Below are 144179 nucleotides of genomic sequence, written 5' to 3' on the forward strand. Positions count from 1 at the left end.
GTGGTAGCTTTGGGCATTTTTGATGGGAAGATCCTTACATTTTGTCAGGGGATTTGGGGTCGCAAGTTCGACTGGTCAATCAGATATCATATTTGGCTTCTGCCTTCTGATACAAACATCTAGGCCTGGATGCTTGGACCCAAGCCACTTGTCTAGTGTCCTTCCCTTCCCTACTTTTGCTGAGCTTCCCACCCCCACTTACCCCTTGGCACCTGGACTCAGTTGGGGGAAAGGGCAGAGGCTTCAATTACTTTCCTTCTACAGTCCTGTGCTCCGTGTGCAAACTTTCCCACCCTTATCCTCACAGAATAGTAGCCACCAGCTTTACTTTTAAGTAACTAAAGAGCACCTCAGTGACTTACTTTTAGTGAAGAAGTCAGCTCCAAAGCTCCAGAATCCAAGACCTACCAGTAACCCCTAAATGGTAGTTTCTTTGAGAAAATAAAATGAAGGTAGTTGGGAATCTTGAATGTGAACATTAACTCAGCTTTGGGGGTCTTGGTCCCACTCTACTAATGGCTGGACATGGGTGGCCTCATGTAGACAGGGGCAGGTCTTGTTTTTCTTTGAAGTCTTGTGCCTAGCACAGAGTATATGTTTAACTGATTTTTTTTTTTTTTTTAAATGTGGAAAAATGGATTCTTCCTTCCTAGTCTACATCCTGGAAGATAGTTCCCTAGTTATCCAATATGGAGAGGTTTAAGAATAGTGAGTTCTAACCAAGGGATTCACAGATTTGAAGTCCAGAGATACTTCCACCTATTCATTAGGTTGTTTCAGATTTGGGTCTTTGACTCCACCAGGCTTTCAAAATTCCTAAGAGTTGGAATTATATAAAACTGAGTCAGCGTATTAATTTACCACATGCGATTACCTAGTTCACCTGTCTGCTAATGGCGTTCCCATCCTGGGTACTTCCTAGGTAACTACATTTAGATCTGAGCACTTTTGGGTGAATATACGATTAGACTTCACAAGGGGTTATATATCCCTAAGGGATATTTCTAACAAGCTACGGTAGCTTAACAGAAATACCTTTCTTCCCTCTAGGGAGAAAGAATATTTCTGTTCAGCAATTGTCTGGGAGAAAATAGCACAGCAGCTGAAGTTTGGTTTGGGGGCTGCAGCTTTTATGTTGTTTAAGTTTAACTTTTTTCAAAGACCTATCCTCCCCTGTATTCATAAGGCCGCACTATTCACAGCAGTATCAGATAAGAGCCATCTCTACCTTAGTATGAATTCAAATCTATGTGTTATGTTTTCAAGGCATTTCACATTTTTTGTTTTGTTTTGATAATGTATTTTATTTTTGTTGTTGATGAGAATATGCAGCAAAACATACTCCAATTCAACAATTTCTACATGTACAATTCAGTGACATTGATTATGTTTTAAGATGTGCAAACATTCTCACCCTTCTTTTCCTAATTGTTCCTCCCCCATTAACATCAACTCACTGCCTCCTAAGTTTCTTACCTAACCATTGTCAATTTTATCCCATATAGATAGTTCTTTATAAGAGAATGATGCTCAAGGCAGACATTCTTTACTAATTAAGCTAAACTATCGTTTGGTTTGGAGCCCTGGTAGTGCAGTGGTTAAGAGCTCAGCTGCTAACCAAAAGTTCAGCATTTCAAATCCGCCAGCCACTCCTTGGAAACCCGATGGAGCAGTTGTACTCTGTCCTATAGGGTCGCTGTGAGTCGGAATCAACTAGGTGGCAATGGGTTTGGTTTTGGCTACGGGTATTGTTTCATTTAAAGAAGACTTAAGGGGATATTTTTGATTTAAGGTTCAAAGATTATCTCAGGGCAATAGTTTCAGGGGTTCTTCAGCCTCCATGGCTCCAGAAATACTGGATTCCATGAGATTGAGAAATTCTCCTCCATATTTTCAACCTTTTGAACAGAATTCTTTTACAGAATCTTTTTTAATTTTTATTGTGCTTTAAGTGAAAGTTTACAAATCAAGTCGGATGCCCATACAAAAATTTACAAACACCTTGCTATTATACTCCTAATTGCTCTCCCTCTAATAAGACAGCACACTCCTTCCCTCCACTCTCTTTTTGTGTCCATTCAGCCTGCTTCTGACCCCTTCCACCCTCTCATCTCCCGTCCAGATAGGAGATGTCAACATAGTCTCATGTGTCTACTTAATTGAAAAAGCTCATTCTTCCCCACTATCATTTTCTATCCCATAGTCCAGTCCAATCCCTGTCTGAAGAGTTGGCTTTGGGAATGGTTCCTGTCTTGGGCTAACAGAAGGTCTGGGGACCATGACCTCCAGGGTCCTTCTAGTCTCAGTCTTTTTATGGGTCAAGGCATTTCACATTTTGAAGCTCACCTTAAAATGTAGCTTCCACAAATGCATAGAGACCAAAGTTTATTCGTGGTTATCAGGGATGGGTGGGAGAGGGAAATGGGGAGTTACTGCTTAAGGAGTACTGAGTTTTTCTTAAGAGTATTTAGAAAGCTTGGGAACGGGTAGTGGTGATGATTGCTCAACATGGTGAACTTAATGTCACTAAATTTTCCACATAAATTGTGTTTTATTGACTATGCGCTTTTGACTGTGTAGATCATAACAAATTATGGATAACATTGTGAAGAATGGGAATTCCAGAACACTTAATTGTGCTCATGAGGAACCTGTATGTAGATCAAGAGGTAGTCATTCGAACAGAACAAGGGGATACTGTGTGGCTTAAAGTCAGGAAATGTATGCATCAATCTGTATGCTAAGCAAATAATCTCAGAAGCTGGACTATGTGAAAAAGAACAGGGCACCAGGATTGGAGGAAGACTTATTAACAACCTGTGTTATGCAGATAACACAACCTTGCTTGCTGAAAGTGAAGAGGACTTGAAGCACTTACTGATGAAGATCAAAGATCACAGCCTTCAGTATGGATTATACATCAGCTCACAAATGGACCAATAAGCAACATCATGATAAATGGGAAAAGATTGAAGTTGTCAAGGATTTCATTTTACTTGGATCCACAGTCAACAACCGTGGAAGCAGTAGTCAAGAAATGAAATGACACATAGCATTGGGCAGATCTGCTGCAAAAGGCCTCTTTAAAGTGTTAAAAGGCAAAGATGTCACTTTGAAGACTAAGGTGTGCCTGATCCAAGCCATGGTGCTTTTAATTGCCTCATATGCATATGAAAGCTGGACAATGAATAAGGAAGACAGAAGAAGAATTGATGCCTTTGAATTATGGTGCTGGAAAAGAATACTGACTATACCATGGACTGCCAGAAGAATGAACAAATCTGTCTTGGAAGAAGTACAGCCAGAATGCTCCTGAGAAGTGAGGGTGGTGAGGCTTGTTGCTCATATTTTGAACATGTTATCAGGAACAACCAGTCCCTGGAGAAGGACATCATGCTTGCTAAGGGTCAGTGAAAAAGAGGAAGACCCCCATGAGATGAGCTGACACAGTGGCTGCAACATTGGGCTCAAACATAGCAACAACTGAGAGGATGGTATAGGACCAGGTAGTGTTTCTTTCTGTTGTTCATAGGGTTGCCATGAGTCGATGGCACCTAACAACAACACGTTGTACAGGTAAAAATGGTTTAAATGGTAAATGCTTTGTTACATATATTCTACCACAATTAAAAAAAAAAAAAAAAAGTGGTCCCCAAAGCTTTGCTTCCTCTAGAAGGAAATCCAAGGGTCCCTGAGCGTGGGGAAAGTATTTCTTGGTCAGAGGGCAATTTGTCAGTGTCACATCATCCCATGTGGGCTGACTCCTACCCTGTCTATAAATAAGAAGGTGCAGGACTGTTTGTATGGAATTATGTAACTGTTGGGTGTGTCTGGTGGAAGAAACACTGACACATTTTTCCTTAGCTATGTTTTTCTAAACTCCATGAGGACATTTTCCATCTTTGCCTCTTTATCTTCCAAAGTACATTTCCATGACAGGGCCTTTGCAGCTGTTCTTTTTTCTGCCTAGAATGCTCTTCTCCCAGGTGTGCACCAGGCACCCACATAGCTCCCTCACTTCCTTCAAATCATTGCTCAGATAGCACTCCCTCAGAGACCTTTCCTCATCACCCACCTAAAATGGTGGCCCCATCACTCCATCTCCTTTCTCTGTCTTATTTTATTTATAGCATTTATTAACACCCGCCACTACATTATACATTTAGTTATTTTTTATCTCTCTCTTTTGAATATTAGTGTCAGGAGGGCATGGGCTTTTTGTTCATCTCTGATTCTTAGATCAGCGTTTGGCACATAGTACACTCTTAGTAAATAGTTGTTAAACAAGTGGATGAATAAATGAGCATATCAATTCTAAGTTCAGAGGTTATCTTTCTTGGGTTATTTTGTCAGCTGGCTGCATTCTTTTGTTTTTTTCCTTATTCCCTATCTTCTTCTCTTTCTTCCTAAACACTTACTGAGGCATTGAAATCCTCAGTGTGGAAAAGGTTAATTCTGGAATGGTTTACTACAGACCATGAGTTCTCACCAGCTTCTTTCCCAGTCTTTTCTGCTTGTGGGTTCTCCATAATTTCAGACCTCATAGCTTTCAGTTTATTGATGATACCATCACTCTTTTAGCCCAGTTTGAAGAAGGCAGACAATAGTGAAAAGACTGCTCACAAAAGAGCAGTGGTGTAGGCGTTATTCTCTATTGGAACCTCAGTGCCTGGCACATAGAAGACGCTCACTGAGTATCTGTAGGTTGAGTGGATGTGAATGAAGATAGGGTACTGAATTAGGAGACATTTAAGTAAGCCGTTTAGGGGTAGAATACATGGAAAAACCCAATACCTAGCAAACTGAGTTTTAAAATGCTATAAGTAAGATTCGTTTCCTCCCCTTAGTTTAAGATCCTTTTCCTATTGTCCTTGTGTAGACACAAAGGGAATTGAGAACAAATATGCCAAATCATTTTTTAATATCAGCTCATTAATTATCATTTATCCAAAACATAACCTCTGTAATTTAGCCTCAGAAATACTGTCATTGTCCAAAACTACCACTGCCTCCCTCCACCTGACTGAGTCCAGCACAGCTAGATGGTGCCTGGCTACCATTACCAACTGCTCTGACAGGGATCACAATAGGGAGTCCCAGAAAAAGCTGGAGATAAATGTAGAACAAAATTCTAACTCACAAAAAAAGACCAGACTTACTGGTCTGACAGAGACTGGAGAAAACCTGAGAGTGTGGCCCCCAGATACCCTCTTAACTCAGTACTGAAGTCATTCCTGAGGTTTACCCTTCAGCCAAAGATTAGACAGGCCCATAAAACAAAATGAGACTAAATGGGCTCACCAGCCCAGTGGCAAGGACTAGAAGGCAGGAGGAGACAGGAAAGCTGGTATGGGGAACCCAAGGCCGAGAACAGGAGAATGTTCACATGTCGTGGGGTTGGCAACCAATGGCACAAAACAATATGTGTATTAATTGTTTAATGAGAAACTAATTTGCTCTGTAAACCTTCATTTAAGGCACAATAAAAAAAGAAAAAGAAAAAAAAAAGAGTAAGATTTTGAGTAGCAATTAGCAAGAACCTAAAAAAAAAAAAAATGCTGTTATTACGGCAAAGCAGGAAATGTATTTGTAATAACTTTACTTTTCCTCTAAGGTTATTAATTAAAAAAGTAACTGATACATATTTGTCATGGATTGAATTATGTCCCCCCAAAAAAGTGTGTATCAACTTGGTTAGGGTATGATTCCCAGTATTCTGTGGTTGTCCTCCATTTTGTGATTGTAATTTTATGTTAAAGAGGATTAGGGTGGGATTGTAACACCCTTACAAGGTCACATCCCTGATTCAGTGTAAAGGGAGTTTCCCTGGGGTATGGCCTGCACCACCTTTTCTCTCTTAAGAGATGAAAGGGAAGCAAGCAGAGAGTTAGGGACCTCATACCACCAAGAAAGCAGTACCAGGAGCAGAGTGTGTCTTTTGAACCTGGGGTCCCTGCACCTGAGATGCTCCCAGACCAATGGAATATTGAGGACAAGGACGGTTTTCCAGAGCTGACAGAGAGAGAAAGCCTTCTCCTGGAGCTGACACCTTGAATTTGGACTTTTAGCCTACTTTACTGTGAGGAAATTTCTCTTTTGTTAAAGCCACCCACTTGTGGTATTTCTGTTATGGTAACACTAGAGACATACTGAAAATAGTCTCTCTTTGTGACTTCTATCTTCTAGCTCCTGTTACCTTCCCCAGATATAATAACCCATCAAAACCATTGTCATGGAGTTGATTCCGACTCATTGCGACCCTATAGGACAGAGGAGAACTGCCCCATGCAGTTTCCAAGGCTATACAGGTAGTCCCCAACTTATGACATATTCAAGTTAAGAGGAACTGCACTTATAACCATCTTTGTTTTGTTTCTACATCTTATCATTAGTAATTTGTGCTACATACAATGTTGCAGTGCATAATTTGCTGATGTTATTATTCTCAGATGTTCACTCACACATGTTCAGTGTTACAATTTACTGTTCAAAACACTGCTGTATAGCAGGCTATGGTCTGGTCTACGATGAAAGTCAGTGTCAGTGTTGGTGTGGAGAATTGTAATGGACAGGAAGTTGGGCAATGTTTCAACACTGATGCTGACTTCATTGTAGATTAGGCCTATAGCATGGTCTTCTTCAGCATTTTGTACCATCACAAATATCAGTTTGTGAATTTGAAGCTGAGCTGTTCAAGTTTCTCACACTGTAACACCTGCACTGCTTATACCCCCAACAATATGTCTAGCAAAAGAAGTCATGCCCCTATAAATTCTAATCCAAAAGAGAAGGTGAAGGAGGCTCTAGATATGGTTATAAAGATGAAGATCATTAAGGCCTATAAAAATGTAAAGAGAGCCAGTGAATTATATGTATGTAAAGATTTACAGCCTTGGAAACCCTATGAGGGAGTTCTGCTGTGTCCTATAGGGTTGCTATGAGTCAGAATTGACTTGACGGCAGCGGGTTTTGTTTTTTATGTATGTATTAAAATATATCCGTAAGTTTATATGTAATGTTTCCAAACCCAAAGGCAAATATAGATCAGATTTATAAAGACACTGATAATAAATGGCAATAATAACAAAAACTAAAAAAAAAAAAAAAAAAAATGAGGTCAGAACTGACTTACGATGGAGTCATCAGAAGAGAACCTCGTTGTAAGTCAGGGACTACCTGTAATATTTATGGAAGCAGACTGACACATCTTTCTCCCATGGAGCAGCTGGTGGATTAGAACTGCTGACCTTTCACTTAGCAGTGGAGCATTTAACTACTGCACCACCATGGCTCTTTCAGGTATAACCACTGTTCCCAGTTTCTTGTGCAGCCTTCTGGGGTTCACCATGAGCTGGGGGCTAACTCAACTGCAGCTAACAACAACAATAGAGTTAGTCTACCTCTACTCAAACATATATTTAGCTTTTTAAAAATATATATAAATGCTAGCAGACAATACTCATTGTTCTTCATCTTCCTCTTTTCATTTAACATACAATTTAGAGATGATTCCATTTTACTGCATAGTTGCCTCATTTTTTTTGATAGCTGTGGGTTTATTCTATTTTATATAAATTATTTATGATAATTTAATCTGTTCTCAATCGATAGGCAGGCAGGCGGGTGGGCGAGCAGGCAGGCAGGCAGGCAAGCAGTTGTTTCCAACTATTGGAATTACAAATAACATTTTACATATGGGCAAGTGTAACTGTAGAATAAAGTTCTAGAAGGGGTGCCATTGAGGCAAAGAGTATATGCATTGTAATTTTGACACATAATGTCAGCTACTTTTCAAATTAATAAACTTAGAGGAAAAGTAAAGTAAAAAGTAAAGCACACATTCTTTACTAATTAAGCTAAACTATTATTATTTTTTTTTTTTATTATTCAGTTTAAAGAAGACTTTAGAGGATATTTTTGGTTTAAAGTTTAAAGATGTTCTCAGGTGGCTGATCCAGTGTTAGCAGCTCCAGAAATTCTAGATCCCATGAGAATTTGAAATTCTGTTCTGCATTTCCCCCATTTTGATCAGGATTCTTCTTTAGAATCTTTGATCAAAACATTTAGTAATGGTAGCTAGTCATCATCCAGTTCTTCTGGCCTCGTGGCAAAGGAGCAGGTGTTCATGGAGGCTATCAGCCACACATGATCCAGAGGGATTTTATGGGCTGGTTTTTGGAAGTAGGTCACCAGGCCTTTCTTCCTAGTCCATGATAGTCTGGAAGCTCTGCTGAAACCTCGTCAGCATCATAGCAACACACAAGCCTCCACTGAGAGATAGGTGGTAGCTGCACATGAGGTCCCTTGGCCAGGAATCAAACCTGGGTCTCCCACGGGGAGGTGAGAATTCTACCACTGAACCACCAACGCTGGCAACAACATTATTAGTGGCTTTTTTTTTTTTCTTCAAATTCAGAAAATATTAAAAAATAGGCTCACTTGCAATGTTTATCCCCTAGTCTTCTTTTCCTCAATGCTTCTACCTTCAAATTTCTTTGGAGTGGTTGGTAGTGGTGTGACTTCAGAAACATAAACATTATGGTGAGGATGGGGCTGCTATAACAATCACATGGATCACTGTTTTTCATACTTGCCCATAGGATCCACAGAAACTTCCCAGAGGTAGATGGACTCAGCCTAATTTTACAGATGACAAAGCTGTCCCATTTACTCTCTTTGAATCATATTTGATCCATAGTGTTCTGTTGTGGAGATGGAGGCTGGACACAGGTTTTCTTTAGTGTCTGCAGTAACATGAGGGCAGTCTATGGCCCAGGAAATGTCTCAGATGTTGGGACCACTGCTTAGCAAATAAAAGGGAAAAAAATTAGGGTTAGAAACCTTTAACAATGGACTCTAAACCAGCCTCCTGCCTGATAGACCACTTACCCCATAATGATAAACTACTCCTAGGACAGCCCCCAAGGAATGTACACAGTATGTTTTTGTCATGAGACTTGAAAATATTCTGACACAATTTATGGGATTTTAGGTCAAGCATCTCTCAGACATCTAAAATCTGTTTTGGGTGTTAGTGTGTAGTTATTAGATTGTTTTAAAATCTTTGGCATAATCTGAGATTCTTCTTCCTCTATGGGAGGGGGCTAATTTTGGCATGCTGGTGATTTTTGTTTTCACACATTGTTATGGTTCTTTGTTCACCTTAAAGTTTAGCAAAGGCAATTTTAGACTGTTCTTACCCCAAAAGCCACCCTGATCCAGCGGCTAAACCAATATTATAGGAATCTGTTACTCCTAGGAGGAAAAAAAAGTTCCCCATTAATTCTGAGAGGGAGTTTTGGGGAAAGGTTCCTGATTTGCTGTAGAGTTTCACCCTGCTTTTTTTTTTTTTTTATCTTAAAACATTCTTTCTAATTCATTGGAGACAAATAATACAGGGTGGTAATGGGTAGGTATGTTTATAAGAGGGTGTGGAGAGAACAAAAAGGCTTTGGGGAGCGGTTGCAATTTAGTGCAATCTAAAAATTCTTGCTTTGTGCAGAGCCAGCCTGAGTAGTTTTCTTCCTTCAGGTATCTTAACTACGAATTTTTAAAACAAAAACTAGTAAAAGGTGGCTGCTCTCCTCTCTGGCAATGCCTCGGATTTGGAAACCCCAGTCCTAGCTGAAGCCTCCCTGTTTCCTCTCCATTTTGAGGCCCCACTAGCACCACTCTGAAGGTCCTTAGGAAGGGACAGTGTGTCCTGCAATGTCAACTGGTTGCTGTTGTTGTTAGGTGCCAGTGAGTTGGTTCTGACTCATAGTGACCCCACGTTTAACAGAACGAAACATTAGTGGGTGAGAGCTCGTCTATTGGAAACCCTATGGGGCAGTTCTACTCTCTCCTGCAGAGGCGCTATGAGTCGGAATCAACTCGACAGTAACAGGTTTGGTTTTTGCACCATCTTCACAATCAACTGGTTACTACCCTTTTTTAAGCCTGAGGCCGGGGCCAGATAAGCCAGGTATACCATTTCCTCTTCCTGATGAATCTGAGCTTCTCTCTGCTAGACTGTCTTGAAATAGTTCTCCCTGGAAATTTTTCAGGAATTGTTAGATGCCATCAAGTTGGTTCCGATTTATACTGACCTTATTAAAAAAAAAAAAAAAAAAAATTTTTTTTTTTTTTTTTACGTACAACAGGATGAAACACTGCCTGGTCCTGTGCCATCCTCACAGTCGTTGCTATGTTTGAGCCCATTGTTGCAGCTCCTGTGTCAAACCATCTCATTGAGGGTCTTCTTTTTCACTGATCCTCCACTTTACCAAGCATGATGTCCTTCTCCAGGGACTGGTCCCTCCTGATAACATGTCCAAAGTACCTGAGACGAAGTCTCACCATCCTCACTTCTAAGAAGCATTCCGGCTGTACTTCTTCTGAGGCAGATTTGTTTGTTCTTCTGGAAGTCCATGGTATATTCAATATTCAATAATTCAAAGGCATCAATTCTTTTTCGGTCTTCCTTATTCATTGTCCAGCTTCTGCGTGCACATAACTGAAAATACCATGGCTTGGGTTAGGTGCACCTTAGCCTCAAATTGACATCATTTCTTTTTAACACTTTAAAGAGGTCTTTTGCAGCAGATTTGTCCTGTGCAATGCGTCTTTTGATTTCTTCACTGCTGCTTCCATGGGTGTTGATTGTGGATACAAGTAAAATGAAATCCTTGACAACTTCAGTCTTTTCTCTGATTATCATGATGTTGCTTTTGGGCCTGTTGTGAGGATTTTGTTTTCTTTATGTTGAGGTGTAATCCATACTGAAGGCTGTAGTCTTTGATCTTCATCAGTAAGTGCTTCAAGTCCTCTTCACTTTGAGGAAGCAAGGCTGTGTCGTCTGCATATCACAGGTTCTTAATGAGTCTTCCTCCAATCCTGATGCTGCATTCTTCTTCATATAATCCATTTTCTCAGATTATTTGCTCAGCATACAGATTGAATAGGTATGGTGAAAAGATACAACCCTGATGCATACCTTTCTGTTTTAAACCACACAACATCTCCTTGTTCTGTTCTAATAACTGCCTCTTGGTCTAGGTATAGGTTCTGCGTGAACACAATTAAATGTTCTGGAATTCCCATTCTTTGAATCGTTATCCATAATTTGTTATGATCCACAGAGTGGAATGCCTTTGCATAATCAATAAAACACAGGTAAACATTTTTCTGGTATTCTCTAGGGATTATTCACCTCATAACTTACACTGACAATGGGAGAGTAATTATTTTTGAATGTCTATCCTGGCTTGTTTACAAAAAGAAAATTTTGGAAGCCCGGCTGCCGGTGACCCATCTCTGCGACTTAGCTGTTGCCAGTGTGGTGCTTCCTGTGCAGGAGTTTCAGCTACAACCCCATCTGAAAAGCCGGGAGGCATGGAGCTCTCAGAAAGAGCAGCGGAGGAGGAGCAGCGCCCTCCCGTGGTGGAAAGCAAGACTGCGTGAAGAGAAAGGCGATGCCCCGATGCCCGGGTGGGAGAAGAAATGCTTTCTGTGGAAATATGACTGTTTAGATGTAGACAAGGAAACCCTGGTGGTGTAGTGGCTAAGAGCTGTGGCTGCTAACCGAAATGTGAGCAGTTCGAATCCGCCAGGCGCTCCTTGGAAACTCTATGCGGCAGTTCTACTCTGTCCTGTAGGGTCGCTAGGAGTCGGAATCGACTTGGCCGCAAAGGGTTTTTAGGTGTAAAACCAAGACTTCAACAACTGCTGCTCTCCCACCTTTTCTCCACTCTTCTCGGAGGGGAGAATGATGGACCCTGGGAAAGAGAAAGAGGAGCTAGGGGTTTCTCCTGTTTCAGCATTTATACCTTCATCCCATTACGGTCCCCCAGCCGGCTGGCACTCGCCTGAAGCTGCCCTTCCTCAGCGTTATGTGAAGGAGCACTTTACATCTGGAGGGCCGTGCGGAGTAGCATTTTACCTTTCTGACTGGAAGGTCTTTCCATCTGTAGCGTTTGTGTGCACTCTGACACAGTTTGACCAGCTCACTTCCCTTTGCCCAATCTTCCAGTGGTTTGGAATTGCTGTTCCTTAGTGTGGGCTTTCACTATCTTGCTCTACCTAATGATGGTCGGTTTACTCGAGTCTCAGTGTTACCAGTGCAAACATGAAAAGCCCTTCCTCCCCTCCAATAACTGCTTCAATTCTGCTATACCACCCCCTCGCACCCTGAGAGTTTCCCACTCGGTGGTAGGTCTCTAGAAGGCAATTTGGCCTGTTCCACAACTTGGTTGTTTTAGGTTGTTAGGACAGCCTCATTTCAGTCCTGTTCGTTTTTTCAAAATTTTATTTCAAAATCTATTCAAAGCTTATCTTTTCACCTCAGGTCAAGCTGGAGTTATGGACCTGGATCTCCATCTCTCTCTCTCTGTGTGTGTGTGTATGAGGGGCATCTACAATCTGGCCCTGGCAATCCTCCTTTCCATATTGTCCTAGGCCAAGTTTTTAAACTGTTAGTCATAATCATTACTGGATCATAAAATCAACTAGAAAGTTGCAATCTGTATTTTAAAAAATAGAATGGAATATAAAATACAGAGCATATTGCACATAATAAAATTATTTCATAAAAAGTTTTGTTTCAGTTGTGTGTGCACGTTGTATCACCATATAAAACTTGTTTACTGTGGGTTATGCTCAAAAAAGGTTAGAAGGGTTCTTCAGTTTGGAGGCAGGGAGAAGATGGTGTATGGGGGAGGGGAAGGGGACAAAGGGTGAAAGAGGAATTTTGGGTGACTGTCTGCTATAGGCTTGTTGTGGACATATGCCTGTCCCCAACTTTGCCCTTATTCATTCTGGTTCCATCTGAAGCAGATGGCTCCTTGTGTGGTGGCATTTCTGCATCACTGGTGTTTGTGGTTGTTTTGGGGTTAAGTTCAGTTTCAGCCTAGCTGAGGACACCCTCCCCGAGGCACCACCATGTTTCCATTTGGCCTCCCCATAGTACATGCCCCAATCTGTTCTCCTGGTTGGCAATACTGTTACCTGGCTCAGTGTCTACTTGGGCAGCCCACAGATCCTACCCCACTGTGAGTAGTGTGTTCACGTGGGACAATGGGACCCATTGGAGTCCTCTTCCAGACCCTCTGAATTTGCCCTGTTTTCTTTTCATGTGTGTTGTATCTTTGTCCCTTTAAGCCCAGGGGCATAGGTCACATCAAAATGTTTCCTGCCTACAGCAACCTCTAGGCCTGGAATGAACATGAATCTCTTCAAATATACTCTAAGTGTCACTGACAAATATTAAGAAACATCCTCCCCAATGCCCTCCACTTGACAAGGCCAACGTACCTCTCTCCCAGGTTTCCAGAACATTCTCCAAGTCTTCTCTGCAGGCTACACTCTGCTAGTGACACTAGGCTGGGCCCCAGGGTTCTGTAGTGCAGCAAGCATCCAGCTGGGAAGGAAGATTGAAGTTTTCTTGCAGGCACAATCCCCAGCCCCATTTTTAGGTGAACTTCCTCCATGAGGAAGGAGCCTTTCCTCATGAACATTAAAGAACCAGTTGCCATGGAGTCACTTCCAACTCCGGGCAACCCCACGTATATAAGAGTAGAACTGTGCTTCATAAGGATTTCAATGGCTGATTTTTCGTAAGTAGATCACCGGGCCTTTCTTCTGAGGAGTCTCTGGGTGGATGCAAACCTCCAACCTTTTGGCTAGCAGCTGAGTATATTAACTGATCACACCCATCCATGAAACTTACACTCTTCCGAAGTCCAAACACCACTCTCTCCCTTGGTCTTCTGGAGCAGAAAAGGAGTGGTAGAACTGCTTCTGAACTGGTCTCCCAATAAAGTATGCAGGGAGGGGGCTGCCCTCCTCTGCTGATGTCTCTTTAAACTTAGAAAATGAGGTAATTAGATGCAATTCAGGGACAACAGGAAAAAAATTCTACTTAATATCCTGTTGCATAACTTTTTTGGTTTAATGTCTCCAATCTTTCTTCCATGTATATTTTCTCCAGCTATACCAATCTCACACACCCTTATCTTCCATTCCTCCCCACTTGTGATACCATTACCACCTAGAGTCTCTTTTCCTGTCATGCTATCCGCCACAACGTTCTGAAAGCTTCCTTGGAGCATGACTCACCCGGACTTGAAATGTTGCGCAGTCCTGCACCAGCTTCATGATCGTTGGTAATTAGACAATGTTCTCTTGTTGTTCACAGGGTTTTCACCGGCTAATTGGAAGTAGATCGCCAGGCTCTGCTGAGGCCTTTCCACCATGGGTGACCCTGCTGGTATTTGAAATACTGGTGGCATAGCTCCCAGCAACTTTAGAACATGCAAGCCACCACAGTATGACAAACTGACAGATGGGTAATGGGACAACATACTAGTTATTCCAATATCCCAGTATACAGGAGAGGCTCAAAAATGTTCACATTGAACAGCAAAAAGGAGTTTCTTGGTTACCTGGGAAGAATCCTATATACTTGTCTGGTTGCAATTTAGGACTACCTTTATAAGCCAAGAGGTGCAGGCTGATTTTAAATGCTGGCTCTACCAGCTCCCTCAAAAAACAATGCCTTACGTTTACTTAGATTTTACAAAATGTTCTAGCTCACTTGGTTTCACTTGAAACATTTCTTTTTCCTCGAAACAGGTGAGTGAATTCGATCTGACAGATGTTTCTATCCGTATTTTTTAAATAAGGAAAGTGTTCAGAAGGTATGAGTGACTTGCCCACAGTTGCCTGACTAGTGATCATGGTGTGCAGTCTGCTCCACAGAGTGTTCCAGAGCTCTGACATTCTATCCAGTCTCATGCTTTCTGGGTAAGTAAACAACCTCCACATACTTCCCCAGGGTCTTCAGTGAGTTGGGGTGGCTATTGTCCCTTATCAGTTGTGGTCCTATCCCCAGGTGGCTGGTGACTCACTGAGTATGTGACATCGGGCAAGCCATTAACCTGTAGCCACATCTCAGTTTCTTCATCCTGAAAATAAAGATGATAATAGATTATTCACACAATGGAATACTACGCATTGATAAAGAACAGTGACGAATCTGTGAAACATTTCATAACATGGAAGAACCTGGAAGGCATTATGCTGAGTGAAATTAGTCAGAGGCAAAAGGACAAATATTATATAAGACCACTATTATAAGATCTTGAGAAATAGTATAAACTGAGAAGAACACATACTTTTGTGGTTACGAGGAGGGGAGGGAGGGAGGGAGGGAGGGAGGGAGAGGGTTTTTTATTGATTAATTAGTAGATAAGAACTGCTTTAGGTGAAGGGAAGGACAACACTCAATACATGGAAGGTCAGCTCAATTGGACTGGACCAAAAGCAAAGAAGTTTCTGGGATAAAATGAATGCTTCAAAGGTCAGCGGAGCAAGGGCTGGGGTTTGGGGACCATGGTTTAAGGGGACTTCTAAGTCAATTGGCAAAATAATTCTATTATGAAAACATTCTGCATCCCACTTTGAAATGTGGTGTCTGGAGTCTTAAATGCTAACAAGCGGCCATCTAAGATGCATCAATTGGTTTCAACACACCTGGAGCAAAGGAGAATGAAGAACACCAAGGTCACACGACAACTAAGAGCCCAAGAGACAGAAAGGGCCACATGAACCAGAGACCTACATCATCCTGAGACCAGAAGAACTAGTTGGTGCCCGGCCACAATTGATGACTGCCCTGACAGGGAGCACAACAGAGAACCCCTGAGGGAGCAGGAGATCAGTGGGATGCAGACCCCAAATTCTCACAAAAAGACCATACTTAATGGTCTGGCTGAGACTAGAGGAATCCCGGAGGCCATGGCCCCCAAACCTTCTGTTGGCCCAGGACAGGAACCATCCCCGAAGACAACTCATCAGACATGAAAGGGACTGGACAGTGGGTGGGAGAGAGATGCTGATGAAGAGTGAGCTAATTACATCAGGTGGACAATTGAGATTGTGTTGGCATCTCCTGTCTGGAGGGGGTATGGGAGGATAGAGAGAGTGGGAAGCTGGCAAAATTGTCACGAAAGGACAGACTGGAAGGGCTGACTCATTAGGGGGAGAGTAAGTGGGAGTACGGAGTAAGATGTATGTAAACTTATAAGTGACAGACTGACTTGATTTGTAAACATTCACTTGAAGCTCAATAAAAGTTAATAATAATAATAAAAAAAGATAATAGATGCCGCTGCCTTGAAAGGTGTTGTGAAGATTAATAAAACAGTGCAGGGGAAGTGCCCTGTGCTCCTGGGATGAAAGGCTTAGTAGAAGGACGAAGTCAAATTATAATTTCTTAACAGTTTCAAAAGAGCCTCTGGGAAGGCTATTTCTTGCTTCTAAATTTGGAGAGCATGCCCACCTGGGACATGCTTTTCCCTGGGCTGGCAGCCCCAGCAGTCTCCCTCTTAAGCTGGTCTTGATGGCTCCACTTTGACCCACTGTGCTTGTTTGCACTTGGACCTCAGCAACAGTAAAAGTTAGAGCCCTGCAAAGGCACTGCCCCCCATCTTCTGTGCTCACAGGAAGGGGCAAGGGCAACCCATTTTGGACTAGTATCGGTCAGGGATCCATTAATATTAGGGAATTTGGATACAGCCCCTGATCTAAGGGGGGTGGGGGGATGTGGTATAGTTGTGATCAGCGAGAATGTTAGAAGCCTGCTAGAACCTTCCAGGAAAGATTTTTCCTCCCTGGTAAGACAAAGGCCCAAAAGAGAATCTCTCCTTCCTACCCAGTCCTCTGCTTTCAGCTTGTGAATGCAGAGTGAAGGCTGATGCATGGAGCTGCTGCTGCCATCTTGTGACTTGAGAGAAAATCCAGGAGAACTGCAACCACATTGGCCCTGACACCACAAAGTCAGTGAAGCAACAACAGATTTCTGGTTTGTGAGCAAAAGAAGAGTCTTCACTTAAACCACTGTTAATATGCTTTTTTGATGGTCAAGGCCCTTTCCTTCCTGGCTGTATAAAAAATTGTCTTCACTTCAGTGGCCTGGTCACTGCTGCAATGGAAAACATGACTTAATAGAAGGTGTTTATCCCTCCCCGCCCCCCCCCCCCCAGTTATTTACATTTTCAGAGAGGATCTGTGGTGGAAATGCTGGAAAGATCTGAGACCCTTTTTGGAGTCCAATGTGGACAGCCAGCTAGTCTATCTTTATGAATATCCATTCCTGAAATTAGTACAGGATTCTCCATGGTCTGGCTTTTTAGGGGACTTTCTCTCATTTCAGATTCACTGTGGATTTGGATACCCAGAATTAGCCAAGACCTTCAACATCTAATAATTAACCATAGAAAGGAAATAGGAAGATGAAACTGCTTGTCTCAGAAAGCAATAGAACTTTGAAAGCAAATGTAGATATCCGAGCTGCCTCCAGAGAAGGGAGCTGTTTTCCTGAGGCCCATAAGAAGCCAGTAGATACCCCGAGATGCTTAAAGGAATGATGAAGCAGCTGAGGTAGTTAAAATATCCCTCAAACACCACAAATTAGGGAGATTAATGCTGAAAAGGAAGCTTCCAAGGACTATTTGTTTGACTGTAAAGGATATGATTTCAAATGATAAAGCTGACTAGAGAACTACCTAGGCAGTAAGTGGTTTTGGAGAAGGCCTTAAACTGGTATTCTCTCTGTGTGTAAGATACAAATCTGTGTTTTGGTTGTATTCCGATACAGAGGAACTCAGTCGTCCTGAGACAGAAATGTGCTGGTTCTTAGGTAATTAGGAGTTCTTCCCAGTCAACATGAGAAAATTGGCATTGCCTTATACTTGGAAAGAAATTGGAGTGTATATGGAAGCCAGTGAAGGTCTTAATCTGAAAGCCAACTCATTAAGGCAAATAACAAATGAATAAGCAGGGATTCTACTAAGGGATGTGGTATGTGCCCACAATCATTGATAGCACAGCCATGTACATATGGAGTCGTACTCTTTCAGATGAGCAGGATAGTTTTAGCTTTGACTTTTGCCTCCTAGGTCTTAGGTTTCTCACTCTATCTTCGATGATTAATGTTCTGCTACTTCAAACACCCTAAACCTGGGTCTGGACATTGGCTGTTCCTTTGGTTTCCTGATATGATCATTGAAGGGAAAGGCATTAATGGACCATGGAATAGTTGGCATCCATGTTTGGACCAGCTGATTTAGATTGACTACTAACATGACCCAGTTTATTGTTTGGTAACTAGCCATGAAGTGAGCCAACACTAACAGATTTAGTAATTCAGTTGTCCAAAATCACTGTTCAGTATTAGACAAGAGATTCAGACCTTTTATGTTGTATTCTAACTCCTCTACATTAGCTCACTGCATGCAAGAGGAGTCAGAAATCCAAGGCAGACATGTCTCCTAGAATAATAACGTGTGTTTGGTTGCATTTCCCAAAGGGTATTCAGTATTCAATAATTTAGGCTCCCAAGTGTGCTAGCTAATATGTTGCTGTTGTTATTGTTAGGTCAAGTTGGTTCTGACCCACAACAACCCTGTGTATAACATAATGAAACACCACCTGGTCCTACACCTCACAACTGTTGCTATGTTTGAGACCACTGTTGGAGCTGTTGTGTCATCCATCTTGTTGAGAGTCTTCCTCTTTTTTGTTCATCCTCTACCACACATGATGCTCTTCTCCAGGGACTGGTCCCTCCTTGTCTTAGTTATCTAGCACTATATAACAGAAATACCACAAGTGGATGGCTTTAACAAACAGAATTTTATTTTCTCATAGTTTAGGAGGCTAGAAGTCAAATTCAGGGTGCCATCTCCAGGGGAAGGCTTTTCTTTTGCTGTCAGCTCTGGGGGAAGGTCCTGGTCATCAATCTCCTGGTCTAGGTGCTTCTCAGCACAGGGACCCTGGCTCTTCATTCTTGGTGGTAAGAGGTCCCTCTCCTCTCTGCTTGATTCTCTCTTTTATATCTCAAAAGAGATTGACTCAAGATACAACCTAATCCTGTAGATAGAGTCCTGCCTCATTAACATAATTGACTGTAATTCTGCCTCATTAGAGGTTAGAATTTATGACACATAGAATAATCATATAAGATCACAAAATGGCTGACAATCACACAATACTGGGAATCATGGCCTAGCCAGGTTGATACACATTCTGGGGGGACACAATTCAATCCATAACACTCCGGATAACATGTCCAAAGTACATAAGACAAAGTATCACCATCCTAATATAGAAAAATATAAAAATAACTTATCTACTTAGGCTCGTTATTTATCTAATTTATTTATTTAGTCTTTATTACAAAACTTGGTCAAGGATAGTCAAGTAATATAATTGATGTGAACCTCATTTAGATGGTCATGTTTCTCTTACATTGGCACTTTTAAGTCTAGTCTATCTTTGGCTAGAGAAAGCCTGTAGACTTTTTTTATGCTGTAGGTTTTAATTCTGCAAACTCAAATTTCTTTTTGTTTTTTCTCTTTTAGATCAAATTGGAGATTCCCATCATTTTCTTTTCCCTCATAGGAAAGTGGTTAGTGAGAAGGGAAACAAACCAATTAAAGTGATGCTAAAGGATGATCTCAAATCAAGTTATATCTTAATGGAGTTTAAAGATTTACCAATGAATTCTACCAGTGAGGAAGGCGCTGGAATAAAAAGAAATAAGCACTTGCCTCTGTTTCACAAAACCAGGAAACCTTTTCTTTTTTTTCTTCAAAAAGAAATGCTCTAGTTAAGAACAATAGAATTTCTGTTTGAACTGTTATATTTCTGCAACAAAGAAACAACTTTGAATAATGAACAGACTATCTTCACTGTAGGAAACTGTGCTACGGGGAGGTTCTCAATGATGTACTTAATAATTAGAAATATGAGCAGGAGCTGACCTTCCAAGTCGGATGTATTATTATTCACTTTACCTGCACACTGTCTCAGTGGGTGCTGTCACAGAGACTGTGACTAAAAGCCCTGATAAAGACTTTTCTGCCAAGTCCCATAAATAACCCATTTGCCAAATGTTCAAGAGATGTTCATGGCATATGTTTAGATTCACGTGGGATTCTGGGGTGGTAAGTGGCCTTGAGTTTACAGAGAATTTGTATCCAGTTTGTAGGTACGGGATACACTGTAAATATGGCAGGGTGCCAGTGTCCCCCGGAAAAGGCCTCCTGCTCTTTTGAGGGGAGATCAACCTGGGTTATAGAAAGGACCCTGATAATGAAGTCCTATCCAATGACAATTTTTTTTTTTTTTTTTTTTAATCTTTACCTACTATAGTGAAATCACGTTGTCAGGAAAGAATGTAAGACTGGAGCTTCAAAAGCATGATTGCTTACATTCTCAGATGATTCATGACAGGTGTCCTCACCTGGCTTTGCTGCCCATATTTAAGGCCAGTCTTCAATTTTGTAGGGTTATTGTGTAGAAGGGACATCAACAATCAATGGTTAATAATGTTTCCGGAACTCATGCATAATATGCGCTCTCATTCCTGGAGGAGCCTATAGCATCAACATCCAAAGTGAGTGTTCCAGACCCAGCCTCCATTTCCTTTTCTGGTTTGAAGTTTGTGCTTTGCTTATATTTTGATGTGAAAATGTTACCAAATTCGGGAAGGTGGGTCTTTGTCTGGCACGCTCGGACTTGCCAATTATCTGGACACCAGTCTTTGAGAAAGAGAAACTAACTTTATTGAAATGTGCAGAGCAAGGAGCCGGGAGGAAGTTCCTCAGATCCAACTCCACAAGCTACGTGGAAGGGCTTATATGTGATTTGAGCAGCAAGATGGTGGCTGTGTAGGCATACTGGGGAGAGAAAATTCTAGAAGATGGCCAGGAAACAGGAAGTGATGTGGTTCTCGCCGGATCTCTCACTTTGGAATAGGGTCCAAGTGCTGATTTTCCTTCTGATTCATTCTACCTGTTGCTGCATCCTCTGCTGAAGTCAATTAGTGGTTACAGTTGACCCTTCTGCACATGCCAAATCTGGCTTGGGCTAGTTTAAGGACTAATGGAAACTTACTGGCATTTGTAGGGTCACGTTACAAAAGCAGCTAGCACAGTGCCTGCATATAGTAGGCAGTTTCCACCTCCCTTTCCTTTCGTAAACTCTGTGGCTCAGCAACAGTGATGTCAGCCTGGAGCACACTGATGAGGCCCTGTGTCCCTTCTTGGGTGTAAATCATACTCATCTGCAGCTAAAACCTCTCATTTTAGAATCTTGTCTAGTGCTGACCATCATATTATCCATCAGTCAAAGTCCCAAGGAATCATTGGCAAATGTCAGAATCTGAAGTTGAAGAGGCTAATCCTGGAGCCAGTGCCTCCCAGTAGGCTAGTGAAGAACGGCAATTAGGATTGGGGGATTTTACTGCATATGGGCCTGGCAGGGACTGGAAAACACAAAGGCTTGCTTCAGGTTCCTGGAGCAGCTGGGACGCCAAGTGTGAAGACAGAAGGAAACCACACAGCCTGCTTTTTGAAGGTTAATTCTCTCACTTTGCAGTGCAGCTCTTCTCCTACAGAGCCATGGCCATGGGGGACTCACTGGCACAGTCCATATGCTCTGCATTAAAACAGAGTGTGGGGCACCTTTCTGCATGCTGTCCTTTTGCTGTTGTGCCCGAGGACCAATGGGCACTTAGTTCTGTTCTCTGCAAGCACACACCTCTCTCCACTCCCTGAGACCTCTCTGCTCTGGCCCATGTCTGTGGAATCACATGAATGGAAGTGTCTCTTCGCAGCCATCTGGTAATTCATTCTTCCCTACCCCCTGCTGGAACTGTGAGAGCACTGCTCACGCAATGCCAAGTCAGCTGGAAAAGACTGCAGCTGCCTGTGACCTGCCAGACAAGTGGCAGATTCAGAAGCCACCTTCATGCACTCAAACCATGTGAAAGGGCTGAGTTGAATTAGAAATTTCAAAATCACACAAAAATGAACACAGTAGTTAGTTAATTATTGGGTAAACTGGTGTGTACATGTATGTATACGGCATGTTGTAGATTCACCCAAGGTAGCAAGGGCACACAAAGGAATCATACTTATCATTTATGTTAAAACAGATTTTTGAAAAGGTACTGTAAAAGTCTTAAAGGCAATGTGTGAAGAAAGGATGGCCTTTTTCAATAAATGGTGTAGGAACAACTAGATATCCAAATGCAAAGAACAAAAAAACCCTTGATTCATATCTCACAATCTATGCAAAAATAAACTCAAAATGGATGATAGACTTAGCTGTAAAATTTAAGTCTATAAAACTTTAAGAAAACATATGAGAAAATCTTTGTGACCTTGGGTTAGGCAAATATTTCTTAGATATGACATCAAAAACACAATCCATAAAACAAATTGATAAATAGGACTTCATCAAAATAAAAGCTTTCTGCTCTTCAAAAGACATTGTTAAGACAATGAAAAGACAAGTCACAGACTGGGAGAAAATCTTTGCAAAGCATATACCTGCTAAAGGACTTGTATCCAGAACAATATAAAGAACTCTCAAAACTCAACAATAAGAAAACAAACAACCCAACAAAAAATGGGTGAAATATCTGGATAAGTCACCACAGAACATATATAAATGGCAAATAAGTACATGAAAAGATGCTCAACATCATTAATCATTAGGGCAATGCAAACTAAAACCACAATGAAATACTATTACACTTTGATCGTAATGGCTACAATTACTGACCACACCAAGTGTTGGTGAGGATGTGGAGGAACCGGAACTCTCCTACAATGCCAGTGGGAATGTGAAATGGTAAAAACACTTTGGAAAACCATTTACGGTTTAAAAAACAAAAACAACACCTACCATATGATCTAGCCATTCTACTCCTAGGTATCTACCCAAGAGAAAAGGGAATATATGTTCATATAAAAACTCAGAAATGAGTGTTCATAGCAGCTTTACTTGTAATAGCCCCAAACTGCAAACAAACCAAATGTCCACCAACAATGAATAAACAAACTGTAGTATATCCATACAATGGAATACTTCACAGAAATAAAAAGGAATTAACTGTTGATACATATTGCAACATTGATGACTCTCAAAATAATTATACTTAATGAAAGAAGCCAGCCCCCCCCCCAAAAGTACATACTATATGATTCCACTTACATAAAACTCTAGAAAATGCAAACTATAGTCATAAAAGCACATCAGTGATTGCTTGGGGGTGGGGGTGGGTCAGGAGGGGGTATTATAGAGGAACATTAGAAAACTTCATAAAAGTGAGATACGTTCACTATCTTGATTGCAGTGATATTTTAATGGATGTATACATATATGAAAACTTACCAAATTGTATACTTTGAATCTGTGAAGTTTATTGTATGTTAATTATAACCGAACCCAACCAAAAAATATATTGCATGTCTCCTAGACATTTTGTTAGGTGTTTTCATGAAAATATTCATTTACTTCTGAAAGTACTGTGTGGCAGGGATAAAATGGAATTCAGAGAAGAGCAATATACCTACAGAACATGAATGTATTCTATAGAGAGGAGGAGTGGAATAGAGGAAGGAAATGGAACCAAAACAGATTCCTGTAGTAGGGGGAGGAGGTGTGATAGATAAAAAGAAGAAATGATGTGACAGATTGCATTTCCAACAATGGGCACAATATTGTTTCTTCTTACATCATGGCTCTGACACCCTTCCCATTGAGAGGTGAAGTCTATGTTCCATCTTATTCAACATGGGGAGGCTTGTGACTACCATGGAAGTAATGCTATGTGATTTCTGAAGTTAAGTCATAAAAGGTGAGTTAACTTCTGCCTGGTTTTCTTGTGATGGCCACATTTAGAACCCAGCCCCATGCTGCGAGGAAGCCCAAGCAGCTATGTGAAGACGTCACACAGGGAGGTTCTGACTGGCAGCTCCTTCTAATCCTAGGCGATAGCCAGCATCAACCACCAGACATGTGAGCGAGCAAGCCTTCGATTAGTTTCCAGTTCTTGAATGACCACCGGTGTTTGAGTCTTCTCAGCTGAGGAAGCAGACATTCTGGAGCAGAGACAAGCTGCCATTGATGTATCCTTTCTGAATTCCTGACCCACAGAGTCTGTGAGCATGATAAAACGGTAGTTGTTTTATACTACTAAGTTTGAAGTGGTTTTTTAATGCAGCAATGGTGATCAAAACAGGTGGTAAGGAGGAAGAGGAAGTAATGGAAATAATAAAAGAAAAACTAGGATTCAGCCCTACTGAAAAACAAGAAACGATTCTGCAGGTTGCTTTACTAGTTCTTTAGAGTGTATACTCCCAGCGAAGTTGTCTAAGGTTTTCTGGGAGTGGAAAGTAAAGTCCTTGGCATCATGGGTACCAGGAAGGTGTCCACAGTGTCTAAAGTACAGGAGTGGACCAAACTCCTTCATCATTAGCCACCTGACAGTCTTTACAAAACTGAGGGTGTGGTCATGCAGATGGGGTAGGATTTGCCAGCTTCCTGTCCCAGTTAAGTCATTTAAGAGAAAATCTGTTTTGGGTTGATGTTGTAATTACACTCAAGTACTCAATTTTTTTTTTTTTCCATAGCATGAATCACAAGAGACAGACATAAACCTCATATATAGAGCATTTTTAATAGACGGCCTCTTGACCTAATTTTGTCCATTCCCTATCTAAGGATCCTGACCCTTAACAATTAAGCTGAAGGCTACCAGGTCCAGGTATTTATACATAATATCCTGAAAGTTCTTTTAACTCTGTTATGAAGATGACAATGAATTTGTTGAGAATGAGTTGATCTGCAATGAGAACAACTTGTAAAGTATATCTTGTGTTCATGTGGTTCCAGCACGATGAAGGTGAAACTGTGCATTCTGATGCCAAGGTCTACTTCTGCATCGTCAGTGAACTTGTGACAACCCTGAATTGGTGTGCCTGCACTGATTTTGACTTGTTTGATTTTTACTTTCAGGATTTATAGATTCTTTTCAGTATGAACCACTTCGCTTTTGCCTTTTTTTTTTTTTTTTTGCTTTTTTGATTCAGAGAGTGCATGGCTAATTTTTAATCTTTGCTTGTGTTCTTGCTCAGAATGCAGTTTCAGACTGTCTTATCAATTAATTTCTACAGATGTGTCTGCTTCCCTCCAACACGTACATTACAACCCAACAGCTTCACCTGTTAACAAAAAACGGCTGAAAAATTTACAGCTCTCATACCTCCCCTGACCACACCATCTGCATTCTGTCTGGTGGTGGTGATGTTTTCTTTTCAGAGGGTCCAGCATTTGTGGCAAACTGTGGCAACAGGAAGGGAATGTTAAACCTCATTTGGAGGGGGAGTCACTTTCAGCTTAGAGTGTGAGCTGAAAATGGATTTGCTCTCTGGGCCTCCCTCCCACTTCCTGTATTACACCATTAAACATCCTCCCAGGGACTGAAGCTCCTGGAGATTCTGTTTAATCACTTCATGCCCCGTATCACCGGGACAATATTTGCAGGCTGTGGGGCATGATAACCCCCTGTGGATAGGATAACAGCTGTTCCCAGCTGTAACACATGTAACACAAAGTGAAATAGTCACAAAATTCTCCTCAGGGCTAAGGGTAGAGAGAAAGTTACAGAGGTTAATTTGCCCACACTCACAAAATGGGCATGTTGTAGGGCCAATTTGGACCCGAGTTCATGCTTTTGCTTTGCTAAGTTTATTTTTACATTACACTGTACCCTCAAAGAAGATACGTCAGAGCTGCTTTTCAGAGTGGGAAAGGGTTTGTGGGCCTTGTTGCAAGTGGGCTAATAATTAACCTTCATATATCTCAGAGTGACTGTACACCTGAGGGAAGCCCTGGTGGGGTAGTGGTTAAGTGCTACGGCTGTTACCCAAAGGGCTGGCAGTTCGAATCCACCAGGCACTCCTTGGAAACTCTATGGGGGCAGTTCTACTCTGTCCTGTAGAGTCGCTATGAGTCGGAATTAACTCGACGGCACTGGGTTGGGTTTGGTTTTGGTTTAATACCTCTGAGATTCTCAGTGTGGTCCCTGAACCAGCAGCATCAGCATCACCTGGGAACTTGTTAGAAATGCAAATTTCCCCAGATCTATTTTTTTTTACTCAATCAGAAGGGAGGCCCTGGTGTAGTGGTTAAGACGCTTGGCTGCTAACCAGAAAGGTTGGCATTTTGAACCTACCAGCTGCTCCGTGGGAGAAGGATGTGACAGTCTGCTTCCATAAAGATTTACAGCCTTGGAAACCCTCTGGACCAGTTCTACTCTGTTCTATAAGGTCACTATGAGTTGGAATTGACTCAACAGCAGTAGATACCCAATCAGAAACTCCGCGTGGGGCCCAACAAGCTATAGTTTAACAAGTCCTCCAAGTGATTCTGATACACATTAAATAGGGTGGTCAAGGAAGACTTTACCAGAAGGAGGCCTTTGAGCAGAGATCTGAAGGAAGTGATGGAGTGAACTATGTGGATTTCTGGGGAATAAGCTGTCTGGCTCTCAGAAAATGAAGTATTTTATTCACAATTTGTCCTTACTTTGTAAAATATCCTTTGGCAACAAAAGGTCAAAGAAAGAGATCACCTGCATCATCTAGCCACTAAATACTTACTGAGCACCTACTGTATGCAAAGGTCTTTGCCAGCTACTGTGGGGAAAAGAAAGATGAATAAAATATGGTTCCTGCCTTCTGTGAGCTCATCAAAAGTTGATGAGTTGAACATACTGGATTTACCAAGAGAACAGAGCCTAAAGTAGCACAGCGGCCGGCCTGCCTGCCTTGTTAATGGCTGTGTGTAATACCCTCTTACAAAGTGAAAGTACAGATTAAACTCACCATTGAACTGTTGGTGTCATTAAACTATCCTTTGTCTCTTTTTGGAAATGGGCGCAGGGAGAGCATTCATTAAAAGCTTAACAGTAGGAACCGTAACATTCACGTAGTCGGTGATTGAAAGAGAATGCCCAGCCTCATACTTCTTCACCACTACTCTTGTCTTATGAACCAGCCCCAGCCCCAGCCCCAGCCCCAAGAACCTGAGGCTAGATCAGGATCACAGAAAAGTCATCTAACCTCTCAGCAATTACAGAAGTTTGTCGTAGATTTTCCTTTCTATTTAACTTTTATTAAAAGAAGTGCTAAGGTACTGAGATGCAGTACATCATATTTATTAACAAATTTATTAACAAATATACAAAACTTATACATGTAATTTTCTTACACCCATTTCTTCTCTATAATACTGATTTTTGTTCAAGTAGGTTATCTACAATATGTAAACATCCCTTGGGTTTGACCTCACACAGATTAGGAAAGCCCTCTAACCCATGCTTTTATCAGTTACTTCTTTTTATTTGGCTTTCATTTGTAGCATCTAATCTTCACATTTGGCACGTGGAAGAGACATCTACAGTGCAAAAGAGGCAGATTTTCTGGTTTCATTCAGAACAATTTGTCAGGGGCACAGTTAAAAGAGTTGAGAGGAGAACAAGAGCACTCTAACTTGGAGCTGAGTTACTTGTAATACCAACAACTCTTGGTTCAGCCATTAAACTTGAGCACAAAGTCAATGTCTTCTTCCTTCTCCCACCCTCCTACCCCTTCCCCATGCAAGGCTGATTCAATCTTAATTTCGTCTCAGAAGGGTTCAAAGAAATTCCATCCATCCCAGAACAAACAGGTTAATCTCACCAAGGAACAACTTTTCTGTGTTCTTTTGTGTGGGTTGGTTTCTGCGGTTTGATGAGCCAGTAAAACTCTCAAAAGGTAAATTTAATAAGATAGAAAACGGATATGATGAGAGGAGGACTTTTTATCCGCTTCCAATTTCCACCTCTGTATTTAAGATCTGAGGGAGACCTGATGGTGCAGGGGTTAAAATGCTTGGCTACTAACCAAAAGGTCCAGTGGTTGGAACCCACCAGCTGCTCTGTGGGAGGGAGACCTGGCAGTCTGCTTCCATAAAGATTACAGCCTTGGAAACACTATGGGGCAGTTCTACTCTGTCCAATGGAGTCACTATGAGTTGAAATCAACTCCACGGCAATGGGTATTTAAGACTGAGCCTCTCTGTGGTGGCAGAGTGGTAAAGGCCTTGGTGACTGGCAAAGAAAAACCAAGCATGCCGTAACACCTGGGACTCCAAGCCTTGGAACACACGGTCATGAAACAAAAAGGGAGAGAGAGAAAAAAGGAATTGGAGATTTTGCTCTCCTCTTTGTGTTTCCTTTTGATTCTTTAACTTAACCTAACCAAGTAAAGCTGACCCAGAGAGAGCCCTGTTCGCCCCGCTCACCCCATTCTCACTCTCCAGCACCGTATTGCTCGTGGGTTAGGCTGCACCTCGACCGCGAAGCATCTGCTGAGAACGTGCCTGGTTTGGGACGTGCACCTCCCGGCTTCCGTCACCACAGAGGTGCTGGCCCCTCCGCCGCCCCATAGAGTTCCGCCAGCTTCCGGAAGCGGGGCCCCCAGTCCGTGAGGAAGTCGAAGCTCTGCTCTGAGTCTGATGTGGCCGACTGCAAGGAGCTCAGTGAGCCCGCCACGGAGCCGTCGCCCTCGAACATGTACGTCTGGAGGGAGTCGAAGGGCGGAGCCCACAGGTCCATGTCGGCCTCGTAGAGCTTGGCCAGCACGTAGCTGTGGACGGTGCTGCTCACAGCGCACGTCTGAGGCACGTAGCGGGACAGGCTCTCGATCTCGGGCAGCATGTCCTGCCGCGTCTTGGTGGCAGTGCCCGTCTGCGCCTCCCGCGGGTTCCACATGGCTGCGATGTCAAAGGCCTCCGTGTCCTCCTCGCCGCCGCCCTCGTCGTCATAGCGGACGATGTTTTCGTGGATGTTCTCCTCGTCATCGATGATGTAGGGCTGTTTCCGGTGCCGCCTCAGGGACAAGATGAGCAGTACCAGCACTGCAAGAAACAGAGGACAGGCTGTTTACTCGTGAGACTTGGCAGCGTGTACCAGTGATAGAAAAATCTTGAATAACCAAATGTATGGAAAACTAGTTTACTGAATGGTGAACTCAGAGACATGGCAATTTTAAACCACGCGTTCTGTATTAATCCCTCGTCTTTCTCACTCTACCTGTCCTGTCAGATTGAGGGACGGGAAGATAAATATGCTGAGGAGAAAGGCTTGGTAGTGTGTGGGCCAAGGAAGCCCTATGTTTTTGGCAGGTGATTCAATTGGAAGTTGCATTTAAAGTCTCTGCATTAGCTTATCTCATTGAAATAGCGTGTGTGTCTGTGTGTGTGCATACACACCCAGCCATCCAACATCAAATCCTATTAACAAAGCACTACTGCCTACCATGGAGTTAGATTAGATCATGTTCTCTGACTATGTAAAAATGAATGTACATTTTTGTTATTGTAATGTGGAAGTCTTATTATGTAGATGCAATCCTTTCCTACATTAGCGTCATGATAGGATTCTACTTTATAAATATAATATGCTAGTGCATATGCATATAGACTCATATGCTAAATATGAGCCAAAGTCAGTCTTTTTATACCATCTCCAAATATATGAGAGAGCATCAGTGACCCCTGTTCAATAACCTCAGATTTCCCAGAAAAGCCTTCCATTAGAGAGGTTGTTCTGACTTTCTGAATCCAATGATGTTCATACAAGGGAGGGAATGAGCAGTGACATTTTATATAATTCATCATGTTATCAAAGAAACACCATGCTGTTAGATGCGCCCTTGCAGGTTTAGATAAAATTTTATCCCAGCAAATGCATTCCTCCCCCTCCTCCCCAGGATGTGTTCCACTGGGTTTTAAAGGAGAGATAGAGATAATCCCATTGAACTGTTTATCTCTGTGACTGCAAACGTTTTCCAGGAAGTGTGTTGAGGTTTGAGCTGTAGACCTGCTATTGATTTTTTTTTTTTTTCTGGTGTGCTTTGTTACAGCTGGTGAACAATGACAGCTTGACAACACTGCAAAATGAGACTCCAGTTTATCCATGGGGAAGAAAAAAATGAGTATAGTCATGCGCAGTAACAGTTTAAGGACTGACTAATAAAACTCAGAGGAATAATTCTTTAAAAATTTGAATGTAGAATGAACTTTTTGTAAATTGCAATTAGTACCTAATATTTTCCATAGTAGTTTGGGAGACAAGATGTGTGTACACAGGAAACAGTTATATACTCTTTTATATTGTCTCTCTGTGGAAGAATATGAGGCTTGGTCTATAAGGATTATGGGATTTCAGAGAAAGAGACTAATAGGGCTTTAAGGAATGGGGTCTTGGACTGGACATTGAAGGCTGGAGTGTGATTTGGGTGGATGTAGGTTGGAGAGAAAGGATTCTAAGTGAACATGTTGTGTTTGTGAGATTCAGTAAACAGTTAGTAAAACCAAACGTTTTTCAGGCACTGAGGAAGTAGGGTTGAATATGACATAGTTTCTTTTCTAAGAGTTTGCTATGTAAACAGATTGTTGACACACTAATAATACAAGCCAGAAGTGAAAAGGGCTATCAAAGAGTTAAAACAAACAAACAACAAATGCCGATTGCCTTCAAGTTGATTCTGACTCATAGGGAACCTATGGGACAGAGTAGAACTGCCCCTTAGGGTTTATGAGGTTGTAATCTTTGCAGAAGCAGACTGCCACATCTTTCTCCTGCCTAGCCTTTTAGTTAGCAGCTTAACCACTGCATTACCAAGGCTCCTGCAGAGTTATAAGTGTTGCCAAAAGAGCACAGAGGCAAGGCCTGCTATTCTGCCTGGGGGGCTAGGAAAAGCTTCACAGAGATAAAGTCAGGAGCAGATAGGGGTAGTAGTTTGGAAAATGCTAGGAAGCAAGATTAGAAAAGTATTTGAGTACTTGTTGGAGAGCATTCTGATGGTGATGGATTTTATAGAACTGGTCCATTTCTTGAAAAAGAAGATTGCTATATGTCTTACTTTTTAGATAATTTGATTTAAATAAAAAGTATTGCTTAATGCCCTGAAAATCAGATTTTTGGGAAAAAATGTTTTAAGTCAGCTGAAAATGCTATAAGTCATTGGCAGAAGAGAATTCTATGGTTTTTTTTTTTTTTTTAGGTATTGTAGGCACAGTGGGAACCCTAGTGGTGTAGTGGTTAAGAGCTATGGCTGCTAACTAAAAGGTCGGTAGTTTGGATCCACCAGGTGCTTCTTGGAAATGCTATGGGGCAGTTCTGCTTTGTCCTTCAGGGTCGCTATGAGTCAGAATTGATGCGACAGCTACAGGTATACGCACAGTGCTTAGGGCCTGTGAGATTTTCTAGGAAGTAGATACGTGGGGTCACTATGAGTCGGTATTGACTTAATGGCAACAGGTTTTTTTTTTTTTTTAAATATATGTTTGAGACCTGAAAAAATGGAAAAAAAAAAAAAAACCCTGCAAAGTCAGAATTAAAAAGTATTGTCCACAAAATGTAGTATTTTGTTAAAAGACTCAACTGCAATTCAAGCCTTAAGTAGCTTTATGAATTGTACTTTTATGTGCATTGGGCATGCATTCTTATAGGTGAGGCCTAAAGCTAAGGATGCTTAAATCTGTGAGGATTTTACAATAGTTCTGCTCAATTTAGCTCCTGAAAACAGTCTATCCACTTGGCACAATTCAAAAGACATGGCATAATGGGCTTGGGAGTGATGAAATAATTGTCCTTTGCATACTACTTCCACCAGTGAGCCTTCTCCTTGCCAGCCTCTTAAAAGCAGTCCTTCTGTACCAATGGCTCCTTCTGTTCTTTGTGGGCCAGGGTGAACTTATAAAGTAGGCATTTTGCAAAGAGAGAAGGAGAGACAGGCAGTCCGGAAATTTCTCCTAGGTGCCGGTTTGTAGGTTGTACTGTTCTGTAATCAAGGGCTCTCAGTGCCACCGTATGGACACTCATGGAATTGCAGGAAGGTTTTATTTTTCAATACAGACAGGGGCCAGAAACCTGAACAACTTGCTCTGATACCAGGGATCCAAGGACTTAGAAAGGTCAGTTATTTATACTACATCCCTCTTCATGTAGAACTGAACTAAAACAACAAAATGAAACCACATCTTGTACATTAAAGTGTTTTTTGGAAGCATATTCTACAGGCATACCTAAAAATTCATCCAAGTGCTGACATTTGGCTCCATCAGGAACTTCTTTCTTTGATCTCACTCAGTCTCTTGGTGTAGAGGTGAACATGGGATCAAGGATGACACATGTGAATATCTGCATGTCTATTCTAATTTAAATGTCAAGTGTTTTGCTTTTTTCCCTCATAGGAAGTTAGGATTTCTCTTATATTGAGTAACATTAAAAAAAAAAAAAAATTTTTTTTTTTTAATGTAGTAAATCATCTTTTCTCTAAGCAAGATACATATGCTGTAGATAAATTTAATCAGAAGAGTTGGGATAAATGTACAGTTATTTTTTTGTGTTTAAGAGTTGGTTTAGGTTTTTCTTTTTTTAAAGCACGGGGTATGGAGGTAGTAAACAATTGCCCAAGTGGTCTTACATAGAAAGACCTGGGTAGCTGCCTCACAGCGTGATTTGAAAGGAGAAAGGAAGGATCCTCAGCCCAATAGTGCCCTTTAACTCGCTCCTTTTTATTTCATTAGCAGAAGCAAACTGGGCCCTATTTAGTCACTCCTCCTTGTTAGATGTCCATAATGCTCGGGATGGGTGTGAATGCCCCCAGACAGCTTATTCCCCTAGAAATTCACATGGCTCACTCCATCACTTCCTTCACATCTCTACTCAAAGGCTTCCTTACTAGTGAAGTCTTCCCTGACCACCCTATTTAAAAAGGTACCTACTCCATAGCCCCTACCCCTCCCCGGGACACCCTTACCTCTTCCTTTCACTGTGACACTTAGCACCATCTGATACATAAATGTGTATATTCACTTACATGTATACTGCCTGTCTCTTCGTGAGAACGTAAATCGCTTGCTGGTAAGGATTTTAATCTGTTTTGTTCACTGCTTTCTCTAGCACTTTAACCAGTGCCTAGCATATAACAGGTACTCAGTAACTACTTGTGGAAAGAGTGAATTGTTTTAGAGGAGTCTTCTGTGGGCAAAGGACAAAGGAAATGGGTATTTTGATACAAGGAGGGTGGAAAGGGCAGGCACTGTGCTTATACCCGTTGCTGTCGAGTCAATTCCGACTCATAGTGACCCTGTAGGACAGAGCAGTACTGCCCCATAGCATTTCCAAGGAGCACCTGGTGGATCAGAACTACCTACCTTTTAGTTAGAGCACAGTTAAGGAGTGCCTGCATGAGGTGTTAGAGTTGGCGGTAGTCAGTGGCCTAACAGTGGTGTCAGAGCACCTGGATGGTGGGATGAAGGTGGGGAGAGAAGCTACTTATGAAGGGGAGCAAGCTCTGAGTGGAGGTGGGAGCTTGCCAGAATTCAAACTTTCCTTATTTTATGGTTTTCTTCAGGTACTGCTCTGTTAGTTGTCAAGTTTAAAGTACCTGTGCCACAGCAGCATTCTCCCTTATAGCATGTCCCCAGATGCCCTGGTCATAGCTCATGAGCCCCTGGTAAGGGCCAACCACATTGCCCGGCACATTGCCCTAGCACATAATGACAGCATAGGCCTCTGATCGTGGAAAATGATGAACGTGAACACAAAAGCAAAGAGAAGGCATCAAAAGCTACTGGAAAGGCAAAGATGATCTGGGGTCTGGGAATCTTTCTGGAACTGGAATATTGAAACATACTGCCGTGACTAAAATACAGAGCCTGACTTCCAGTTGCCATGAAAACAGAAATAGCCTAGAGCCTGGACAGAGTTTGAGAACAGAACTCGGGAGATGCCTGATGTTTGTCTTGGTAGAGGACAGTGAGTTTCTCCCAGGGCTTTGGTCTGAGGCCTGGCCTGACCACTTAGCAAGTTATTTTCCTTCTCATAACCACTTTTGCAGCATTGCTAGAATACTGTTTGTTTTCAGGGTAAAGTGTCTGGTACAGACAGTGTGTTGAACATAGGGCGCAGCCAAACAATGATTCCTTTTTCTCTATTCCCGTAACACAGGTTGAAGCTGCCTGGATTTGACCAGCTGTTGACTGGTGCAAGAGTACGAGAGGATCATCTCATCCTAACATACCTCAGGTATAGCCTGCCTTCTGTTCTCTAATCTAAGTACAAGCAGGTTTTGCTTCCTTGGCTAGTAGTGGCCTTTTCTGTCTATGATGACATTCACAAGGTTTCAGAAGCAGAGAGGCATCACCCCGCACATCCTCTGACAGGTGTAGATGGTCATTGTGTTAGGGCAGTGTGCCACAGAACAGGTAGGATTGCTCAGAGTAGAACTCCTGCTGTCCTGGTTGGCGGTTTGTGATTCTAGAACCTGGGGATGAACATTTAGGAGTAGGGTAGTGCCGCTGGGCACAGGGGTGCACAGTGTGGGGCCTGCAGGTGTCTCAGTCCTGGCTCTGCCTCTGGGGTTTGTCACCTCTTTGTGTTTAGCTACTACTTATCTGAAATGAAGGGCTAGAAAAAATGGCCATCATGTCCTGTCCACGGTTTTTTTTTTCAAAGTTGTATTTTGGTTCTGTGATGTCAAGATGAACTGAATTCGTTCAGAAGTCAATTTTGAGAAGGCTAGGATATGTCTGTCTTACTGATCCCAGCACGTAGCACAGTGCCCCAGCACATAGTAGGTGCTTGCTAACTACCTGTGCACTGATCTTGCCAAAGAGGCCATGGGTTCCTTGAAAGAAAGGAGTATTTTCTGTTTCTTTGCACTTTCCCAGCCCCACTGTACACTTTTCAGTAAGCACAGTGTGGAAGACCACCTCTGAGTAGCTGTGTTAGGATGATGATAACTGACTGAGGTCTAAGTAAGCACTGGCAGGACCCACAGAATAGGAAAGGAGCCACTTACTCACCCAGTAGGACAAAGATGCAGGCCAGGATGGCGATGAGGGCGCCCCGGCTCAAACTGACTGGGAGCATGTAGGCCTCGGGACTGCAGGACATGATGTGGCCATCGTCATCACAGCTGCACACCTGGACAGTTAGCGTGGCCGTGCTGCTCAGCGCTGGCTGCCCGTTGTCAGCTATTAAGATGGGCAGGTAAAAGACACTCTGCTCCTGCTGCCGGAAGCCAGACCTCCTGGTTAGAATCCGGGCAGTGTTATCTGAGGAAGTGAGGAGGTCCAGGGTTGAAAGAAGGAAGAGAAAAAATGAGAGGGATAAAGAAAACAGAAGAACCACCAAGTGAATTAATTACTTGGATTGAGGAAAGCAAGGAGCAGAAGTGTGGGGAGGAGAAAGGGCCAGTGGAACATTCTCTGGAGGTGTTCAGCTACATCAGGTTTTGCCTGGATCAGCATTCGCATTCAGAAACCAAGATTTTTACTTCTAGGCTAAACCCTGAGGCCTAGGAGAGAAACCCTTTTTTGTGAGTCCGTCTTACCCTTTGTGACATAAAGTGCCCAGGGCGAACTGTCAGACTTCAGATCTAACTAAAACGTCCCCAGGAAAGCTTGACTTGTGGCCCTGTTTGTTCCTGCTCAGCAGCTTTCCAAGGCTCTGCTGCTGCTTTCGGCCTCCAGGAAAGACTGCTGAGCAAGCAGCCCGTGCAGTGGCGGCAGATTGTTTGTTTTTGCCACTTTCCACTTTGGCTGGAGCTCACGTCTCTTGCTATTTTCTTTTGTGCCTCTGAAACGCAGTCACCAGCTCCTCCTGTGCTTTTTGAAGAATGTGTTCATTTAGTCGAAGCTTATTTGAAATCCCCTGATCGTGTGACACACCCTGTGATTTCCCCCTACTCGGTGGTCAGAGTTTAAGCAGTTAATATGAACTTGGTGAAACTCTGTCCCTGATCAGGAGTACTAGTTTTTTCCTCCAGTTTTAAAGGGGATTAAACAAATTATTGGATGTGCTTTTGTAAAGCTGACATGTGTGTTTCTGTATGTATATTTGATTTATACCGTGTTCTGGGAATTTTATTTTATGTTCTCACATGTCCTTGAATGGGTTTGAGTTCTAAAAAAAAAAAAAAACCCATTGCTGTTGAGTCGATTCTGACTCATAGCGACCATATAGGACAGAGTAGAACTGCCCCATAGGGTTTCCGAGGAGCACCTGGTGGATTCGAACTGCCAGTCTTGCAGTTAGCAGCCGTAGCTCTGAACCACCATGCCACCAGGGTTTCCTTGGGTCCTAAAGCAGATGTATTTTTGTGAAGGTGAGATTATTTTCAGCAGAGGAAAAGTTTGAGAGATGTGGTAGGATATGCAAGCGGTGACTCTCAAAGTTAATGTCAGCACAGCAGTTTCTCTGGATGTGTTTCACATTTCACAGGAAAGAGTCTAGAACGTCAAAAAGAAAAAAAAATTCTCAGAGCCTAACCAAAGTAAACCTTATTAATAATCATCAATTTTAAGTATCAAATAAGACAAAGTATGGGAAAATGTTTTTGAAACTTGTAACTGTAAAGTTACATAAGCACTATCCTTTTCATAGTGCTTTAGAGAAAAAAAAGGCTTTGTTTTATTATGCTTTAGGTGAAAGTTTACAGCTCAAGATAATTTCTCATTCAAAAATTTATACATATACTGTTTTGTGACACTGGTTGCAATCCCCACAATGTGACAGCACACTCCCCCTTTCCACTCTGGTTCCCTGTGTCCATTCCACCAGTTCCTGCCTCTTCTGCCTTCTCATCCTGCTTTTGGACAGGAGCTGCCCATTTGGTCTCATTTTTTTTTTTATCTGATTGAGCAAAGAAGCATGTTCGTCACGCGTATTATTTTTTGTTTTGTAGTCCTGTCTAATCTTTGTCTGAGGTGTGGGCTTCAAGAATGGTTTCAGTTCTGGGTTAACAGAGCATCCAGAGGCCATACTGTGGAGGTTCTTTCAGTAAGTCTGCTTTGCCAGTTGACCTAGACGTTCCTGGAAAAGACTTTTTTTGAGATAGCCCTGCTGTGTTCATAAAAAAAAGCCTTCGTGTTTTGGGCACGGGAGTGGGTCTTGATAATGAATCCACCATATCAGATGCTGGCCAACTGCAGTTTTAAAAGTATGGCTTAGTAAAGGGCACTGGGGGGTAAATTACCACGAGAAGATTAGGAGTTCAGTCTTCTGTTGAAGATTTGCTGACTTGTGTTTTAGGGAATTTCCAAGAGATGGGTCATTTTCTTTTCATGGTCGTCATGTTCCAGTGGCCCTTTTTTTTTTTTTTTTTTTTAAGGTTTTTGGCTCCATGCCTTGGTGCTCAAAATCATCTTTAAAAAATTTGCAACATTTTGCTAATATTGTTTCTGTGCTGATTCTGACAAATGCCAGAGTGAAGGCGGAGAATGACACTTCGCTGAAAATTTGAAGAAACATATGATGTTATTTTCACCCCCAGGGTTTTGTTTGTAAAACTAATCCTGAGGAGGCTGCAACCACTTCCTGCAGGAAGAGCTTCCCCATGAAGCAGATAAATGAGTAGTTAAACATTGTGACCTGGTGAAAATCTCAGGATATTTAATTGTGGTTTTTCTGCTTTATAATTTAGATTGCCCTTTTAGAATTCTCATAGTGATTTTCTGATAACCTATAGAGGGCTACAGGGAAGACTTTGACAGAGACTGTCCATTTGGGGGAAAAAAAACCATTCTGAGGTTCTCAAGTTTTATAGTAGAAGAAAATGGTGTGGGGCCAAATTACTTCAGAAATACTTTTAGTCTTTAATTCTCAAATAATTGATGTTTGAGAGTAAGATCAGGCATGCCTAATCATGACTTTTTGTTCCCCTTTGTTTAGCTTGTTATAAAGTGACAATTAACATTTCAGAATTGGAAAGAAAAGGAGGCAACTGCAGCCTGGAGAAGCGATGACCTACCCAAGGTCAGCCAGCTAGTCGGTAGCAGAATTAGCAGCAGAAGGGGTTCACTTGACAGATTTAAATTATATTTTCAGTTGCTCTGACCTTTCTTTGAAGCACATTGTTTGGCTAGACAACAAAAGTCTCTCCTTTCCCATCTGTGCCTAAAGATGCTAGGTGCTAGGTCTCTAAACCCCTCAGCATGGATCTGAGTGTGCACTGAAGAGAGGGGTATAGAAATCTCTTCCAGCAAAGCTGCAATGTGGAGCACTTCCTGGAATAGGGATTCCCCCAAGGGCATGTCTTTTTGACTTATTCTAAAGGAATGAAGTTCTTTGAGGACCAAAACTGGTCTGTTTCCCTTTTGCTAGCTCTAGTACTGAGGAGACCTGGTGGAACTGTGGTTAAGCTCTTGGCTGCTAACTGAAGGATTGATGGTTCGAACCCACCAGCTGCTCTGAGGGAGAAAGATGTGGCATTCTGCTTCCATAAAGATTATAGCCTCTGAAACCCTATGGGGCAAGGAGTTTTAGCTCTTGTTTTTATTCTTTGTCTCCCTTTTGCTCTGAGAATTTTTTTTTTTTTTTTACTGTTTTGCCCTTTGCTTCTCGCTTCGGAATGTCCCCTTATGGTTTTCTCCTTATCTAGGTCACTTTCTACCATCTTTCTCAGGCTCTTCCTGTAGTTATAGAACATCTAAGCGTGGCTGCTGTCTGTGGGAATGAGGGGAGGATTTTGCCTCTGGAGCCTTGCATCGTGTCTGGCACAGAGCACACAGAGCATCCATTCAGCAAACGTTTGCCAGCTGACCGACTGCCCGAGGGAAGTCTTTGAGTCAGCAGAGGGCAGTCTTGCCTTTGATGTTCTAAAACAAAATACTCTGAAATAGCATTAATGTCCTCCCCGTGTTTAAAGAGCAGGTGACCTTTGACATGTTTAATGGTACGGTGGCCAAAATATGCAGCCCAAGCTGTGGAAAACCATGGAAAGTCAGCTGTCCACCTGCTTACCTTGATTGTCCCTCACGGTGAAGTTGGGGTTGTTAGTGGCCTCAGGAGCTAGGCTGTAGTAGAAACGCTGGCCATCGTGTGGGTCATCCTGGTCCACAGCACTCACCGTCTGGATAAGCTGAGGGAGGGGACATGGGTATCAGGTGAGTTGAAGCCAAAGGATAAAGCTCAGGAGCCAGTGGAATCCCAGACAACAGTTAATTGAGCAGTAGGTGATTTCCCTGATGAGGAGGATGTCGTGAAACTTACCGGGAAGTCCTCATGCCGTCATAAACTCAGGGTTTAATTTTGGTTTATAGCTTGGCCTGGACCTTAATACCGAACCTGCTGCTGTTGAGTTGTTTCTGACTCCTAGCGACCCTATCGGACGGAGTAGAACTGCTGCATAGAGTGTCTAAGGCTGTAAATCTCTACTGAAGCAGACCGCCACATCTTTCTCCCACAGAGTGTCTGGTGGGTTTGAACCACCAACCTTTCAGTTAGCAGAGGTGAGTACTTAACCACTGTACCACTAGGGCTCCTTGAGGCCCTTAAAAGACATGTGGATTAAATTTACCTAAATACCTCTGATGCGAGACATCGACATAACTTGTATTCACACACCAAAGACCAGGCTAGAGTCAGAGCGAAGTTGGGGAGTGAGGAGAGTGAGAGGCAGAGGAGTTTCTTCTGGAGGTCTTTGGCCAAAATTTTGCCTTTTCCACAAAGCTTTTAAAAATAGTAAGTTGCCATGATGGTTGTGGAGATGGTGATGAAAAAGCTAATCAAGAAAGCAATGTGAGACAAGCATTGGAAACATTAACAGCAGACTGGGAGATATAGAAAAGGCATTGAGTAGCTGGTCTTCTTCCTATGTGTTTGTTCCTCTGCCCACCAGTGGCGCAGATTGCATCACTGTTCTTGGGCCTGGCCCTATAGGCTTGACACTCCTGCTGTTAAAGCCTGGCTGTGCTTCTGCCAGGGTAGAGACTGGGAACGTGAACGGTTAGCTTGAGGGTCTGGGTGAGCTTGCTTAGTCTTAATGTCTTTATCTGTATATTAGGGAAGTAATGCTACCCTCACAGTGTGCTGGACTTTAAATTACAGAGGTGGAAGCTCCCAGCAAGGGGCCTTGTGTTGAATACATTATGTGTTACTCAGATCCTCCTTCAAGGAAAGGCTTATTGCCTCATCCTTCGTCAGTCCCTTTTGGGTTTGCCTCAATTGCAGAAAGCCATTTTCCCCAAGGTCACCACATCCAGAGACTAATTGATGCCATAGTATAAAGGCCTGGCCATCCCATCTCAACTTGGGAAAATGTTAGTTCTAGAATTCTCTGTCAAGTGAGCCAAGGCTATTGGTGGGTCTGTGTTGTAGCTGAACATCTCCTATTACGCAGTTCTGCTATCTTTCCTTCCTTTCCATAGGTGTTGGCATAAGGGCACCCCTTAATAAACACCTTGTATGTTATCGACGGCAGTGAGTTATGTAAAACTTCATCTCAGGGACTGCCTCCTGGGGAACTGGCAAGTGGCTTTTTTGATGGACCTAATGGTTGCAATAAAGGAGAGGGGTCAAGAGGGCACAGAAGATAACCTTGCTTCCCAGTGCAGCTAGTGCCAGTGTGGCTTATACTCAGTTCACCTCCTGCCCTACCTCTGGACGAGGGACAAATCCTGTGCCTATTCTTCCTGCTTGCTAGTGCCAAACACTGTAGAGAGAGAACACATTTCTTTGATGAACAGGTAGCAAACAAAGTTGGAAAAGTCATTCCAGAACTTGTGACCTGTGAATTGTCTGTTTATGGGTGAGATGGGGGCTGAGTGGTAGAGTTGGGTGATTTTAAGTCTTTAAAGAATGAATGAACAAAGACACACTTTGCTGGCTGGGTCAGAGGCACCATGGCCCACGTTCCTGGCAGGGTCAGGTTTCCTCCTCAGCCCCACTGGCTGTGCAGAATTCTGCTCAGCAGGCTCATCCTGCCCTCAGCCACCACCAAGTGTGCTGTCTGGTTTCTTTATGGGTTTTCTGCACTGCTGCTTGCCAGGAGGAAAGCATGCCCCCTGACTTGTGCAGATGTAAAGCTGACACCAGTGCCTGACACTCTACCACAAGGAAGCCTCATTTTTTGTAAACTAGCCGTACTTACTCAGCTGAGTGCTTTTGAAAAATCTTGAAAACAATTCCCAGGGCCGAATCAAAGGGTAGGATTTTCTGTCTCTTGGGCTAAAGATGACAGATGTGACAGATTTGTGCCTCATACCCTGAACTCTATTTTAAGTCACCAATAAGCTGTGCTTCAAAGGACCATATGATAGACCCTTAGAAGATGGATTTAGAAATGGTGGATATGTATGTGTGACTCTAAAAACAGGAGAGGTGGTTAAAGGGCTGTCAGCCTCACAGAAGGCAACAGAGTTCTCCTCTTCTGAGCCCCTTAAGAAATCTGGAGTGTTTCATTTTGGGGTTTGAGGGGATGATTTAACTTACAGTACAACTTATCATCCTCTTTATAGTATAGATTAAAAACAAATTTCTCCTGTCATAACATATAGTTGGCCTTCCGTATCTGTGGGTTCCGCATCTGCAGATTCAACCAATCTTGGATTGAAGATATTTAAAAAAAAAAAAAAAGTCTTAGAGAGCAAAACTTAAATTTACTGAGCACTGAGTACTACTCTGAATCCACACGGAAGAAGTGATGTGTAGGCATCCCCTGCTGTAGCCTTCCACCATTTCACAGATCCTTAGTGTCTCTCTAGCACTTGTAGTTAGAGCGTTGTTCGCCTCATGTCTAGTTTGTTTGCTACTTGTGAGTGCCCTTTGTTTCTGTGAAAAAATGGCTCCTAAAAAGCAATGAAGTGGTCAAAGCAGTCCCTCCAAGGCTAGGTGTGAGGGGGTTGAGGAGAATGAGAGGAAGGAGCTTCAGGCTAGCAAGGGATGGTTGGCTAGCTCTGTAAAATGCTACAGCCTCAAGAGCTGAAAGATCATGGGTGAATCAGCATTGGCTGATGCAAGGCAGCATCTGAGTTCCCAGAAGAGCTTAAGAAACTCGTAGAAAAGAAGGGCTACCTCCCAGAGCAAGTCGTCAGTTGTGATGCAGCAACTATTCATATAGCATTTACCTTGTATTAGATATTAGAAGTAATCTAGAGATGATTTAAAGCATATGGGAGGATGTGAGTAGGTTATATGCAAATAGTACGCCATTTTCTATGATGGACTTGAGTGTCTGTGGATTTTGGTATCTGTGAGGGGGTCCTGAAACCAATCCCCAGTGGATACCAGTGGACGACTATAAAACAAAAACTATTAAGCCCATTGACAAGCCTGTTGCCTTCGAGTTGACTCTGACTCCTAGTGACCCTACAGGATAGAGTACAGCTACCCCATAGGGTTCCCAAGGAGTGGCTGGTGGATTCAAACTACTGACTTTTTGGGTAGGAGCCTGAGCTCGTAACCACTGCACCACCAGGGCTCCTATTAAAGAAAGGCCCAACTCCCCTCACTGAAAATTCAGCTACCTTAGTGCAGTAACTGTCGCTAGTTTTACATCTTGCCTCCCCATGTTTGTTCACATGCAAAACAAATTTTACATAACTGCGATCATGTACATGTATTTTTTATACTTCATCTCTTTACATCTTATAATAACACGGACCATTTCTTATGCTGTAAAGTCTTCACTGTTTTTTATTAGCTACATAATATTTTAGGTCTTTCTAGATGAGAAATTCAATAGATTTGGAAGTAGAATTTTCCTAAACTTGTTGAAATAAATTTTAGGCATGTTATAGACCATTGCAGTGAGTTTCAAGAATTGACGAAGGAGAAGCCTCTACTAGATTCATCCCAGCACAACTAGAAGGTGCTCGGCTACCACCACTGACTGCTCTGACAGGGATCACAGCAGAGGGTCCTGAACAGAGCTGGAGAAAAATGGTGAACAAAATTTAGCTCACAAAAAAAACACCATACTTACTGGTTTGACAGAGACTAGAGAAACTCCAAGAGTATGACCCCTGGACACCCTTTTAACTCAGTGCTGAAGTCACTCCTGAGGTTCACCCTTCAGCCAAAGATTAGACAGACCCATGAAACAAACAATAACACACGAAGCTCAACCATGTATATGAGACTAAATGGGCACTCCAGCCTAGGGGCAAGGACGAGGAGGCAGGAGGGGACAGGAAAGCTGGATGAATGGAAATGGGGGGAACCCAAGGTCGAGAAGAGGAGAGTGCTGACATGTTGCAGGGTTGGCAACCAGTGTCAGAAAACAATGTGTATGTTGTTTAATGAGAAACTAATTTACTCTGTAAACGTTCATCTAAAGCACAATGAAAAAAAGAATCAATGGGTGAGAGATGCGTAGGTCAGGATCACTGTAGGACACCTTTTCCCCTGCAAGACGGGGATCGCTTCTTAATATGACTGAATAGAATGGTAAAGATGTGCTGAGTCAATATTCTGTGAGTTCAGGAAGCTAATATAATTTTGGTTATGCAGACGTAGTCTCTCTGTGTAGCAAGATGCTGGAGGTAATAACTCTGGGTGCATGAGAGATTGAAAGCGAAAGCCACATTCAAGTTGGAAGGCCCGAATTACCGAAGCCTCATCCCTTGCTTTATAAATACGTACTTCACAAACTCAGAGAGGATCCTTTCAAGTTGAAACACTTCCAACCCATTTCACCACCAAACCATTTCAGTACTATCAGAGTCCACTGGATCACAGGATGTACTCTGGGAGAGATCATTTAGGGCTGCTGGAGAATCTGTTGGGTCCTAAGTAGAGGGGGAAAGCGCCTCACAGAAGCAGGAGGAGAACGGGGAGATCGCCCTATGGTCTAAAGGGTGGAAGGATGCGAGATGCCGTGGGCAGCAGCCTGAAGCATACATTACTACACAGTTACTCTAGAGTTCCAGATGTTTATCAGTTGGAGCTTTATCAACTAAATACTCATTTAGGTTTAAAAATATACGGTCTTAGTTGCCTGTTGCTGTTATAACAGAAATACCACAAGCGGTTGGCTTTAACGAACAGAAATTTATTTTCTCACAGTTTAGGAGGCTCGAAGTCCGAATTCTAGGCCCTGGGTCTAGGGGGAGGCCTTCTATCAGCTCTGGGGGAAGGTCCTTGTCTCTCTTCAGCTTCTGTTTCTTGGTTCCTCGGAGATCTCATGGCATAGCATCTGTGCTTGCTTACCGCCTTGCTGGCTCAACCTGCTCTTTTTATGTCTCAGGAGATTGATTCCAGACACACCTGACACCAATACTGCCACATTAACATAACAAAGAAAACTCATTCCCAAATAGGAGATTATAACCAAGGCGGAGGGGTTAGGATTTACAATGTGTATGTTGGGGGGACACAATTCAATCCAAACACATAGTTAAAAAAATACAAATATGACTATGAAGATTATGGGACTAGTTATTTCAAACAAGTAGGAATTTGTTCCTTCAGATTACTTTCCTCCCAAAATTTACCTGACACGAGCAGCACTAAGAAAATGGGCATTTTAATTGAGAGGGAGAAAGAGGGTAGGTCAATTTAGGTAACACAGCATTCTGAGAATAGGGCAGACAGTTACCAAACAAGGTATTTGTTCCCAGAAGCTAAGAAACGGAGGTGAGAAGATACAGAAAAAAAACGTTTCCTATGCAGACTTTTCTGAGATTAATGCTAAACTCAGGACAAGAGAAAACTCTTCCTCCTCCCCCAAGTCTATATGGTCCCTCACCCTAGGACCCAGACCACATGTGTTACAGTTGGTACTACAGAGTTCAGTTACAAAATGGGTAGCCTGTGAATGAAGCCTCCTTCAAAGCATTGTTCAGACCATACAGTGCAGTCTAGGCTCCTAATAGTTGTTTTAAATAAACCATTGTAACACAAGGTACAGAAGTTGGGGTTCTGTTTTGTAAATGGTTAAAGTTTCTTTGATGGCAAGTGTTATCTGTAACATTTGTTGTCGTAACAAGGTACCTGCCTCAGATGCCTTACCTGCCCTGCTTTGGCATTTTCACAGACAAAAGCTTCATAGAATCTGGGGAACTCTGGAGCGTTGTCGTTCACATCCAGGACTTTGATTGTGACAGCAACACTTCCAACCTGGGAGGGATTGTCTAAAGAGAACACCAGGAAAAGCAGAGTGAGGGCTCAGTAATGCAGGCAGAGCAGCTCTTTGGAGGAAGTAGGTATTTTTACCTGTGAGCCTGGTTGTCTTTAAAAGAATGGCTGAATTACATGGAAACGGTAACACAGCAGAAAATGCGTATGTTACCTGTTCAGAGTGTGGCCTGAATGTAAGAAGTTTAGGTATCGATGAGGCTGTGTTGGAGAGTGTGTGCTATATCAGGAGTGTGAGGGGAACGGTGAGACTTGAGGAGGAGCAAGCATCACAAAGTGAATCATAGAAAGAGGTTTTGAATCTCTCACTTGGCTCCTACTTCAGGTTCTAGAATTAAAGGCTGTATTCTGGGCTTTAAAACAGCTGATTTGTAATCTGATGCACACACTGTGCAGCACTGGTTGGCTTTATTGCTATGAAATAATCAGTTCTTTGAATTACATTTCAAAAGGTTTCAAGTTGGTCACTGGAATCCAGATAACACCACACATTTATTTCTGCTCAGGGACTAAGGGGATATTACAGGATCCAACACACACCAACTCCTGTCTTTGGCTGGGGCCAGAGAAGTGAATCCTAGTCAGTCGGGGAAATGTGTCTTTTTGGTACGTGTGTTTTGCTTGTTACTGCCACGCGAAGACAGTTTCACAGACCAGGCAGCGTCCCTCCTGTCTTTTTCTGGTTTGGTCACCACTTGCAGAAGACAAAATAGAAATTTTGAGACGTATAAACTACTCTTAGTAAATAATTTTCGAGTTCCCAGAATTCCTTGTTCTTCTGGTTCATTTTTTTCTTTCTTTCTCAAAAAAACCTGCACCACTGCATTTTCCCCTAAATACTTCCGTTGCTTAGTTGCCAGAAAGTGCCAACATAATTAAAATGTTTTTTTCTCATTAGAACGATGGTGTTTGTTCATAGAAAGAATATTGGAAATTCCAGAGAAACATAAGTGAGTAAATATGATCCATAACTCCACCACTGGGATAAACATTATATTGTATACATAACATTATATATGTGTCCAAAAAATGGAGATGCATACATATACACAGTTAAGCAAAAAATAAATAAATAAAAAGTTGGATTTAGCACTTTAATATTTTAGTGCAAGATTATCCTGTGTCATTGAACATACTTTGAAAGCATGGGTGTTATATGGCTGTACCATAACTTAATGAATTCCTGTTCTTGAACATTTAGGTGGTTTCCATTTCCCCCTCTATATTTATATAACAGTGCAGTGAACATTTTGGTATATAAATCTTTGTTGGTACCTGTGATTATTTCTGTAAGAGAATTACCAGCAGAATTATTGAGAAAAAGTATATGGATATTTTGGAGAATCTTAATAGATTGCCAAATTGCGCTCTTGAGTGGCCGTGACTAGTTTTCATCTACCAACAGGTCAGTTAGTCTACCATTTTCTGTACCTTTACCATCACTAGGTATTATGAAAAAAAATCAGAGCTAAAGTTAATTTGGTTTTTGTTAATTTTCCATTTCATTTTATGTTTATTATGTTAATAAATCTGCCTTTCCCTGTAAGATGTCTCAGTTTCTTGTATGCATGACTGTGTGTATATGTGTATGTAATAAGGATGATATGGTATAAACGTTTCCTTGCATCCAGTGATAATATTGTTACACTATTTGTGCATTACCAATCTTATTGATGCCTCTTCGACTTCTCAGGAACCTTCCCCTTTCCTCATAGAAAAGTCTAGCTCCTTCTGTTAAGGATGTTGTATTTTATTGCTTTTCCATGTTTTGTTTTTATCTCTAGCACAGGACTATAGGACATGGTCAGTAAGTGCTTGAACTGAACGCTTTCACTTACTTGCATAAACCAGGATTTTCATTTCCTTCACTAAAGAATGTAATTGTTGATCCAACAAGTTTTGGGGATGTTCACTTTCAACATTTACATTTTGTCAGTGTATGGAGCCCAGTGTACTGTGTTACTTACTCATTTCCATAGCGAGGACAGTGATGTTATGCCATGAAAATTCTTCCCGGTCAAGGGGTCTTGCAGTCATTAGGGCACCTGTTGTAATGTCGACATAGAAGAATCTTCCAGGGTCACTGCTTCTGTCAATGGAGTATCTGCAAAAACATTTTTATTTGGGTAAAGGTATTATGAGCATACCGTGCCAGAGAAATGAGCGTACACTGTGTGAAAACATGCATCGACCAGTTCTGGATTTTGGACCCTTGGAAGACTGCATCTGCTGTTTGATCATGTCTGGAGAAACAAAATACAGGTAGTCCCTGGGTTATGAACTTTGGACTTAGGGACAACTCGTATTTGCCCTTTAATGTTATGTAAATTTGCCCTCACCTTGAAACAACCAAACCAACCTCAACTCGAAACAAATTCTTCATCACAGTCACCTTCACTTGCTTCACAGGCAGCTTTTAAATCATTGAAAAGGCTTTGAGCCTTTACTTGCACTAATGTAAGCCTAAATAAGAATTTACCTGACTTACCTACAAATTCAGTTTAAAGGCACAGTTAGGAATGGATCTCATTCTTAACCTGGGAACTGCCTGTACTATTACTGCTTCAATTTTCTCTTTCATAAAATGAAATAAAACAGTGCCAGAAACCTTAGGGCAGTCTTAAGCTATTTAAACACCAATTTAAGCTATTTAAAGCTTATAACTGTACTTTGATCAAAAGGGATTTTACTCAAATGAATTCTGAAATGCTACATTGGAACTGGAAAAGGTGTTTTTTTTTTTCCATTGGAACTGGAAAAGGTGTAGTTCTGTGGTTCCCACCAGTCCCAGTTGCCTCAAACTGATTCCGACCAGGCTGGAACCAGTTATTTTTGGTTCCATCAACAAGATCACTAGGGAATCTTGTTAAAATGGAAATTCACATTCAGTATATCTGAGGTGGAGATGCAAATTCTCAGCAGGGGTCAAACAGAAAATAAGTGGTTCAAAGCCCTGATTCTGACTGGTGGCCGTCCCACGTGTTTCAGAGTAGAACTGTGCTTCATAGGGGTTTCAGTGGCTGTGATCTTTTGGAAGTAGATCACCAGGCCTTTCTTCCAAGGTGCCTCAGAGTGGATTCAAACCTTTTGATTAGTAGTCAAGTGCTTAACCATTTGTACCCCCCAGGGACTCTATTTCCTTAAATAATATCCCTTTTGGTAAGGAAAGGTTACTGCCATCACCTATTGGAAACAATGGTTAAGTTTGCATCAGAGTCTTGGTTAACAGGCAAATAACTGACCTCCTGGCAAATGTAATAGTGGTATCTATCAGCTGGAGAGTCCTTATGTATGGAATGCTTTTAGCAGAATGGATCAGGTCTGTCTTGGTTGTTTATTGTAAATAAGCCTGGAGTTTATGAGTTTATGGGACACAGCTTGCTGGAAAGTATCATATAAGCCCTGTAATTAATGGGTATAAAAAGGAGATATTCCATAACCAAAATGTCTCTTTCTGTTCAGGCAATGTACGTCATTAGCCGCTTACATCTTTCAAGTTCAGTCTGGATCAGCGTGCATCCTGATGCAGGAAGAGAAAGGTACTTTACAGGTACCTGCACCTGACAGTTTCAGAACTCTCCAAGGAATAATGCTTGGCCCATATTTTGCTGTTGTTTGTATCATTTGAGTCATCAGTAAGCTTGGTACTGGGTAACATTTGTAATTCCTGGTGAATCTGATTTGGCATTCCAACCCTTTGTGTTATCTCCCCTGCTTCTCATCTTGGGAGATTCCGTGAGTATGGAGGGAGGCTCAGGCATCTGAGTGTTTAAACCTTCCATAAGGGATTATAATACATAGCCATGATTGAGAACCTTGTTGAGAACCTTATGTAGTCCTTGGTAATGGCTAGTAATCACAGCCACTGCCATTTATTGACTACCAGACACTTTACTATGTGCTTGATAATAGCTTCTTAAATACTTAAACAATATCTCTGGGAGGGAGGTGTTATCCCAATTAACAGATAAGGAAACTGAGGCTTAGAGAAGTTAAGTAACTTTCATGCAGTTACACAGTTAATAATTTGAAGAGGTAAGATTTGAAGTCATGTCTAATTCCAAAAGGTTATAAACTTAACTATTGTGCTCTTACAAATTGTTTAGGGACCAGAGGATATATTAGGTTCAAAATTCTTTTTTTAAAGCAGTCAGCAATTACAGTGTGTATCTTAAAGGCTGTTTAAACTTAGAAACTGTCGTTTTGGTGGTAGTAAGCAGTTTCTTTAGTGCATTGTTTTTCAAACTGTAGGTTAGTGGGTCATGAACTCAATATAATTGGTCATGACTAGTGTTGAAAAATAAATGAAATAGAATTGAATATATACATGTCAAACTATCACATGCATTAAGGATGAATATTGATTTAAAACTTTGTTTCAGATATATGTACCCATTGCCATCGAGTTGATTCCAACTCGTAGTGACCCTATACAACAGAGTAAAACTGCCCTCTCGGGTGTCCTAGGTTGTAATCATTATAGAATCGACTCGGCGGCACTGGGTAATCATTATAGAAGCAGACTGCCATGGAGTAGCTGGTGGGTTTGAACTGCCCACCTTTCATTTAGCGGCTGAGCACTTAACCGCTACACCACCAGGGCTCCTTTCAAATATATATAAATACATATATACAGTATATGCATATGTAAGCACTTATTCTGAAAGTGAAGAGGAATTGAGTACTAATTAATGAAGATCGGAGACTACAGCCTTCAGTATGGATTACACCTTGACATAAAGAAAACAAAAATCCTCACAACTGGACTGATAAGAAACATCGTGATAAAGGGAGAAGATATTGAGGTCATCCAGGGTTTCATTTTACTTGGATCCACAGTTAACACTCTTGGAAGCGGCAGTCAAGAAATCTGACGACGTATTGCATTGGGCTAATCTGCTGCAAAAGGCCTTTTTAAAGTGTTAAAATACAAAGATGTCACTTCGAGGACTAAGGTGCTCCTGACTCAAGCCACACTATTTTCAGTTGCCTCATATGCATGCGAAAGCTGGACAACAGATAAGGAAGACCAAAGAAGAATTGATGCCTTTGAATTGTGGTATTGGTGAAGAATATTGAGTATACCATGGAGTCCCAGAAGAACGAACAAGTCTGTGTTGGAAGAAGTACAGCCAGAATACTCCTTAGAAATGAGGATGTTGAGATGTACTTTGGACATGGTATCGCGAGGGATCAGTCCCTGGAGAAGGACATCGTGTTTGATAATGTAGAGGGTCAGAAAAAAGAGGAAGACGCTTGATAAGACGGATTGACACAGTAGCGGCAATGTTGGGCTCAAGCATAGCAATGACTGCGAGAATGGTGCAGGACTGGGCAGTGTTTCGTTCTGTTGTACGTAGGGTCACTATGAGTCGGAACTGACTTGACGGCTTCAAACAACAGTATGTGTGTATGTACGTGTGTGTGTATGTGTAAAATGTGTCTCAAAAAAATATATATCTTTCTGCAGAGATTCAGAATGACTGTTCAGAGAGTTTTTTAATTAAAGGGAGAGGTGACCACTAAGGGTTAGGGAGGTTGGAATCATTTCAGTTGTCATTCCCTAAGTTAGGATGTTTAAGGAAGCAAATTAATGCCTTTCTCTGCTTGTGACCCTACTTAATGATCACTTACTGTATGCCAGGCACTGCTCTACACATTTTACATACATTGACTCATTTAGCCTTTATAACAATCCTATGAAACAGGCACTCATATTATTCCCATTTTACAGGCGAGAAAACAGATATGGAAAGGTTAGGTCCCTTGCCCAAGGTTGCACAGCTGAGAATCAAGCCAAGGCAGTCTGGCTTCAGGTTCCTGCTCCTAATAACTGTGCCATGCTGTCTTACTGACACATGAGATATATGAGATTCTTTTAGGAAGAAACAACTTTATATCATCCTAACAGGGACAGATTACCCAATAAGTAAGGTAGGCACGGGCTTACTTGTGTTTCCTTACTAATCTATAGTGCACAATTTCACCTGTTTTTCACCACATTACTGTAAGTTTGTATGGACCTTGCTTACTCTGAGCCTGTGCACGGACAACTTGCTCCCTGGTTAACCTGCCCCAGCCTCTTAAATGTATGTTACGTGGTAATATCAAACAGTTTGCTTATTAATAAAGAATACACACACGTACAAAGTTCACTGGAGTATTACGGTTTTTTTTCCCCTGAGGTATAATCAGCGATTTAGTTTTAAATTTACAGGCTTTTTAAAGAGTTGAATTTTCTCTAGGCAAAGGCGTAGAGACCAGAGTTCATTAATGATCACCTGGGGTGGCTGGGGGGGGGAAATGTGGGGTCGTTGCTAAGCAGTAAAGAGTTTTTGTTAAGGGTGATGAAAATTTGGGAAAAGGGTAGTGGTGACGGTGGCACATCATGGTGAATGGAGTTAATGCTCTGAACTGTACACATAAAAATGGTTGAAATGTTTTTGTTATGTGTATTTCGCCACAATAATAATAATAATAATAATAAAAAGTTGCATTTTCTCTTAGAAAAACAAAACAAAAACTGTTGGATCTGACAGCCTCTTACTTCAGCTAGCTCCCAACACATGAGGAAAGCTCAGGCATTTGGTCCACGGGGCCTTAACCCATGAAGGTGCCTCTAACCTGACGGCAGCTCTGCAAACTGTAGACACAGAGCTGAGGGGATGAACCAGCTTTCCTCACTCAGCCCTCCACAATGCCACCGTGAATGTCACAGATGGTGTGAGAGATGGAGGATAGAAATAACCAACTGACAAAACCCATGACAGTGCTGCCTGGAGACACTGGGAGGGAGCACAGTGGGCCTGGCTCAGAAGAGCCACTCTTGGCAAGTGGAATCCAGGGCTTGAATTGAGGGAAGAATAGCTTCCACTGCTCTGAATGGGACACTGGGCCAATTTTCAGAAGGCAGGAGAAGGAATTAAAGGTATAGCTACAGATGGAAAATGAGGAAATTGGGACACACTAGTGAATTATGTAGATTGTTTTCCTTTCCTTAAGTATAATGTTCTTACCTACTCTGAGCAGAGTAGGCATAACATACACATACAAGACTGCCTTAGGCGGACAATAGCTGGTGTTTGTTGGGTTCCCTGCTTGTTTGCTTGGCTGAAGACATTCTCTGAATTTGGGAGCGATTTGGAGGCAGGGCATCATGGCAGACTCACTAATCCACATACACTCTAGGACGGCATGGGGAGACTGTTTCCACAGTAGGAAGAGCCTGTTTCAGTGGCCAAATGATTCAAGTTCCTGCTTGCCAGAAATTCTTTAGGCGCTTATTAAAAATTCAGAAAATCTGAGCATTGTGTTTTTCATGTATGTATAACTAAATTTAGAGACCTCGACGGCACTGGGTTTTTTGGCATCAGTAAATGATGACTAGTTCATATGCTGAACACACCATAATCTTTTTATAAACATTGTCAAAGTCCTAATAGTCTTTAAAAAATGTTAAAAGGCTTTTTATCTATAAGACATTCTGCTTGTTGTCCGGGGACCACTCCATGGTGCTGTGGGACCAGTACGAAGAGACAAGTATCCTATATCTAGCAATGCGAATGCTCCTTCTTTGCAGCAAATGCAGAAGGGGATTGTCCCCAGTTCTGAAAACTGGGGTACCCCCTTTGCTGCCCATGCCTGAGCCTTTGTCTTCTTCCCTCCAGTCTGTGGCTTCCATTTCACTCTTGTCAGTTCCTCTCTCAGGATCTAGAGTCCTGCCCCAGAGCAAACCCAGTTGGCGCTGTGTCTGCCTCCTGTCTGTTCACTTTTGGATTCCGTCTGACTGGGATCTGCTGGAATCCCAGTATGGACCTCTCTGATGCTAACAGCTGGATTGGCCAACTAAGGTTGTCACCTGGCCTCTCCTCTAAAGCAGCGTTTTCTGTTGGCCGGAAAGGATTCACTCAGTACCTCATTTTGATCCATGCCAGTAGTAGATCTAGACCTGCTCATGTTCCCCTTCCATTCTTAGATGTGTCCTAAGGTTGAGATAAGAACTTTAGTCCTGATGTTGCACGATACTGTGTGTGTGTATATTTCCTGACTCCGTTCAGTCCCTTCTGCTTGTTTGTCATTCAGTAGCGTGACCTCTGACAGAACCATACTTCAGTGCTTGCTGTGTGGGAGTCCAAGGCCAGAATATGGAAAAAAGATGGAGCAGTATCCATGTGGCTATTGAGTATTTTAGAAAAGGGCTCTGATATTTTTCAAGCTTGTGTTTGTTTTATTTCAGACAGTTTTCTCCCATAAAGTTTTATTCTCTAGAGTTTTTCCTGTAGTTTATCCTCTGATATGAATAAATTAATTGATCAGAAGATATATATTTCTTGGCTTCTGAAAATATAAATTTGCTGTAAAATCTGTTTCATTTTTGTTGTGATTGTTTTGGAGATAATATGGCTTCTTCCTGTCCCATTTTACACTTAAAAAGCTTAAGATTGAAGTATGACTCCTATAAAATTGGTATAACTCATAATTGAAAGATCAGTTGCCTTCCAAAAGTTAAGTATCAGCATTTACATGAAATCATTTTAGCCATTTTAATGCCCGAAAACAAAATGTTTACTAGTCACTTAAAGGAGGCAGATTTCCCTGTAGTATAGATATTCTCTGGAGAGCACTATCCTTGTTAAACTGCAAAAGCACATTTTCATTAAATGCAAAATAGCACCAGGTGAGAGAAGTAGACAATTGACAGAAAAAAGCATTTGATAAATTGGGGTGCGTTTAAAATGTGTTATCTGCACTAAAGCCCCAGCTTCATTTTACTGTATGGCTTTCAGCAATTAATGTGACAGATGGCCTCAAATGGCTTTGGAATCCTGATCTTTTGTGTCAAGCTTCAGAGGCTTGGCAGTTGCTCTGGAAGGTTGAGGTGTCAACCTGTCCACCAGCTGTTCGCACTTCGGTTCCAGAATTCATGGGAAATAGCTGTGGTTGTAAGAGCGGTTTTCTTCCCCCTATTGAGGGGAAGCATCTTTGTTGGAATCTTCAAGTTCAAAACACAGCTTGAAGAGATAGATACATGGGATTGCAATACAAAGCCCTCTCTGGCCAGTCTGCATGGCGTTAAAACCACTGACACCAGGGGTAATTTCTGTATCTGTTCTTCCTATGGTATGTGGTCACGTTGTTTCACTTCATTTTTTCTAAAGTAAAAAAGGTCAGAGGTTTATAAAAGTTGAAAGAAGGAAGGCACAGTGATCACCTTCATATTCACCACTGAGATTAAACAATTTTTAATGTTTTGACATTTATGTGTTTATTATCTAAAGTGGTGGTTCTCAACCGGGGCAATTTTGGCAGTACCCTGGGGACATATGGCAGTATCTGGGGACATTTTGCCTTGTCATAACTCAGGATGTTACTGGTATTTAGTGGGTGGAAGTCAGAGATGTTGCAAACCATCCTACAATGCACAGGGAGCCCCCGTAACAAAGAGATTTCCAGCCCAACATGTCAGAACCAAATCAAGAACCAAAGTGTAAGTGTGTGTGTTTTGCTGAACCTACTGAAAGTGAGTTGCGGGCATAATGAAACTTCTAAATAACCTGGCAAAGCCATGTTGTTTAAACAGAAAGAACTCAAAGAGGAGTGTGTCCAAAAATGGGATCAGAAAGGAAGATGCAAAGGGAGAAAGTGTCTACTTTTCCCCTTTATATACAAGGGAAGGGAAGATTCCAGGATATAAGGAAAAGGTAAAAACCTGATTGAATTGTTGGTCACATCTGGGTCCTTGGCAGAAATGATTTGTATGGTGGTTCCAATGGTCACGTCCTCAGGTACCTCCACAAAATAAAAGCCAGGCTCAAATACAGGAGGCTCATCTACATCTTCCACGCTGATGTGCACTGTCGTCGTGTCGTGAAATGGGCCCAGGTTCAGAAAACGCATTTCCAGGTGAGAATTGGCTCCCTCCACTTTTAAGGTATAGCTTTTCTTGCTTTCAAAACTCAGGGGCTGAAAAGTAATGACAGGAAAACTGATTAACCACTGGCATATATGTCCAGCTTCTAAAGGATGGCCCATATTGGTGACCGATTAGAAGATTCCTGAGTTCATTAGAATGCTGGAAAAGAGTCTCATTAAGGGGAGAGTAATTGGGAGTATGTAGCAAGGTATATATAAGTTTTTGTGTGAGAGACTGACTTGATTTGTAAACTTTCACTTAAAGCACAATAAAAATTATAAAAAGAAAAATGCTGGAAAATAGGTAAAGGGAAAAACACGGGCAATTTTTCTCTTTTTCCATAGTTCTTAGTATTAATGTCAGTTTCAACACTTTGGGTAAGGAAAGTAAAGAAGATGTTGAACGCTTCAGAGATAGTTAAGAAATCCAGTTTGATGATTAAGAAAGCCATTGTACTCTGGCAAACTTGGCTTTAATTCTTTACTCAGGATAACTTTTGGTAGATAGGGTTCCAGGAACCATCTGTCCAGATCCTGGTTTGCCTGAGACTATCCCAGTTTCAAAACTGCTAGTCTTAAGTTTTGGAAACTTCTTCAGTCCCAAGCAAACCGGGGAGGTTGGTCACCTTATTTTTAGAGATCCTTGAGCATTTGAAAAGATGTCAGGATAATTAAGGATGAGCTCTGGTTTTGTTCCAGAGAATTTATGCAACTTTCCTTGTATATAAAGGGAAAAAATAACCACTTTTCCCCTTCTCTTCTTTCCTAGAAGCTCAATGGGCCAGTTCTACTCCGTCCTGTAGGGTCGCTATGAGTTGGAATCAACTTGAGGGCACTGGGCTGGGTATCCCATCTTTAGAAACTCTTTCTTTGAGTTCTTTCTGTTTAAACAGTTGGCCTTGCCATGTTATTTAGAAGTGAATTGTCATTATGCCTGTTCTTTTCCTTTAAGAATGAATTCTTCTCAAAGACAGACACAGTAGTAATACTTTCCAAAAAACTATCATAGCAGCTCATCAGAGTTTTGAGGGCACTGTGTCAGATTAATATTTGTGAGTATGTAAGTTTATTAGAGATGATCCTTTTTAAAAACCTAATTCAATGCCCCATTTTACAGTTGAAGAAACTGAGACCCAAAGAGCCCAGAAGACCTGACTAAGTTTATGTGGCTACGTAGTATCTGAGTTGGAATACTGGTCTAGGTTATTTAATGCCTCACCCAGGGCTCTTCCCCAGACTTTAATGTTGTCTAAAATTCCATCATAAAATACAGATTGTTTTTTGGCTCTTTACTTTTGTGACCTGTCTTTACCTTCAGAATGTTTTAAGATAAATATAACACTTGAGGAAAGAAAGTGAACATAAGTGCTGTTTCTTAAGAAAAGTCCCTTTTTTTTTTTTAAAGCTGACAAAAGCGTTTATACAACAGTTACTTCAAAGTGGTCTCAATGATAAAAAAAAGAAATTAAGTCCTATAAAATAATTACATTGGATAGCAAAGCAATTATATTAAAGCTTAAAAGTCACATGTCAATACACTGATGACTTTTTTTTTCCAGTTAAACAGTCACTCAGTATTTTTTTAATGAAACATGTTACATATCAGCACATTTCATATTAGGAACAGATATATGTCCATAGCAACTGCTTTGCTTTTGAGAAACATAGTAGGAATTGCTTTAGCTAAATTTATTATTTTAAAATTTCAACAATTTTTTCGTTTTATTGTTATTTGGCTACCACTTGTTCAGCATTTATTTAGTGTCCAGCATGATGCTAAATATTTTACTTCCATTACTTCACTTATTTTATAAGAGCTGAGGAAAAGTGGCTTTGAAAAGTAAGGAAGCTATTTAAGGTCACACTAGCTTCTAAGTAGTGGAGCCAAGATTCAAATTCAGGTTCGTCTGACTCAAAAATGTTTACTTGCAGCTCTTAACAAGCTTGCCTTGTCCACCATAGATAGCCTACCCTTCTTCAAGAATGACAGAATTGGTGATGCTTTCTTGTGTGGACTGTTAGCTAAACAAGGCCTACTTCACACAGAGCCTGGAGGTAAGGTCCGCCTTTGGGGGCTGCTCTTTGCATGATGAGCTGACTGATTATTGCCATAGCTTCTTGTTCCATTCAAACCCAGCAGCCATTTCGACCAGCCATCCTGCCTTTCTAGTTCTTAGGCAAAAGGCAAGATTTTTATAAATGGAGAAGTCTGCCAATCAGATTATGTCTTTGAAGGAATAATTTTTACCAATTTCTTTTATTTATACTTGTTGTCTAAATCTAGATGTCTCTTTTTCTTGGAAAGTTATATTTTTTGCATTCCCACCAGCAGCGTATGAGAGTTCTAGTTGTTTTACATCCTTGTCAGCACTTGGTTTTGTCCTTTTTACAAAATTTATTCATCTTAATGGGTGTAAGGAAACCCCGGTGGCATAGTGGTTAAGAGCTACAGCTGCTAACCAAAAGGTCGGTGGTTTGAATCCACCAGGCGCTCTTTGGGAACTCTATGGGGCAGTTCTCCTCTCCCCTATAGGGTTGTTACGACTTGAAATTGACTTGACAGCAACTGGTTTTTTTTGGTAATGGGTGTAAAATGGTATCTCATTGTGGTTGATTTATATTTCCCTAATGCCTAATGATGTTGAGCATCTTTTCACCTGTATGTCTTCCTTTTGTATTCTGAATTCAAGCCCTTTATCAGACATATGATTTGCAACTATTTTGTTTTAATCTGTGATTTGGCTTTTCACTCTCTTAAGAGTGTCTTTAGAGTGGAAACTCTTAATTTTAATGAAGCCTATTTCTTCCTCTTTTTTTGTAGACTAGGATTTTGATGTCATATCTAAGAAATCTTTGCCAAATAAGGGCCACAAAGATTGTTTCCGTCTAGAAATTTTATATTTTTACATTTAGGCATATCTTCCATTTTGAGTTTATTTTTGTGAGGTATAAATTGAAGTTCATTGTTTGTGCATACCAATTGTTCCAGCACCATCTGCTAAAAAGACTAGAGTGAGTTTTTAATTATTGTAGAGCTTTCTAAATAAATTACTTAAGATTTTAAATTGTTTAAGATTATTGTCTCCCTCACCTCCACCCTTAAAATTGAAAGAAAACATGGGCCCTAAGTTTTAAATTATCCATACTTGATATTTGAGCTTGGCTTTTTCTTCTCGGATAATTTTTGTGCTTATTCTCCTTTTTTTTTCTCCTCGAATGTCAAAGAATTGCTTATTTCTATGTGCACAGTAGCAAATAAAAAAAAGTAGTAATGCCTGAGAACCCAAGTTCCAAATTCTAGAAATTTTCTAGAGTTGGAGCACACAAAAAGAAAACCCATAATATCCTTGAAAATTGGGTCCTGAATATTATGGCACAAAATGCTAATACAACTCCCTTAAGCAGAGTTATTCTTCTCTGTTCCCATGGCGGAAACCCTGGTGGTGTAGCGGTTAAGTGCTGTGGCTGCTAATCAAAAGGTTGGCAGTTCGAATCCACCAGGTGCTCCTTGGAAACTGTATGGGGCAGTTCTGCTCTGTTCTGTAGGGTCGCTATGAGTTGGAATCAGCTCGATGGCAACGGGTTTGGTTTTTTTTGGTTCCCATAGCGCTCTGCCATACTTCCATTATAGCTTTTATTATTTTAAATTATAAATATCTCTTTCTTTGTTGGTCCCCTTCACCAAGCTCAAGAGTAAAAGCATGACTTAGTCAGATTTTTATTCTCTAATCACCTAGCAAGGGCAGTTAAAAAAAAAATGATTACACTGAATAGTACAAAAAATTTTTCAATGTGAATAGTAACATGTTGAGTGATAATATATACAGATTTTATGTTATATTTCAGTGAATCTAAGGTGCACATTTTTTTTCATACTTTTAACATCTTGGAAATATGGTTACGTCTCTGATTGATGACCCCTCAAATTGCTGTAGGCCTAATAGGAGATGGGATGTTGTCATTACTGCCTGTGCAAACCACATTTGGTCAAAACTGTTCATGTTGTACTTCAGTTGACTTTTGCATGTGTCAAACTCTAAAATGTCTTCAAAAATATTGTGCTGTGCTGAAAACAGAAATTGACATTTCCACAATAACAGTAGGAGACTTCAACTCGCCATTCTCAGTAAAGGACAGAACATCTAGAAAGAAGCTCAGCAAAGATACAGAAGAGCTAAAAAGCACAATCAGTCAACTTGACCTCCTAGGCATATATAGAACACTCCACCCAACAGCTGCAGAGTACACATTCTTTTCCTATGCACATGGAACGTTCTCCAGAATAGATGACATATTAGGACACAGAACAACCTTCAGCGAAATCCAAAACATTGAGACAATACAAAGTATCTTCTCTGACCACAATGCCATCAAAGTAGACATTAACAGCAGGAAGAATAAGGAAAAAAAAATTACATGGAAACTGAATACCACCCTGCTTAAAAAGTACTGGGTAATAGAAGGAATCAAAGATAGAATGAGAAAGTACCTAGAATCAAATGAGAATGAAAACACATCATACCAAAACCTTTGAGACACAGCAGAGGCAGTCTTCAGAGATCAATGTATAGCACTAAATCAAAAAAGAAGAAAGGGACAAAATCAAAACATTGGTTATACGACTTGAACAAATAGAAAGAGAACAGCAAAAGAGACCCACAGCCACCAGAAGAAATAATAAAGATCAGAGCAGAAGGAAATGAAATAGAGAATGGAAAAATAGAAAGGATCAACAAAACCAAAAGTTGGTGCTTTGAGAGGATCAACTAAATGAACAAACCACTGGCCAAACTGACAAAAGAAAGACAGGAGAGAATGCAAATAACCCAAAAAAGAGATGAAATGGGGGACATTACAACAGACCCAACTGAAATAAAAAGGATCATAACAGAGTATTATGAAAAACTATACTCCAACAAATTTGAAAACCTAGAGGAAACGGGCAAATTTCTAGAGACACACTACCTACCCACACTAATACAAAATTGACATTGAAAATCTGAACAGACCCATAACAAGAGAAGAGATTGAAAAGATAGTAAAAACTCCCAATCAAAAAAAGCCCTGACCCAGATGGCTTCACTGGAGAATTCTACCAAACGTTCAGAGAAAAGCTTACACCAGTACTACTCAAACTGTTTTAGAACATAGAAAAGGAAGCGATACTTCCGAGTTTATTCTATGAAGCCAGCATAACCAAAACCAGGTAAAGACATCACACACACACAAAAATATTACAGATCAATATCTCTCATGAATATAGATGCAAAAATTCTCAACAAAATTCTAGCCAATAGAATTCAGCATCATATTAAAAAAATAATACACCGTGACCAAGTAGGATTCATGCCAGGTATGCAAGGATGGCTCAGCATTAGAAAATCAATCAGTGTAATCCACCATATAAATAAAACGAAAGAAAAGAGAATCACATGATCCTCTCAGTTGATGCAGAAAAGGCATTTGACAAAGTCCAATACCCATTCCTGATAAAAACTCTAAATAAAATAGGTGTAGAAGAGAAATTTCTCAACGTAATAAAAGGCATCTGTGCAAAACCAACAACCAACATTATTCTCAATGAGAGAGGCTGAAAACATTCCCCTTGAGAACAGGAACAAGACAGAAAAAGAGATATTGTGTTATAATTTGGCATTGAAACAAAAGATACGTAGGCAGCATGGCATGGAAACAACAGCAGGGAGTATGTCTGATATTAGTGAAGCATATACGTCTAACTGTGTCTACAAGAGCTCTTTGAAAACTTGCAACTAAGAAATAAGAAAGCGTTGTATCATTTAAATTGGCTAGTTTTTTTTTTTTAATGGTATATAACTTAAAAAAGAAAAATGATGAGTTTTATAATTCATGGTATCTTAGATTTGATGAAATACAGAATTTTTGTTCTTGGTGTTTGCTCTGCCTAAGAGGAAAATGGACTCTAAACAGTTGCTTATTGTGTGCTGCAAGATAGAAGACATGCTGAAGGCTGGAAATGGCATAACATCCTTTTCATCATAAAATAAAGAACATTCTGAAAATTCTATATTTCAAGCATTTCAGTTAAGAGACTGAAAATCAATGGATTGATTACTTAAAAGCCAAAAAGACCCAAAGTACTGGGTAGTAATCAGTGTAGTTTTGTGAAGACCTAATTCTGTCAATTCAACTTAATTCCTTTTTTTGAAAAAGTATGTGCTTTTCAGACAAATAATAGGCCTTACGGAGATAAATCAAAAACAGAACTTTTGTTTCAGTTTTATTGGACGTTATTAATGACTGGAAACCCTGGTGGTGTAGTGGTTAAGTGCTACAGCTGCTAACCAAAGGGTCAGCAGTTCGAATCCGCCAGGCGCTCCTTGGAAACTCTACAGGGCAGTTCTACTCTGTCCTATAGGGTCGCTATGAGTCGGAATCGACTCGACGGCTCTGGGTTTGGTTTGGTTTTGGGTTATTAATGACTAACTGGGAAGATGGGTACAGAACAGGCATCTGGGTGAATATTGTTCCACAGGTATAGATTGACAATAGCCCTAAAATACTTACTAGATATGTCTTGTCCGTCTACCCAACTTATTGACCTCTTTCTTAATTCCATTATCTGGTGCCTTATAAGTTCAGAAGGGAATTCAAAATAACCTTGACGAAATTGTTATATGTTTTGATTAAATATGGGTATAGTTTTAGAGTAACAAAGAGTGTTCTGTCTTATGAGGTTTGATCCTCTCTCCAGGTAAGGGAGCTGGAGAAAAGACATTTTGAAGTTCCTTCAGATACAGAATTGTAACAGTTGTTTAAATGAATGTCTTATAGTAAGGCATAAGTTATAATAATATTTAATAGTAACTTAATATTATATCAGTTAAAAAAATAAAAAGTTTTTTTTTATTTAGAATTATCTAATATATATTATTTTAGGATATAAAGTAAAAATTATATTAGGAATCCAAAAAGTTCTTTTTCTGATTGCTTAATTTTTTTAATAGGATTTTTGCATTGAAGAAATGGTAATTATCCACAACTTCAGGTGTTCACCTTATATACAGTTACCAGTTATGGCAAGCAATGTTTTATTAATCATTAACTTGAGGCATGCCACATAGTAGACATGCATCCTTAATTCTGTGTCATACATTAAATTGATATTATTTTTAGTCACCTTTTATAATCCTAGCATGTGTTACTCTCAAAGAAAAAATAAAATAAGAAACTGTAATATTTAAATTACATATAGATTTATTTGATGATTCAGAAATTAATCTCAGCATATTGCACTGTTCCTGGGTCATTGTGAGCTGGTTGTAAAGATTCTGGTTGGTGGAATGCTGAGTACATCTCTTCTTTCATTGTGTTTGATTCCATCTTAAATTCAGGACAAACATGTGAACTGTCCTCTGCTTCTCTTTTAAAGCAGTGTTAATTCAGCTTTATGAAATAGCATAAAGTTATAAACACACACCAACTTGCACCACGTTCTAAATTATGACTGTGTTGCTTTTGTCAAAGTCATTAATGACCTCAAAATTCCTAAAACCTATACTCAATTTTTAATGCTCTTGTTTGACCTTCAGCTGCATTCATCACAGGGGATCACTCCCTTCTCTTAGAAACACTTTCTTCATGGCTTCCAGGACACCACGCTCTCTTGATTTTCCTCCTGCCTCCCTGGTCTCTTAGGCTGCTTGCTTGTCCTTGCTCTTCTCCCTGACCTCTTAATGTTAAGGTGCCTCAAGGCTCATTCATACACTTTAAGGAGGTCTTCTGCAGCAGATTTGCCCAATACAATATGTCATTTGATAACTGCTGCTTCCATGGACCTTGATGTGGATCCAAGTAAGATGAAATTCTTGACATCAATCTTTTCTCCATTTATCATGTGTTGCTTATTGGTCCAATTGTGAGGATTTTTGTTTTCTTTATGTTGAAGTGTAATCCATACTGAAGGCTGTAGTCTTTGATTTTCATAAGAAAGTGCTTCAAGCCCTCTTTACTTTCAGCAAGCAAGGTTGTGTCATCTGCATATAGCAGGTTGTTAATGAGTTTTTCTCCAATCCTGATGCCATGTTCTTAATACTGTCCACCTTCTTGGATTATTTGCTCAGCTTACAGATTGAATAAGTATAATGAAAGGATAGAACCCTGATGCGTACCTTTCCTGCTTTTAAACCATGCGGTATCTCCTTGCTCTGTTCCAATGACTGCCTCTTGGTCTATGTACAGGTTCCCCATCAGTACAATGAAGTGTTCTGGACTACCCATTCTTCACGATGTTGTCCATAATGATCCACACAGTCAAATGCCTTTGCATAGTCAATAAAACACAAGTAAACATCTTTCTGGTATTCTCTGCTTTCATCCAAGATCCATCTGACATCAGTAATGATATCCCTTGTTCCATGTCCTCTTCTGAATCTAGCTTGAATTTCTGGCAGTTCCTAATCGATACACTGCTGCAACTGCTTTTGAATGATCTTCAGCAAAATTTTACTTGGATGTGATATTAATGATATTGTTTGATAATTTCCACATTTGGTTGGATCACCTTTCTTTGGAATGGGCACAAATATGTATCTCTTCCAGCCTTTTGGACAGGAAGCTGTCTTCTAAATTTCTTGGCGTAGACGAGTGAGCGCTTCTAGTGTTGCATCCATTTGTTGAAACATCTCAGTTGGTATTCTGTCGATTTCACGGAGCCTTGTTTTTCGCCAGTGCCTTCAGTGCAGCTTAGACTTCTTCCTTCCATACCACTGGCACTTGATCATATGCTACCTCCTGAAATGGTTGTGTTGACCATTCTTTTTGATACAGTGACTCTTTGTATTCTTCCATCTTCTTTTGTTGTTTCCTGCGTCATTCAATGTTTTGCCCATAGAATCCTTCAGTATTGCAACTCGAGGCTTGAATTTTTTCTTCAGTTCTTTTAGCTTGAGAAATGCTGAGCATGTATTTTGCTTTCGGTTTTCTAACTCCAGGTCTTTGCATATGTCATTATAATACTTTGTCTTCTTGAGCCACACTTTGAAATCTTCTGTTCAGCCCTTCTGCTTCATCATTTCTTCCATTTGCTTTAGCCACTGTGCATTCATTAGGAAGTTTCAGAGTCTCTTCTGACATCCATTTTGGTCTTTTCTTTCTTTCCTACCTTTTTAATGACCCTTTGCTTTCTTCGTGTTTGAGGTCCTTGATGTCATCCCACAAGTTGTCTGGTTTTTGGTCATTAGTGTTCAGTGTCTCAAATCGATCCTTGAGATGGTTTCTAAATTCAGGTGGGATATACTCAAGGTTGTACTTTGGCTCTCGTGGACTTGTTTTAATTATCTTCAGCTTCAGCTTGAACTTGGATATGAGCAATTGATGGTCTATTCAGAGTTGGCCTCTGGCCTTGCTCTGACTAATGATATTGAGCTTCTCCATCGTCTCTGACCACAGATGTGATCAATCTGATTTCCCATGTATTCCTTCTGGTGAGTCACCATTTATGTTGTTGAAAAAAGGTTGTTGCTCTTGCAGTATTCTATCCTGTGATCTCTAGCATCATTTCTATCACCAAGGCTGTATTTTCCAACTAGTAACCCTTCTTTGTTTCCAGCTTTTGCATTCCAATCACTAGTAATTGTCAATGGATCTTGATTTGCGTGTTTAATCAATTTCAGACTGCAGAAGTTGGTAGAAATCTTCTGTTTCTTCATCTTTGGCATTAGAGGTTGGTGCGTAAATTTGAATAACAGTCGTATTAACTGGTCTTCCTTGTAGGCATATGGATATTATCCTGTCACTGACAGTGTTGTACTTCAGCATCACAGCAACATGCAAGCCCCCACAGTATGACAAACTGACAGACGAGTGGTGGATCTATATGCTTATGAGCCCAAATTTACATTTCCAGCCCAATACTCTTCAGACCCCTATATCCAGCTGCCACTACACACCTCCACTTGGGTGTCTAATAGATACTGGATATGTAACATGTCCAGAGCTGAATCCCAATATTTGACACCCCACCACCTGCTTGACTTGTGGACTTCCCTATCTCGATTAATGGTGACTCCAATCTTATTGTTTTGTTGAGTTCCTGTCTTTCTTTCATATCCTTATCTAATCTTTTGGGAGATCCTGTTGGCTCTACTTTCAAGATATATCCAGATTCTGACCACTTCTCACTACCTGTGTTCCTACTACTCAGGGCAAAGCCACCATTATCTCTTACCTGGATTGTTGTAATAGCCTCCTGGATGGTCTTGCTGTTTCCATCCTTGCCCCTTATGGGCTTTACTTAGTACAGACTACATTGCCAAATGAAAGTCCTGTCATATTACATATCTGCTGAAAAAACCTTTAGTGGTTCCCTACTTTGCTCAGAATAAAAGCCAGAGTCCTTACTTCAGGCTATAAGGTCCTACATGATTTGGCCCCCTTGTTACTTTTCTGACCTCATCTCTTAGTGTTCTCTGTTCCACTCCACCTTAAACGCTTCCTTGCTGCTCTTGAAACACACCAGGCATGGTCCTACCTCAGGGTCTTTGCACTGGCTTGTTCCCGTTGCCTGGGGCGCTTGCCACAATATCTCCATGGCCCATTCCCACATCTTCAGGCTGCCATGTACAGTTGTCATCAAAAGTTATTTGTAGAGCACATCAGAGGGCTGTGCATTGTCAACCTGAGTACCTCCATGCAGTGACACTTCTTACTTCCTTAGAGCCTTTGCATAAATGCCACTTCTCAGGCCATCCTAACTGCCCAATTTAAATCTCAGATCATCTTGGCTTTTCTACTTATGTTTTACTCCTGTAGTCCTTATCACCTTCTAATACACCGTTTTATTTATTTACTTGTGTTCTGATCATCTTCTTCCTCTCACTAGAATGTAAGTTCCATGGGGGCAGAGATTTTTGGCTGTTTTATTTACACTCTGTGTATCCAGTGCCTAGAACAATATCTGGCACATAGTAGACACTTAAGCAAGGATGGCAAGAGTTCGTCTCATGTGCTTTGGACATGTTATCAGGAGGGACCAGTCCCTGGAGAGGGACATCATGCTTGGTAAAGTAAAGGATCAGCTGAAAAGGAAGACCCTCAGTGAGATGGATTGACATGGTAGCTGTGCTAATGGGTTCAAACATAGCAATGACTGAGGATAGCACAGGACCAGGCAGTGTTTTGTTCTGTTGTACATGACTCGATAGCACCTAACAACAACAGTAGACTTTTGATAAATACTCTTTGAATAAATACGTTAGATGTATTCAAAACAGAAGCGAAGGAATATTAATGAATTTTTGAATTAGTATAGTTTAGCAGATATGTATTTACTGAGATGTTAAAGCTTCAATTAAAAAATATTATCTTCTAGCTTGAATATTTCCATATATACTTCATGTCACGTAAAGAATCCATAGCTTACATCCAGAAAACTTGGATCACAGGAGTTTCAAGTGGTAACAGTCACTCAGCAGCTATGTTTGATAACGCTTTCTCAACTCTAATTAGCACTGGATCTTCCAGTAGCAGTTAAAAAACCCTGAATGTTATTTACTGAATCATAAACAATATTATGGCTTGCTTTATTTTTATTTATGGTATACTACATTAAAAAATGGGAATTATTCAAGTGCAATTATCGATCAAGTCAAACATAATTAGAGAATTAAGCCAAAACAGTATTTTAAGTGGCTAAATAGAGAACTAGGAGAACTGACATATTTATAATATATTTTCCTCATGACCTGGTACCGTTTCTGTAAAGATGGCACAGCTGGTGTTCTCATGTAAGCAAAAGAATAAGAGTTTTTTTTTTTTTTTTAAATAATAGAAAAGAGCTTTTATCATAGGATTTGAATCAATACCTGTGAACAGCCCAACAGCCCATTCTAGCACTTCATATACATTCAAAACATCCGTTAAAATGATCTGGAAAAAGGATTTATACTACCTTCTTCACAGTTATGATGCCGACTTGGAAATTGGGATCCGTGTTAATGTCAAAGGTGTCTGCACCATCTCCGTCAATGATAGTGTACTTCATTTCTGCATTGATTCCTTCATCCAAGTCCTTGGCAAACACTCTCCCCACAGTGGAGCTAATTGGGGCTGATTCCAACACACTCATCTGATAATGTTCTGGGAAGAAAGGGAAGGACATGCATTCTTGGTAATTGGCCCTCATAAAATATGCCTCGTCATTATCCACATCACTTCAGGCATGTTCTGCAAGACATCTTTTTCTTAGTTCAAACATTAACACTTTAAGTTCAATTTACAGATGAAAACCTGAGACCCAGAGAAGCTAACTGAACTAGGCGAAAGCCTTGTACTGAGCGTTCCGTAAGGAAGAGCCAAAATAGCTTGAACACAGTCCTAAGAGTAGGACAGGATAAAAGCAAAAATACTTCTCGTCCCAGTGAATCTGCCTTCAGAGTGGTGGGAAGTACCTTGCTTTCCAGTCTTTTGGTATTCCTATTGAACTGAAATGTTTCCCCAAATTGGCAGTCCCTTCTGAGAAAGAGAAAAACCTTGTGGTCACAGAGTACATGCGTTCTGTTCACAGTTCTCAATGCCCACATTTTCCTTTGTTGCCTGGCTGAGTGCCCACCTCTATGTCCACCTGCCCAAAGGTAATGGTGCCAAGTGATATCAAGGAGGAACAGCCGCAGAGAGCAGGCTCAACTAGCTCTGTGTGTTGTCCTTCAATGTGTCCTAGCACCTAGGACTGCCCACTGGTTTCTTTTTCATGAACAAACCCCTGAGACTTCTTGTTTCTTGTTCCAAATAGAATACCAAAAAGTCCTCATATATGTAAGAAGCTCAGAGTTGGTAATGTTCTTTCCAACTTGATAATCCTGGTTCACAATTAAATTTAGTTTATTTTCATGAAGTTATATCTTTGCCAGCTTACCTTCTTTGGGCCCCAGCTTTTTGACATTCATCATTATTTTGTCAATCATAATGTTACTGACTAGCAAAGAAAATTACACATTCATTCACATTTGCAATATGTTCATGGCCTCTTTTATTCTAGTATGCATTCCAAGCTACAGGGAAGCCGGGGATATGAGGGCTTGAGTTTTACAAAGAGTTGGGGAGGTGGGCAGTACCCAGCCAGCGCACAGTGCACAGCGCACCACCTTGCATAGAGGAAAAATGACGCCTGTTCTTTGCAAATATGATCCAGGAAATCTCTAACATCTGTACTAAGCTGGCAGGTACTTGGATTTCATGATCTCATTACATTCACTTCCAAAGGATTTGATGGATTAGACTTTGCTATTGCAGAACTTTTGGGAGAAACAAACAAGCATCTGCCTACATTTTTTCCACACCAGGAAAGCTATGTGTTATGCATTTAAACATATACATAGAGTTGCTATATGTGATACATAACATTAGAAATAAGTAGATTGGGATCTTGATATTCCATTATATTTGGCTCAATTAAAGATGACTGAGCTATTTCAATGGAAAATAGTAGGTGTATCGTTTTGTCAACATCTTGTAATCAGTTATGGTAACATTTGTGAAGAAGAAGGAAAATGAAATTGCTAGCAACAAGAGAAAGAACAATCAGAAGATTAAGAAGGCAGAAGAGTTTATCTAAGGTAGGTTTATAGAATAGTGAGATCATCTGAATTTAGTTTTAGCAAGTTGGTGGGAAATACTTAATGGCGAGATAAAGCAAATTAAAAAAAAAGTCTAAAAGCGATGACAATTTTAGAGGAAGCAGAGATAATGTGCAAAGAATGCTTAGAGACACAGAAATTTAAACTTTATACATTTCCATTTTGTCTTCAGTGTAACTTGGTCCGTACTTCCACTGCATCTGAGGTTCCTCATTATTACTCTATTTTGCAAAAGCAACAACTCAAAACGTGTGCTGTCGAGTGGTGTTAGAACGTTGGTTCTGGGGGACGGGACTAAAACCCCTCTTATCATTGTGTCATGTTCTGCCATTACGAAGCTGTCACGTTTTGTGTAATATGACTTTCCTACAATATGTCCAAATCTGTAAACTTAGGAACTCTGTAATAACTTGGTTCTTCTGCCCTTTTTGCTGCCATCAGAGATTTTGCCTAGTGTCAAGTTTAAAAAGCCAAATAAAGTAGTTCAAGGATGTTCAAAAATGTACTCTACAGTGAGTACAACATGGTAATAAGATGGAACCCACAGTGTCAGCAAAGCAACAAAAACCCAGTCCATTATGGCATGTCACAAAGTAGTACTCTCTACTGTAAGACCAATCAACTTAGTAACCTACTTACTTGTATCATTTATGAAATGCTTATCTAGCATCCTGCCTTTTTGTTTCATGAGCTCATGGGGACTTCATGTATACCAGTTGCATGTAAAATGTTTGTACTCTTTTCCTGTATTTACTTGGAAATTTAAATTAGATGGTTCACTTGGTCTGGCAGACTCAAAATATAGTTACTCAGCTGATGGTCTGACTTGACCGTTTCTGTTTTTAGTATATATTATATATATTTAACCTGGCATCCCTGGTTAAGTCTTTCACCTGAGAGTTGTCTTCTGCTCTTACTTCTCTAGCTACTCCCTTTAGGCGTCTGCTTCCAAATTGATGTCTCCATTCCTGGGCCCCATTTCACAATCATAGCTCTATATTTCCACCTTCCTTAAGGACATTCAACCTGATGGTCCTGCTGTAACATCATATTCAAATAGAAATTTATCTTCCTTCTTTCCTGCTACTAATTCTGTTACGCTTTCTCTATTGCTATCAGTGGTATAGTCTTTCTCCCTGTTACCCAGACCTAAAACATCATTGTCATCTTTGACTCCACCCTCTCCCTTGGTTCCCTTAAGGAAGAAATCAAGAGGCATTCCACTCCTCAGCCTTTTCCTTAGCCCTTATCAGTTCGAAACTTTGGAATCTACAATTCCTCTAACTGATTAGCCTCCTGCGTCTAGTCTCCATCCCTGGCAACCCATCCTGTGCATAGCTACCAAATTAGCCTTTCTTTATGTATCTCTCTTGCTCAAAAACTTTTGACTACCATTAGAAATATAACACATTTGAAACACTAAAGAGCAGGTCTAGATTTTAGGAGTCTTTGAACATAAAATTAGATTTACAGTTTTATTTCTGCCTTATCCTTTGCATCTTTGTTTTAAGCATATTTATCTCCCTATACCTAGAATGTGCTTTTGGCATTGTGGCTTTTATATATATATATATATTTTCTGACATACAGGTTTCCACTAGGATGAGCTCTAGGAGAGCAAGAATTTTGTTTGTCTTGTACAGTGCTCAACGTCCCACACCTACACTAGTGCCTGGAACACATCTTTTTTGAATGCCTCCCCTCTTGGAATGTTCTCCTTCCTGCTTATTTAAATCCTTTCTATTTTTCAACCCTGTGCTGAAGTCTTATCCTTCTCTGAAGCCCTCATTCATCTTAGTTTATTGTAAAGGCATCATTCTGCACTATCCAAGTGGCATACAACATGTTGTTATAGGTCAGGTTTTTATGTGCATAGAAGTTATGCTGCCCAGGTGGATTCTAAGTCTCACAGGGGCAGGGACTGGGATTTGAGCACTTTTGCACCCCTTATTCCAGTGTGTTTACATAGCAGGTGCTCAGTATATACCTGTAAATCGACTGGTTAAGATGGTTAGATGGGTCAGTACAGGCATATCTCAAATACTGTGGGTTTGGTTCCATACCATCACAATAAAACATATTGCAATCAAGGGAGTCACATGAATATTTTGGTTTCCCAGTGCATATAAATGTTATGTTTACACTATTCCATAGTCTATTAAGTATACAATAGCATTATGTCTAAAAAACAATGTACGTACCTTAGTCAAAAAATACTTTATTGCTAAAAAATCATCTGAGCCTTCAGCGAGTCATAATCTTTTTGCTGATGAAGGGTCTTGCCTCAATGTTGATGGCTGCTAACTGATCAGAGTGGAGGTTGCTGAAGGTTGGGGTGGCTGTGGCAATTTCTTAAAATGAGACAACAATGAAGTTTGCCACATTGATTGACACTTTTTTCACAAAAGATTTCTTTGTGGCATGTGATGCCATTTGATAGCATTTTACCTACAGAAGAACTTCTTTCAAAATGGGAGTCTGTCCTGTCAAACCTTGCTGCTGCTTTATCACCTAAGTTTATGTAATATTCTAAATCCTTGTGTTGTAGTTTCAACAATGTTCACAGCATCTTTACCAGGAGTAGATTCCATCTCAAGAAACCACTTTCTTTACTCATCCATGAGAAGCAACTCCTCATCCACCAAAATTTTGTCAAAAGATTGAAGCAATTCAGTCACATCTTCAGGCTCCAGTTTTTTTTTTTTAATAATTCTTATTGTGCTTTAAGTGAAAGTTTACAAATCAAGTCAGTCTCTCACACAAAAACCCATATAAACCTTGCTACACACTCCCAATTACCCTCCCCCTAATGAGACAGCCCACTCTCTCTTTTCGTGTCCATTTTGCCAGCTTCTAACCCCCTCCACCTGCTCATCTCCCCTCCAGGCAGGAGATGCCAACATAGTCTCAAGTGTCCACCTGATCCAAGAAGGTCACTCCTCACCAGCATCCCTTTCCAACCCATTGTCCAGTCCAATCCATGCCTGAAGAGTTGGCTTCGGGAATGGTTCTTGTCCTGGGCCAACAGAAGGTCTGGGGGCCGTGACCAATGGGGTTTTTCTAGTCTCAGTCAGACCATTAAGTCTGGTCTTATGAGAATTTGGGGTCTGCATCCCACTGCTCTCCTGCTCCCTCAGGGGTTCTCTGTTGTGTTCCCTGTCAGGGCAGTCATCGGTTGTAGCCGGGCACCATCTAGTTCTTCTGGTCTCAGGATGATGTAGTCTCTGGCCCATGTGGCCCTTTCTGTCTCTTGGGCTCGGAATTACCTTGTGTCCTTGGTGTTCTTCATTCTCCTTTGACCCAGGTGGGTTGAGACCAATTGATGCATCTTAGATGGCTGCTTGCTAGTGTTTAAGACCCCAGATGCCACTCTTCAAAGTGGGATGCAGAATGTTTTTTTTATTATGCCAATTGACTTAGATGTCCCCGGAAACTATGGTCCCCAGACCGCTGCCCCTGCTACGCTGGGCTTCGAAGCATTCAGTTTATTCAGGAAACTTCTTTGCTTTTGGTTTAGTCCAATTGTGCTGACCTCCCCTGTATTGTGTGTTGTCTTTCACTTCACCTAAAGTAGTTCTTATCTACTACCTAGTGAATACCCCTCTCCCACCCTCCTTCCCTCCCCCCTATCATAACCACAAAAGAATGTTTTCTTCTCAGTTTAAACTATTTCTCAAGTTCTTATAATAGTGGTCTTATACAATATTCGTCCTTTTGCAACTGACTAATTTCACTCAGCATAATGCCTTCCAGGTTCCTCCATGCATGTTATGAAATGTTTCACAGATTCCTCACTGTTCTTTATCGATGTGTAGTATTCCATTGTGTGAATATACCATAATTTATTTATCCATTCATCCGTTGATGGGCACCTTGGTTGCTTCCATCTTTTTGCTATTGGAAGCAGTGCTGCAATAAACATGGGTGTGCATATATCTGTTTGTGTAAAGGCTCTTATTTCTCTAGGTTATATTCCAAGGAGTGGGATTGCTGGATGGTATTTTCTATTTCTAGCTTTTTAAGGAAGGACCAAATCGATTTCTAAAGTGGTTGTACCATTTTACATGCCCAACGGCAGTGTAGAAGTGTATCAGTCTCTCCACATCCTCTCCAATATTTATTATTTTGTGTTTTTTGGATTAATGCCAGCCTTGTTGGAGTGAGATGAAATCTCATTGTAGTTTTGATCTGCATTTCTCTAATGGCTAATGATCATCCACATTTCCTCATATATCTGTTAGCTACCTGAATGTCTTATCTTTTGCCCATTTTTTAATTGGGTTATTTGTCTTTTTAGAGTTGAGTTTTTGCAGTATCGTGTAGACTTTAGAGATAAGGCGCTGAACAGAAATGTCATAGCTAAAAATTTTTTCCCGTTCTGTAGGTAGTCTTTTTTACTCTTTTGGTGAAGTCTTTGATGAGCACAGGCATTTGATTTTTAGGAGCTCCCAGTTATCTAGTTTTTCTTCTGTATTCTTTGCAATGTTTTTTATACTGTTTATGCCATGTATTAGGGCTCCTAACGTCCCTATTTTTTCTTCCATGATCTTTATCGTTTTAGATTTTATATTTAGGTCTTTGATCCATTTTGAGTTAGTTCTTGTGCATGGAGTGGGGTATGGGTCTTGTTTCATTTTTTTGCAAATGGATATCCAGTTATGCCAGCACCATTTGTTAAAAAGACTGTCTTTTCCCCATTTAACTGTTTTGGGGCCTTTGTCAAATATCAACTGCTGATACGTAGATGGATATATGTCTGGATTCTCAATTCTGTTCCATTGGTCCTTGTATCTGTTGTTGTACCAGTATCAGGCTGTTTTGACTACTGTGGCGGTATAATAGGTTCTAAAATCAGGTAAAGTAAGGCCTCCCACTTTGTTTTTCTTTTCCTAATGTCTTACTTATCTGGGGCCTCTTTCCCTTCCATATGAAGTTGGTGATTTGTTTCTCCATCTCATTAAAGAATGTCCTTGGGATTTGGATCAGAATTGCATTAAATGTCTAGATCGCTTTTGGTAGAATAGACATGTTTATAATGTTAAGTCTTCCAGTCCATGAACAGGGTATGTTCTTCCACTTATGTAAGTCTCTTTTGGTTTCTTGCAGAAGTGTACTGTAGTTTTCTTTGTATAAGTCTTTTCCATCTCTGGTAAGATTTATTCCTAAGTATTTTATCTTCTTGGGGGCTACTATAAATGGCATTGATTTGGTGATTTCCTCTTTGATGTTCTTTTTGTTGGTGTAGAGGAATCCAACTGATTTTTGTACGTTTATCTTGTATCCCGATACTCTGCTGAACTATTCTATTAGTTTCAGTAGTTTTCTGGAGGATTCCTTAGGGTTTTCAGTGTATAAGATCATGGCATCTGCAAATAGAGATACTTTGACTTCTTCCTTGCCAATCTGGATGCCCTTTATTTCTTCATCTAGCCTAATTGCTCTGGCTAGGACTTCCAGCACAATGTTCAATAAGAGTGGTGATAAAGAGCATCCTTATCTGGTTCCCGATCTCAGTGGAAATGTTTTCAGGCTCTCTCCATTTAGGGTGATGTTGGCTGTTGGCTTTGTATAAATGCCCTTTATTATGTTGAGGAATTTTCCTTCTATTCCTATCTTGCTGAGAGTTTTTATCATGAACGGGTATTAAACTTTGTCAAATGCCTTTTCTGCATCAATTGATAAAATCGTGTGATTCTTGTCTTTTGTTTTATTTATGTGGTAGATTAGATTGTTTTTCTAATGTTGAACCAAGCCTGCATACCTGGTATGAATCCCGCTTGGTCATGGTGAATTATTTTTTTTGGTACGTTACTGAGTTCTGTTGGCTAGAATTTTGTTGAGGATTTTTGCATCTACATTCATGAGGGATATAAAATCCAGTGCTGTTGAGTCGATTTTGACTCATAGCGACCCTATAGGACAGAGTGGAACTGCCCGATAGAGTTTCCAAGGAGCGCCTGGCGGATTTGAACTGCTGACCCTTTGGATATAGGTGTATAATTTTCTTGTGGTGTCTTTACCTGGTTTTGGTATCAAGGATATGGTGGCTTCATAGAATGAGTTTGGTACTATTCCATCCTTTTCTATGGTCTGAAATACCTTTAGTAGTAGTGGTGTTAACTCTTCTCTCAAAGTTTGGTAGAACTCTGCAGTGAAGCTGTCTGGACCAGGGCTTTTTTTTTGTTGCGGATTTTTTGATTACCTTTTCAATCTCTTCTTTTGTTATGGGTCTATTTAGTTGTTCTACCTCTGTTTGTGTTAGTTTAGGTAGGTAGTGTTTTTCTAGGAATTCATCCATTTCTTCTAGGTTTTCAAATTTGAGTATAGTTTTTGATAGTAATCTGATACGATTCTTTTAATTTCAGTTGGGTCTGTTGTAATATTGCCCGTCACATTTCTTATTCAGGTTATTTGCTTCCTCTCCTGTTTTTCTTTTGTCAGTTTGGCCAGTGTTTTATCAATTTTGTTGAGTTTTTCAAAAAACCCGCTTTTGGTCTTGTTAATTCTTTCAATTGTTTTTCTATTTTGTATCTCATTTAGTTCAGCTCTAATTTTTATTATTTGTTTTCTTCTGGTGCCTGTGGGTTTCTTTTGTTGCTCTCTTTCTATTTATTCAAGTTGTAGAGATAATTCTTTGATTTTAGCCCTTTCTTCTTTTTGGATGTGTGCATTTATTGATATAAATTGGCCTCTGAGCACCGCTTTTGCTGTGTCCCAAAGGTTCTGATAAGAAGTGTTTTCATTCTCATTGGATTCTGTGAATTTCTTTATTCCATCCTTAATGTCTTCTATAATTGAGTCTTTTTTGAGCAGGGTATTGTTCAGTGTCCAAGTGTTTGCTTTCTTTTCTCGTTATTGATTTCCATTTTTATGGCCTTATGGTCAGAGAAGATGCTTTGTAATATTTCCATGTTTTGGATTCTGCTAAGGCTTGCTTTATGACCTAATATGTGGTCTATTCTAGAGAATGTTCCATGTGCACTAGAAAAGAAAGTATACTTGGTTGTTGTTGGGTGGAGTGTTCTGTATATGTCTACGAGGTCCCATTGGTTGATTGTGGCATTTAGATCTTCTGTGTCTTTATTGTGCTTCTTTCTGGATGTCCTGTCCTTCACTGAAAGTGGTGTGTTAAAGTCTCCTACTATTATTGTGGAGCTGTCTATCTCATTTTTCAATACTGATAGAGTTTGTTTTATGTATCTTGTGGCCCTGTCATTGGGTGTATAAATATTTAATATGGTTCTATCTTATTGGTGTATTGTCCCTTTAATCATTATATAGTGTCCTTCCTTATCCTTTCTGATGGATTTAACTTTAAAGTCTATTTTGTCAGAAATTAATATTGCCCCTCCTGCTCTTTTTTGTTTGCTTGATATACTTTTTTCCATCCTTTGAGTTTCAGTTTGTTTGTGTCTCTGAGGTGTGTCTTTTGTAGGCAGCATATAGACGGATCTTATTTTTTAATCCATTCCACCACTCTCTGTCTCTTTATTGGTGCATTTAGTCCATTTACATTCAGCGTAGTTAGGGATAGGTATGAATTTAGTGCTATCATTTTGATGTCTTTTTTTGTGTGTTGAGAGTTTCTTTTCCCCACTTGATTTTATGTGCTGAGTAGATTTTCTTTATATATTGTCCTTTCCTCATATTTGTTGTTGTTGATTTTGTTTCAGCTGATTGTCTGTTTTTCCCTTGTATATTATTTTGATGAGTAGGATAGTTTTTCTCCTTTGTGGTTACCTTATTATTTACCCCTATTTTTCTAAATTTAAAACTTTTATTTCTTTGTATGGCCGTATCTTCCTCTCCATATGGAAGGTGTGTGATTACATTTCTTAGTCCCTCTTTATTATTTTAATGTTGTCGTCTTTTATATGATGACATCACTGTTACCCTGTTTTGGGCTTTTTTTTTTTTTATAATCTTACTTTGTATTTTTGGATTTCCCTGGCTGCGTTGACTTCTGGTTGCTATGCCCAGTGTTCTAGTCTTGGGTTTATACGTGATACTATCGATTTTCTAACCAAAGAACTTCCTTTAGTATTTCTTGTAGTTTTGGTTTGGTTTTTATGAATTCCCTAAACTTCTGTTTATCTGGAAATGTGCTAATTTCACCTTCACGTTTGAGAGACAGTTTTGCTGGTTAGATGATTCTTGGCTGGCAATTTTTTTCCATCAATGCTTTGTATAAGTCATTGCATTGCCTTCTTGCCTGCAATGTTTCTGGTGAGTAGTCCGAGCTTATTCTTATTGGCTTTCCTTTGTAGGTGACTTTTTGTTTATCCCTCGCTGCTCTTATAATTCTCTCTTTATGTTTGGTTTTGGTAAGTTAGATTATAATATGTCTTGGTGACTTTCTTTTCAGATCTACCTTATGTGGAGTTCAATGAGCATCTTGGATAGATATCTCCTCATCTTTCACAATATCAGGGAAGTTTTCTGCCAACAAATCTTCAACAATTTTCTCCGTATTTTCTGTTATCCCTCCCTATTCTGGTACTTCAGTCACTCATAGGTTATTTGTCTTGATAGAGTCCCACATGATTCTTAAGGTTTCTTCATTTTTTAAAATTCTTTTATCTGATTTTTCTTCAAATATATTAGTGCCAAGTGATTTATTTTTGAGTTCGGGAATTCTAGCTTCTACTTGCTCAATTCTGCTCCTCTGACTTTTATTGAGTTGTCTAATTCTGTAATTTTACTGTTAATCTTCTGAATTTTTGATTGCTGTGTGTCTACGCATTTTTCCAGCTTATTAAACTTTTCATTATGTTCCTGAATAATCTTCCTAATTCCTTCAGTTGCTTTATCTGTGTGTTCCTTGCTTGTTCTACGTATTATCGCCTCATTGTCTTGAAGGGTTCTGTATATTAAACTTTTGTATTCTGCATCCGGTAATTCCAGGAAGGCATTTTAATCTAGAAGATCCCTGGATTCTTTGTTTTGAGAGCCTGTTGAGGTTGTCATGGTCTGTTTATTTATGTGACTTGATATTGACTGTTGTCTCTGAGCCATCTATAAGTTATTGTATTAGTTGATGCTTGTTTACTGTGTCATAACTGCTTGCCTTGTTTTGTTTTGGTAGACCCCTGTGGGTTGCTTGAGTGAGCTAGCTTGATTATTTTCACTTTTGGAGCTCTGTTGTCCTGTTCCTAGCTGGCTAGAGCTGTTATCAGGTATATTAGTCTAGGAGTCCATTTAGTTTTCTTGTATGAATTCAGCTCAGGTTTCCAGGTAGCTGATCATCAAGTGTGTGGTACAGGCTCTGTCCTACAGTCTTAGAGGGGCAGGGGTGATTGGCGTATATACCAGTATCTGATTGCAGCAGGGGGTCACGCTCTGAACAAGGCAGGGGGCTGAGAACCGACCCCCAGGTGTCTCTGAGGAAAATGTGTCTCTGTTCCCTAGAGCGTGCTGGTGGGTGAGTTCTGCAGACAGACCATGGACACCCAAAGTTTTTGGTTGTAAGGACTGGGAGGTACCAGTTATCTTTGGACCCCTGTGGCGGGTGGCTGGGTGACCTGCGTGGAGCTACCAGTCCTTAGGTCCCTGATATGGGTAGGTGAGGACCTTGTTTAACAGGCAAAGCAATGTCAAATGCCAAACACCCACCTCTCCACCTCACAGCTGAAATGGTTGGAGTTTGCCAACAAGGGCCTGTTCTCCTGAATAGGCCCAGACAGGTCCATGCAGAAGGGAAAGATGCTCAAGGCTCATGGATGGTTTATGCCTGGACAGGACCCGCTTCTGTCCTGAGCTCCCCCGGTTAATGGAGCTAGCAAATTATCTTTTCCCTCCAGTTGCAAATTTTTTCCTTCCCCAAGGCTGGGAGGATGGCTCTAAGTGCTCACCAGGGTCTATCTCAGGCCCAGGGATTCAGCCGGTGAAAACGGCTTGGGGGTGGGGCGTGGTAAATTATTTGCAAGTACTTAGCTTTTGCCTAGAGCGCTGTTCTCCTCAGGTTCCAGAGGTGTGAGTAGGCTGTGTAGCTGGTTGCTTCTCCCTGAGGAAACTGCGGTCAAACGCTAGTACCAGCCCCCTGGCACTGCTGCTCCAGGAATGGTGCCTGAGGGCTCCCTGCGATTCAGGTCCAGTAACTCCTCTCCATTTCTGAACGGTCTCTTCCTCCTCCTGCCCCTCAGTTCGTTGTCTAAGCTTGCCTTTGATGCTCAGGGCTCTCAGCTTGTCACAAATATACTCGTGTCACTTGTTTTTTCAGGTCTTTGTTGTAAAGAGGGCTCACTGGAAGTGTCTGTCTGCTCCACCATCTTGGCTCCGCCTCCCAGGCTCCACTTCTAATTCTAGTTCTCTTGCTGTTCCCACCACATCTGTAGTTACTTCCTCCTCTGAAGTCTTCAACCCCTCAAAATCATCCATGAGGGCTGGAATCAGTGTCTTCCAAACTCCTGTTAATATTGATATTTTGACCTCCCCCCACGAATTACAAATGTTCTTAATGGCTTCTAGAATGGTGAATCCTTTCCAGAAGGTGTTCAATTTACTTTGATGAGATCCATCAGAGGAATCATTATCTATCATCACTATAGCCTTACAGTATGTTAAATAATAAGACTGGAAAGTCAAAATTGCTCCTTGATCCATGGGATGCAGAATGGATGTTGTGTTAGCAGGCATGAAAACAACATATATGTCCTTTTACATCTCTGTCAGAGCTCTTGGGTGACCAGGTACATTGTCAATGAGCAGTAATATTTTGAAAGCAGTCTTTTTTTCTGAGAGTGGGTCTCAACAGTGAGCTTAAAATATTCAGTAAACCGTGTTGTAAACAGATGTGCTGTCATCCAGGCTTTGTTGTTCCATTTATAGAGCACAGGCAGAGTAGATTTAGCATAATTCTTAAGGACCCTAGGATTTTCAGAATGGTAAATGAACACTGGCTTCAACTTAAAGTCACTAGCTGCATTAGCCCCTAGCAAGAGAGTCGTCAGACTGTCCTATGGAGCTTTGAAGCCAGGCATTGACTTCTCCGTAGCTGTAAAAGTCCTAGATGGCATCTTTTTCCAATAGAAGGTTGTTTTGTCTACGTTGAAAATCTGTTTAGTGTAGCCACCTTCATCAGTTATCTTAGCTAGATCTTCTGGCTGACTTGCTGCAGCTTCTGTGCTATGTGAGCACTTGATGCTTCACCTTGCACTTCTGTATTGTGGAGGTGGCTTCTTTCCTTAAACCTCATGAACCAACCTCTTCTAGCTTCAGACTTTTCTTCTGCAGCTTCCTCACCTCTCTTGACCTCGGTAGAATTGAAGAGAGTTAGGGTTTTGCTCTAGATTAGGCTTTGGTTTAAGGAAATGTTGTGGCTGGTTTGATTGTGTATCCAGGCCACTAAAACTTTCTCCATATCAGTAATAAGTCTTTTTACTTTCTTATCACTTGTGTATTCACTGGAGTAGCTCTTTTAATTTCCTTCAAGAACTTTTCCTTTGCATTCACAACTTGACTGTTCGTTGCAAGAGGCCTAGCTTTTGGCTTGTCTTGGCTTTTGACATGCCATCCTCACTAAGCTTAATCATTTCTAGCTTTTGATTTAAAGTGAGAGATGTGTGACTCTTCTTTCACTTGAACATTTAGAGACCATTGTAGGGTTATTAATTGGCCTAATTTTAATACTGTCCTGTCTCAGGGAATAGGGAGGCCCGAGGAGAGGGAATAGCCTGTCAGTGGGACAGTCAGAACACACACAACATTTATTAAGTTCGCCTTATTACATGGGCATGGTTCATGGCCCTCCAAAACAATTACAGTAGTAACAACAATCACTGATCACAGATCACCATAACAGATAATGACAATAATGAAAAAGTTTGAAATATTGTGAGAATTACCAAAATGTGACACAGAGACACGAGGTAAGCACATGCTGTTGGAAAAATGGCGCTGATAGGCTTGCTTGATGCAGGACTGTTACAAACTTTGAATTTGTAAAAAACGTTGTTTCTGGGAAGTACAGTAAATCGAAGCACACTAAAATGAGGTATGCTGGTATGTTTATCTACAGCTTTGGTTTAGTTTTAGTGTTTGCATTATCAACAGGGATAATATTGCCCCCAAGGGGGCAAAAATTGGTTCTTGGAGGGAGTGAAAAAAATCTTATCTATTACATTGGTTTGTGGCCCTCTAAAGTTCAGCTTCCCCAAAAAAACCTTACTCCTTAGTATTAGATTTTTTTGGGGGGGAGGGGTGGGGAGGAGGAGGGCTGTGATTAGGAAAAAAAGGTCTAAAGCGGCTCCCAATACTAGCAGAGGCCTATCTCCGGAAAATAGCGCCTAGGGCAATCAGTGTTAAGTTGCTGGATGATCTCTCATAGCTGGTGATAAAAACTGTGATGGCCAATAGGAACTTCTCATTGGCACTCCGCCTGAAGTGGTGTGCCCAGGGCACATGCCTTACCTGTGTTGTACCTTAGTTAATACCTCTGCCTAACAATTGCCATGAAGTTGATTCTGATTCACGGCAACCCCATGTGTGTTAAGAGTAGAACTGTGCTCCATAGGGTTTTTAATGGCTTTGATCTTTTGGATGTAGATCACCAGGCCTTTCTTCTAAGGTACCTCTGGGTGTACTTGAACCTCCAGCCTTTTGGTTAGCAGGTGAGTGTGTTAACCATTTGCACTACTCAGGGACTCCACAAAGGCTCCATAGGGAGGTGGTAATGAAAAGAAAAACAGTATGAGAAACACTGGCTCAGTTTGGGGCTCAGAAGGGAAATGGTTACCAGGGAATTGCATGATAAACGTGGAGAAGGAATCCATGAATGATTGAACTTAATGAGGAATGGAACTGGCCTTTCTCTTTGGTTGCAGTCACAGGAGTGTCCCTCTGGCTGAGATGTATATAGCTCATTGGCTGGGTACTCACTCTGAGGAAAGCGTGGTGGGTTATCGTTGACATCTGAGAGGGTGATATTGACCGTTGTGGTCCCAGCCAGTCCTCCCAGCTGCCCTCCCATGTCCTTGGCTTGGATAATCACTTCATAGTATTCCTTGGCTTCTCTGTCCATGTTCATGAGTGCTGTCCTAATTATACCTGTAGGACAGAAATGACTTCGGTTTTGAAAAACAGCACAAACCCACAATCCTGTTTTTAAAAGATTGGCTTCTAGGTTTCTCCCTGTGCACTGTTAATGTCTAGAGTCAGGTTGCAAATCCCCTGTGTTTTATTAAACTTGCGGTCAGAATCCCCGTTGCAAAGAAATGGTGAATTAAGCACTGTTCCCGCAGGAAGCGCTCAAAGGGCAGATTTCTTCTGGCAGCAGTACCGAAGGAGAACAGGAGGTGGCAGCAGTGGTTCTCGTATGAACCAGTTCATGGCGATTTCAGGCCGCTCTGACTCACCAAAGAAAACCGGGCCTTCGGATTCTGAAAACAAAGCCTCATGTCTAGAAATCTGTGATTCTAGATAATCCTCCTTCTGCTTTTTCTTTCTGCACCCCCTAGAGCCCTTACAGTGTGAATAACTCTTCTTTAGGTAACTCATTCTTATTCTGCGTTTTTTTTGATTCTCCAATACCTGTAAGTAGGGGTGGAATTCCGATTTGATGTTCCTTTTGTTATGTTTTCTATGCCTGCTTACCTCTGTGCACCACTGAATCCCATGAGCTAGAATATGAAAAACGGTCTGTGTGTTGTTTGTTTTTAACACGTATAAGGGGTGAACTTCCTCAGTCAGTAAGTAGCAGCATTGCAATATGATGATATGGTTCCATTTAAGAAAAAAATTTAAGAAGAGGGGTCTAAATCAAAATCCATTCAAATACGTTGTTTTGATCCTGCTGAGGGTGTGCGAGAAATGTCCTATCTCCCTTTTAACCCTTTGTCTTAGAAAAGTTGGAGTCTGTAACTCTAGCTTATTTACTTCAAGTTTACACCATGACCTTTGGCTAAGTAGACCATTTGCATGAGAGACGGAAGGGACTGGGAACCACACCCACCCCCAGTTTAGCTCCTAGGAGTATATGTGACATTACAGTAACGATGTGCGAAAGTGAAATATGCTGCATTTGCCTTCTGTAAGTGCCCCACGGGCACAGCACTAGCTACCGTTTCATGTGTTTTTGACCTTAACACTATAGATGCCCCCCGGGAGCTGTCAGTGTAAGATTCTTCTTAGAATATAAAGGGCACATTACCCTCTTTCTGCTTGCATGTCCTCTCTTGTGGGCACCCCTTATTCTCCCTGTCCGCACTTGTAGAATTGGCAAAGTTACTGTTTTATAGAAGGGCCTAACTACAATCCTTTGTCTTTCCTCCTATTCATTTACACTCCCTCACTTTCTGCTTTTATGATATAATTTTCTGAGTGCCTGTCTTCCCTTAGGACTTCTGGAATATAATGATAAAAATTCTATCAAGTTGTAATAATGGAAATATGTTTTTTCTCTTTTAAGTGAAGAGGTGACTTTCAGTGTTCATCACTGCCTTTACCTCTGTGGCTATACGTTTCTCTATTCAAGTTCCTTATGAGTTACTCCTAGGTCCTACGTTATCCCATATATGAAACGCTAGTAAGAATACTTCCTATATATTTCACAAGTTTCCAAGATTGTTGAGGGGATCAAATATAGTAATGTTCATGAAGGTATTTTAAAAGGGCGTCAGCCTGGCATGTACAAGATAATAACGATAAAATGATCACACTGTCCAACTCAAAAGTATTAAAGAGATTCCTTCATAGACAAAACGTAAAAACCAGTTGCCATGAAGTCGTTCTGACTCATGGCAACCCCATGTGAGTCAGAGTAGAATTGTGCTCCATAGGGTTTTCAATGGCTATGATTTTTTGGAAGTAGATCACCAGGCCTTTCTTCCAAGGTGCTTATGGGTAGACTCAAACCACCAACCTCTTCGTTAGTGTCTGAGCATGTTAACCCTTTGAACTACCCAGGGACTCCAGATAAAACATACAGATTCTTTACTCCAAGCTCCTGGATGAGTCTGAAAGAAGTTCTCTTAGTTTGTCCCTTCCTGCACATTGCTCCTTACCCAGGAAGACCCACCCAGCGCTCTGTCTGCCTTCCCCGTTAAAGCCGCCCACTCAGGACCTGCTTGGGGGCCACGTCCCATGCTCTATGCTCTGTTCTCCCTCATCAAAACTTGTCTGCCCAGCACCTGTCCATCCTGGCCTTGTTCTCTGCCTAGTACAGGGTGGTTCAGTGAAAAGCACATCAGACCACATATCGGGGCATATTTACAATTAGATGAATGTTGTTAGGTCTCAATTTCCATATCTGCTAAATAAATAATGACAGACTGGATGATTCCCCTAAGGCTCTTTCTAGTTTCAAAATCAATGATTCTACTTCTGTAGTGTGTCCAGGTTAATGTGTTAATCCTCTCAGGTCTTCTTAGAGTTGTAAAATAACTTCATCTCTGGGAATAAATATCACCATAGGAATTTGGAAGGCTAGTGAGGAGATACTGTTGTGTAGGTGGTCTTTTGGCCTTTCCCTCAGACTCAGTCCCCTGCCCTTGCTCAGCATGGTCTTACCCACCAGGGCAGTGCTGGCTTGGTCTCTTAATCCTAAAGCTTATAACAACCTTCTCTGGTAATATGCTCCCTGGAGAGTCCTTGAAAAGGAGAGTCAGGTCCATCACACAGAAAGTTAGAAATGATTGGGGAATAAAGCAGTACCTCTGATTCCTGTGTCAGATACCTGTTTTGGAGTCCACAGAGAAGTACGGCTGGCCCTGGAGAATGCTGTACACTACCCGGGCACTGTTGCCGTAGGTTGGGTCATCAGCATCTGTGGCTGTCACCTGGATAACAGAGGTACCTGAAGAAGAGAGATGGAGAAACTTGCTTAAGTTGAATTACTAAAGGCTGGATGCAGTCCCACATGGTCAATCTGAAAACATTTGCAAGTGTTTTTCAGGCTTTCTTGGGAGGGTCCCGTTTCTAAGTCAGGCTGCCATAACTCCTATCTTGCACCTGTCTAGTGAGGGTGAATTATTTGTATTGTCAGTTCTTTGTAACCAGTAAAGGCAGCACAGCCTTTGGGCTCATCATTGCCTTTTTGGTAATACCAAATGCTTCTCTCTTCTGAATCAGACATGACTGTCTATTATCTAGCCCTCTGTCCATCTACCTATCTATCCGTTTGTCTGTCTGTCCATCTATTCATCCATCTGTCGTTTAAATTTTTGTTTTGTTTTGCTTTGTAAGAATCAGAACTGGATAACAATAGTAGGCACAATTTTTACTATGGCTGATTCCTATGTGTCAGTATCTTCCTGCCTAAGGACTTGGTTGTCATTTATGGTTCAGTTTTATATTCTGTGAGCTGTTCTGCACATTCTTCCCTTTGCTTATATATTTATATTCATGTCTATGTTTATATCTATAGGAGGATCTTCTGTAAAGCAGTTGCTGTTAGTGAGGATCAGTTAATCACCACCTTACCTACTGGTGACATTTCTGGCACAGCAGCGACATAAGGTCCGTCCAGGAACTTAGGCTCGTTGTCATTGATGTCTTGTATTTTGATGATGAACTCTGACTCTGGCTCCATTGGCCTGCCTGTTCGCCTGTCTAGGGCTTGAGCTCTTAAAGTATACTGGGCCCTTTCCTCTCGGTCGAGCCTCTGAATGGCGTGGATGTCTCCCGTGGTGTCATCGATGGTAAACACAACGCCTGCGCCTTCTCCGGAGAGGATGTACTTGATGGATCCGTCTCCCTTGTCCATATCTGAATGAAGCTAGGGGAAAAGAGCATCCAAGTCTCATTTATGGATATGAACATGTGTAGGAAATAAATTGATATTTAGTTTCATCCAAACTTATGACCTTCCTTTAAACAAGAATAATTTTTTTTAGTTAAAAAGGTTTTTTTTTTTTTGCTGGCAGTATGCACAACCAGGCATATATCCGTTCAGGGAAGAATTTTTTTTTTTCCACTCAAATGTTTACAAAGTCTGTGTATGAAGAACTAATATGCATGGAACATAATCGTATCAAAGAACAACTATAAGTTGATAAACAAGTAGTAAAAAATTTCTGTATCACATTTAGTATTCCGAGCTTACTATTATTTTTTCAAGTTCCTCTCCCTCAGAAGTATAGGAAACGGGAGTCCTGGGAAATGTAGGTCTTCCACACAAGGCAGGAGCGTGTCTAAAAATGAGGAACCAGCCTTTCCTTATGAATTTTTCTGCTGACCAGAACAATAGTTGCCACATGACAGTTCAGAAAAAAATGGACAAGCCTCAACATTGTAAAATTTAAAAAGTATTTGCCGTAATAAGTTTTGGAGTTTCAAAAACTTGATGAAGACTGAAGGTGGCTGCAAGACTATGAAGTAATTCATAAGTAGGTTAAGGCCACTGTAATGGAAATGCTAGCCGGCCTCCAGGGCCTCCTGCAGCTCTTCCGTTCTGTGATCCTGATTCCAATTCCATAGTTTCATTCGGTAGGACCATGTGTAATTAGGTTTTAGGTGTCAAAATAGATTTAACTCCTGGTTATTATTCTTTGCCACCATTGTATCTCTCCTTCTGGTGAGACTGGTTTTCAGGGCTCACAATTGAATCACCCAAATATAAATGTGGAAGCGGAGTTAGGATCATACTTCTATAAGCCCCATCCAACTGTTTTTCTCCCAGATCACTTTGTAATGACTAGAAAGGAGTCTAGGGACACTGTTTTTATGCTGAGCCTACAAATACATTTCTGCACCTGCAATTACAGAGAATGTGTACGGATGGCGAGAACACTGACATTTTGTGATATTCTGTAGGTTCACAGTATCTCTCTAAAGGGGAAACAACGATATAGTTACATTCAGTCAGCCACCACTAACTCTGTCATTGTCTGGGTAGTTGGCACTTTGCGTAGTTTATAACTAAGCTCATGAGATTAGTTTACAAGAAGACAACCAATATTAGGCCAGGAAACAAAATATATCTGCAGGGAACTCTGTCAATGCCAGTCATAAATTGAGTGTCCTTGGCAAATTCTTTAGCATTTACAGCCCTCAATTTCCTCATACTATAACTGTGGAGAACAATACATTTATTTTGAAGGGTTGTTGTGATCATTAGAGAGTAATGTATGTAAAGCACCTAGCACAGCGTCTTCTCCATAATAGAAGCTCTGTAAATGGGGCCGATTATGATAATGATATATGTGCATAGAGAAAAGGGGATTAACATATCAGCTTTTCTCTACTTCCTTCAGAGTTTCAGTAGTGTAGCAGGGGAGGCAGAAACAACCTGTTGGCTTTTTCGTTTTGCATCATACAAAGGTAGAAGCCACAGAAGGCAGCCTGGGGCATCGCTGGTACAGTGGTTCTGTGAGGACTAAATGACGTGGACACCCAGAAGATACCAGAAAATATATTCACGGTATCCTCGGACAAGGATGGGTGTGGAGGTTGTGGCCAACTTTGAGCTCATCTCAGGTTGCCTTGCGGCCCAATCATGCAGGCAGAGATTTGGTGCCTAGAGGAACTCAGCTGTGTCTTATCTAGAGAAGGGCACTGTGAGAGTAAGGTTGACTGAAAAAGTAGCTGTGGATTTTTTCTACTTTAAAGAATTCTCTTTAGAATATGAAGTTCTCACATTTCCTCATTCTGTATACAGTATTACTACTTATCCCACCACAATCCAATTCTGTTTATGTGTTAAAAAAGCAGAGGTACCAGCTCTTACTGTGCAGAATAGAAAGCCATTTCATTCGGTCCTGGGCACAAGAAATACAAATCCATTCCATTTGGAACTGTGTTCCCAGGCAGAGGAATGGAGTTGGGAGGAGGTAGACAGGGATTGCAAGGATTTTTTTTTAAATTAAAAAACAACATTTATGTGTGTATTTATATATGTAGTATACAGGTATATATGTATTAAGAAACAATGTATGTGTGTTTGTATATGTATGTATGTAGTATATATGTGTGTGTATGTATGTACAGTGAAAACCTGTGAGAGCCGGAACTCAACGGGACTGCCCTATTTTTCTGGGTCTCGAAAGTTTTCCACCTTTGACACGGTACACTTACCACTTCTTATTGCTCATTTTAGTGGAAAATATTTGAGTTTTTTGTCTCTGACAGGTTTCCAATTTACACAGGTTCTGGCTTTCACAGGTTTTACCATACAAACACACACACTCATATTTTATATATGTAATTTAAAGGCATATGGCATAGGACTTTCACTTAGAATGAAATCGGTTCATTTAGGGCAGGGCAGATTATCTAGGGGAAAAAATGGAAGCAGACATAAAGCACCCAGGACTGTTTCGAGGTGTTCTATTTATCAGCTAAGGTGTGCTGACGGCACAATGGTGAAGTGGTTAAGTGCTCAATGCTAACTGAAAGGTTGGCTATTTGAACCCAGCAGTGGCTCCTCTGGAGAAAAGTCCTGGCGATCTGTTCCAGTAGAGATTATAGTCTAGGAAAACCAGTGGGCATTTCTACCCTGTCACGTGGGATCACTATGAGTTGGAATTGACTCAATAGCACACAACAACCGCAACAAATTAATCAATTAAAAACTTTTGTCTTATGAGCCTTTGAAAAACTAAGCACACTTACGATCATCACAGGCCTAGTGTAAGGGCTCTGCCTGTGCAGAGTGTTAAATACACAACCAAAACCAAAACCAAACTCACTGCTATTGAGTCGATTCGAACTCCTAGTGGGGGACAGAGTAGAACTGCCCTATAGGGTTTCCAAGGCTGTGAATATGTATATATTTTCTTTTTTATTGTACTTTAGTTGAAGGTTTATGGAACAAACTAGCTTCCCATTGAACAGTTAGTACACATATTGTTTTATGACATTGGTTAACAACCCCATGACATGTCAGCATTCTCTCATCTCGACCTTGGGTTCCCTATTACCAGCTTTTCTGTCCCCTCCTGCCGTCTAGTCCTTGCCCCTGCTGGTGTGCCCCTTTAGTCTCGTTTTGTTTTACCGGTCTGTCTGATCTTTGGCTGAAGGGTGAACCTCGGGGTTGACTTCATTACTGAGCTAAAAGGGTGTCCAGGGGCCATACTCTCGGGGTTTCTCCAGTCTCTGTCAGGCCAGTAAGTCGGGTGGTTTTTCGTGAGTTAGAATTCTGTTCTACATTTTTCTCTAGCTCTGTCCAGGACCCTGTCTCTATTGTGATCCCTGTCAGAACAGTCAGTAGTGGTAGTGAGGCACCATCTAGTTGTATTGGACTCAGTCTAGTGGAAGCCGTGGTAGTTGTGGTCCATTAGTCCTTTGGACTAATCTTTCCCTTGTATCTTTAGTTTTCTTCATTCTCCCTTGCTCCCAAAGGGGTAGGACCAGTGGAGTATCTTAGATGGCTGCTCACAGGCTTTTAAGACCCTGCATGCTACTCACCAAAGTAGAATGTAAAAATTTTTCTTTATAAACTATGTTATAAGGCTGTAAATATTTACAGAAGCAGATTGCTACATCTTTGTCCCATGGAGTGGCTAGTAGGTTCAAACCGCCGACCTTTCAGTTAGCAGCCAAGTGCTTAACCACTCTGCCACCAGGGCTCCTGAGTACGCAACAGAAAGCTAGAAATCAGTGCTGCTGAAGAGGATGACCTGGAGCTTCAGGCCCCACCTGGCTGGTGATGTCAGAGAGTCTGAGTTTGGATCCCCCATCTACTATCTTTGTTGTCAACTGTATTGAGAGAAGTATTTGAGGAAGTCTCTAGACTATAAGTTTGTGAAGATAGAGACCAAGTGACAGTCATCTTCATGTGGTCCTCACACACAGTAAAGGCTCAGTAAGAGTTTATTGAAAGAATTGTATAGGGTTAGGGTAAAAGCTTTTTATGACATTGTGTTACCTTTGTTTTAATGAGCTGGCAAGCATCTTTTGGGTAGCTGCCGAGTGAGAAAAATAGAAGAGAAGGAGAAGAAGAAGAGCAGAAAGAAGAGAAGGGCGGTAACTAGAGCTTGTCTCTCATATCACAGTCAGCTCACAGGTCTAGGCTTGGAGGAAATGGGAGCGGGTCCCAGCAGTCTTGCATCCGTGCTGTGTTCTAAATACAGGTTTAGCCTTTGTGGTTGTTAGCTGCTGTTGAGTTGGCCCCCGACTCACAGCGACCCCATGTGACAGAGTAGAACTGCCCATAGGGTTTTCTTGGCTGTAACCTTTGCAGAACCAGTTCTTTAGGCCTTTGTTCCTTGGAGCCGCAGGGTAGGTTTGAACTGCCAACCTTTAGATTAGCAGCCTGTCAGAAGCCACTTGCTTCACCAGGTTCCTTGCCCTTAGTTACTGGACTTTATTAATAGCTGAACCTTTGTATTCTGTTGTAGCCTTTATTCTTCTGGGGACCCAGAAGGCGAATGAAGTCAGTAGCACGTTTACTCTCCGACATCTACATTTCTCTCACTGTTTCCCATCTCTCCTTTATTTTCCTCCTTTCCACTGTATAGAGTCCCCTTCCTTCTCCTTCCTCCCTTATCATGAAAACCTATTCTCTAGAAAAGGTGTAAATTTGTCACCAAAGGCAGTTTAACTCTTCCCTGAGATTGTCAGGAGTTTCTAATTCTCAGGAATTTCAGTTATTACCGAGAATAAAAGACTCGGTAGTAACTGAAATTCCTGAAAAATGGTGCAAGATTTTGTGCAGGTAGAGGCAACAGAAGAAGGCAGCTTGTCTTTGTCTTCAGATTCACCACGCTTACACATTTCTCTATGCAGAGCTCCTCCTGGGCATACAAACACCCTACGAGATGTGGCTGAAAATCCCTGCTTTAACCTGGTTCTGGCCGTCTTTGGCGGTGGACTTCTTAATAAGGCTCCCACTCTCCGCTTAGTACTGTATTCGAGTGCTGTGTCCACCAATTGGAGATTAGGTTTCTGATGAGTATCTTGTTCCCCAATATCTATTTTTCACTGACTGTACTTAGATCAACCATCTACTTGTTTTGGGGAAAGTACTACTGGCCATGTAGCAAAGTTTATCTTTCTAGAATGAAAATGACTGTCTTATTGTGTCAGAGAAGCTAGAAGTCTTCAGTTACTTGGAAATGTAATATATATGTAAAGAGAATGGAAGGCTTAGCAAAAATTTAGTCTTGACTTTTTTGAGTATTGTGATTTTATTCCCCCTTTTTTTCATGCTAGATTCTTGTTTTTTGATATATTCTAGCCAAAAGTTTGGTGGTTCAAACCCACCCAGAAGCTCTGTGGGAGAAAAAAACCTGGTGATCAGCTTCTGTAAAGATTAAACCAAAAACCTGATAGTATTGAGTTGATTCCGACTTAGAAAACTCTGTGGGGCAGTTCTGTTCTGTCACATGGGGTCACTACAAGTTGAAATCAACTCGGCGGCACTTAACCACAATCAACCTCCTGTTGTTACTCTCGTCATACCGTAGATTATTTTTCTTAATGAACTGAAGAGGAACCCAGTTACTTTAAAGAGCATGTCTGTCCTAGAAAGGCCAGCAGCAGACACAGGTGAGTCGGTGAGTAGGGAGAGAAAACCTTTGGGGAATTAAAAAGACAGAAAGCTTGAGCATAATCAAACTTGAGGAAAACTGGGCCTCTTTCTTTAAGAGCTTTCTCCTGGAGTTGATCTGAGTCTCTCCCTCAGATTCCTCACTGTACTTCTGGACATAGAACATTGGATGGGCCATAGAATTTTAGCAAGGCCCTCCAAATATTTGTGGATTCTCCTTGTCCCCCAAGCTTAACTCTATAGTAGGAAGAAGAGAATATCCACAGAGGAAGTAGGAGGGCCTTATGAACAGTATCAGCTCTGAAGGAGGCGAGGATCTGCTTATGCAGAATTGGTTTCTGAGGATCATACTTTTATCAGTTCAGGATCTAGTGAGGGAACCAAACCTACACCACTTATGTTAACAGAATTTAATATGGAGGATTGAAAACGCTAAAAGGGAACACTCAAGTATCAGATAGTAACTCCAGGAAATAGCTACTACCCTTCTCATTGAGGGAACAGAGGGAAGTGGTTGGGGTGTTTGCATTCTAAACATTTGGAGGAAGGGCCCTTCAAGGCTTGGCCTGAGACTTAGGGGAAAGAGTGCTGCCCACCTGGGCTGGTGCTTCAGGAGCTTAGAGAAGATGACCTCCTCTTGCCTTGACCTCTGAGAAGGGAATGCCATCTAGTTGGTGCTGGTATTTCTGAGGGAGTGTGATGAGGCTGGTCCTGGGTGGTGGGAAAAACCCAGAAGGGGAACCAACTGCTGGCAAAGTGAAAGGAGCAAGTTCCTTTTCTTTCCTTCTGCCTCCCGGTCTCCTTCTAGTATATTGTACTGGTAGAACCAATTGGGGAGCCATTTGAGAAAAGGAGGTATCGTGGTTTGCTGAGTCCCAGCCACACCATCACAAAGCAGAGTATGGAAAGGTGAATATAGAACCAAGAGACACTAGCTTCATAACCAGCACAGTAGTGTGCACTTAATTCTAGCGTTTGCCAGTCCTCCCTAGAATCTGCGTTTGATAGGGAAAATGGCAAAGAGGAGACATTAATAGCTTTTCTTTAAGTCACTCAGCAAATTGACAGAGTAATAAAAGTGTGTCTTATATTTACCTGTATTTAATTTAACTAACAGTGAATGAGCAACAGCTATTCTGAAAAAGTTAAGGAGCTCTTGGAGTGGAATTGACAGCATATAGTTATGTACAATCTTGGGAAAACAGTTTTTCCCCAAAAATCTCCTAGATAGAATAAGACAGGTGAAAATTCCACTTACTCTAATAATTATTTATTTTTTAAGATTGTCACCTGAAGGCGTAGTGAATGACGGTAAGTATGTTTTGATTATGAAAAACCTTAGTTGTTTTAGGATTTTAAAAACGATAGTGGTTTTCACTCATTTTGTCATAGCACCTTGTGTTGTTCTGGGTATGAAGTCAGTGCCTGTAGTTAGTGGTCAGACAACTTCCATGTCATCGTTAACCCTTAGTGTGAATTGGAACTACAGATGTACCCATCAGCACAAGCTCTCAGCATTCCTCCCTTTGCATATGTCAGTTTATTCTAGGTCTACTTGACACTACCTTGTCCCTGGAAAGCCCAGTGGGGATTTTATAAGGCCATACCAATTGCAGCTGATAATTGTTGCCATACTCCTTTCTGAAATAAGCAAATACTCTGGCAGGCTCTCTAAATAGACATCTTCTAGAGCTCCGTGTGACAAGCTGAAGACACCAGGGATAAAGGTAATGAAAAGTGGATGAATTTTCTTTCAAAAGAAAGTAAAGGGGAAAAGTGGCTAGGTAAGTGATATGTAATTGGTCATCTTCATGGGGTGGTCAGACACCCAATACAGGGTAAAAACTGACACTGGGTGCTGGTGTGCTGGTTGACTAGATGTCTGTAGAGATGCTTGGGGTGTCCTGTAACCTGGGCCAGGGTAACTAGGGAAGGGTGAACACCATTCCTGAGTACTAGAGGGTGCTACCCAGCCAAAGACTCCCTGACATCAGAGGTAAAAGGCTCAGGAAGCATTCAGGCTAGTTAGATTCAAGATACCTACCTAACGCCACTTGCTCACTTGTCTGTGTACCGTATTTTCTATAAATAATGCACCCACATAAATAACACGCTCACCCATATAACGCACATGATGCACCCAGGGAAATAATGTGCAAGGGGTCATGCAGTTGGCAAAAGAAATAGAACGTACATATTATTTGCGTATAAATGTGGTACTCCTCAGGGCAAAATCTGAAGTCCCTGGCTACTGTGCAGGGCAATATAAAGGAAAGGGCGTGGCTTCAGGGTCAGAGGATGGATTCTTCCATCCTGGCTTTCCCTGTCACCTTCTGTGTAACTTTGGGCAATGAACATAACCTCTCTGAGCCTAGTTCCCTAGGCTAATTACATAAACGTGGTTAGTTCTGCTTAGCTCACAGCATTGCTGTAATGATTCAGTGGTCTGCTTTATGTGCACGTGATTGAGGCATAGTACTGTGGTAGCCCAATAAAATGTTAGTCTTCTCTTTCTGCACTTTTGTGTTTCTATTTCTGTGCTTGGTACTCAGTGTTGAGGAGATACAGAGAAAGTGGAGTAGAGGTGCCTCAGTTTCTACCCTTGGCAGGGAAGAAGAGAGCCCTAAATTGTACATGCGCACAAAGCTATTACTGAATACATCCATTCTTTTCTTAAACTTGTTTTGGCAGTAGCCGTGTGTGTCTAGTTAGAGGAAATGTTTTACAGGTATCTAGTAGCTAGAAGTCATTGGAATTCTGAGTGTCTAGAAGATGCCTTCATGATGGAAGTGGCTTTCAAGTGGGGACAGTGAAGAATTTGAATGTGCTTTCACAGAGAGAAGGTGACAGTGTGTCCTGGCACACATCTGGGGTAGGGACAAATGTATATGTCAGGGCCAGTAAAGAGACCCAGCTTGGCTGGGGTCAGGAGCTGATTTGAGAAATTGTGGGAGAGGACTGGATGAGGGAGGAGGACTCGTTTGCTGGAAATCCTTGAACTATACGTAAAGAGCGCTGATAAGCTAAGAGCTACAGTGCTGTTAATCAGAGGGGCAGCATGATGGAATGGGAGCTTCAAGGAGACAAATGTCTCGAGCTCTGGGGGTGGGCCGAGCAGAGAGTCCCTCCACAGGAAGATGGGCAAGGCCTTCTGAGTTAATCTAATCATGAAGAACACGATAACAGAGAGCCTGGAGAGAAAGAAATGAATCTGAGAGAAACTGGCAAGGAAATATTGACAGGATGTGCCAACTGATTGTACAGGAAGGAAAAGGGAGAGAGGGAAAGGGAAAAGGAAAAACTCACAGAGTTTGAGGCCAACAGATTTGTAGCTGCATTAAGTACGTATTATTGAGGTGCTAAATTCCCATAAGGAGCTGCCTAGCTACTACTACTACAGTGAAACCTGGGAGAGCTGGAAGTCAGCGGGACTGCCTTGCTTTTCTGAGTCTCCCAAGTTTTCCGCCTTTGACAATGTAAAGTCTTAACTGCTTTTCTGTCCCTTGTTTTAGTGGAAATTATTTTGAGTTTTTCTCCTCTGACAGGTTGCTGCCTTACACAAGTTCCAGCTTTAGCAGGTTTTACTGTACTACTACTACCACTACTACTACTACTACTACCACTACTATCACTACTACTGCTACTACCATCACTACGATCCCTACTACTACTACTACTACTACTGGGTGGTGATTATTAAGAACTTAACTCCGGACCTGTGCGAAGTGCTTTACATGTATTAGCTTATTTAATCCTTGCTATAAAAAAATAATAAAAAAAAAAAAAATTTTTTTTTTTTTTTTAAATACCATGAGGGGAAACCCTGGTGGTGTAGTGGTTAAGTGCTACACTGCTAACCAAGGGGTCAGCAGTTCAAATCCACCAGGTGCTCCTTGGAAACTCTATCAGGCAGTTGTACTCTGTCCTGTAGGGTTGCTATGAGTCGGAATCGACTCGAGAGCAGTGTTTTTTTTTTTTTTTAAATACTATGAGGTGTTCATTTTTTATTCATTAAGTATTTTTTGAGCACCTTCTGTGTGATAGGTGCTGGGTTAGGCCTTGAGGATAACACGGGAGCAATGACCTTGCCCTCAGTAAGTTTACAGTCTAACCAGGGGCTTCAGACAATAAACATGTAAATAAAATAAATATTGTAAATTGTGATTTGAGCTGTGAAAATAATGGTGGTTAAAAAAAAAAAGAAAAGAATGGTGGGGACAGAGTTTAAAAGAGGGGCTACCTTAGAGAAGGGTCGGGGAAGGTCTGTATTCAACTTGTGCCCGCAAGGAAGGGGAGGAGCCAGTCACAAGAGAAGCCCGGAGTGGTCTTTTCATTATGGGGGACAGTAAAAGCCTATAAGGTTGCTGTAGGGTCTCTATGAGTCAGAATCAGCTTGTTGGCAGTGGGTTTTTTTGTTTTTGTTTTTTTTTTTGGTTTAAAGGCAAATGCTCAGCAAGTTCTAGGAACTGAGAGAGGCCACATCCCTAAAACATGAGAGTAAGGGAAAGAGTCACTTGAGATGTGGTGGGAGGCCAGGAGGCAGGCCTGGTCAGAGCTGTGGTGATGAGTCTGGATGATTTAAAATACAATGGGAAGGCTTTGAAGAGTTTTAATGATCTGATTTACATTTTTAAAAAGATCATGTCTGAAGATCTAGATTGGAAGGCAGTGAAGGTGGAAGTGAGGAGACCAGTTGGGAGGCCAGGTATTTGCTCATGTGAGAGATAATGGTGGAAGTAGAGATGAAAGAAATAAAGGACTTGGTATTTATTCTGGCATAGAATGAACAGAATTGTCAGACTGAGAGAATGTTGATGTCCAGAGAAAGGGGAGAATGACCCACAAGCTTCTGGTTTTAGTAAATGGTGGATGGCAGTGGTCATATAGGGAAGTCTGGGGGAAGACTGGAAACCCTGTGGCGTAGTGGTTAAGAGCTACGGCTGCTCGCTGAAAGTCAGCAGTTCAGATCCACCAGGTGCTCCTTGGAAACCCTATGGGGCAGTTCTACTCTGTCCTCTAGGGTTGCTATGAGTTGGAAACTTGGTGACAGCAGGTTTGGTTTGGTTTTTATGGTTTGGGGGCAGACTAGGTTTGGGAGGAAAAGTAGGAGTTCCTTACTGGACACACTACATTTGGGATGCCTATGAGTCGTAAAAATGAAGATAACACATATGCAGTTAGATTTATGAGTCTAAAGCTCAGATGTGTGGTCTGAGCCAAAGATGGAGGTTTTGGATCCACTGGCATAGAGATGATGTTTAAAACCACAGGGATGGTGAGTCTGCCCAGGGATTGAGTGTGGCTAAAGACGAGGCCCAGGGTGAAGCTTACAAGACTGCCAACAGTTGGAGTTGTGGAGTGAGAGGACAGCAAATGAGGCTGAGAAGGAAAGAGGAAAACCGGGGGACTCTGATAGTCATGAAGCTGAGAGAGAGTGGGTTGAGAGGAGGGACTGGTCCGCAGTGTCCAAGGCTGTTGTTGAGAGGATCCTGTCCTAATCATCTAGTGCTGCTATAACAGAAATACACAAGTGGATGGCTTTAACAAAACTAAATTTATTCTCTCACAATCTAGTAGGCTACAAGTCCAAATCCAGGGCATCATCTCCAGGAGAAGGCTTTTTCTCTCTGTCAACTCTGGAGGAAGGTTCTTGTGATGCCTCAGTCTTTCCTTGGTCTGGGAGCATCTCGGTGCAGGAACCTTGGGTCCAAAGGACGTGCTCTGCTCCCAACACTGCTTTCTTGGTGGTATGAGGTCCCCTACTCTTTACTTGCTTCCCTTTCCTTTTATCTCTTGAGAGATAAAAGGTGGTGCAGGCCACACCCTAGGGAAACTCCATTTACACTGGGTCAGGGAGGTGACCTGAGCAAGAGTGTTGTATCCCACCCTAATCCTTTAAACCACAGGCAGAGATTATGATTTAAAACCATAGGAAAATCACAAAATGGAGGACAACCACACATGGCCTAACCAAGTTGACACATTTTTGGGGGACACAGTTCAATACATTATAGACCCATAAGATGCAAACATTGGCTTTGGTAGTAGGGAGGTCCTTAGAAGCAGTGAAAGCATGCCTTTAACCCAGAGGTGGGGACAGAAAGAAGTCAGATAACTGTGTTAAAATGTGAATGAGAGTTGAATTTGTGTAGACAGCTCTTGAGGACTAATAGTACTTTTATATCCCCATTTGAGGGGGCCCTGGTGGCACAATGATTAAGTGCTCAGCTGTTATCTGAAAGGTTGGTGCTTCGAACCTACCCAGTGACTCTGCCAGAGCAAAGACTTGGAGATCTCTTCCCGTAAAGATTACAGCCAAGAAAACCCTATGGGGTAGTTCTGGTCTGCTCTGTAGGGTTGTTATGAGTCGGAATTGACTCGAAAGCACACAGCAACAACAAATCCCAATTTGACATTAGAGGGAACAGAGCCTCAAGGGACTTTGTGACTTGTCCAAAGCCACTCTCGAAGTAATTGGCAGAGCTGGGTTTTGAACTCATATGTATCTGACTCTGAGGCCCATGCTCTTAACCTCTGTGCTAAACAAGTGCTTAAGTTATCATTTGAATGAATTATTTATTTTCTAATTAGTTCCTTGTTTCCTGTTTTCTCTCCGTTGGTTGCTTGAAAAAAAATGGCCCCTGATTAACATCCAAATAAAGTAAACACAGGAGAAAGCCTGGATTAAAAATGAAATGATGATAGATAAATCAAGGGAATTCTCATACACAGTTTATAAATACATTCATTGTCTCCAGCAGTCCTAAAGCACCTGCTAGGATCTTCTGAAATGAAGAATGTTTTATTCTTTTTTTTTCCATTGAATTTAGGCCTCGGGCAATACCTGTGGAAATGCTTTGGAAAAAAAACAAAAACAAAGCAATACAAACTCTCCTTCCCCCCTAGCATGTCCCAGTTTCTTTCTTCCCCACCCCTGTCATTTCCTGAAGGCTGCTGCTACCTCTTTTGGGACTGAAGGGCTCTTGCAGGGCCTGAGGCTTCTCCAAAACTCAGTTCCTAGTGTTTTCCACTCAGAACAGAGCATGAGCAAGGGAAGGAGTCTTTCCTTCCTGACTGGTATCTGACAAAGCAAAAATTACATTTCAACTAGCTGTCAGGTAACATGCCACTAGTTAAGATTTCTTTCAGGTCTCAGACACAGGCTGGGTGAGCTTTCATAAATATTCATTACCCCAATCATTTGTCTTTCTATTTGGTGATTCTTACCTTGCCAACATACAAAGGGTCAGTTCCAGTGTACTCTTCCAGAACAAAAAACTGGTTCCAAACCCAGCTCCTCTTTGTTCGGTGGTGTGACTGTGGCTTGTCTGTCAGGTGCACCTCTAGTTGGCTTTGCAGTGTTGGTGTGCCTGAGAGAGCGGCAGTCGACAGGTCCATCAGTCCCCAGAAGTACAAGGACATGCCAAGTCCAAGCCAGCGCTTTGCATTGCTCATTCTACCAGAAGTCCACATGGGATCGCCAGGGTTTTAGAAAGCACACCACCGGTGATGAACAGCTGGAACTTGAGTATTTTCCAGATGAAAAAATAATGCCGTGTATTGGACACGTATGCTTCCGGAATGAGATCCTGACTCACATCAATCCACTTGAAGTCGACCTCCTGTCAAATGAAGAAAAACAGAGTGTGATGATGGCAGATTCTTTCCTGTGGGCTTGTAGCAGATTTTCAAGAAATGTCAGTAAATTCTCATTTTTTTCTGCTCTGTGAATTAAAGAGTTGTAACATGTTATTGCTCTAGAAATGTTTGAGTAATAAATACTTATTGAAAAAAAGAAGATGACTTATCTTGCTATAATCAATCCAAAACCTTTGGCTATGGATTTTGGTGGGAATATAGTAAATACATTTCTTTACATTGGTAACTTAGCTTCAGGGTTATGCTGTATTACTGACTGGCTTGAATTAATAGTGTGCTCTTCGAAGTATTTATGATCAGACAGGCTCCTAAACTTTAAAAAGTAATATTCATTTCCAGAACTTATAGCAAATAACTAATATTTTCATTAACCTGCTTTTCCTGGCTCATTAAAAGAAACAATAACAGAATCAAATTATCTGTTTTGCCACTTGCAATTATCCGGTGCCTTAAAAAAAAAAAAAAATTTTTTTTTTTTAGCCCTGTTATGGAGCCCTGGTGGCACTGTGGTTAAGAGCTTGGCTGCTAACCAAGTGGTCTGAAGTTTGAATCTGCCAGCTGCTGCTTGGAAACCCACTGGGGCAGTTCTATCCTGTAGAGACGCTGTGAGTCGAAATTGATGACAGTGGGTTTGTTTTTTTGTTTTTTTTTTTGGTTTGGTTAACCCTGTTATAGAGGTGCCCTGGTGGCGAAGTGTTTAAGCACTTGGCTGCTAACTGAAAAGTCAGCAGTTCGAACCCACCAGTCGCTCCACAGGAGAAAGATGTGGCAGTCTGCTTGCATAAAGATTACAGTCTTCGAAACCCTATGGCGGCATTTCTACTTTGTCCTACAGGGTTGTTATGAGTCGGAATCTACTCAACAGCAACAAGTTTGGCTTTGGGTTTTTTTTGTATGGATAATCTGAGGCATCTTGGACTTCATTTATAAACAGCCATAGATCACTTCTGACTTTGATCATTCTCTGAGCTCATGGTAGAATTCAAGTTCCACACTCAGTTGCTTCCCCCTCTGAAGCACTGATGGGGCTCCGATTGTGACCTTTCTAGGATTTAAATGGTTAGTTTATCATTATGTCATTCACAAAAGACTTTAAAGTCCTATTAGTCACATGCCACCGTGAGCAAGCTAAAAGTCTAAACAACACATTTCCTGTCCTGATATGAAAGAGTCACTTAGGCAAAGGGACTCTGACTCTACTCCGGGGATGCCTTTGCGTCAAAGTTCTTTTGTTGCTCTGAAGTCTGATTAGCTGGTGGCCTCACCCTGGGCTATACCTGCATCAAAGCTATTCTGTTTTCTTTTGTGGGCTTAATATTCTCACTGTTAATTTGGAGAACTGCTGTCATAGTCCCAGAACAAATGTGTGTACTTGGGGCTTTCAGACCCATGCAACTAAATGTTTCGTTTTGACAAGTGTTTCAAATGAATGCACTGATGCTCACTCAGTTACCCCCTTCCACCTGTCATCATCAAAACTGGGTTTAGCTTCCTCTCAAATACTCACTATTGAAATGAACAAAAGAATGAAAAAGATGTAAGAATTTTATGCAACATTCAATTTCGTTTTGTATAAGAAATCACTTCTATGAGAACTGATAAAAAGGAGAAAGCTGGGGGGAGACAAATTTTTTTTGTGACAAAATGGGAGACTGTCTCTTGAGTTCCAGCTCTAAAGGCTGATTGATTGGTAAGTTAAAAGCAAGCCAGGTGTGCCTTATTTATGGCGATGGGCTTGTGAATAAAGAACAATGGTGCTGGTAAAGGTGGGTTACAAGTATTAGTAGTTCCCTCTCTCTCTGGGAAAAACGAGTAGACAGAAACCTAGGCCCTATTTCTCTGATCCCCATCTAAGACGAGACATTCTGGAAGAAGAAACCTTAACCCAGGAGATAAATTGATGGCGAAGATTGGTGAGAAAAAACTATGCTGTTTTAGGGACTTAAGAGATGGACTAAAGGGCATTGCTTTAAAAAAAAAAAAAAAAAAGCTGTTGCCAGAATGCTGTGCTTGGTAAATCATAAAGGGAATAGTCCACATAGTGTGACACACAGACCTATTTGTACTTCTACCAAGGAGCGCTAGACTAAGAGACATTTTGGCTTCTGGTCCTATTTCCCTTACCTCTGACTTCTTCAGAGTTTTGTGAACTTCAGCTTCCTCATCTGAACAATAGTTCCTCTCCCTCCTGCCTCACAGGGCTATTGTGAGGATCCAGTGGGATAATGTAGGTGAAGTGCTCTGTAAATGACTGAGGTGCCAGTTGAGCCTCCATCATTTATGCACATATTTATATAAAAAATATAGATACCTTTCTTCTTTTTATCAGTTCTCATAGAAGTGATTTCTTATACAAAATTCTGAAAGGGCTTTATATCTCTCTATATAATTTCACACATCTCTACTACCTGGTAGTAGATTCTGGTCCATCCTAATTCTGTAATAGCCAAGCATTATTTTTTTCCATATGAGGAAACTTAAGGAAGGAATGGCTACTAGAAAACTCTTCAGTGGTATTGAAAATTCTTTCTTGGATTACATTCATCAAAGATAGAATATATCTATATATGCCATTTAACGTATTTCCTTTAATATATGTATTTCACATGTGCATGTTTTTCGTAAGCACACATGACTGTTCCTTTCTCCAGCTAGTTTTAGCACCTTCCTTTGGATTGTAAGTGCTCATGTGTATATGTGTGTGGGGGGTGTGCAAATATCCCCTATTTGGTTATGATGGCTAAGCTTTCTGGATAGAATGAGGTTTGAGGAAATTTGAGGACTTGTAAGAAGTAGTGTCCCTTATAGTCTTCCATTTTTTTTTACAAACTAGATATGCACTCTTGCCAGTTAAAATCTCCTATCTTCGCCTTTAGGCTTGATCTGAAGAGTTCAAGGGAAAAAAAGTCTTCTTTGGAATCTTTGTGAGGGATATTTTGTAGGCGTATCAGTTGCCTCAGCTTTCATCTCCTTCTCTTGCCCGCTTTGGCCTCTTACACACTCATACAAAGTCCTCATTTTCTTGCCTTTCACTGAACACATACAAAACTGGCTTTTGGTTCTTTAGGACCTGTGAAGCCCTTGATGATCCCTGTGAAAGCTGGTGGTCCATGTACCCTCTCATATTCTCCCTTCAACCCCGAAGTTACAAAGCACAGCAGTGCCAGTAAACTCTTTGTGTTAAATATCTTGGTAGCGTCAGTTGATGGAAAGCACTTTATTCCTGCTTCCTTAGGACTGAATGCATGAAAAACACTCCCTGCCTAACTTTTTAGGAAGTAAAATCTGGGTTATACAATAGTTACATTATTCTTTTCACAATTAGAGCTGTTTTTATACAAGTGAAGAGAAAGTCAATTCTACGACGAATACTAACCAGTTTACAATGATAAATGATATGCTTCTCATATTCATGTTTTTTCTTCTTCTCCCTATGGGATATGAATAGTGATGATGTGTTTGGGGGTGGACTGATGGCTGTTGTTCTCAAAAAGAAGATACTAATATGTGTATGTCTGTATATATAGATCTGCTGTGGAAGACCATGTATGCCCCCTAAAAATATGTTAGTGGAAGTTGACTACTGTGCTAAATGAGTCTTCTAAACGTTCTTTCCCCCATCCTGCTTAAAAAAAAACAAACGTCTTGGTGATGGGCACAGTGGGAAGAAAGTAAAGTTGTATGTGCAGTGTGCTCTCAGTGAATTTTGTTTGTTACTTAGACTTGTTGTGATATTTAAAACATGGGGGGAGGGAGGGTTACTGACTTCTCGAAATGAACTGGGCTTTTACGGTCTCCCTCTGATTTCTTTCTTCCTTCTTCCAGTTTTCCTGACTTTGCATGGTTTAAGGAAGTACTAAGAAAAGTGTGAATGACATCTGTATAAGAAGCAGTCTTTCCACTCTGCTAGGGTCGCTATGAGTCGGAATCGACTCGACGGCAGTGGGTTTGGTTTTTTTGGTTTTAGTGACTCCCCATGTGAGGGTTCAATTTTTAGTTTTAATTTTCTGATGTGTTCTAATGCCTTTACAGAGTTAAATGTAGTCAGTGGTGTTTTGGGTTTAGGTGGCTAAACTTCTTAAACTATCATTTTTATTTATAGAAAGAGCATCAAAAATGCTCTTAAAAAGAAAAAAAGAAAACTTTGTTAAGGTCCTAGATATCATAATGAAACATGACAGTGTACCATATGGTGCACGAACGTTAAATCAGAATCAACTCAGTGTCATGAAGTTATTTCCACCTCCCAATCAAGTCTCTTTTGAGACATAAGAGCAAACTTATTTTACTGAGCAGTCAAAATCCTTCAGGACAGAGTACAGTACTCCCAGAGAGTGACACAGGCGGTCACGGGCATAAACTGGAGTGAAGAGTTCATATTATGATCGCATATATTTGGATATTTATGGTTCATAAACAACATTGTGGAATTCCATAAGGAAAAGACTCTTAGTCTGTAAACAAACTTTTAACATTCCCAGACCTGTATGTCTGTGCTATTGACCAGTGTCCACACAGGGCATCATTTTTGTGGAAAGGGTGCATGGTTTGCTGAAGAAAACAAAAAGAATTGGTGAGAGAATTCTCTGACCCTAAAGTCTTTTCAGGAGCCCTGGTGGTGCCAGTGGTTAAGTGTTTGGCTGCGATCGAAAAGGTCTGCTGTTTGAGTCCACCATCTGCTCCTTGGAAACTCTATGGGACAGTTCTACTCTGTTTTATAGGGTCATTATGAGTTGGAATTGACTCAGTGGCAACAGGTTTGGTTTGGTGGTTTTTTAAACTCTTTTCAAGGAGCCCTGGTGGTACAACGGTTAAGCACTCGGCTGCTAACTGGGAGGTTGGCGATTTGAATGCACCTGGTGGCTCTGCGGGAGAAAGACCCGGTGATCTGCTCCTGTAAAGATTACAGCCTAGAAAGCCCTGTGGGGCAGTTCTACTCTGTCATATGGGGTCACTGTGAGTTGGCATTGACTTGATGACACGTAACAACAAAATCTTTTCCAACCATCACAATATCCTCCTGAGCATTAGAAGAGTAGAAGCTCTATCTTTCTGTATTGACCACTAACTCATCAACTTACCCAAAGGCAGCCACCTAAGGAGGCAGCCAGCTCTCAACAGAGCCAGAAGAGGTCATCCAGGTACTGCATTTCCTGGGTTTTCCGATGTGCGTTCTTGTCTACATCCTGTCCTAAGTTCCACCTCCCAACCTCCCTTCCCTTACTTAATGTTTCTGAAATGGAATATATGCCTTCCAGTCAGTGTGCATGTTTAATGTGGTAGTAGTTCCTTCCCCTAGCCCTCAAAAAAAAAAAGGAGCTGCTAATAAATTGATGGCATATCTAGAATTGAGGAATTAGGATGTTACCATTTTTTTTTTTAAATGAGCAGCAGAAGAGAAACAGTACTTAATTTCCACAGAAATTTCTTATAAAATGTTGTCATCATTCTTGTTTATTCTAATCTTGGTTATTTTTCTATGAATTTCTTCTTCTCCAAATGTCTCAAAACACTGGAAATCCTCAGCCTAAAATTTCAGCTCTTCTAGTGCTAACTCAAGTGATTATCAGTTCTCTGAAGTCTTCCCTTTTGCATTACCCCTCTTCTTGGTCTCTTTGCCCTCCTCACAACCAAAATAGTTACGGAGAACTGTGGGCGTGACGTGGTGAGGGGAAGGCATAGGCTGGCTTATTGCACACTTTAGGAACGATACTTAGTTTTTATGTAAGGGTGGGGATATTGATGGTCACATGTGGGTGAAAGGAGTAGAGAAAAGCATGATAGAAAGTTTGAATGATACAATGAAGAGCTTTTAACCACTGCACACCAGGTTCTATGATGAAGAGCTGGCTTTGAAAAAACCAGATCCGTCGCATAATAAAACTTGCTGTGTGTCTCCTGTATACACAGTGACCCTCTAGCTATAAATACCCAATAAAAGCATTTTGTCTTTAGAAATTCTTTCACTAGAGCCCATGCGCAGTTCCTCTTTGCTTTTCAGTTTCATAATAATAAATTTTTCCAGTCCAGGGTATGCTGTCTTTCTCTCCATATCCTCCAGTGCTGGCAAATAGATTCTTGCTGATCCTTTCACACATACTTAGTATCTAATAAATGTTTTAATCCTAAAGGAGTCAGGAAGTTTTTGACCTACTTTACCCTTCCTCCAGTTTTCACTTTTAATCAAGCTAATGAAATTACATCTCAGTCCATGGGCAATTTCTCTGACTACAGTTAGACAAGAATTATCAGTTTTGATTTTTGAGAGTTGCCCCACATGCTCACTAATTTCTAGGCATATGTGACATTTATAATTGCATTGAATTTGTGCTTGCTCATTTTAAAAAATCATGTATTTTAAATATAATTTTTTGGTTAAAGTTCTTCTTTGATAAGAAGTTGGAAGTAATTGCTACTTGGTGTTTTCTATTATAACTTTGCCTTTGTTTAGAACTTTAGGAATTGGAACAATCCTGTAGAAACCATGTCTTCTTGGACCATAAAGATTAATCCACAGGAAGAAGAATTTTTGGCAAAAGTAAGTTTGCTATCTAAAATTAAGACTTCATTTATTAATTTGAGAAATATTTGAGTATCAAATAAGTACAATCAAAGAATGGATTTTGAAGCCAAACAGAATTGAATTTGAGTTTTAGCCTTAGCACTTACTGTTTCCACTACCTTGGGCAAGTGACAAACTCTTTCAGCCTCAGTTTATAATCTGTAAACTGGAAATAATTATAGACTCTATCTCACAGGGCTATTGTGAGAATTAAGTGAAAAAAAATACATATAAAAGAAGCTCTTAGCATGATGTTTGGCAGATGGCTAAAGCCTTGTGTCTGAAAAATAGTAGGTGCTGAATAAATGTTCCTTTTGTCTCCTTCAAAGAACTTACAGTTTAGCGGGAGAGATACAACCAGCAATATTAATAGTAGAAATAGTAGTAGGATTAGTTATAGGCATAACCACTACTAGTTATGCCACTTTGATTCCTAAGGTGTATCTGACCCAAGCCATGGTCTTTTCAGTTGCCTCATAAGCATCTGAAGTTGGATAATGAAAAAGGAAGACAGAAGAAGAATTCATGCCTTCACACTGTGGTAGGAGAAGAGCATTGCGTATACCTTGAACTGCCAGAAGAACAAATCAACAAAACAACCACAGTGTTCCTTAGAAGTATGTATGGCAAGACTTCAGCTTGCTTACTTTGGACATGTCATCAGGGAAGACTAATTGCTAGAAAAGGACATGATGGTTGGTAAAGTAGAGGATCAGAAAAAGTGAGGCAAACCCTCAATGAGATGGACTGATACAGCACCTGAAACAATGGACTCAAATATAATGATTATGAAGGTGACACAGGGCCAGGCAGCGTTTCGTTCTGTTATACGTAAGGTGAGCATGAGTTGGAGCTGACTCGATGGCAGCTAACACCCACCAAACAGTAGTGGTGGTGACAGTAATTGTAGCAGCAGCAGCAGTAGCAGAAGCACTAGCAGCAGCAGTAATAGCAAAGAGTGTTTACTCTGTGCCAGACTGTGTTAAGTAATTTACATTTACTTTGTCATTTAATCTTTACAGAATTCTGTGAAAGATTTTTTTCCCATTTTACAAAGAAACAAATAGTGGTATGCTGGGGTCCACTCCTACTGACTCTCACAAGAGCTAATTGTGCATTTCTATCTCCAGCTCCTCAAAATTGGCCATGGTGTGAGTATTTACACCACGGAAATGGGAAATGTTTCAAATTAGGGCTCTTCCCTTTCTTCCCATCCCTCAGAGAGCCAGTTTAACAGCACACCACTACAAGCCAACAAATAAAACTAAGGCCCAGCGAGTGAAGCTGCAGAAGGTTACATAGCTAGTAAGAGGATGAGCTGGGATTCTTCTCAGGGTTTGACTGCGCCACGTGTGGTCAGCGCATGACAGACTATAAGGCAAATCTGTTTGTGATAAGGGCCACAAGACCCCTAAAAACAAATTGCTCAGCCAGGTCAGAGGAGGGAGAAATGGCTTCTGCAAGGGGAACAAGGCTTATGGCAGCATATGAACTAGACCTTGAAGGACAAGGAGGAGGGCATTCCAAGTGAAAGAGAAAGCAGATGCAGAGGGGCAGATGCAGGACACAAGGGCCCAACTGGGAGAAGTTAATTTATTTGGAAAGTAGGGTCCATTCAGAGGAGTACTGGGAGATGAGGCAGGACCTACAGGCAGAAACCAGTAACTCAGAGCTTTGAATATTAGAGTGAAATATCTGGAATGTATTTTGTAGTTCATAGTGAGCAATTCAAGGTTTTTGAACACGCAGAGGTAACAGGATCAAATCTCTTTAGAAGTGTTGCTGGAGAGGTGTGGATAGTCAGTGAGAGAATCATTTGAGAGGCTACTGTAACATCCCAAGCAAACTGGTCAGGAGAACTTCAGGGTACTGGAGGAGGAAAAGAGAGGTGAGATGTCTGGAATTGCAAGGAGGCAGAGCCTCCACACCCACGTCAGAGCCTCCACTACTTGCTAATTAACTAGATATGAAGCAAGGTGGGGGAGCAGGAAGAGATGAATCAAAGTGACTTAAGTTTTTTTACTTGGATTAGGGCAGGAAGTTGGGAGGAGGCATTAGTTAGAGACAAGGTAATAAATTTGGTTTTAGACTTAGGGATAAAAAATTCATCATTCCATGCTTGATTATTTAAAGAGGTAGGAACCTTCCTTCTCTTTTTAGTCCAAAACTTCAAAGCAGCTTTGGGCATAAAGGATGTGAGCTCCTCTCCCTTACAGTACTCCCTGTGGCCCATGAGGGCTCAACGTTGAATACAGGCTCGACCACCTGGTGCTGCACCTGCTCTAGGTGGCTTCTCTGTGGCAGACTCTGAAACTTAGTCTTGAACTTCAGCTCAGCCAGGGACTTTTAACTTGACAGCTCTCAGATGTCGTTTCTTTTACACAATCCCCTTTCTCACACTAGAATAGTGGGTGTTTTACCTTTCAATCTTCTAATGTGTAAGAAATATGCAAAAAGACAACTAGGTAATCTGTTCAAGGAAAAGAAAAAAATTGCCTTCTAACTCCCTGGTAAAACAAAACAAAAATCTCACTGATGTTTATTACGCACCTTGTTAAAGGAAGAGAAAAACTTGTCTTCTAATACAGCCTTTCAAGAAAGTCTCTCTTTTGATGCCTGTGCATAATTTAAAATCAGACACATTGGTTTAAAACCAATTCCAGTTCTGCCACTTGCTGTGCGACATTGTGCAGGTCTTTCTCCTGCAGTGCTGCTGGTGGGTTTGAATGGCCAACCTTTTGGTTGGTAGCCAAGCCCTTAACAATTGTACCACCAGAGATCCTTATTTGGCACATACTGGGTGCTGAAGGAGAAACCCTGGTGGCATAGTGGTTAAGAGTTATGGCTGCTAGCCAAGAGGTTGACTGTTCGAATCCACCAGCTGCTCCTTGGAAACCCTATGGGGCGGTTCTACTCTTTCCTATAGGGTCACTATGAGTCGGAATCGACTTGACGACAACGGTTTTTTTTTAGGTGCTTAATGAGGCCTGATGGCGCAGTGATTAAAGTGCTTGTCTGCTAACTGAAAGGTTGGCTGTTCAAAACTCCCCCCCCCACAAAAAAACCTAGTCCAGTTAGCCCCTGGTAGGATCACTGAAGGAACCCTGGTGGCACAGTGGTTTAGTGCTGGACTGCTAACAGAAAGGTCAGCGGTTCAACCCCGCCACCTCGCTGCTCTGAGGGAGAAGATATGGCAGTCTGCTTTTGTAACGATTATAGCCTTGGAAACCCTATGGGACAGTTCTACTCTGTCCTATAGGGTCGTCACTATGAGTTGGAATCAATTTGATGGCAATGGGTTTGGTTTAGGGTTATTGAATATATACTTTAGTTTTTATTCTTCTTTGGGGAGTTCTACCATATTCACAAGGGATTTAGGAAAAAAAAAAGGATTCTCAAATGGCCAGGACAGTTTGGCCCCAAACTAGGGGCTTCCAGGCAAAGTGGAACCATCATGGGTCTCTCTCAGTAGTGTGCAGCACAGCTGAGGGATGAGAACCGTGCTGAGTGTAGTCTCTTCTCAATCATCAGGCTCATGAAGATCCAATCTGGTTTTGGTATCAAGTCACAAACTAGACTGAGACCTCAATCCAGGGGCAAAAGTGTAGATTCACAGGGTGAGGGATAGCGAATGCAACCTGCGGATCCTCCACCATTTGACCTGGTACTGGGTCATTTTGGCCTAACTTCTGCTTTTCTGGCTACTTGTTGCTATGAAACAAATCACCTCAAGATGCAGCGGCCTAAAACAACAATCATTTACTTATTGTTCTTGGCTTCTGTGGGTCAGGAACCCTGGTGCATCTTGGCTGGGTGGTTCTGGCTTGAGTTTCTCAGGCATTTACAGTCAGATGGTGAATACGGCTGGAATAGCATGGGTCTGTGTGCGTAGCTGTGGGCCGCTCTGGCATCTCTGTTTCTTCATGTAGCCTCATTTAGTCCCTATGGGCTTCCTCACAGCACGGTTGCCTTCAGGGAGGGCAGATGACTGCCAACAGGCAGCTCAGGGCTCCATCGTGAGTGCTTCTGTTCTCAGGGCAGAAGCCATGTCACCTTTCATGACCTTACCACAGAATCCCTCCACATGACTTCTGCTGTGTTCTGCATCCCATAGGTCATGAGCCACTTCCATATCCACACAAACTCAAGGGGGAGGGAACTAGATTCCACCTCTTGATGGGGGAGTGGGAAGGCCCCAGAGGAGCATATGGGTAGGAGAAATTGTTGTGGCCATCTTTAGAAAATACGGTCTTCCACACCTGGAACGTCAATCAAGTCATCCAGGGCACTAAGTTCAGTGCTGAAGAACCTTTGTAATCTCACAATAGCGAACGGCTGACTCCTGTCACAGGGGAAAAGGCAGTTTCTTATATTTAGAAAGGGATGAACTAGTTTTATTGGACTGGTCTAATTTCCGTTTATCTTATGACAGAAATGGGTATATCTAAAGGGAGGGGGCGGTTTTATGTAAGCCGTCTACAAAACTTTTGATTATGCCTACTAGGACATTTTTGGCATACGAGAAAATATGGTTTGGACTGTTCACTGCTGAGTGACCAGAGAATTCTTTTCAATGGATCATTTTCAGCTTTGGTACAAGTAACAAGTATTATACAGGAGTAGGTTCTGTATCAAGTGTTTAATACTCATTCATAATTTTGAGAGTCTCTAAAGTCATGATTATTAAGCCTTGAGATTTTACCAAAGTGGAACAAGTAAAAGCTATGGTAGTAAATGGTGTGGTTTAGCTTTAGACACGGGCTGTTGGTTAATTGGAGAAACAGTGGAAGATAAACAGAATAACGATGCACGAAGTGAAATCGAGTAACATCTGAATGTGAGAAACTCATTGAACAAATACAACATTTGCGGATCATAGTGGATATAGTTTTCTTCTAGTTTGACTTTTTTTTTTTCCCCTCCTTTTTGAGGCCCCTTGTTCTGCTTACTCTAGCCTGAAAAATGGCACTTGTAGACATCCAGTTAGAAATCCTGAAGTCAGATTCCTTCTGCCCCTCCATCCCCCAATATATGGTCACTTGGGCCTGTCACATTCTACCAATTCTGCCTTCTAAGTCTTTCTCAAATCTATCTCTCCTCTCCATTCCTGCTGCCGTTGCCTTAGCAATTACCACTTGCCACCCAGTCAGGCCTGACTCTTGACGACCCATATGTTTCAGAATAGAACTGTGCTCCATACTGTTTTCAATAGTTGATTTTTTTTTTTTGGAGGTAGACCTCCAGGCATTTCTTTCAAGGCACCTCTGGGTAGACTCAAACTTTCAACCTTTCAGTTAGTAGCCGAGCGTGTTAACTATTTGCACCACTCAGTTCAGGCTTTTTAAACTTTATACCTTTACCACCACCTGTAAAACCAAACTCAGCCCACTGCCGTCAAGTTGATTCCAATTCGTAGTGACCACAATACCACCAGGGTTCACCACAGCAACCTCTTAATTGGTGTCCCTGTTCCTGTTCTGGTCCGTTCTCCTGCTATCTGCCACAGTGATCTTATCAGGTTACTCACCTGCTAAAAGTTCTCTGATGGCTCTAAGGGCTGTTGGTTTCTTAACTGATGAAATCTAAACTTCTTGACTAGGCAGTTAGGGCCTGTCTGACTTGGCTCCTCCCCACTACCATCTCCTGCCCCTGCTCCCCTCACATTTTTTGGTTCACCAGATCAAAGGACATATTGCATTGGGCAAATCTGCTACACAAGACCTCTTTAAAGTGTTTAAAAGCAAAGATGTCACTTTGAGGACTAAGGTGTGCCTGACTCAAGCCATGGTACTTTCAGTAGCCTCATATGCATGTGAAAGCTGGACAATGAATAAGAAATTAATGCCTTTGAATCATGGTGTTGGTGAGGAATATTGAATCTACCATGGACTACAAGTTTGTCTTGGAAGAAATGTAACCAGAGTGCTCCTTGGAAGTAAGGATGGCGAGCCTTTGTCTCACGTAATTTGGATGTGTTATCAGGAGGGACCAGTCCCTGGAGGAGGACATGATGCTTGGTAAAGTAGAGGGTCAGTGAAAAAGAGGAAGACTCTGAATGAGATGAATTGACACAGTGGCTGCAACAGTGGGCTCAAAGTAGGAATGACTGTATTTTGGATTGGAGGGCGCTGGACAGGGAGGGCAGTGTTTCATTCTGTAGTACGTAGGGTTGCTATGAGTTGGAACCAACTCAATGGCACCTAATAACAACAACAACAAAATAAACTACAGACCTTGTTTTTTAACAGCTTCATGCTTTTGTTCTAACTGTACCCACTGATGGGAATGCCCTTTCTAGGCCCTTCTTTGCTTAGCAAACTGTCTTCCAGGGAGCATTTATTAGTTACCAGGCCTATCTTCCAGGCCCTGCGGCATCCACACATTATGCCAGCATAGCCTGCATGTTCTGCTCTGCTCACTAGCCTGTGAGTTCTCTTAGGCACATCCTCAGAATTAACACATTGTCCAGCACTGAGCAGGGATTTCATAAAACCTGAAATAATATTAAATTGAATAAAAAGTGAAGAACGATTCAGCAATATAACATTCTCATTTCAAAGAAAATTTTGATGCTTGTATAGCAATATTGAGGATGGTGAGACTTCTGCTCGCTTATTTTGGACAGTTCATCAGAAAAGACCAATAGTTAGAAAAGTATGTTATGTTTGATACAGTAGAGGGCCAGTGGAAACGAGGGAAGCCCTCAATGAAATGGATTGACACAGTAGCCACAGCAGTGGACTCAAACATACCAGTGATCTTGAAGATGGTACAGGACCATGCCAGGTTTTGTTCTGGCATGTACAAGATGACCATTAGTCCAAGCCAACTCAACAGCAACTAACAACGCACAGCAGAATCCCGAGAACCTCCAAGTGGGACTGGGACCTGCAGAGCTTTGTTAGTTTCTGGAAGCTACAACCTGCAGGGATTTGGGCACTGAGGTGGACGGTTGGAGTAGGTTGCGAAGAGTATGTAGGACATTAAAGATGAAACCTACAGTGTCAGAAAAAAGGAAACCCTTCAGGCTAGAGGAGAACAGGTCAGTGTGTAGCTAAGTAATTTAAAATTCATCTTCACAGAAGATGGGCACCTCCTAGGAACCAGGAACAGGGACCACCACCATCATCAGTAGCAGAATAGATTTGAATGAAGACAAATTTCCTGACATTGAAGCTTCTAAACTGGGACAGGTTGCTTATGGAGATTAAAAACTCCCCTACCCGTTTTTGTTGGGAGAGGACAAGGAGGCAGGAGACCGAAGGGGAGGAGGTGTCCCACCAACTGAAGTGAAGGCCTGCCAGAGGTGGAGGGTGCACCCAAAGGACCTCAAGGTGTTTTACAAATCCCATAAATCAATAAAATAATAAATTTATACATAATAACAAACATTGACATTTCACTCATTTTTGCCCAGGAGAAATGTACAAGCATACTGTGAAAAGAATTAGTTATCTCTTTCTAAAGTGCAGGCAGTTGATGATGCTTGATTCTAGCTATTTTCACTTTTACTTGCTGTAAAGTATCATCTCCCCCCCCCAAAAAATCCATTTTTTATCCTGCTGATTGATCTCGGGTAACACTTGTGGCAAGACAGGAATGTTAACTTTGCTGTCTGGAAAAAAATTTTTCTATTTGGGAATGGCAGTTTGCCTCCTCTGCTTTTATGCTGCCCTTTTTTTTTTTTTCCTTCTTGGTATTTAGGTACCATATAATGGTGCCACAAAGATGTTCAAATGTCACTAGTGGAAAGCACAATAGCAGTTAAAATTCTTGTCTCTATTCTGTGTCAGTGAAGGAATTTGTGTTTCCTCAGAGTGGAAAATGCTCCCATGTATCTTTTACAGAATTTTTTAATTTCTTATCCCTTTATTCCGCAGTTCCTTTCATCTTTCCTATACAGTAAAGAATCATTAAAAACAATCTATATAAACTCTACAAGTTTTTTTCTTTACTATAAAGCTATGAATAGTTTAACAGGAACCAATCCACAAGCTTTAATCCATATTAAGGAAAAAGATTTTGCCGATGTTTCTCTTCAGAGTATTAAAAGCAAATGAAAGTTAAAGAAGGAGGCTAAAAAGAAAGCCTTATTAATGGGAAATACATTCTGATAAATCAAACCGATTCCAATCTTCATAGGCAATTTAAACGATGAAATTGGTTAATAGTATCAAATTAAAATTAAAGGAATAGATAAAAATCTATTTCCACAAGTTGTTTCAAAACAGGACATTTACCGGCTGATGCCACATTATATCAATATCTGATTACGCTGTACGTAACAGAGCACACCCTACTAAAATAAGTCCTGTGGGAGGTGCGTTTAATCAGATGCTTTCGATGTTATTTGAGTGAAAGCTACTTTGGAGTCAAAAGAATCAAAGAGAACAATCTTTTGCACCTGCAATCAATCTTAATCTACTGTGAAAACCAGTGCTTTATACAGGCTCCATCGTGATCTGCCCGCAATGGAAGCATGAGCTAAATGGTTGGAATTCCACATTAGTCTTTTCAGAAACTACAGACAGAAATTTGATTTGCTCAATAACCATGTTCCCCATTTGACTGTTCATTTATAAGTTCACAAATCCAGGCAAGATAAAAGTTTTCTGTTGGCAGGAATTTCAGTGGACAATGGTGATCACAATTAACAGCCACCCAGTAATAATTTAAAATCACTCTCTAAGGTGGCTTTGTCTGGCTCCCATAGCAACTATATTGACACACTTATTTCCCAGGACAACCTTTCTGTTTCACCGGCCAATTTTAAACATTTTGTGTAGATACGTCTTAGCAATAACAGTTGATATGAGGAGTTTTATAACTTACTTTCTCCTTCTTCCACAGAGTACACTAATTTTGCATTTTCCCGGGCTTGTCACTTTAGTTGTAGAGCTCACATCATGCTGCCAGTTCCCACTGTATGTCAGAAAACTTAAAGTGGTCCTCCCTTTGCCAGCTTGAAATTGGTCTTTAAATTATAATCAGCTCTCAAGGAGGCTATGGAATATAGGGAGTTTAGTCCAATAACTTCGAGGCGAGAAGGCTGCACTGGTGATGGCTCTCCTTCCCCCTCTGCCAGTGCCATGGGGTCTCTAGGGGGAGGTAAGACAGAGCCAGCCCCCACGTTGCTGTTGCAACCTAAAGCTACTTGGGAAGGGAGGGAGAACAAAAGGCATCACTTATGTTGAGGTGATTAGCGGCAAATGATGTATGGGGGTGGGAGGGAACCTAGTGCATACAAGGAAGGGGAGCTGGCAGTTGCCCTTGTCAAAAGGGGGAAGGACAAAAGATGCTGTCCCTGAACATGTGAGGCCCTGGGGGGTTTCTTAACAGAATCCAACTGCAAAGGACCGTTAGCAGCCCTGTACGGTTAAGAGCTAAAGTTCTTTGGACATGTTGGCTTCATAGAAAGCTGCAAGTACCTGGAGGCAAATACCTATCAGCTACTTCTGTATTTCAGAAACCAAAGATAAAGGAAAGACTAACAAATAGCATGTCTTTTTTCACTTCTATTGCTTCGTGTTTTCAGTAAGTAAATGTAGCATCTCAGCTGAGCTGCTCTTTCAAATTATTGTTAATTAAATAATATTCCCTAAGAAATCTGTCATCACCGGCTGTCAGGAATGGGTTTGTTTGCCTGAGGCTGTTAATGCTCCAACAAATGGGCTCTTAATTGCCATAAGAGGTGATTTCCTTGGGGATTGTAGCTCACCCTCCCCCCTTCCCCAAATATCATAGTATATTTTATATCTTAAAATTTCCCCTTTGGCTTCTATGTCTGGAGTTCCATAAGGCCAGAGGGATCATTCTCTAATGATTCACCCATTGAATTAGCCATTCTCCATAATGGAAAAAATATATGTTGTTATTGGATCTGCAATTTTTCTCCCTGTTTTCATTGTGAGAAGCAGCTAATAATAGATTTTAAAATCAACTTAATTTTCGCCTATCCTGTTCATTACTTATCCTTTGAAATAAGTGATATTTACTGGGAGAAATGATTTCTGGTATGCCGCAGACCTGACTCTGACATGACTTCTTGTCAGTTGGTTTTGTAGTAGACAGGCGTGTTGGATGGGTGGAAGAGTGATCTGTAGATACAGCTGAAAGAGGGAAAGCTGAGGGCATTCAGCCCGAGAGGAGCATGTGCCATGGCCTAGAATTTAATGTGACCTTATCTACAAACATTTTCCTTCCTTTCATGAGCAGAGAATAAGGACAGATATTAAGAAAAAGTCACCCCCCCACACTGTTATAAAGAGACTCCATATGCCATTTCAAAAAGAAGTACCATTTCAGCCTTTTCTTAAATGACCTCCTTTTCACCATACTGAAATGTATTTCTTTCACCTTTTGACAGGTACTTTGGTTTTTTAATAAAGTTACGTACTCGTTTCAGAGGACTTACACTTTAGAATGCATCTCGGTGGTATTTCATCCTAACAGTTTCATTTGGTTGAATTAACGTGCAGCTGTACCTTAGAGAAGGGGGGAGAGAGAGAAGCGGGAGGCTCATATAGCTCAACTGCCAAGCATGCTTTCCTCAGTATCACATTTCAGTATCATTGCAGTAACCTTTATCTGTAATAAAAGCATAATTTAGTTGGATAGTCCTAAAACACATATATCCACATTGTATCAGTGATTTACTGTTCTACTGTCCTGTGGTCAAAAGAGCTTCTTTCTTCTTCACCAAGTTCACGTTTTGTTTTCACTTGTTCTCTGTCTGGTGTCCCTTGATAATCTTTCATTCTCTTCTTTTCAGGTTCTTGTCTCTCTCTTTTTCCCATTAAGATGTGAATGGGCTGGCATCTCAGCCAGTATGTCTATACATGGCTGACTAGCCTCGGAGAAAAGCAGGATCTCCTTTTGTCTGGGCCTTGGATGGCTGCGTGTCATTCCACACCAGCGGGCAAGGCCTCCCTCACAGTAGGAACTTTGCAATAATTGCCAGAACAAATTGAGCTCAGGCTTATCGGTTCCTTTTCTTTTTCAGTGGGAAAATGGAGAGAATGGGGGAACAAGGCGATTTTTGACCAATGACAATACAGTGTAGAAATAGATTGGATATAGCCAGTGCCCAGTCGTGTTGCAGATGACAGTCATGGTATATATCGTGTCCAGGGATGATAAGATGTGACCCTGCTGTTGCCAAGCTCACTGAGTCATGCCCCCTCATGCCCCTGGCCACTCTGGAGTATGTGATCTACATGATTATAGCAGTAAGCAGAAGGATTATTGGTACATAAACACAGACAGCCTGCAGAGGTGAGCAAAAACAGATGAGGTTGGTCGGTGCTTGTGTTCCTTTTGCATCTGGTGAAGACCAGCAGAGGCAACACTCAAACTGTTTTTACCAAGTAGTGATGAAAAGACAGTAAGAAAGCTGAATAGAGGGGAAAGAAGCTCATTGTAAAAATGCAATGACTTTTTTTTCTACACGAGTCTTTATAAGAATGTTTATCAGTCATTGACATATTTCATTATGGTATCTGTGGTGCATCTGTATCTATCTGTGTTTGGCATGTACTTTTGTGGTTATGTGTATGCATATATGTGTATATGTAACTACATGCTTTTATTCAATCATTAATTCCACATGTATGTAAGTAGCTAGAAACTGTATATGCGAATGCAGATACAAACAGATGTAATGGCATATGTTATCTTCTCTTTTTATATCTTTGAGTGGTGGGAGCAGTTAACATGCCTGGCTGCTAACTGAAAGGTTAGAGGTTCCAGTCCACCCAGAGGCACTGTGGAAGAAAGGTCTGGTGATCTATTTCTGAAAAATCAGCCACTGAAAATTCTATGGAGCACAGTTCTACTTTGATACATATGGGGTTGTCATTAGTTGGAATCGACTCGATGGTAACTGGAAAAAAAATATACAGATACACATATTCGTATCCAGAGGTTGATTATAAATCTGTAAAATACTATAGGTTCCCTCCCAGAGATCCTTCCATCTTAATGAAAGGCTGGGCTCAAGGGCTCCAGGAGCACAACCAAGGCCCTGTTCTGTGTTGTCACTACAGGCCGATTGCGGGGGGAGAGGAGGCGGGATCCAGCTTAAACCGGGCAGCCAGCCTGGTGTATCAACTGCTCAAGCAGCCAGACCACCTGTCTATGTGACAGCCTAGTCTATTTAAAAAAAAAAAAGTAATTTATATAAACATTTGAAAGTGTGTATATGTGTGTTAATTCTCATTCAGCGGGGGTTAAGCTTTGCTCAGCTGCTCCCAAAGCAACTGAAGGTAGACAGGACAAGGAGCTACAGCCGACTGAACGGCTGCCCATCTGCCCTCCGCTTCGCATGGAAATAACCAGCCAGGCCAACGGCTTTAGCTTTGTTTGGCTTTTTTTTTTTTTTTTAATCTGAAGCAGAGGCTGATGTGAAACAAACATGGCATTTCCTTTCGAAAACTGGATTCTGAAATTGGCTTCATCTTTCCAGAAGCGCGGTGCTATTGTGATTCTTCCCCAGTTCTGTGATGTCATACCCAGTTTGTATGTAAAGCTTTCAGGCAATTTACCACATTAGGTTTTTATGGTCTTTGTGTATGCGTGCCTGTGTTTGAATTTTGGTGGTCACAAGGGGTACGCTGCAGTGGGGTGAATGGAAATGGTTTCCCTTGTACATAAAAAAAAAAAAATAAATAAAGGGATAAGAAAATTGGGGGAACAGATGAATCATAAAGGACATGTTTGCCAGTCTTAGAAATTTTGAAGGGGACACAGCAAAATGTGGAGCAATGCAAATGGGGCTTCTGGAGGAACTTCATTAGCATCACCCACAAGCTATAGTTTATAATAAGTGGCCACCAGGGCCGCCACAGCTCATGGACTGCAGCCAGCTCACTGCAATTGAAGTGATACTTACTGTAAGGCTAGTGCCCTGGACATGATGCATGAGGTGTGGATGACAGCACATTATCTAAGCTGGTTGCAGTGTAGTGATTAGAAATGGTAAATCTTTTAATGCAGCAAGCAGGGGCAAAAAAACAAAACAATACAAAAAGATATCAGAGGAGTATAGCCCATTACAGGTCACCCAGCGGTAAATATACTTAAACGGAGAGGTATAAAAAATGTAGAAAATTCTTAGAGGAGAGTTACCAATACCCTTTAATGGTTTAATGCTGTGCCCTTCCTCTCCTAACACACACGGACACACACACACACACACACACACACACATGATTTATTTCCTCACTCATACTTAGCTCATCTTGATGTCTTGAATACTTATTTAGGGTGCAATAAGGATTTGTGAACCCTGGTTTACCAAAATACATTTACGTCCTCCGCACATGCAGAGAAAAGGCAAGCCACGCAATTGGATCGTAAGTTTGCTTTTAGACACAGTTGAGGCATATAACTAATGGGAGCAATCACAAAGAAGGGACATAGTGTCTACAGCAGCATATTCTGCCACGGCACCACACTGTGCAGCTCTGCTGTCTACAGGCTGAGAAAGTACTTAGCCTCTGTGCCCCCCTTTCCACATCTGTGAAATGGGTAACAGTACGTGTAATTACATGCATCTATTATGTCAGTATATATGAAGCACTGTGTCATAGATTGAATTGTGTCCCCCCAAAATATCTGTCGACTTGGCTAGGTCATGATTCCCAGTATTGTATGATTGTCTACCAATTTGTCATCTGATGTAATTTCGCTATGTGCTGTAAATCCTATCACTATGATGTAATGAGATGGGTTATTGACAGTTACATTGATGAGATTTACAACATTAGGTAGTGTCTTAAGCCAATCTCTTTTGAGATATAAAAGAGAGAAGCAAGCAGAGAGACATGGGGACGTCATACCACCAAGAAAACAGTGTCGGGAGCAGAGCGTGTCCTTTGAACCTGAGGTTCCTGCGCCGAGAGGCTCCCAGACCAAGGGAAGGCTCCCAGACCAAGGGAAGGCAGATGACAAGGACCCTCCTCCAGAGCCGATAGAGGGAGAAAGCCTTCCCCCGGAGTCAGTGACCTGAATTCGGACTCCTGGCCTACTGGACTGTGAGACAATAAACTTCTCTTTGTTAAAGCCATCCACTTGTGGTACTGCTGTTACGGCAGTGCTAGATGATTGAGGTACACTGGGAACAGGAGTTGGCATATTGTACCAAAAACCAAAACCAAAACCAAAACCGAACCATTGTCATCAAGTCGATTCCGACTCCTAGCAACCCTATAGGTAAGGGCTCAATACTAGCTGTTAGCACTAGCGTAGCATCTGTAGGTGGTGCAGATGGTTAATGCACTTGACTGCAAACCAAAAGGTTGGTGGTTCAAGTCCACCCAGAGATACCTCAGAACAAAGGGCTGGCGATCTGCTTTCAAGAAATCAGCCGTTGAAAACGCTGGAGAGCACAGTTCTACTCTGATGCACATGGGGCGCCATAAGTTGGAATTGACTTGAGGACAACTGGTTTTTATTAGTACTATTAAGAGAAACAGCCTAGGCCCTGGGTTTAGGAAGAATCAGGTTTCAATCCTATTTCTACATTTATTGTCAAGTTATTTAATCTTTCTGATGTTCAGAGTTTTTCCAATCCACAGATGTGCAGAGTTACTCTAAGGATTGTATCACCTCATATATGCAGTGTTCAGAGCACAATAAATTGTATACAAGAAGTGCTCAATGAAAGTTTAACTGTTTCTAAAAGTGAGAAAGACAATACTCCTATGGTGTAAACTATACTGTTAGCCTTTCCCGATAGTTGTTTTGATCTTTTCCTTCATAATTTTGGGGAATGAATCTTTCTAACTTGGGATTTCATGTCACTAATTGGCCAGCAGTGGTGGTTCCCCAAAGCAATTGAAGTTATAAACCTTGTATTTAGTGGAAAATGGGAAAATGGAAGCTTGTTAGTTATGTGATATAAAATTCTGCCTGGCTTGTCAAAGACACTCTGTTCTTGAAATTTTGGGGAAAAAATACCACAAACATGTATCTTCATTGGAAGTATATGGAAAGGATCATATTCTCAGTAGAGGAGGCAGGAAAATTATTCCTTACAAGTCTTTTCAAATATAGAAAGAATATGAAACATATTTTCCAATTGAATGCTTTGCACATGATTCCAAGGAGAAAATCTGACTTTGGGGATATGGGAGCAATATGTCTTCCCAATAGCAGACACACTATTACATATGTACACTCTAATTGGATACTCCACTGGACACTGGGGTGCCTGTCCTACAGATCTCTGTCTTGTATGAGAACTGCACCCTCCTCCAAAGGGTGGGTCCTGCAGTCTCCTTTATAACAAAGGACTCTACCTCTCCCTCAGGTCAAAGCTGTTTGGAATAGGGTGGATTTGTGACCGAAGGTGGGCCAAACAGATTTTATTTCCTGGGAGTGTGAAGTGGGGACATGCAAAGATGGGTTGCTGGGCCCTGCAGAAGCAGAGGAAGTCAGTGGAGGAGAGATGAGAAGGCAGGGAAGAGAGGAGGCTCCTGCTCCCTGGTCCTGGTGCCACCGGAGGTCAAGCTAAACTTCCTGCCCTCAGATTTTGTACCTACGCACTAATTTCCCCTTTTTCCTCAAAGCCAGCTTGAGGAAATTTTGGTTCCCTCAGATGAAACCTCTACTGTTGTTAGTGGCTGTCAAGTCGGCTTTGAATCATGGCGACCCTATGGATAACAGAACAAAACACTGGTTGGTCCTGCGCCCATCTTCATGATGGTTGGTATATTTGAGTCCATTGTTGTGGCTGTTGTGTTGAGTCCATCTCATTATATCTATGTAATGAAGAACTGGCCCCAAGCTATGAAAATGAGGAAAAATATTTTTAAGATTTTCATTGAGCTAACCCCCCAACCCTGTTCTGAGGCAGTTTTGAACACCTTTATTAATAAGGTGAAATTCAGGTGGTAGAGCTATAACAACATGGCCTTTGAAGAAATGGCAGTGATGTCATGAGCTGCATGTACTGAACTTTCTGTGGCTAGAAAACATCATGTCATAGATTTATGAATACTAATTATTAAGGAAATGCAATCTGATACAGCATATAAGTGAAATAGTGAGCTTATTGTACCTGTTCAAAAATAAGTGTGGACAGTTAGGAGAAAATGAAGTTAGATTTTTTTTAAGGTGGTTAGAGATTCACTCATAATGAATTATATATATATATATATATATATATATAATTTGTATTTTATTTTAAAAAAGGATGGATTACTCTTCACACAGTGAAAAGAAATTGTTGCTTCTACTAAGGAGTACGCTCCCTTGAGTTTTGTATTGCTTATGTGACTGGTGTACTAGTCTGCTTCTTAGGGCAGATTTGTGTATTGGGGTAGGTCACTCAGGATCTCTGTAGAATTTTAGTGAGAATAGTTTTTATTTACTTTGTACTCACAGCTGTCCCCTTCCATCTGTTTTCTGGATGCTTCCATCCACTGTGGGGTTCAGTCTTCTTATTTCGTTTCAATGTCAATTCTTGAAATGAGCTATTAAAATTCACCTGATTTGATAACAGATTTCTAGCCCATGTAATTCTTCCTGAAAGTTAAGGATCATTTTATTTCCAAAATATTAAAGTTTAAAAATATTCTGGAGCTCAAATGTCGATTCATTTTTGCAAGCCTGGTAAATACAACCTACTCCAGGATTCTCATTGCTATTTCATTTTCTCCAGTGTGACTACAGATATGTGTGCTCTTAGCAAAAGGTCCACATAGTTAGAAGATAGAAATGGTACCATTCTTTATAAAAAATGGCAGCTGTAACTATCAGATACAAAGTTATGGTTGAAAGTGACCCAGGGGCTGGAGATGGATTTATGAATCCATTTATGACCAGTATTCATCTATGACCAGAGTTGATAGATTTGATGCTGTTCTTTGCTTTTTAAAGCTTGCTTTTCAGTAGCTATAGGGGTGCATGTGCAAAAAGCAATATGTATCAATTGCATGTGGACAGTGACTCTATTTTCAATCCTAATTAAAAAAAATATCAGGCAATGTTCTTGGCCAGCTAGGCCAACTGATGGGTTTCCAGTGAACTCTGTGATGAGCACGTTTAAAATGGTCTCTAGGATTTACTTGGGAGCTGAAGTTGTTTGATATCACCAGGCTCATTTTCAAATAATTGATTGTATTTATGGATAGTGTCATTTCTTGAAATTAGTTATGAAACAAGATATTGTTATGCAGTGATAGATACTGTTGAGGACTTTCTAAATATGTTAAGGATTTCATAGATTTTTAGTAAGAATAATTCATATCCAGACCATGATAGAGGGTTCCAGCTGGTTTTTACCATACCTTAACTTCAGCCTTAGCTCTGGGCTTGGTCCATTACTGTCTGTGTTCAACTGCAAGAAGTCTGATGCTAATGCTTCCTCATAGTCCCGGGTATTGATAAGTGGCCGTGGCTGCTTTTGGTGTCCTGTGCATCAAGTCAGAGTCCACATTCAGTCCAGCCAGAGTGCTGATGAGGGACCTGTGGTGAGGATGGTTTTGACAGGGGCTGTCAGCTCCTATGACATGCTCTATCCTGGCTGGGGTTCCCAGACTGGTAAGCTTGAACAGCACAGGAAATCAAAGCTTCCAGAAAACAGATGGAGGGCAATATTCCTGGAGAGTTGCCTGGTGACAAGTGGAACTTTTTAAAATAGGGATAAGGGAGCACAGGAGTCCTGGTGATACAATGTTAAGTGCTTAGTTGCTAACTGAAGGGCCAGTGGTTCCAACCTACCAACTGCTGTGTGGGAGAAAAGTCGTGGTGATGTGCGCCCATAAAGATTTACAGACTTGGAAACCCTATGGGGTCCTTCTACTCTGTCATACAAGGTTGCAATGAGTTGAAATTGACAGCACACAACAACAAACAAAGGAAACAAAGGAGGCAGTGGTGCTTCAGTGGTAGAATTCTCACCTTCCATGAGGGCCCCCCATGTCCAATTCCCGGCCAACGCACCTCATGCACAGACAGCTACCGTTCATCTGTCAGTGGCAGCTTGAGTGTAGCTGTGATGCTGAGCAGGTTTCTGCAGAACCTCCAGACTGAGATGGACCAGGAAGAAAGGCCTGGTGATTTACTTCTGAAGATCAGCCAGTGGAAACCTCATGGATCCCAACGGTGTGATCTGTAACCAGTCATGGGGATGGCGCAAGATCAGGCAGCGTTTTGTTCTGCTGTGTGTGAAGTCTCTGTGAGTTGGGGGCTGACTCATTGGCAGCTAACAACAACAACAAAGTCATGGGGCAGGTAGTAACAGTAAGAAAGAAAGGGGGTGAAATATCAGTGCCAGTGTTGTGTAGCCTATTGGTGGGGAGTGCCGTTGGGGGATCAGGCTGAGTGGGGAAAGGAAGAATAGTGAGAGTGGTGATATTTCACACCGCAGGAAGGCATTAAACTTTCTTACCTTGTTAAGCCACTAAACTGTTCTTCCCTTAGATGTGCCTGTGATTTTTTTTGAAAATTAGGAACAGATAAGCATGCTGCATAAGCAGGAAAACTCAGACTTACATAAAGCTTATAATGATGTTATCAATAAAATTTAAAAACAAAATTACCACAGTGGTACATATTTAATTATGTGCGTACTTCTCACTGTGCTATATGATAAACACTGTAGCATGTGTTACTTTTAAGAGAGAAGGGAACTAATATTTATTGAATCCCTGATATCTGCTGGGCTCCGTGCTGGTTACTTAACGTATGCTATCTCATTTAACATATCGCTAAGCAAGGCATTTCTAGGGTCCAGGGTGGGTGGAGGAGATAGAAATGACACTTTGTGGCCTTTCTGAAGACCCAGGAATCTCTTCCCTTTATTAGGGGGCCACCTTTTACTGGTCCCCTGGGACCTGTGCCACTGCCCTGTTCAGGAGCTTAGAGTTTATGGACTCTGGGATCTTAGTCACATTGGGTTGGGGTCGGCAGCTGCCCCCCACCTCAGTATCTGATTTTGCCCCCTTTCACTAAGGGCTCGCAGCTGACCTGACAGCCTGCTCTCCAGCCTCCAGGTGGGAATTCTGTTTGAAACAAGGAAGTAGAAGGAAGTCAGTGCTGCCTTTGAGTTTTAGGGACTGTGAGTAGCAGACTCACTGCAGCCCCCAAGTCTGCTCTTCTCCCCCTCTGCCAGTGAGCAATGACAAAGGGGAAGGAAAAAAGCTATGTGGTATGCTTTCAGAGAGGGTCCCTCTGTCCCCACCCCCTCACTCCCTCCCAAATACTCTTCTTGCCACTGCCTGACATTTTACATTTTAGAGCCTGGTTTATTTATCTCTTGGGATTAGGGAATTCTTTGAAAGTTTGATAACAATCTCAACTCCAATCCCTAGAAAAATGTACCAATATTTAGACTTTATTTAGAGATTTCACACAGATCACCAAAAAAAAAAAAAATCTCTGGAAGGACGGGGTGAGTGGTTAAGAAGAGTCCATCAGCCATTTAGGAGTCTCTGGGTGGCACAAATAACTAAATGCTCAGCTATTAACTGTAAGGTTAGCAGTTTGAATACACCCAGTGGAACCTTAGAAGAAAGGCCGGGTGATCTACTTCCAAAAAGTCATTCACAGCCATAGAAAACTCTATGGAAAACCCTACTTTGAAACACATGAGGTCACCAGGAGTTAGAATCAACTCGATGGCAACTGGTTGGTTTGTTGTGGTTTATCAACTTAAGGCAACAGGAGCGGATGAAGGGGAGGCAGGTAGTAGCAGTATGAGGTCATTTTAAAGTGTGAGACATTGTGGGTTTAAGACAAGCCCAGCTGGGGAAGGTGGGCTTACAGTGAAGGACTCAGCGGGCAATTAGAGTAGACAGCTTTGTTGCCAACAGTTTGGGCCCTGGACCCGCAGCATAGGTATCACCTCAGAGTTGTTAGAAATGCAGGCCTAATCCCAGATCTACCAGATACAAACCTGCCTTTTAGCAAGATCCCCAGGTGATTTGTATGAACACTCACTTTTTTTTTTTATTGTGCTTTAAGTGAAAGTTTACAAATCAAATCAGTCTCTCATAGAAAAATGTATATACACCTTGCTATATATTCTTTGTTGCTCTCCCCCTAAAGAGACAGCACACTCCTTTCCATCCATTCAGCCAGCTTCCGTCCCCCTCTGCCCTCTCATCTCCCCACCAACAGGAGCTGCCCACATAGTCTCATGTGTCTACTTGAGCCAGAAGCTCACTCCTCACCAGTATCATTTTGTCTTGTAGTCCAGTCCAATCCCTGTCTGAAGAGTTGGCTTTGGGAATGGTTCCAGGCTTGGGCTAACAGAAGGTCTGGGGACCATGACCTCCAGGGTCCTTCTAGTCTCCGACTGTTAAGTCTGATCTTTTTATGAGAATTTGAGGTCTGCATCCTACTCCTCTCCTGCTCCATCAGGGATTCTCTGTTGTGTTCCCTGTCAGGGCAGTCATTGGTTGTAGCCGGGCAGCATCTAGTTCTTCTGGTCTCAGGCTGATGTAGTCTCTGATTTATGTGGCCCTTTCTTTCTCTTGGGCTGATAATTACCTTGTGTCTTTGGTGTTCTTCATTCTCCTTTGCTGCAGGTGGGTTGAGACAAATTAATGCATCTTAGATGGCCACTTGCTAGTGTTTAAGACCTCAGATGCCACTTTCCAAAGTGGGATGCAGAATGTTTTCTTACTAGTTTTTATTATGCCAATTGACCTAGATGTCCCCTGAAACCATGATCCCTAAACCCCCGCCCCTGCTACTCTGGCCTTCAAAGCATTCAGCTTATTCAGAAAACTTCTTTGCTTTTCGTTTAGTCCAGTTGTGCTGACCTCTCCTGTATTCTGTGTTATCTTTCCCTTAACCTAAAATAGTTCTTGTCCACTATCTAATTAGTGAATACCCCTTTCCCTCCCTCCCTCCCGACTTTTGTAACCATTAAAGAATATTTTCTTCCCTGTTTTTACTGTTTCTTGAGTTCTTATAATAGCGGTCTCATATAATATTTGTCTTTTTGCAACTGACTAATTTCACTCAGCATAATGCCTTCCAGATTCCTCTATGTTATGAAATGTTTCACAGATTCATCATTGTTCTTTATCCATGTGTAGTATTCCATTATGTGAATATACCATAATTTATCCATTCATCTGCTGATGGGCACCTTGGTTGCTTCCATCTTTTTGCTATTGTAAACAGTGCCGCAGTGAACATGGGTGTGCATATATCTGTTCGTGTAAAGGCCTTAGTTCTCTAGGATGTATTCCAAGGAGTGGGCTTGCTGGATTGCATGGTAGTTCTATTTCTAGCTTTTTAAGGAAGTGCTAAATTGATTTCCAAAGTGGTTGCACCATTTTAGATACCCACCAGCAGTGTATAAGTGAACACTCAAATTTGAGACAAATTGGTTTATAGTAAGGACACTAGGATAGGGCTCGGGGGTTAGTGATTAGAGGAAGCCAACAACCAGGAGAGGGGTACTGAGAGCACCCATGGAGGTGCCCATGAGTGCCCACAAGGGATACAGAAGGAACCCAGATAGGCAGATGGGGAAGAGGCTATAGAAAGAGAGAAGCTTCAAGTGTGGAACTCTAAGGGGAAGGTGGGAAAACTGTATAACCGAGCCTGGGAAGAGGTGACATGTTTAAGTAAAGGCACAGAATTGTAACAATTATCATTGTTATAAGAAGTTGTTTCCTACAACATATTAAATCATGAATGGTACACAGCTAAGTATGAGTTGTGTTTTCTAAACTTCAAACTGGTATCAAACAATGACTAATTGGCATGCTAAATTATTCATGGTATTTATGGAGTAAATTGACTCTAGGCAGGTTTCTATCTCTTTCCTCTTGATGAATCTTTAGAACTTAACATAACTTTGTTTTCTTGAGCCCTGTGCCAGCCAGGCAGATGAGTTCCTGGAGAATCTCATGGATCTCAAGTTATTGGCTTAGCCTGCTACTGGAGTCACCATCTTTGACGTGCCCCAGATGCCTTTGTCTCCTTTCTAGAGAACCTCTACCAAGTACTTGTTGGGCACATTATGTTAGCAACCATAGCTTGAGTTCTAGCTGTTTCTTTTTTGTGAAGGCAACTGACTGAAAAGAAATTTTAATTCCTGGAGTAGAAAGAGTAATACCACCATTTTGGCAAAGTTACAGGATACATTATATCACTGTTGTTGTGTGCTGTTAATTTTCGACTTATAGTGACCTCATGTGACACAGTAGAATTGCCCCATGGGGTTTTCTAGGCTATAATCTTTAAGGGCACAGATCACCAGGTCTTTCTCCCTTGGAGCCGCAGTGTGGGTTCAAACCGTGAGCCTTTTGGTTAGCAGCTGAGCGCTTAAATGTCTGTTGTACCACCAGGGCCCCTGAGAAAGTGTTAGCAACACTTAACTATTTTTCTGTAGTTAGTGATTATTTCGATCCAGTCTTGAGTGAGTTTATTAGTTTTCTGTACTCCTGTTTGGGAATGGAATAGTCATTTTAGTAATTAAAAGTTAAATAAATAAAAAATTTTCCTAATTAATACTAATTTGAATTCCCTACTTGCATAGGCTATTTATGTATGTTTCATATCATCTGTATACTCTGGCTCAAATTTACCTTTGCATGAAATCCTAAAATTACTAGTTTTCTTTTAAAATTAAAATACTCATTTGTCTTATCCTTAGTGAAGAGCACATATAAATAACAACGTTATATAATTTGTAGCACTTACTAGCTGAGATATTCTAAGTAATGATTTGATTCAAAACCACTGAAAGATTTATTTACTCCCAAATCAATAAATTACTTAAAAATACGTATTAAAAAAAGTATTTAAATATTGCCTGCTGTTAGTAGCTATTGGTATCTAGGGTATCTGATTATTGGGAAAAATGGCAAAAATATGAGGAAAACATAAATAACTGAGAAAAAGGAAACTCACAAAACAGCTTATGCAATAAATAAATCATATAGTCAAGAAAGGTCAAAAATCTCAAACTTATTTTGATACCAGAGTCAGTCTGACCCTGCAAATTACCTTCAGGGAAGGATGGCTGAGCTGCCCAAGGCACTCACATTAATATCTGTCATGAGTGTGAGGCCTGGGACTGTTTGAAACTGCTGAGAGAGCAGCCAACTTGAAGACACAATTAGCTGCGTAAGTGCAGCTTGTGTAGTGGTGGTTGCCCATTTATGTAGTTGTCTCCCTGTACTGCATACTGAGTCTCTGGGTGGTGCAAAGGATTAACTGTGCTCAGCTGCTAACCAAAAAGTTGGAGGTTAGCATCTCCTCAGAGGTTCCTTGGAAGAAAGGCCTGGTGATCTACTTCCAAAAAACTAGCCATTGAAAACCCTGTGGAGCACAGCATTATTCAAACAGTTAAATTAGATGTGCTTTGGATCCTACTACAAACTTAGGTGAAATTTAGCATGAAGTTTGTTGTTTTGAACCCAACACCAGGAAGACTAGTTACGAAGGTACCAAAGGAGTTTATTACAAGATAGCTCTGCATTGTGACTACCCTTGTAGAATTAGATGAAGGTCACTTGTATTTATTTTTGTCCTAAATGATTTCTTGACTTTAAAATGCCTTTGGAATTTCCAACTCAACATTCTGATTCCTTTCAGTGAGCTCAGTCTCCATGCAAAACTTGCCTTCCACCTGCCAAATTGAAAGCATCTGTATGGAATACTGAATTTAGGTCATTTTTTCCCCCAATGTGTCCTTCTCTAGAAGAAAGGAAATCCAATCCAATAACATTGGGCTGAGAAAAGGGTAAAACTGTTCCAACAAGAGTTTTTGTTTCAACAGTTGGTTGGAATTACGTGTGTAACACTTTCCTTCTTCTATAGCCTTACCCTCCCCAGTCACCAAATCTCAGTGGCTGATAGGAATTTTTGAAGAGTCAGCTTTTTGGTTTCATGTATCACTATAGCACCATTGTCTTCTAAGAGGAACAACTTGAGAAGGGTGGGGTTAAACAGGGGTAACTTTGCCAGTCTTCTCACTGGAGAGTCAGGGTGAGTTATAGACAGGGCTTCTTAAATTTGAAAGTGCATGTTGTTAGGTGCTGTTGAGTTGATTGGGACTCATAGTGACCCCATGTAACACAGTAGAATTGCCCCACAGGGTTTTGTAGGGTGTAATCTTTACGGGAGCAGATCACAAGGTCTTCCTCCTGCAGAGCTGCTGGATGGGTTTGAACCCGACCTTCCAACAGGCAGCTGAGGGCTTAACCATTGTCACCAGGGCTCCTTGAAGGTGCATAGGGATCACCTAAAAATCATGCAGATTTTTATTCTGTAGGCCTGTAGTGGGGCTTTGAGAATGTGAATTTCTAAAAAAACTCCTGCATGGAGCAAATATTGCTAGCTGGTGGACCACATTTTGAGTAGCAAGGGGTGGCACGTGTTGGGAGCACCTAGCTTAAGGCCAATATTTTTGGTCCAGGCTCTCCTAGAATCTAGTCACTTCTAGGCTTTGTATGTTGAGTGCATATAGAATTTTTAGCATTGAGTTAATAGCCAGGGACATTGGTGGTTCAGTGGTAGAATTCTCTCCTTTCATGTGGGAGACCTGGGTTCGATTCCTGGCCATTGTACTTCATGTGCAGTCATCAATTGTCTGTCATTGGAGGCTTGCGTGTTGCTGTGATGCTGAACAGGTTTCAATTGAGTTCCCAGACTGAGAAGGACTAGAAGGAAAGGCCTGGTGATCTACTTCTGAAAATCCGCCAATAAAAACCCTATTGGATCATAACCATCCAATCTGTAGCTGGTCATGGGGATGGTGCAGGGCTGTGCAGCGTTTTGTTTCATTGTGCTTGGGGTGTGATGACTCAGGGTCCAACTTAACAATAGCTAACAACAGTAACAGCGATATCTAGGCACAAAAACGAAAACCAACCTCACTGCCATCAAGTCAATCCTGACTCATTGTGACCCTAAAGGCAGGACAGAGCTGGCCCATAGGGTTTCCAGGGCTTTAAATCTTTATGAAGCAGACTATCACATCTTTCCACAGCTGCTGGGTTCGAACCACCAGCCTTTGGGTTAGCAGCTGAGTGCCTGAACCACTGTGCCACCAGGGCTCCTTATCTAGCCACAATGGATGCAATTGCACCATTTTCCCCTTTCTCCTTCTTCACAGTTCTCGCCCCACTAAGTGAACTAATGGTTTCAAAAATCATTGCACACAGAAACTTGCCAGTACAAAAAAAAGTTTTTAACTGAGTAGAGAGGGAAACAAAGACATACGTATCTACGTTGAACCCATATTCCATCATCAGAGAATTCAGAATATAGTTTTACTAGAGGTTGTGGAGTTTCATTGGTATTTACTCAGCACTAAGCCAAGTAAGGAGTTCTGGTGGTGCAGTGATTAAGCGTTTGGCTGCTAAGCAAAAGGTCAGCAGTTCAAATCCACCAGCCGCTCCTTGGAAATTTTATGGGGCAGTTCTCCTCTGTCCAATAGGGTTGCTGTGAATCAGAATCGAATTGATGGCAAGGGTTAAGGTAAGTAATGGAGCCCTGGTGGCATAGTGGTCAAGAGCTCAGCTGCTGACCAAAAAAAGATCGGCAGTTCGAATCCTCCAGTCACTCCTTGGAACCCATACGGGGGAATTCTAATCTGTCCTATAGGGTCGCTATGAGTCGGAATCAACTTGATGGCAGTGAGGTCCGTGTTTTTTTTTTTTGTTGTTGTTTTTAAGGTAAGTAATGATTAGAATGATGGCAGATTGAGGCATTCAGAGTATTCAACTTTCCAAATGCTCTAAATAAAAAAGATGATAGTAATATGACAGGAGCTATTATATCTGCAGCAGCACTCAAGACCGATGGATATAATGTCTCACTTAGGAGCTATCATGGTGCAATTAACTACGTGGTATTAAAAAGAAGTTTCTTAAGACACTTAAAGTTGTAAAGCTATTCAGAAATAGATCTGTGCTTCTCAAGTAAATACAAACAAGAACGGGAGCCATTTTAGTGCATAATAAAAGAAATCAACCAGCCCTAACAGTAGCTCCCCACAGATGAGATTTGAAGCAACAAATCTATGCTACTTTATGCAATTAACATAAAATAGACTTAAATTTGGAAGATTTATTCTGCCATCACCTTCCCACACAACAAACACAAATCCCCAGCTAATTTGCCTTCATTAATTCACATGCAATCGCAGGGCTGGCTTCTGCTCTTGGATGCTTGTGCACAGTCTACTTTCAAGTTAAGTTGCTGCATGTGGGCAGTTAGCTTCTGTTCAGATCCTCCAGGACTTGGCAGGTTACACACCTTGTGAGCCTTCCAGCCTGATTCTCCAACCCCGAAGGAGGCTCTGTTGATGTGCGCAGAATCAGAGGATTGTGGAGAACAATTTCCTGCCTCCTGGCTGGCAGAGCTCAGACCCAGCTGCTTTGTTCTGGAAGGGAGGGGGCCGTGGCTTCCCTCATGTGGGAATAGATACTTTCATGGGCAGCTTTCCTGACCTCTTGCACCTTCCCCCAGTATCGCAAGAAATGGGCCTAAGAAATTATGATTGAGAGCCAAATAAATCATTAACAACTTTCGATGTTTTGGAGTTCTTTTTGAAAAGGGATATTTAGTATATTCCACTTCACTAGAGAAAATTCTATTCCGAGATAAAGTAAATAATAGGTAATTTTTTTTATATTATAATCACTTACAGTGAAATAAAAGAAGGTAGAGGGGGCAAGGAGAGGAGGGATAAATAATGAGAAGGCAACCAGATGGAGAGGTCTCAAACCAACAGAGAGGCAGACAGAAGGAAAGAGAAACACACACACACAAAAGACAGAGCAGAGAAATGGCATACTGTTATGTTTGTTTAAACATTCATTTTATGCTCTATGTGTTTTTTTTCAAAGTGTTCAGAGGAAGACTAGTTACTTATAAAAGAAGAGGAGTTGACAGAGAGCCCAGATTGTTCCCTAGAGAACCTGCATTTTAGAATTAGCTAGAACATCTAGAATAGGGGCAGGAGCAGTGTTGAGGTCTACCAGGAATGGCAGTGACAGTGGAGACTCCATGGCTGTGGAGACTCTAAGTCTGGCTGGATGGGAGTGGGTGATCAGACTAAAGGCCTGGAGAATCCTTCACTTCTCTGCTGTGACTTCAGAAAGCAATTCCCACCCAAAGACCTAAGATCTTGTCACATTAACTGTACATATGTATTTCTAGAACAGCCCCAAAGAGGGAGAAAACTCCCAAAAAGCCATTTTCCCCACCATCATATTTGATCTCCCAACAAATCAGTGAAGCAGATGATACAGGGATTAACACTCATGGCCTCCAGGCAAATGGCAGATGGGGAAAAGAATTGAGGTATTGAATTGCTTGGGGAAGGCTACCCAGTTAGGAAGGAGTAGTAATACGCATAGCGGTTAAACGGAGTGGGTCCGCCACTATGATACAGAGGTAATTTAGCTTTTCTGTGCCTCCATTTCTTCGTCAATAAAATGGGGATGGTAATAAGAGGACCTGATTCTTAAGGTTGTTTTCAGCATTAAGTGAGATAGTACCACAGGTAGTACCACAGGTACTTAGAACAGTAGTGGCAAAACTCTTAAGTGCTAAAATAAAGTTTCGCTATTATTATTTTAAGTATTAAGGCAGACTAAGCTATTCAGACCAGGTGTTCTGGATTCACACCCACAACTCATTTCTGTAAACACTGGTTAAGCAACCACGGAGTCATCTAGTAGATAACCAGGAGTTAACACCTCTTTTCAGGTTCCGTGATTGCCTCTAAGGCTGATAGCCTCGAGTGGAAGAAAGAACAGGGGTTTCAGGTGGAGTAAAACGCCTGTTTCGGAGTGTTTCTAAGGAGCCCCGGTAGGACAGTGGTTAAGTGTGGGCTGCTAACTGAGAGGTCAGCAGTTTGAACCTGCCTGCCGCTCCACAGGGGAAAGATGTGGCAGTCTGCTTCCTTGAAGATTTACAGCCTGGGGAAATCCTGTGGGGCAGTTCTGCTCTGTCCTGTAAGGTTGCTGTGAGTTGGAATCACTCTACAGCAGGCGGTTTGGGTTGGGAGGAGTGTTCCTGAATGGAAGAAGTTCTACTGGAAATGGGTTCATTAATCAGAAGTTTCTTTTTTTCTTGCAAAGTGTCCCTTATCCAAACCTATGTTCTTGTGGCTAAAATTGTCTTGCTCTCAAGATTTCTCCTTCCAAACTTTGTTTTTTGTTTTTAATAGTTATATAATTATATAGTTCTGTTTAACAATGAATAGTTTTCATTTTTGAAACACAAAAGCAGCTCCATTAAGATTGAAGTCTTGGGATCCCTTTTAAGCGCTGGACTGGAAGAGATTGGGTTTGCAGTTCTTAACTCCCAAACATGAGAAGTGCATCCTCTAGTGCTTTAACCCGTGAACAACAAGTAAAGACAGTTCTGGGTCTGGGAAGACCTCAGAGAGGTACCTCCCAAATCATGGGGAGCTCACAGACTACCCAGGGAGGGTCATGCTTTACGTCTGACAACCTAAAAGAGAAAATTTGAGCCAACTAGCATCAATTACAGTGAGATGTATTATTTATCAGCCACTTTGTCTCCATACCCACCCAGAAGCAAATAAGGGGAGTGGGGCCACCCAAACTATAGGAGACAGGATTTAGGTTAGCAGCATACTGTAGAATATGAAGCTTATTAAATGATAGGGTCAGAGGAGTTCATTTTTTTTTTTAAGAACTCTGTAGGGTAAGTTTTACACAGTGAAGAGGGGTCCAGAATTTAACCTTATTCCTCTATTTAAACATTTTTCAATGATTGAGTAAAAGGTCTAAGAGATGTTCAACATGATGTTACCTGTACAATTGATAGAACAAGTACTAATTTGAGATACAATTAAAGGATCATCTTTTCAATTGCCTTGTAGCATAAGTTCGATCACTGGCTTGTCTGGCTCTTGTTCTTTATGGTAAATTATGTTTTTTTGTTTGCTTGTTTAACTTGAATTCTCATAATATCTTCACATTCCCACATCTGGTAAATAATTTCATACTTATAGAGTATATTTTAAGATGGTTATGTGGCCAAAAGAATGACCGTATTGTTAGGAGAACAATATGACCTATGACCTTCCAGTGGTTTTATAATTAGCCATATTTAGGAAACCCAAAATGTGAAATAAATGACTCAAAAGGCATGTCATTATAAGATTACTTAAGCATGTTTAAAAAGAAATGGTGACTCCTTTTCCAAAAAATAATTTCATTAGTGGCTCTAGAACCTTTGTTTTGTAAACTGTCCTGTTAAAAATTACTCATCAATTGTGCTTTTTTTCTTTTTACTAACTAAACTACAAACTTTAATGTCCCCAGTTTTCCCACTAATGTCCTTTTTCTTTTCCAGGATTCAACAAAGGATCCTACATTGCATTCAGTTGTCTTGTCTCCTTAGTCTCTTCTAATCTGGCAGTTTCTCAGTCTGCCTTGTGTTTTCTGATATGGACACTTTTTTAAGAGTACTGAGCAGCTGTTTTGTAGAATGTCCATCTCTTTGGGTTTGTGTGATGTTTTGCAAGATGTCCACTGGGGGGAGCCAGGTAGAGGGCACACAGAATCTGTATTATTTCTTACAACTGCATGTGGATCTGTATAATTATATCTAAATAAAAACTTAAAAAAAAAAAGGCACAAGCCAGGCATTTTAAGCGAAAGAAGCCTCCTCTTTACTGAAAATACCTTTAAAAAAATTTTTTTAATAAACAAATGTTCATGCATTACTAGTGCAGTAAAAAATTACCAGAACAGTGAGGAAGGGAGAATGTAAAATAATGTGTGTATCTTAACTAAGGAACTGTTAAGTCACTCAACTTGGCTCCCTCAGTGCTTATACAGGGAAAGCCTTTCTATGTAGGACCTCTAAGCAGTAGTGTGCTAGTAAATGTTTAACAACCAGCTCTCTGAAAAAAAGATGCATATATGTAGGTATATATACACATACATACACTTTATTATAAATATTACTGATATAAAGGATTTTTAGCACACAATTTACAAATAATAAAAATACACAATACACTTCATTATAAATTCCATATAGTCAATTGATTCTTGCAGAATACTTGTTTTGTTTTTTTTTTTCCAACTTGGAATTCATAGCCAACACTCAGCCATGATTTGACAAATGGAGTTGCATCCCAGCTTGCTAACTCTTTCCAAATAAATTTGTGATTAAATCTGTAATGTGACTTATTGTTAAACAATTTCTCACCCTGTATTAATTATTAAACTGAAAACTCATTTAGCTTCATTGCTAAGTCAAGCCCTCATTTATAGCATTTTATGATTTTTGTGGTATAAATACTCCCCCTATGGCACTGGGTTTCTGGGTTTTTTTATGACTAATTTTTGGAAACCCTGGTGGTGCAGTGGTTAAGAGCTGTGGCTACTAACCAAAAGGTCAGGAGTTTGAATCTACCAGGTGCTTCTTGGAAACTCTATAGGACAGTTCTACTCTGTCTTATAGGGTCGCTATGAGTTGGAATTGACTCAGTGGCAAGTTTGGTTTGGTTTTGGCATGACGGGTTTCAAGCTACTGATGTGAAGTCACTGAATGTGGAGTTGGGAAGAGAGATTTGTGGTAGAACACTACAGTATCCCCACTGTACAGATATAAGAGTAGTAACTGACTTCAAGAGCAAAGGTAGTAGCAAAGTTTAGTAAAATAATTAGGAAGTAATGAGATTGGAACATTTATTACCTTTGGTTTTAATGTAATTTATTTAACTGTAAGTATGTAATTTAATTTTTAATAATGGCTGTATTTTACAGTTGGTTCTTAAAAATCCTGAAAATTTGGCAGTTGGCTCTTGAAAGCTCTGTGAACTTTTTCCAATACATTGAAGTCCCTAAGACAGAACCACAAAGTAAAAGATTTTGAAGTTTCTTGAAATATTTAAACCCTAAGTAAAACAAACAAGCCAAAAAAAAAAACCAACCCGTTGCCATCCAGTCGATTCTGACTGATAGCAATAATGAATGGGTGAAATGAAATGGTTTGGTCAAAGGGTTGGTAAATTTTATATTTTGATAAGCATTGCTAAATTGTCTTCTAGAAAGGCAATGAATCCATTTTCTGTTATTTACGTCTTTTTTTTAACTATGGTTTAAATTTTTTTTAGCTTTATTTATGGTTTAAAGAAAGGTAATGAATCCACTTCCTGTTATTTACATGTTTTTTAACTTTATTTATGGTTTAAATAAAGTTAAAAAAAGACATAAATAACAGAAAATGGATTCATTGCCTTTCTGGAACGCAACTTAGCAATGCATATCAAAATATAAGATTTACCAATCCTTTGACCTAACCGTTTCACTTTTCACTCATTTATTTGTTCAGCAAATATTTATCGAGAGCCTACTGTGCACCAGGAACTCCTAAGTATTAATTTTACAAGCATGTAAGGATATATAAGGAAGGAGGTTTGCCACAATGTTTTTTTGATAACAAAACATTAAAAAAAAATGTTCATTAACAAGGGATTGGCTAAGTAAATGATGGTTCATGATATCATGAATATAATACAAACATTAAGAATGAAGCTATAGATCAATGTTTATAGTAATGGAGATATGTCCATGGTACCTTTAAAGAGCAAAACCAGCAGGTTTTAAGAGCGTATATAGTATGATTCCATTTTGTAGAAAATAATTATATTGAAAGATCACAGTTACTGAAAGCCTATGGAACACCGTTCTATTCTGAAACACACGGGGTCTCCACTAGTTGGAATCGACTCTACAGCCCTTGGTTTTGGTATATGCACATGTATCTGTAGAGAAAGTCTGCAGGGTATGCACAGAATATTAGTAGAGGCAAACCTTTCTATTCTGAATGAATGGTACTATAATGAACATTATTACCTGTATAAATGAAAAAAAAAGGTCTTTGCATTAAAAATTGCTGTAATAAACAATTTTATCTCAAAGATGAAACTTGTTCTAGACAAAGGGCTTTAGACTTGGAACTCAAAGTTTGGGTTCTTCTAGTTTTGTATCTACTTGAAATTTTCTACAAAATAGAAAGGTGAAAAAAAAGGAGGGGTGGTTTGAATTTCAGCTTTTGTTTTTTTTCTTTCTAGCTCTATGACTTTGATTGAGATTAATTACCGACTATGAGCCTTACTCCATTATCTGATAGGCAGGATAGCCTGTGTTCTAATCCATGCTGTTCATTTCCCATTGGGGACCTTGAGCCAGTTACTTAAATGCTCCATTGTTTATTTTCCTGTCTGAAAAATGGGGAAGATGGTTAATAGTAGTACCTGCCTCATAGGGTTGTTGTATTAAATGAATTAAAATATGTAAAGCACCCAGATGTTGTTGTCGTTAGTTGCTGTTGAGTAACTTCTGACTTATAGTGACCCCAATGTGACAGAGTAGAGCTGCCCCATAGGGTTTTCTAAGGCTTTAATCTTTATGGGAGCAGATGACCAGGAATTTCTCCTGCAGAGCTGCTGGATGGGTTCAAACTGCCAACCTTTTGATTAATAGCTGAGTGCTTAACCATTGCACTACCTGGGCTCCTTAAAGCACCCAAATACCCATTGCTGTAGAGTCCATTCCGAATCATAGTGACCCTATAGGGCAGAGTAGAACTTCCCCATAGGGTTTCCAAGGCTGTAATCTTTAAGAAAGGAGCCCTGGTGGCGCAGTGGTTAAGCACTTGTCAGCTAACCTAAAGGTCATGATTCAAACCTGCCAGCCATTCCGTGGGAGAAAGATGTGGCAACTGGCTTCTGTGAAGATTTACAGCCTTAGCATATACCTTAGAGAAATAAGAGCAATCACATGAATAGACATATGCATACCCATGTTCATTGTAGGACTATTCACTGTAGCAAAAAGGTGGAAACAACCTAAATGCCCGTCAACTGATGAATGGATGAACCAATTATGTTAGGTACACACAATGGAATACTACGCAGCAGTAAAGAATCAATAAAATATCTCAACATGGATGAATCTGGAGGGCATTTTGCTGAGTGAAGTAAGTCAGTCACAAAAGGACAAATATTTATGAGACCACTATTATAAGAACTCAAGAAGAGGTTTACACACACACAAAAATATTCTTTGATGGTTATGAGGGTGGGGAGGGAGGAGAAGGGAAATCTCTAGATAGTAGACAAGTATCAACTTTGGTGAAGGGAAGGACAACATGTAATATAGGGGAATTCAGCACAACTGGACCAAAGCAAAAGTGTAGAAGTTTCCTAGACATATCCAAACCCTTTAAGGGACCAAGTAGCTGGATCTGGAGGCTGCGTACCATAGTCTGGGGACGTCTACATCAATTGGCATAACATAGTTCATAAGATGTTTTACATCCCATTTTGGTGAGTAGCATCTAGGGTCTTAAAAGCTTGCAAGTGGCCATCTAAGGTACATGTATTGGTCCCGTCCTGCCCAGAGCAAAGGAGAATGAAGAAAACCAAAGACACAAGGAAGATATTAGTTCAAAGAATTAAAGGACAACATGAACCAGAGACTCTACTGGCCTGAGCCCAGAAGAACTAGATGGTGCCCTGCTACCTCCACCAATTGCTCTGACAGGAATCACAGCAAAGAGTCCCGGATAGAATGGGAGAAAAACGTAGAACAGAATTCAAATCCATAAAGAAAGACCAGACTTACTGGTCTTAAAGAGACTGGAGGAATCTCTGAGACTGTGGACCCCAAGATATTTTGCTTAGAACTGAAACTACTCCTGAAGCTCACTTTTCAGACACACCTATAAAACAAACAATAACACACATGAGAAACGTGCTTCCTAGTTCAATCAAATATATGAGACCAAGTGAGCAACTCCTGTCCAAAAGCAAGATGAGAAGGCAGGAGGGGACAGGAACTTGGGGTGGAAAGGGAAAGTGTGCTGTCACACTGTGGGGATTGCAACTAATGTCACAAAACAATAGGTATATACATTTTTGAATGAGGAATTAACTTGAGCTATAAAATTTCACCTAAAGCACAATTAAAAACAATACAAAAAAGGATTTCCAGCCTTGGAAACTCTATGCGGGCAGTTCTACGCTGTTCTGTAGAGTCCCTGTGAGTTGGAATTGACTCCATGGCAACAGATTTTGTTTGGTCTTTTGATAATCTTTACAAAAGCTGACTGCCACATCTTTCTCCTGCTCGGAGCACCTGCTCTGTTTGAACTGCCTATATTTCAGTTAGCAGCTGAATGCTTTAACCACTGTACCACCAGGGCTCCTAAAGCACCCAAATAGTGCCAGGTGTTTAGTGAGTTTTGGTAATTTTTATATCTGCAAAATGATAAAATCTGCTTCAGAGTTTTGTTGTGGAGATTAAATAAAATAATTGGTACCATGGTAAGCAACAAATGCCAGTTGCATGTAGACTAGAAGTAATAGAACAAAAAACACAGTCCTAGTAAGTGTTTTTCTGAAGAATAGTCAATATAACTTATTGCACATCCTATCTGGAAAATAGATAACAGAAGACTGATTGCATGTAGGACTCTTGGTTTTGATTCATTAAGGAATATACCCCTCTCTGTTCAAATGATTAAATGTATATTCTTGTTTTAAACTTTAGGCTGTCATATTAAACAGCACAAATATTTCTGTATAATTTTATTTCCAGAAACCTCTACTGGATCGTCAGATTTATTACTTCATTAAGTCAAAACAGTTTGTACTGCATCACTTGATATTCTCCATAATGGAAGCAATATAATTATTCAATTTTAAATATTTTGAAGTGCCGTATTCCCTACCACCTATCCATTCATACGGTGTGTTCTGTGTACGTGGCCATCAGATGCCAACATGCTGCCTGGCCTTTTAATTCAGAACCATTAACCATGTGAGGATCAGAGGCAGTGTATACTATTAATACTGTGTTTTAATTTAACACATAACAGCAAGAGGAGGCCCAGTGACAGGTCCTATTTAGTCACAAATAAGGAAGAGCTCACTGCTAAGGAGTGTTTAAGTCACAGGTGAATAGCAAGAGGTTTTTATTCCTTTCCCTGACAGAATAAATTTATCTCCTTAGAAGTCACCTTTATGCATTCTACTTATATCAAGAAGGCTGCATTCTGTATTTCAATTTTATGTGGACAAGACATTAATTTTAAGTGAAAGACATTGTTCTGTCCTGGAATTAAATGAGGTCATTACTGGTTTGAGTGGAAAAGGTGGAGGGTTTAGGTTCATAGATGGCTTTAGTGAGAAAAGTACTATGTGAATATGGGCCTCTTAACTTTTTTGGCACTGAAGGGAAAATATAAATGGGGCAGTGAAGTTGAAAGCCATCATCAGCTTCTCTAAGCACCTGGAGTTAGGGTGTACATCTGATATCATCAAAAAGGCAATGTGGTTTGAGAATATATCAGTCCTTTCTCAGTCAAGAGATTGATATGGTCACTTAGGAACTGACTTTAGAGAGAGGACCCCGAAAAGCATAGCCTTCTGCTGTTGAGAAAGGAACTTCAGAAGTCACCTAGCTTAAACCAGAGTTAATCCTTCTGACTAGAATGGCTGTTTCTTAAAACATCTCTAGAAAGAGATTTAGCCACTTCTGCTGGTATGTAAATGCTGCCAAATGATCAGGGTAGAGAGAAAGCTGGTGATTAGAACAGGATGAATATTTAAAACGACCTTACCCAGATCCATATCCAAATGAGGTTTTGTTCAAATAAGGCCAAGAAGACCAATTCAGCTCTATTTAGGGAAAGTTCAGGCAATTGTAGAGGAGTGTGAGCTAATTATAATTAGATAATGCCCAGTTTTCCTTCCTGACATAGCCACGCTGCCTGAAAGAGAAGCTTACATAATTTCCTTTCTCACTTCCCATTCACTCCTCAACCTAGTGCTACCTGGCTTTTGCCTTCTCTAATCAATGGAATGGCTCTTGAAATCCTGCAGAGGTTTTCTTGTCCAGTCTGTGGACACTTTTAAAGTTTATATTATTTGACCTCTCTGTCATATGTGAGAGAGGAAGGAGGTTCTCACAAGTATTCTGAAATACACAGTATCCTCTCATTCCCTTAAATGATGTGATGGGGGAGGGTTGGGCTTTCTATGTAGTTAATATGTGCCATCAAATCAGTTCCGACTCATAGCGATCCTATAGGACAGAGCAGAACTGCCCCATAGAGTTTCCAGGGAGCAGCTGGGGGATTCAAACTGCTAACCTTTTGGTTAGCAGCCAGCTTCCCTCGAAACGGACAGAGCTTAAACTGTGCTAAACGTATTTCTGTTCTTTTAATATATAATAAACATTAGGCCATGCATTGTTACATGCTTTCCATATGTTATATGATTTAATGCCCTGCGATATCAATATGAGGTAGGTCCAACCGAACCAAACCTGTTGCTGTCGAGTTGATTCCAACCATAGTGACCCGATGAGACAAAGTAGATCTGCCCCGTAGGGTTTCCAAGGCTGTAAATCTTTCTGGAAGCAGACTGCTACATCTTTCTCCTGCAGAGCTGATGGTGAGTTCAAACCACCAACCTTTTGGTTAGCAACTGAGTACTTAACCACTGCACTACCAGGGCTCCATATGAGGTTAAGTACTTGCCCAAGGTTAGGCAGCTGCTAAGTGGTAGAGCCTGTATTTCCAACCAGCGCCGAGTCCTTGTCAGATATAGAATCACAGCAGACTGCTGAGAGAAGCATCACCTGGGCAGAAATCGGCTGCTCAGAACCTGGGTTGCGGTGGCAGGAGTAGACTATAAGCTAGGGTCGTAGAATGTTATTGGGAAGGGCAGATTGTGAGTGAAGGAGTAGGCTTATGTATGTGTGGGGTTGGTGGATTAGTCACTGTTCTCCAGAGAAACAGAACCGATAGCCAATAGGAGATACATACAGAGAAGAGAGAGATTTATTCAAGGAATTGGCTCATGAGATTGTGAGAGCTTGAAAGCTTCAAATCTGTAGAGCAGTAGGCAGGTTAGAAACTCAGGCAGGATTTCCATGTTACAGTCTTGAGGTAGAATTCCTCCTTCTCCTGGAAACCTCAGTGTTTACTCTTGAGTTCATCAACTGTTTCGATGCGGCCCACCACATTATTGAGGATAATCTCTTTTACTTAGAGTCAACTGATTGTAAATGTTCATCATATCAACAAAATACCTTCACAGCAATATCTAGACTAGCGTTTGACCAAACAGCTGGCCACCGTTGCCTAGCCAAGTTGACACATAAAATTAATCATCACAGTAGGATAACATGCTTCAGTCTACCTGAGGGAACAGAGAAGAACAGTAACCAAAGTCATGGGTGAACTTAGATTTCAACCTCTCTTCCCAAAGAGAATTGTTGGTTTGGCTTATCACACTTATGATGACTAATTAAATATCTGCTGATTTCATAGGCCATGGGCTTTGCTTGCTTGCTTCATTGTTGTATTTTCAACCCTTAATATAAAATCCATTAATGAATTTTTATGGAATGTTACAAACCCCTTTTGTCTTGAAGTTCTCTGACATTGATGAAACCACACTCTCCAGGTTTTCCTCCTAACTCACTGGCTGCTTCTTACCAATCTCTTTGTGTGCTTATTTTCTCTCTGACCTCTTGGTGTTTCCCAAGAATCCATCCTTACTTAACATACATGTCAATCTACCATAGTATTTTTAGCACTTATAAACTCTACCCACATGGCTTTAGCTATCATAGATCTAATAATTGCAAAATCTCTAATTCATTTTAAATTTCTCTGCTGATCATTGTAACTGTATGTTCAACTATTTCCTAGTAAACTCCACTTTGGAGTCTCATAGGCACCTCAAATTCAATAAATCTAATATGCCCCAACTACACACACTAGCGTCCACTCATCTTTCACCTCCACTTATCTGTCAATTTGTTGTACTGTGGTGGCTTGTGTGTTGCTGTGATGCAGGAAGCTATGCCACTGGTATTTCAAATACCAGCAGGGACACCTATGGTGGACAAGTTTTAGCAGAGCTCCCAGACAAAGACAGACTAGGAAGAAGGACCTGGGGGATCTAGTTGTTAAAAAATTGGCCAGCAAAAATCTTGTGAATAGCAGCAGGACATCATATGATATATAGTGCTGGAAGATGAGCCCCTCAGGTGGAAGGGATTCAAAACACACCTGGGGAAGAAATGCCTCCTCAAATAGGGTTTACCTTAATGATGTGGATGAAGTCAAGCTTTCGGGACCTTCATTTACTGATGGGGCATGACTCAAAATGAGAAGAAACAGTTGCAAACATCCATTTAATAACTGGAACATGGAATGTTCAAAGTATGAATCTAGGAAAATTGCAAGTCATCAAAAATGGAACGGAATGCATAAAGACAGATATCCTAGTCATTAGTGAGCTGAAATGGACTGGTACCTGACATTTTGAATCAGAATATCATCCACTATGCAGGGAATGACAAATTGAAGAGAAATGGCATTGCACTTCTCGCCAAAAAGAACATTTCAGGATCTGTTCTAAAGTATAGCGCTGTCAGTGATAGGATAATATGACTCTTATTCAAATTTATGCACCAATTACTAAGGCCAAAGATGAAGAAATAGAAGATTTTTACCAACTTTTGCAGTCTGAAATTGACCAAATATGCAGTCAAGATACTTTGATAATTACTGGTGACTGGAATGCAGAAGTAGGAAACGAAGAAGTACCAGTAGTGGGAAACTATGGCCTTGTTAATAGAAACAATGCCTGAGATCACATGATAGAATTTTGCAAAACCGACAACGTCTTCATTGCAAATACGTTTTTTCAACAACAGAAACAGTGTCTATACTTGTGGACCTTGCCAGATGGAATACACAGGAATCAGATCAAATACATCTGTGGAAGAGACAATGGAGAAGCTCAGTATCATTACTTAGAACAAGGCCAGGGGCCTACCGCAGAACAGTCCATCAGATGCTCATATGCAAGTTCAGGATGAAGCTGAAGAAAATTAAAACAAGTCCAAAATATGACCTTGATATATCCCACCTGAATTTAGAGACCATCTTAAGAATAGATTTGATGCACTGAACACAAATGACCAAAGACCAGACAAATTGTGGGATGACATCAAGGACATCATACATGAAGAAAGCAAGAGGTCATTAAGAAGACAGGAAAGAAAAGACCAAAACAGATGTCAGAAGAGACTCTGAAAGTTTCTCTTGAACGTAGAGTAGCTAAAGCAAATTGAAGAAATGAAAGTAAAAGATTTGAACAGATTTCAAAGGGCAGCTGTAGAAGACAGTAAAATATTATCGTGT

The 144179-nt window shown here is 41.0% G+C and overlaps 1 protein-coding gene across 2 annotated transcripts; it reads right to left on the reverse strand.

Moving 5' to 3' along the window:
• Positions 1-27045: 27045 nt before the first annotated feature.
• Positions 27046-98370, reverse strand: CDH20 (cadherin 20). 2 transcript variants are annotated; one of them, XM_064294453.1, is made up of 12 exons: positions 97985-98370; positions 84751-85045; positions 84005-84124; positions 81211-81378; positions 66651-66838; positions 54519-54772; positions 46777-46913; positions 44684-44805; positions 41606-41626; positions 38696-38804; positions 34756-35007; positions 27046-28794 (listed from the first exon to the last, which is right to left on the reverse strand). In XM_064294453.1, exons 1-12 carry the CDS (start codon positions 98228-98230, stop codon positions 28289-28291), a joined length of 2418 nt encoding a protein of 805 aa, XP_064150523.1. In that variant the 5' UTR covers positions 98231-98370; the 3' UTR covers positions 27046-28288. The 2 variants fall into 2 exon arrangements, with proteins under 2 accessions (XP_064150523.1, XP_003406320.1); XM_003406272.4 differs by lacking the exon at positions 41606-41626 and having other exon boundaries at positions 38696-38813.
• Between the last annotated feature and the right edge of the window lie 45809 nt (positions 98371-144179).

The sequence above is a fragment of the Loxodonta africana genome, chromosome 11 (assembly GCF_030014295.1).
Source record: "Loxodonta africana isolate mLoxAfr1 chromosome 11, mLoxAfr1.hap2, whole genome shotgun sequence".
In the NCBI taxonomy this organism is placed as follows: Eukaryota; Metazoa; Chordata; class Mammalia; order Proboscidea; family Elephantidae; genus Loxodonta; species Loxodonta africana.

Coding starts and splice junctions, on each gene's coding strand:
- CDH20 (XM_064294453.1), bottom strand. CDS start 98,230: ATGTGGACTTCTGGTAGAATGAGCAATGCAAAGCGCTGGCTTGGACTT. Junction 81,379..84,004: donor CTCTGTGGACTCCAAAACAG/GTATCTGACACA, acceptor TCTGTCCTACAG/GTATAATTAGGACAGCACTC. Junction 35,008..38,695: donor CACCGTGAGGGACAATCAAG/GTAAGCAGGTGG, acceptor TCACTTCCTCAG/ATAACACTGCCCGGATTCTA.